General features: G+C 38.3%; 4 protein-coding genes across 8 annotated transcripts in view; 2 read left to right on the top strand and 2 right to left on the bottom strand.

The window, feature by feature from the left end:
• CYP17A1 (cytochrome P450 family 17 subfamily A member 1) overlaps positions 1-6,470 on the top strand; it is a 9,407-nt gene extending 2,937 nt beyond the window's left edge. The window contains 8 exon segments of the mRNA XM_074295465.1: positions 1-110; positions 298-371; positions 373-528; positions 1,195-1,281; positions 1,529-1,732; positions 2,173-2,342; positions 4,723-4,826; positions 5,735-6,470. The exon segment at positions 1-110 is cut by the window's left edge and continues 29 nt beyond it. Of these exon segments, the coding sequence (XP_074151566.1) occupies positions 1-110; positions 298-371; positions 373-528; positions 1,195-1,281; positions 1,529-1,732; positions 2,173-2,342; positions 4,723-4,826; positions 5,735-6,012 (1,183 nt within the window). The 3' untranslated portion in view covers positions 6,013-6,470.
• A 9,827-nt stretch (positions 6,471-16,297) lies between these two features.
• WBP1L (WW domain binding protein 1 like) lies at positions 16,298-75,884 on the bottom strand. 3 transcript variants are annotated; one of them, XM_074295466.1, is made up of 4 exons: positions 75,650-75,884; positions 37,922-38,024; positions 21,639-21,800; positions 16,298-20,138 (listed from the first exon to the last, which is right to left on the bottom strand). In XM_074295466.1, exons 1-4 carry the CDS (start codon positions 75,737-75,739, stop codon positions 19,369-19,371), a joined length of 1,125 nt encoding a protein of 374 aa, XP_074151567.1. In that variant the 5' UTR covers positions 75,740-75,884; the 3' UTR covers positions 16,298-19,368. The 3 variants fall into 3 exon arrangements, with proteins under 3 accessions (XP_074151567.1, XP_074151569.1, XP_074151568.1); XM_074295468.1 differs by lacking the exon at positions 75,650-75,884 and adding an exon at positions 59,634-59,739; XM_074295467.1 differs by lacking the exon at positions 75,650-75,884 and adding an exon at positions 56,620-56,890.
• Positions 75,885-79,559: 3,675 nt separating this feature from the next.
• Positions 79,560-99,501, bottom strand: SFXN2 (sideroflexin 2). Of its 2 annotated transcripts, XM_074295469.1 has the most exons (12): positions 99,148-99,501; positions 86,094-86,279; positions 85,689-85,859; positions 85,375-85,473; positions 85,009-85,084; positions 84,663-84,748; positions 84,138-84,198; positions 83,454-83,520; positions 82,984-83,033; positions 82,142-82,191; positions 81,349-81,396; positions 79,560-80,681 (listed from the first exon to the last, which is right to left on the bottom strand). In XM_074295469.1, the coding sequence occupies exons 2-12, from the start codon at positions 86,252-86,254 to the stop codon at positions 80,582-80,584; spliced, it is 969 nt and encodes a 322-aa protein (XP_074151570.1). In that variant the 5' UTR covers positions 86,255-86,279; positions 99,148-99,501; the 3' UTR covers positions 79,560-80,581. The 2 variants fall into 2 exon arrangements, with proteins under 2 accessions (XP_074151570.1, XP_074151571.1); XM_074295470.1 differs by lacking the exon at positions 85,375-85,473.
• ARL3 (ARF like GTPase 3) lies at positions 99,324-130,084 on the top strand. 2 transcript variants are annotated; one of them, XM_074295472.1, is made up of 6 exons: positions 99,324-99,643; positions 106,036-106,179; positions 109,904-110,020; positions 114,706-114,756; positions 117,121-117,306; positions 129,821-130,084. In XM_074295472.1, the coding sequence occupies exons 1-6, from the start codon at positions 99,641-99,643 to the stop codon at positions 129,866-129,868; spliced, it is 549 nt and encodes a 182-aa protein (XP_074151573.1). In that variant the 5' UTR covers positions 99,324-99,640; the 3' UTR covers positions 129,869-130,084. The 2 variants fall into 2 exon arrangements, with proteins under 2 accessions (XP_074151573.1, XP_074151572.1); XM_074295471.1 differs by lacking the exon at positions 99,324-99,643 and adding an exon at positions 100,513-100,533.
• Positions 130,085-130,291: the final 207 nt, after the last annotated feature.

Here is a 130,291-nt window from a genome sequence, read left to right as displayed (position 1 = left end):
CAAGGGCATCGCCTTCAGCGAGTACGGCCCCCAGTGGCGAATGTACCGGAAGCTGGTGCAGTCTACCTTCTCCTTGTTTAAGGATCGCTCCCAGAACTTTGAAAAGATCAGTGAGTGCCGGGCCGGGGGCTGCTCCTCGGTGGGAGGGCCGGGGCTCGGGGCTGGCTGCCGCCCCGCGGAGGGGTAAAGAAATGCTCCGAGGCGGCCGCTGCCGCCTAGCGGCCGTCCCCAGGCTGGCGGCGGGCGGAGTGGTGGCGGGGGCCCTGTCCCGGCCTCAGCGTCCTTCCTTCCCCCCAGTCTGCCGAGAGGCCACTGCGCTCTGCGAGTCCCTGGCCGCCACGCGAGGACAGGCCGTGGACCCCGCCTTGGATTTTTTTCCTGGCCTCCGCCAATGTCGTCTGCCAGTTTTGCTTCAGCAGCTCCTGGAAGCAAGACGATAAAGACATAGAGATCATGATGAACTTCAGCGACACCATCATCAAAACTCTGGCCAAGGACAATCTCGTGGACATCTTTCCCTGGGCGCAGGTGAGGGCCGGGTCTCCTCCTGCGGGAGAAGAAGCGCTCCCTCCCCGCGCTCCCGTCCCCGAGAACATTTTGGTCAAAGGCTCCTGATGGCGAAGTCTCCGGCCGCTTTGGCAAAGGATGGAGCCCGCCTCCCCCAGGGAACCGGCTGCTGAAGTCTGCGCGGAGCTCTGCTCCCTGGGAAATAACGGGCGCAGGCCTGAGTTAGGGACGCTTGGTACCGTCTCGCGCTTAGCCTAACCAAAACACAAGCCCCCAGGTCCATGGCAGGACTACGGACTCTAACGCTTCTCCCCCCCCCCCCCCCCCCCGCCATCTCCCCAATTGTTGCCAAGCACAAGGATGGACAGAACAGATTCTAAAAAGAAATCTTTTTAGATTTTTCAATTTTTTAGATTTCTAGATTTTTAGATTTAGAAAAGAAATGAGTTGTGACTGGCAGAGAGGCTACCACGCCCCTTCCCACCCAGTGGTCCTCCGGGGTTATGAGCCTTCTCCAGTTTGTGCTCAGTAAGGAGGGGATCCAGAGGCAGAGGTTCCCTGGAGAGGGAGAACATCAGGCACCGCAGCCAAGGGCCCAGGCTGGGGGGCGGGTGAAGGAGATTAGAGTTGGGAGCAGAGCGCGGATCCGCCTTAAAGACCAACCTTCTAACCCTCCCACCTTTCCAGCTGTTCCCCAACAAAGAACTGACACTGCTGAAGGAGAGTGTCACCTTAAGGAATAAGCTACTGGAGAAAAAACTTAAAATTCAAAAGGTACCTGACAGAACTGTGCGAGCTGGGAGGGGTTGGAAGAAGGGGGGAAGCTGTGATAAGAACCCCCATTCTCTGTATCCATTGACGACAATACCAGAACCCCTGGACTGTGTTCCTGCTCCTGGGCACAGGTTCTCAGACCTGGGTTTTGGGGTGGGGTGGGAGCTAAGAGGAGAAAAATAGGAAGAGGGGAAGGGGTTCTGGGTCCTGGAGAAGGTATATCCATTTCCTACTCCCATCATCCCAGGAGAAATTCAACATAGATTCTGTCAACAACCTCCTGGATATGCTACTGAAAGCCAAGGTGAACCACAATGGCCAAGTGACCCAGGAGCCAGAGATCACAGATGAGCACATCCTCATGACGGTGGGTGACATTTTTGGAGCTGGTGTGGAGACTACCAGTAGTGTTGTCAAGTGGTGCATTGCCTTCCTGCTGCACTATCCTCAGGTGAGACTATCATTCAGTGTTCCTTAGTGCTCAGAGCAGGGTCCCCAGAAAAAGTTCAGGAAAATCAGCTGCCTACCTCAAGCTCTCCAACATGTCCAAGTGGGCAGTGACTCTGGCCAGTGATAAATGACTCCAGCACTAGGGCTGCCTGGGTTATCCCACATGGACCCAACTGTTTGAGCAGATATCTAAACAACAAGTCCCTGCCCCCAGTCCCTCTCCAAACACTGACCAGAGATCCCAGGAAGACAAGTCTCTAGGACCCATGTCCAAGTGCTCATGTCCCTGCTGTTTGCCCTGAGGGTTTGTAATCCATGGGCACACACTCCATTGACCCCATTCCATCCATCTGACAAGGGTACAGCATCCACCTCAAGATTCAGCTTCCCGAGCTTGAAAGTCCCATCATATATATATAAACCTCCACATATGGTTCCCAGGTAAAGGAGAAGATCCAGAAGGAAATTGACCAGAAAATTGGCTTTAGCCGAGCACCTGTACTCAGTGACAGGAATCAACTTCTCTACCTGGAGTGCACAATACGTGAAATACTCCGCATACGGCCAGTGGCTCCCTTGCTCATCCCTCACATGGCATGTACTGACAGCAGGTATGTCCAATTCCCTTATCCACTTACTGAAATACATACCACCAATACTCCTAATCACCCAATGACCAATCAATCAACCCATTAACTAATCCACCCCTTCTTTCTCAATTCACCCAGTAGTCTACCCATCAATTAACCTATATATACACATATCTATGTATGTATGTATATATAAAAGAAATAGATACTCGGGTATGTGCCTTCATATGGACATACATTCTCCTTCCCATATCAAGTTCACAGGCTAGGAAAAATCTTTACAAAGCCCCCTGACTCCAAAATAAAAGACATTTTCCAAAAACATAGATGTAGTCAGTCTAACCTTCCCTATTTTACAAGTGGAGTAAGGCAAGTCCCAAAGATGTTTGTTTTGGTCTGAGAATGGGCTGAACCTAGTTTTTATAGAAATCAAAGAAGAGGTAAAGGAAAAGGGAGAAACAAGTCCCAGTGAAGAAAGCCACTCCTCCAAATGAATTCACCAAGTATCTATTTGGCATACCAGGTTTGGAATCTTGGGCTAAATTCTGAGAAGGAGTACAAGGACAGATAAGAAATAATCCTTGACTTCAGAAGGTTTATGATTTAATAAGGGAGATAAGGCAAGGGACACATTTGACTGTGATACCATTCAGATTGTGTGTGATAAATGCATAGGAGAAATATAACTTAATACTAATAAGACAGCTCAGTGGAAGATCACTTCTGGCTGTACAGAGCAAGGAAGGCTTTAAGGAAGAAATGATAATTGAGTTGGGCCTTGAAAGATGGGAAGCATTATTGCAAAAAGCAGGTGAGGTTAGAGTGTATTATAAGCATAAGAAAACTGCGATAAATATATGAAGGTAGGAAAAGACAAAATGAGTTCTGAAAGAACTGAAAGAAACTGAAGAGTAAGTGAAAGGTAATCTGGTGGGATAAGGCTGGAAAAGTGGGCCGGGGGCAGATCGTGGAGCCCTTTGAATACCACTGAAGAGTATGGATGTCATTTTCCAGGTCAATGGTCTCCAAAGTGAGGGATGTGACGCCCTCAAAGGAGGTGTAGCTTGACCCTAAGAGATCAACCAAGTGGAGAGAGGGAAGATGGATTATATTCCACCCAGCCCAAGACAGACCTGTCTTGTCTTCAAAACTACCCTTTACTCATATCAGTCCTCTGTTCTCAGTTGTGCAAGCTTCCAATCTCCCCTCTTCTGAGCTGGCCAATCAGCCCTTGAGAGCAGTTAATCTAACATCTAACCACAATAGCCTCAAAGGTGCCGCTGGGAAAATCTCCCATCCATGAAACTTTTTTTTTAACTAATAGGGGTATGAAGTAATAATAGGATTAGTAGTAGAAGTAGGAGGGGGAGAGGAGGAAAAGAAGGAAGAAGGCTATAATAAAGGATCTGGACAGGTCATTCTGTAGTACAGAAAAGTGATTCAAGTGAATTTCTAAGAGTGGAGATATCCAGGAGGCAGATGGGAAAGTAAGTATAAATTGGGAAAAGATATTAGAGTTAGAGCTATGGATCTGGGGATCATCAATGTAATTGATAACTGAAACTGAGAGCATATGAATGTACTAAAGGATAAAATATAGTTCTCCCTTCCATATCTCAGGAGTATGGGTGTAGCATCCTGTGATCTGGAAAATCTGAGTAAATATTTTTGACCCTCCATACTAAAGAAGATATATGCGTTTTGTTTTGTTTTTTCTTGTATGAGGTGTTTACAATACCTTGTTGAAAATTTGGGTTGATACTTTACAATGCTATATGTATTTTATGCATTTCTGAATTTCTAAATTGTTTCTGTGTGGTCTGCTGGCCTTATCTTCTGTGGCTACTGTAAAATTCCTCAAAAATTCCCATTTAACTTTGTTTAAAAATTAAAATATTTATTTATTTAAGTAGATATCTATTTAATATTCACTTAATTTCTTATGGCAACCTGTAATATATCAAAATGGTGATGGAGAAAGTTACAAGATTGGAAAGGATAATTGTATAGAGAGAAAAGGAGAGTCTAAGACAGAGGCTGATGGGATACCTACATTTAAAAGATGATGGTTATTGAAGAGAAATGAAAGAAAATAGAAAGGAAGCTGTCAGAAGTAGGTGAAAATTATAGGCATACAGTCATAGAAGGTAAGGGAAGACAGGGTATTAAGAAAGAAGTCAGGGTTCAGCAGTGTCCAGTGTTGCAGAGAGATTGCAGGAGAGGCCAGAGGAGGGAACACTAAATTTGGCTATTTGGTTATTAGAAAGTCATTAGTAATACTGGAAAGGTCAGTTTTAGTTAAAAAATAGACATTCACAGTATGCAGAGAGTTCTAAGCATGGGAAAAAAGGGAAAAAAGACGGGACAGTACCATGTGGAAAAATATATCTTCTCTTCAAAGCATTGGAGAATATACCATCCCCAAAGGTACCAGGATCTACATCAATCTGTGGTCCATCCACCATGACCCTACAGAATGGGATGAGCCTGAAAAGTTTAAGCCAGGTGAGTAAATCAAGTTAATTATCGAGTAATTTATTAAGAATCTTCCCTGTGGAGGACCTGAGTTTAAATGTGACCTCAGACACTTAACACTTCCTAGCTATGTGACCCTGGGCAAGTCACTTAACCCCAATTGCCTGGAGGTGGGGTGGGGGGGAATCTTATGTATGAGATCATTGTACACAGCAACAACAAGATTATACAAGGATCAATTCTGATGGAAGTAGCTCTTCTCAACAAAGAAAAGATTCAGGCCAGTTCCAATGATCTTGTGATAATGAGAGTCATCTTATACCCAGAGAGATGAGTATGGGAACTGAGGGTTGGACCACAACCTAGCTTTTTCACTCTTTTTCTTGTGGTTTGCTTGAATTTTATTTTCTCTTTCATTTTTTTCTTTTTGATCTGATTTTTCTTGTATAGCAGGATAACTGTATAAATAGGTATGTCTATATTGGATTTAACATATATTTTTACCATGTTTAACATAGATTACATGCCATCTAGGGGAGGGGATTCGGGGAAAAGGGAGAAAAATTGGAACACAAGGTTTTTCAATGGTCAATATAGAAAAATTATACTTGCATATGCTTTCAAAATAAAAAAAACTTCAATAAAAATAAATTTAAAAATTAAAAAGAAGAATCTTCTGTATGTAGACACTGTGCTAAGAGCAAAGGTCCCCATACAAGGGGGCTCTTTGAACCTGTAGGACATCAAACCCAAATTCCTGCCACATATTCATCTTCCTTGAGGTTAAGACTGTCAGTTCCTTAGTCCAAGGGTTATATTTCTCTCTTTAAACCAGGAATTCCTCAAATGTAGTCTGTTTTTAAGGCATCTAGCATAATGTTTTATTTCCAAGGGGAAACTGTTTTCTCTTGCTGACCCACTCACTGATTGTTCCACAGAACGATTCTTGGACAAGAATAAGGAGCAGCTCATCATGCCAACTGCCAGCTACTTTCCCTTTGGATGTGGACCTCGAGTCTGTATTGGGGAGTTCTTGGCTCGGGCAGAGTTGTTTCTCTTTCTGTCCTGGATCCTCCAAAGATTTGACCTGGAAGCACCTGATGATGGAGAACTACCCTCCTTAGAGGGGGAATTTGGGGTGGTATATCAGATCGTTCCCTTCAAGTTAAAGTTCAAGCTGCGGAAGTCCTGGAGGGAGGCTCAGCTCAGTGCTTAGAGAATAGTCAGAGTTCTCCATTTTAGCTGAGGAACAATCATAAACAAAATGATGGGGGGCCAACTTAACAAGTTAATATAAGGTTCTGATCTGGGCAAACACAATTGGTTCAGCACTGCTAATATTACCACTGGGAATCTACCTAAGAAAAGGCTCCTCTCAGGCACTTTCAGGATCTTAGCTAGGAGAGAAGGCTGCTCGAAGGTGCTGAAAGAGACAGCATGGCTACCTCTCCAACTTGCTCATTGTTTGAGCAGCTGGGAAGGGGCCAAACCACCACCTCTTGAATCAATCCAGCCTCCAGACTGACTCCTCAATCAGCTCCAGAGTCAGCTGGTTCTTTGTCTGGAAGGGTAAAGGGTTTATGAGGGGGTGGTGAGTTGGAAGGCAAGGGAGGGGCAGAATGAAGCATTTCAAATGTCCTCAAAATCTGAAATAAATAAAGCTTTTTGCACATGTGTGATGACCAGTAGATAGGTCAAGCTGGATAAAATGTTCCCTTTTATGTGGGAAGGGTCAGAGCTAACATCAGCTGCTCTGTTATGAAACAACCAAAGGAAATTGGGATGTCATCAATTTAGAAGCTCCTTCACCCCCTACACACACACACACACACACACACACACACACACACACACACACACATTCACAGGTATTCCAAAGCCAACTTGCCTCCTGGAGTCCCTAGTCTTATCCTGCACACTCTACCCCATGTATAGTTTTCAGTAATTAGGGACTCTCTATACAGACCCAATGCCTGCTAATCATGGAAGTATCCCATTAGCTTCAGGATGGACCATCCAACTAGGAGCCATTCTCAGCCAGGTATTGGATCCTCTCTTTAGTCTGCTTCCAACCTACTTTACAGGACACAGGCCGATTCCCAAGACTGTTCTTTACACCCTGCCTTGGAGAGTCACATGCCCACCCTGAAAAGATATAACCCATGCTGTTCTCTGCTTCCAAAAATGATGCTCCTCATCCACCAGTGGCTGGGAAGGGGTGAATCACCATCCTTGTAGTGGAGAGGGTCTACACTAAACTTTCCACATAGTGCCTTAGTTTCCCCAGTCCCTTGTGAACATGGACCTGCATTGGCGGGATGAGAGAGAGGGGTAATCTGCAGATACCTTATGCAGGAGATGTGAGGGAGAACCATGGCCTAGTGGTCTCATTAGACTCTTGGCTATTTGTTATCTTAAACATATATTACAGTTACAATAATTCTTAATATTGGACAGTCCAAGGGTAGGCTGGAGCCAACGGAACCAGCTCTCCACAGGTACTTGTTAAATTTTCAGTGCGAACATTTATACCTCAGAAATCAGCAAATGCTACAACTCGGGTTTTGATTTACTATTTTATTGATAGTCTAAGCTTCAGGAAAAGATGGGGAAAAGCGGTGATAATGTATGTTAAATTTAGAAGAATGTGGAACTTTGGGGAGAGCCAGCTTATAAACCTTTGCCAGCATACCCCTGACTAGACTTTGCCACACCAGCCACAATCACCTCCTTCCTTTCGTTTTTTTTTTTTTTGTTGTTGTTGTTGTTTTTACCACCTTCAAAGGGTTGTCTCTAGTACTGCTTTCCATTCCCTGAGCCTTCTGATCTCATATTTTATTGCCACTTTTTGCCTGGGATTTGAGGATATTAACAAGTGGTGGATTTCCTACTTTGGGCCTCAATTTCCTTATCTAGAGAAGGAGGGGAAAAAAACATCTTTAAAGCATCTTCCAACTCAAAAGTTCTTCTGTTCTCCTTCTTGTCAAAGCTGTACAGGTTCCCTATTTACTCCCCTTTCCCTGACAGTGAAAGTCCTCCAGTGTTTCATAGATGGCTTGACTTTTATCCCTATAACACTAGAATGCTGGACAATGGATCCATCCATGAGTGTTTATGGATTTAGCCATCTTGTACCAATAATACACCGGCTCACTTTTCTTTATCCTGCTCCACCCATAAGGCAAATCTGATTAATGAACACTAATCAATTCAAACTGAATACAGGCAGCATGATGCTCCTGCTCTCCATCTTCCCTTTAGTTATAACAAGAGAAGCCTTCATATGTGTCTTATTTGGGAAACCTCTGGGATATGAAATGGGTCACATTCCCCCAAGAACCCAATTTCCCTCAAGGAATCCCACGATATCCAAACTGTCTTACTCAAATGAATTCCTCTCAAGGAGTCTTGTAACCCTCAGGTAGATCACCTGGGGAAGGCCCCTCAATTGGGTTCATTGCTTAGTGAACAAAAGCAGACCCTGCCAATGCTCATGGCTTTCTCTATGCCTCCTGAGAGTTTGGATTCCTAGGTCAATTTTTGCTTATTTTTAAAAACACTTTTCTTTTTTAAGAATTGTTTTGTAGGAAGGCTTACTGAGAGTGCACAGAGGGGGATATACAGGGGATAATTTAGGTATTATAACAACAAAAGATATGTTTTTTTTTTTTTTAATTATAATGGAGAGCTACTGTCAGGATAATCCAAACAAAAAGTTTGATCTTTCCCCAGCTCCTATTAAATAATAGATTTTAAGTTGAAAGTGACTTTAGAGGTCATCTGTTTTGGAAAAAGCCATGTGGCTACTATAGAGAAGCAGCCAGAGCACGAATGTCTGTAGTTAAAATGACTGCTGTTGAGACCCCAGACATCGCGATCCGCCTGTATGGGGTCTGGGTGAGGAAAGCTTGAAGAAAGGAGAAAATTGTTGATTTTCGTACACATTACTCATCTCCTGGCACTTTGGGGTCCCAGGCCTGTTTGCTGTTCTTCACTCCTGACATCCATGTCCCAGTTCCAAGCTTTTGCTCTGGCTGTGTCCCCTGCTCAGAACACTCTCTCTCCTCACTTCTGCCTTTTGGAATCCCTGGCTTCCTTCAAGATTCAGCCCCAGTGGCCACTTTCAAAGAGGAGGCTTTTCCTGTCACCACCCTTACCCTCTGGTCTGAACTGCCCGGAGTCTTTGTTACCCCCAGCCCCAGTCTCCCCTGACATCCCTAACAGAGTCTCAGGGGTGAAGGGGACAACGAAGATAAAACAGTCTCTGTCAGTATGGTTGGTCCCTTGCTTAACAACAGAATATGAATTACCTGGTATTATCTGCTAGCGGACTAAGGCAAAGACACTTGAACTGACCCGGAAGGCCATGAGCACAGCCTGCCCCTCAGCTAAGGCATATGGGCTGACCTATCCATGGCCCTCCTTCTTCATGTGGCCTGGGACATTAGCTGTGTGACTCTGGGCAAGTCACTTAACCCCGTTTGCCTCAGCTTCCTCATCTGTAGAATGAGCTGGAGAAGAAAATGGCAAACCACTCCAGTAGCTTTGCCAAAGTGGGGTCACATTGAGCACTGAAATGACTGATACCAATAATTCCTCGGTCTCCAGCCTCCTTCATTCAGAGGCCATGGGAGGTAGAAGGGGAGAGAACAGGAGAAGCTTAGACTTCCCTTGGGAATTAAGCAGCTGTGGTGGTGGGGGTTAATCTCTCACTTTATCTGACCCCAGTACTCCTGCTGGGAGCCAGCCATTGGCAATACAGAAATCAGAGACCCAGGTTTGTTTCAAAGTAGCTACAGAATTGGCTTTTGAATAAACATCAAGGCCAAGCTGGAAAAGCTCAGAGGACTGAGACCTGAATTCTGGAGGTACAATAGATAGCATGCTGCTCCAGGGGTCAGGAATACTTGTTTCAGTTACTGCTCCTGACACTAACTAGTTGTATGATTTCCATTATATCGAGCTAAAACCAGCTTCTCTGTAAATGCTACATATTCTCAGCCTTCTTCAGAAGCCATCTAATCCTCTGGACAAGAAAGCTTTTCTGCAATATACCTACACAGGTATTGTTTGAAGACCTTTAGTGAAGGGATCTTTCCATCCAGAGCCAGTTCTTTTTACTTAGAATTGTTTGAAAGCTTTTAAAAATAATTTCATTAAACTTAAATCTGCATTCTTGAAAGGGAATGGATTCTAAACTCTGATACCTGCTGTGTAAAAATTCACTAATTCCAGTTAACACTTAGTGCTTAAGAAATGCTCATTGTTGACTGACTCTCCAAGTCCTATACCTTTAAATCAAATATAATTGCTTGCTGTTCTCTTCCATCCAGCAGGCTGAAACGTTCCAAGCCCACCTGCTCTATAATCCTTATTTCTTCAAACCTAGCTCATGTGCTATTTCCCAAAGCATTAAATAAATGCCTGTTAACACTATTTCCAGACTATGCATCCAATGGAGATGGCCCAAAATCTGAGGACTTCATACCTTGACCCACCTGCCTTCATCATTAGGTCACAGGGGAGTAAAGCCTCTTTAAAACTAGCATTGATGCAATTGTACATCTCTCTCATTAGTAGTCTTGAAAAACTAGTCCACAAGATAACATTCTCTCTCCCTCCTCTCTTTCTCTTTTCCACAGGGACTGGGCTAGACTTAGACCTTTGCTGGAGGAAGGAAGCTGATAAGCAGGTTTAGCTGTTCTCTCACTTCCAAAAAGTGACAGAAACCCAGCGAGCATGGAGGCAGAAAAGGAACAGAATTCTTAGTGCCTTCCTTCTGAGATTGCATCAATCATTTTTTTCAGTCTTCTCCAGCTCATTTTACAGATGAGCAACCTGAGGCAAACAAGATTAAGTGCCTCGCCCAGAGTCACACAGCTAATGTCTGAGGCCAGTTCTGAATTATGATATTTGTTTTATAGTAGTTCACATGCTGTCTTCCATATTATAGACTAAGTGATCTTTGAGAACAAGGACTGGTCTTTTGCCTTTTTTGAACTTCTATCACCTAGCACTTAATAAACATGTTAACTGACTTGGAGCATTCTTAAGAATTGTATTAGATGGGAGGCACAGAGGATAGAGCACCAGCCCTGAATTCAGGAGGACCCGAATTCAAATCTGGTCTCAAACACTTAACATTTCCTAGCTGTGTGATCCTGGGCAAGTCACTTAACCCCAGCCTCAGAAAAGGAAAAAAAAAAAAAAAACAATTGCATTAGATGTACTTGGCTCTCTCCAACAAAGAGGTGATTCAGGCCAATTCCAATAGACTTGTGATGGAGAGAGCCATCTGCACCCGGAGTGAGGACTGAATGTGGATCACAACATAGTATTTCCTTCTTTTTTTGTTGTTGTTTGCTTGCCTGGTTTTTCTTTCTCATTTTTCCCTTTTTCATCTGATTTTTCTTGTGCAGCCTAACGAATGTGGAAATCTGTTTAGAAGAATTGTACATGTTTAATTGATACTGGATTGCTTGCTGTCTAGGGGAAGAGGGAAGATGGGGAAGGAGGGAGAAAAATTCGAAACAAAGTTTTGAGGGGCAAATGTTGAAAATTATCTGTGCATGTATTTTGAAAAATAAAAAGCTATTATTATTTTTAAAAATTGTATCAGATGATGGCCCACTCTGTTTGCTGTCTGGGCCCCTTAGAAGTACTCAAAATTTGTCCCAGTATATATCTCCAGAGTTGCTCCAAGAATGACCAACTTTTCATAAGCACAGCTCTAGCATAGGGTCATGCACATTATAGGCTCTTAACAGTTTGCTGGAATTTGTAGATTTGTGCTATTGATGGTTTACAAGATTAATTTTAAGTGGAGACAATAGCATTCCTTTCTAACAGCTGGTGTCAAGGTTTAGAACAGTGAAAATGGAAATGATGGCTATCTTGATTTGCTTGAGTCCCCAATTATCCAGATTACCAAGAGGAACTATATGAGGACTGGCTGTATTAGCTAAAATACAGGGTTGACATAACAATCCTTTGCAATGAGAGGGAACCCAGCTGGATGTATAGAAAACCAACAACTGATTAAACTCATATCAGCTTTGAAGTGGACCCTGAGCCATTTGGTAGTTTCAAGGGACATCCTTATAGTCAGGGTTTCCATTAACTGTTGGTTAAAGAGCTTTTGGGCATATCTGCTTTGTGGTTTTGGGGGACATGCCCTTATTGTGCTTAAATTTTGAACTACCAGGAAAGCTTATCACCAAGTATGACTTCTGATTTGTGCATCAAAGAGCCACAGCTCTGACATCTGGAATTCTTCACTCCCCATTTCCTGGATTTCCTCCCCTCCCCATTCCCTACCTTATTCTTTTCTAAGACCTCTCCAGTTTCCACCTTTCTCCCCAATTCCCCGACCTTCCTTGTTGGAAAAGTATAAATACGTCACCCTTCCCAATAGATGAGAACATTGTCTCACCGTTGCAACTCAAAAGCAATAAATGAATTTATAAGCTTTGTAAACTATGATTGTCCTTTGGCTCACTCCAGGTCTTCCTTTTTGGACCTGGGATTTCTTCTGTTTTAAACAGTTCACAGGGTGTTTTGTTTATTTAATGGAACCCATCCCCTTTCAAAAAAGCTGATTTAGATGTGACGAAAAAGTCTAACCAAAATGAAAAGAGCTGCCTCTGGATGACAGACTCTTTCACTAAAAGTCTTCAAAAGCATCAGGTGCACATCAGGTACATTGTGGAGAGGTATTCTAGTTTCTGAATGCACCTTTGAGGAAATGTTTGAGATGTTGAGACAACTCAACTAACAACTCAATTAGGATGAGATTCTCATCTTCTCACCCCCCCCCCCCCCATCCCTCACTGACTGGAGACTGTATCACTAATCTCACTCAAGTGTCTATTCACAAGGAGCTAGGGAAGTCCTTTTACAATACAGTACATACCTGTACGGGGTCTGACTAGCCAATGGAGGGTCAGAACCATCATCTTCAGAAACAGAACAGCACTTATCATGTCATGTTTCATGGATGGTATTTGACTCTCCAAATTAGGGTGGGATAGCATTAAGAGCCCAAGCTCATAAGTCAGACCAATAGAGCTTCAACCCAGAATCTACCAACACAAAAGCTGTGTGATCAATTAAGTCCTTTCACTTCCCAGAGTTGTTTATCCCACAATTAAGGAAAATAATGTATACTGAAAATACTTGGAAGTATGTTACATGGGGATTCTTTAAGCTATCCAGTCATATAATAACAAAGAATAAGCCAGCACCAGCTCTGAAGTCAGGAGGACCTGAGTTCAAATTTCACTTCAGACATTTAACACTTCCTAGCTATGTGACCCTGGGCAAGTCACTTAACCCCAATTGCCTTAAGGAAAAAAAAAAAATTAAGCCTCTTTATCCGACTCTGTTGCCAGGGAGGGAGAAGTATTTTGGATAGGCAAGTGAATACACCTCAGCCTACTTGTCCTGGGACTCCCATAATGTCTGGGCACCCTTCTCCAGGCTCAAAGTCCCTTGCTGCTAACTAACCAACAGCTGGGAGATAGATAAGGAACAGCTCCTCAATGACTGCAACATAAGTGAGAGCTGTGTAATATTTTCCAGCAGGATTTGGCTGCTTCAGATCTTGCAGTGAAGAAACATATTATAAAGAGGGGGTGGGGCAAAATTGTGTGGGCTGGGAGAAATTTGATGTTTAAAACACTCTCTCCCTCACAAACCAAGAAATACTATTTTTGTTTTATCAAGAAGGGGAAAAAAATTCTCACCAGAAGATATAAAGTCAAAAACAGCCTTTACTTTTGATGTTTCCACAGATTTAACCTTTGGGTGAGGAGGTAGAGATTAGAAAGGGAGTTGGGATTAACTCACTGCTGCCAGCCTTGATTACAGCCAAATCCTTTCCACCATAAATTTCATGGTATCTTGGGTCATAGTGAAGGTCCATGGTAACTTCTCTAGTCTTAATGATTAATTTAGTGGTTCAGTGGTAATAACAGAGCATACTAACTTATACCCATCTAGAACTATAATATCTGCAAAGCATTTCCCTCCTGAAAAGCATGTTCACCTCCAACTTACAGTTGAAGAAACTGCTTCTGAAACTACTTGCCCAGGTTTTCTGGCACAAGTCCTGTGTCCTTTCCACTTCATGCTGCTGTATTAGAAAGGGAATGGTAGAAGAGTGGAGGAGGAGAGGGAAAGAGGCAAGATATAGGCAGAAACATAAAGAATCCTAAATTGTAGTTTGGGAATCTCTTTCAGAATTCTTTCCAATCAGGACTTGGGGAGGAAAAAAAAAAAAAAAAAAAAGAGGTTCTTTATTCTATTGCTACAAATCTTGACCTCTTTTTACATTCTCCTCACCATTCACAAAGCCACTCTGCTAATACAGGTCCTCAGAGACCCTTACATTAACTATCTCTAATTGGTTTCCTTGCTCTTCTCATTATCAAAAGTCTTTGTAAAGCAGGTATATGCCATTTAAAAGTACTGGGAGAGGGGAAGTTTCTCTCTTACTTTTATTATTTTCCTTTCCAGAAAGAACTAAAAAATCAATACCCTTTAAGCACATGCAAGTCAAGCAGACCAGTCATGATTTTTCGAAGTCAAAGTTCTTTGAACTCAGAGGATTTCATCTTCTGCATCCTTGGCATAGATTATCCCCAATGCCTGGACTGCATTCCTTTTTCTGCTCCCCTTATTTCCTGCCTCCTGCATTATTGATATTCTCTTCCTCTTTAAATTATCCTGCACTTATTTATGTAAATGTCATATTCTCCCAGCAAAATACAAACTTTTCAAAGGCAAGTATTTGCATGGAACTTTGCCCATAGTAGGCATTTTTTTCATTATTAACCTTCCTCTTCCACTCATTCAATAAACTCTAGTGATTTCCCATTAAGTTCAAGATTAAATGTCTCTTTTTAAGACTCCATAAAGTGGTCTCTTTCATTCTTTCCAGACGTATTATACTTCCATCACCTCCAAGTATTCTACAATTTGGTGACACTGGTCTCTGTGCTATTCATTATCCAAGACGTTCCCCCTTATTCCCTGCAATGACTCCAAGCATTTTCAGAAGTTGTTCCCAATGCCTAAAGCTCTCCCTCTTTCTCTCCACATCTGGCTTCTCTCACATCTCAGCTAAAACTCTACTTTCTGTAAGATTTTATCAGTTTCCTTTGGTGTCAGTGCTTTCCCTCTGAGATGATCTATCTAAAATTCTTGATAAATACCTTGTATGCTAGTTGTATTATCCATTACTTCCCCCTCCTTTAGGAAAGGGACCTTTTGGGAGAACTTTTCTATAAATTCAGGGCTTAAGAGTTTGCCTGGAATATAGCAGGCATTTAATACTTGTTTACTTGATTTGTGGAATGCAAGAAAAAAGGAGACAGGACAAGATGTGTTTGTAAGGGGAGAGACACTTACCTAGACCTTATTACTTTTCTCAGAAAGATTGGGCATCTTTACTCCCTACCCCCATTGTTCCATTTTCCCAGTATGGCTTTAGGCCCTAGAAACCAAGAATGGAAAGAACAACTAGTCTTATCTTCAGCAATAGGGCAGACTAGCTCCCAAGAAATCTTATCTCTGGCTGACTTGGTTTATTCCTCAGCCTATCCCCTCCCCCCAACTACTGAAAATGGAAGTAGAAGAGGGAATGTTAGGGGAAAAAAAACACCATTGTTTATACGGAGATTGAAAATTTGCAAAGTGCTATATATGTTACCCTATTTCTGGAAACTTTACTTTCATGCAATATGGCACCATAATTGGTATGTCTACTCACAATAGTTACTTAGGGAGTAACGGCATAGCTGGTAAAGGATAGAATTAAGAATCTTATCCTACCTCAAAGTCTCACTTACTTTATTAAAAGACCTTGAGAATGGATTTTAAGATTTAATTTAGGGGGGAAAAAATAGCTAGTTTAGATAATGCTTTATGGTTTGCAAAGCACTTTATAAGTTATCTTTTTTGATCCTCACAACAACTCTGAGAGGTAGGTGCTACTACTATCCCCATTTTACAGATGAGGAAATTGAGGTTCGATTGGGTATTTTTCTTTCTTATACATGGATAAGTGGCCCAGATAAAAAGATGCTTTAATAAATACTTGTTAATTTCCAATAAGTTAATAATCCAAACATTTATTTCCTCTTTTTTTAATAATGTCATGTTTCAAAAGCTTGCAAAGGACTAGCAAAATGTCTACTTGTTTTTGGCTTCAACCTGCTCGTGCAAATTTGCAAAGTAATGCAGATATCAGAAATATCTGTTTCCTACACACCCTAATGTGAAATGTTTAAAGAGATCCCTTTAGAAAAGAGTCACGACAACTAGAGCATACAGTTTACCTTTCACCCTACAATAGTTTCCCCTGGGCCATGTGACTACAAGGTATGGGGGTCAGGAAATGTTTTTACAACTTCTGAGTCCAGGTATGACTTTTCCCTGAGGATAATGAATAGAAATCTATAGCATTCTTTAAAAAAAAATAAAATAAAGAGCAACAGATCTTGGATTGGTTTTTATTTGGGCATCTCACAGTGGTAGGAGCCACTCTGTCTTCAAAACAATCACATCACAGGAAAAGTGTCAGTAAGGCTGCCCAGAGAAGTCTGACCAGCTGAATCTTATTGCTTAAAATACACATATTCACAACACCCAACAAGTGGCAATGCGCCAAACACACTTGTACACATGCAAACACACAGGAATGTGTCAGCATTTGGCTAATCTAACTGTAGCACCAAACCCAACTCACACCCATTGTCCTCATTCACTAAGAAAACCAAGATCTCTACCTATGGGAGGTAAGAGGAAGAAGGTAAGGTTAGTAAGTTCAACCTCCTTCCCTCTTCTCACTCCAACTCCCACTCTGTCATCAACCAGCTCACTCTTCAGGATGGACAGGGCTCTGAAGCCTGGACCATAATCTGGTCACTGCTGATTAGTCAAGCCCACTTTCACCATTTGATTTTTGTTTTTCTTACATCTGGGGTAGAGATGTCAACAGTAAACTCTGGATCTAGCTCCCTATTCCAACCTGAGGAGAAAACCCAAGGAGACCACAGTGCATCCCAATGTCCTGTTTGACTGAAACAGGATTCACTTTGGTAAAACTTGCTCACTGTTTAGACATTTTAGTGAGTTGCTTTGGGGGAAAAAAGATGAAAAGGCAATCGAGGACCTGTCATGGCTCTTTCATCTATATACTTGCTCAACTGTGATCAAGTCTCATCCAAGGGTGACAGGCACTCCACATAGGAGATTCTGTCAACTCTTCTGGCAGTTCCAGGTAAAGGCAGACATCTGGGCAACAACCAGGCCACACTTGGTGCTGACAATCCAACCTCAACTTCAGTTTCGACTCAAGGCCTGCTTTGTGTCCCTCGTAGTCATCAGCACCACACCCTGGAGCTCTTGAGCCCAGGACAAAGAGCGGCAGGGGGAGCACAGGGCGGTGACAGGAGCTCGGCAAACAATGCTCATGCAGACACATCTAGAGCAGGATTCCACTTACTGGAAACAAAACACAGACCTCCAGGGTTTAATGCAGTGATGTGCAAATTGCAACCGTGGGTAGAGTAAAACCTCTACATCCAGCAAAGTTTCTCTGGCAAAAACAGTGGGCTGCCAATGAGGGCTCTGCTGAACACCCCCAGGCATACAAGAATTGCCATGGGCTTTTGCTCAGTAAACAGGTAAATGCTTAAAGTAAGTTCCCTTGGGAGAGCCAAAATTTGCTCCAAACATTTTGGTTAAGATGCGCACAATGGCTGCTTCGACGTATATTCACAGAAACACAGGGCTTTTGGTACCCGTGGCTCACACACAATGAGACAGACACACACAGGTTATTCAAAAAGTCAGTGTATTTTGATTTTCACCTTGTTCAAGATGGATTTTGGTTTTATCAAATACAGTCAGGGGTGTTCATTCACCCCCATAGCCTTTCCCTCCCCCCCTTTTTTTCCCATAATGTCAGTGATATAATCTGAACATCATTTGAGAGAGGGGGTGAAAAAAAGGCAAACCCTTCTTCATATGAACAGAACTGAGTCAGGGAATGTTAATTTCAGCTTTTGGTTTGCCTTATCTGCTCAGATTATTCTTAAGAAAACTCTCAGTTTACCTGATGCCAAACTTCAGCAATAATGATCTGAGAGGACAGACAGTAGGTCTCCCACTACTTGAGAAGCCAACCACTCAGACCTGAACTGGGCACTTGGCCATATATAGGTGATGCTAGCAAAGTACCACCATTTAATAGAGAAAGAGGGAAAAAGTAAACCCAAACACTTCAGTTATTTCTTCCAAGTGGTCAATATAAAAAAATGGATCTTGGGATCCAAGGGAAAAATACTGCCTAAGGAACAGGCTGAGGGGAGCTGGGGTTGATTCCCAGGTGCCACTCAGACTCCTTTGTCCGTTTCTTCAGCATACTGGTGAAGTGTGAAAGCACAAAGGCCACAGGCTGGGGGAAAGTGAAGAAGATGCAAAGATGGGGTTGGAGGGAAGGATGTTAATCATCACCTTAGTAAGGGTGCTTATTAAAAAGGAAGGCAAGACCCTACTCTTCCTAGAGCAGATGCATCCCCCTTCACTCTGCCACAGTACTCCCACATGTAACAGTTTGCAGCCCTTTCCTACCCTCTCCAGTAATCCAAAAATAACTTCTTCCTACACCTTCCAATCTCCCTGATGGAAGAGCTTTTCTCTTAGCTCAGGTGCAGTCATAGTCCTTAGAGGCCTGAACCAGAAAGTCACCCCCTCCACTTGCCCCTAATTAAATGCTCCCTACTTAAGTACATTCATATTATTTAGCTTACTTAGTTTGGATGTGGTTTTATTTTGAAGAAAGAATACTAGCAGAACCCTTTCAAGCTAATCTAGTTTGAGAACAGCCAGAACCTTTTAGGAAAGTAGCTTTGCCTGAAGAAGGCTCTTAGCTCTGATCATTCACTTAGGAAGTCTGATCAGACAAATCCCACATACATCCCAGACAACTGCGTTCCCCATTCCATCCCCCTAATAACACAACTTTTACAAGAAGTGATCAAATTCCAGCTCTGAAACTACTGAGAACCCAAGCCTAGGGTCAACATGAGGCCCAGGCCAGGATTTTTTCTTTTCAATTTTCCCAGTGGTAGAACCCTGTTGCCTATTTACTAACAGGGATGACATGAGTCTCTAAACCTAAACTGAAGAGCAGATACCACTCCATCCCAAGAACCAAAGAAGGGTTCCATCCTGGCCCCTCAGATACATTTTTCTAAATGCACACCACCTAACATGGGCAGGAAGATGAGATGTCATTAAAAAAGAAAGCTCAGAAGGGAGGAGGAGGGGCAAATAGAGTAAGGAAGAATACAGTGAGGGGATCAACACCTTTTCCCTTCATCCACACCAGGCTTCTGCAGGAGAGAGGCAATCCCACCTCCAATTACATCTTGGGAAGGAAGGGCAGAAGTACAGACAGAAGAAAAAGCAGCAGCACTTTCTTTACCAACCAATTAAAGGCTCCCCTCTTGGCTCACCCTCCCTTGCCCTTCCCCTGTCACTTTTCTAAGGAGGCTGGCCTGCTCTAGCTGGGAGAGCTGTTGCTCTGGGAATTAGGGGAGTCCTGTTCATTGATCGTATTCAACAAGATGCACGCTGGCTGGCGGGGCAAGTGGTGGTGGCCATGCTCCCGGGCTTGCTCCTCAGAAAGGTGGTAGAGCCCCTCTTCCTCATCCCCAGGAGGTCTTGCTTGACAACTATCACAGAAGTCCAGGGCGCTGTCCAGGGCATCATCAAGGAGCCCGTTGAGTTCTTTGAGGTCATCCTCATGGTGGCCTCGGTTGCAGACGCACACCTCAATGCCAGAATCTCCAGTGAAGCGTCGGTGCCTCCCAGGTGTCTTGTCTTTGCTGTCAGGAAAGGCGCTGCTGTGCTCCAAGCTCTCAGAGCTGTAATCTTTCAGCAACTCCTCCTTACACTCTGAATCCTTATCTAGGAAAGACCCTGGGTCACCCAGTTCCCCCAGACAAGCCCCAGAGCTGCCTGGCTCCATGCCTGGGGCTTTGGTAGCCTCTTGGTCCACCAGCAATGTGGAGGGCTCAGGGTCCTCAGTGCTTGATCTGATGCTATTCCTGCTGCTGCCAGGCACGGACAGTGGGCTGGTTTGTGCCTCCTGAAGGCCCCTGATGGGGTCAGGGCCTGAGGAGCTATTGCAGACAGGGACCACCTGCTGTTGTTGCTGCTGCTGTTGCTGCTGCTGCTGCTGTAGCTGTAAGGCACTGTATGGTGGGGGAGGGGTTGGAGGTCGGTTCACCACTTCCTCATAAGGAGGTAGTAAATAGTTTGGCAAAAACCCTAAAACGGGGAGGCAGGGAGGAGAAATTACTGCATGGGCAATGGTTCCAGGACAGAGCTCAACATGAAAAGAGCATGTGCACCATTTCCCACCCCTAATGTGATGTCTACAATGTTCAGAGATGTGGGTAGATTTGTGAGAGGGGGGAAGAAGAGAAAAAGATGAGGGTGGGGTGAGGGGAGGGATAGGGACAGAGACAAAAGGGGGGGGGAAGAGAGAGGAGGAGAGTCAGAGAGTGCAAGTGCTTTTATGCTTGTGTGTGAGAAGGAACAGAGTGAGAAAAGGGGAGAGAGGGAGGAGAAAGCCAAGGGCAATCTAGTACAGAGGGAGAAAACTGGGGATGAAGGTTGGGAAGAGATTTGGTTTTTCAAGGTATTAAAGGCCCTGCCTGACACAGTTCTGGGGGCTGAGATGAGAATAAAGGAAATCCCTTGGTCCTTTCATTTGACCCCATCCAGCCCCCAAAATTCTGATGGTGATGTAGTAAGTGGCAAAAGAGAAGGGTACATTCAGCAAGTGTACAATACCAGCTGATTTAAATGGAGCCATTTCCATATGGGCATCAGTCTGGTGATCCTCACTGGATATACATTTTTGAGCCAAGATTCCTTTTAAGTCTGGGGCTTAGAGTGGGAACTCCAACATATGGCTCTCAGACCACTCCCTTTCTATTCTCTGCCCTGCTCCTAAATATAACAGGAACCTATGATCTAGGAAAATGTCTGGTACAGGGGACCTAGGACTTAAGAGATTCAAACTGTTCCCTTCTCTCTGATGCTGAGAGAAATGGTAAGGGAAAAGAGTTTTCTTTCCAGGACGATAAGGGCAAGAGCTTGAACTTGATTAGCTTTTTAAAAACTTGAGATTCAAACAATTATTTTTTGTTTCTTTTCTAAAGCACTGTAAGGTGGGCTGGGAGCAAACTGGTCAGCCATTCTTATTTGCCACATGAGAAGCCTTAACTAAAATAGGTGCATCCTCTTAGAAAAGAGTCACCAAACTTCTTTGTTCTCAGAGGCTGCAAGGCCAACTAGTTCATAGTGTCCAGAACCTTGATTTACTCATGGAACAAGGCCAGAGAGACATGAACATCCTTGGGGCTAGAGCTAAGGGTCAGGCTGATAATTGGACAAAACAAGCTTTGGGCTCTAAATTCCAGTTTACCCAAATCCCGGTTCAGATGACCACCTTCTCAATGAAAATTGCCCTCAAAATGTGATAAAGGAATAAAGGTCTAATGAGAAACCACTGCTTATCAGTACCAGTCACTGTTAGCTTTGGATCAACCCTGGGGTTTCTGAGAGCTGTGTCCCAGGCACTTGCTCTTCTCTGTGGGGAAGGAACAGTCCCCCCTCCCTGATGCAGACCCCTGCTGCAGTTGTGCATCGAGTCTTTCCCCACTCCCCCCACAATCCCCTTGTTCCCAGACACCACATCCTCTGAGCTGGGCTCCTGGAGACCCCAGGCGATGATGTGAAATCGATTTTCGATGTACGTACTGAAATAAAATGGCAGCGCTGAGTAGTTATGGGCTTCCCGGTAGGCAATCAAGTTAATTTCATGTTGCCGCTGCTGTGCCTGCAGGCGATGCTTGGCCCGGCGGTGGTGGCAAACGCAGCAGCAGCTCAGGATGATTATAATAGTCCACACCAGCCAGAACCCTGGGAGCAAAGGTGGGAAAGAGAGAAAGAGGGAGAGAGGCAAACAGCCATGCACACAATGAATATTGGCAAGAGGTAGGCAACTTTCAAAACAATATGTCACAGCTACAAACCCCTTCTGACAGGGAGAACAGAGCCCAAGACCAACCAGAGGAAAACCGACTCTGCAGACCACCTAGTGACTCTACAGAATACAGAGACATACCTCATAAACTCTTGTCATGTTGATCAGAATAGCAGAGGGGCATAAAAACCACCATTAGCTTTGGGGAACCAAAAAAGGTCAATCATCACAAATAGTTTTTTGAGATAAGGATATCTGACCAAGTTCACCCTGGCCTCTGGAATAAGGGAAACACGCTAAGGTAGCTCATTTAATATTCCTATCCTTAGTATAATGGCTTGGAACATTACGAGCAGTTAACACTGGTCATTTGTTAATTCTGTAACCTGTTACTCTTATCAAGATGTTCTTTCCTTCCCTTTTTGGAGGGTGTGGGGTACGTGGAGGAATGGGGGAGAGAGGCTGGGAAGGCTCATAATATTTCTCTAAACCTCCTCATCCTTAATCCCTCCTCTGAAGTCTGAAGAAAGTAAACCCAGTCCCCAACAATTAATGTGCACATCCAAGGTTTAAAATTTTTTTGGTGTCACAACTTTGTTAGCAGTCTGATGAAGCTATAGCTTCCTCCTAGAATAACCTTTTAAATGTACAAAATACAAAAGATTACAAAAGAAACCAATTAAATTACAATAATTATAAAAATACAAAGTGTACCAAAAATCTTTGTGCAGTTTTAAACTTCAATAGCTCAAAAATCACATTAAGAACAGAAAACAAGTTCATGGATACCTAATATAATGTTCATTAAAAAAAAAAAAAAAAAAAAAAATCAAACCTAAAACCCACAGCACATCTAACCTTTCAGAGTCTTGATTCCCTCCCAATTTAAGAATCCTACCTAACTACTTCAAAGTCTCCAAAAATCAAGAGCTTTTTTTTATTAATGCAGCTTACTGAACTAGCATTCAGTACAACTCTTTCAAACTTCAAAATAAACTAAAGTCCCTGCCCAAGGTCACAAAACAGGTCTGGAGAGCCTGACCACTCCATCATGCAGCTGCCAGGACCTTCCAGAGCAGATTCTCAAAATTACAAACAAGAAGGTCTCACTTGCCCCAGAACCAGCTCTTCCCTAGATGGATTTTTCTTTCCGATTGGATAATAAAACCATCCAGTAGCAGGAATGTTTCTCTATCATCTTCCTTCTTCCTAGCTTGTCAATTGCCCTATCATTCTTTCCTTCCAGCTCTCACCAGAGGCTGGGCCTAAGAGCACGCCTACAACAGCCCTTCTGGGGCTTTCCTTAAAAATTCCTGCATGGGCAACTCACTTCCTGTTGTTCTTACTATTTTCAGATTTTACCCAACAAAGCCTAAGCTACACAAACAAAAATTCAGTGTGTCCTATTTAGCACCATAAATCAGTGGCTATGAACCTTGCTTGTATTGGGGAACTTTCTTTAGCAGTCTAATGACCCTACAGATCCCTTCTCAGAACATTGTTTTTAAAAGTATCAAATATGTCGAATTATAATGGAAACCTATCAGTAAAATACAATTATCAAAATATTTTAAAAATGAGTTCAGAAACCCTGCCCTAAGTCAAGAAATATTATCTTATTTGTTTTGCTTGACAATACATATTTGTAACAGGTTTTCTTTTTCTGGCTATCTCAACAAGTTGGGAAGAGGGAGGTAGAAGAAAGAGAATTTGGAACTGAAAATATAACTGAATTTTAAAAAAGATATCTTTAGTTTCTCTAAAAGAGGCAAATACAGCCATTCTCTAAAGGATAACTTTTTAAAAAGGACCTATTTCTTCCCTGTTACTAGATTCTTTCTCTTCAGAAAATGTCTATTCACACTAAAATATTTGTCAAAGACTTTTAGGGAGGAGCTGCTGGAAGATCCTTTTCTCTCTTCTCTGCAAGCCTCTTTCTGAAGTTGCCCATCTGAAAACCCAAAGATGACAGCAATAAAGAGGAGCTGTCAATGGGTCCTGGGGAGAAGCCTGTCTGAGCACTTTAATCGTCAGCAGGTGTCAGTGTGGAACCAAATTTTCTCTGCCTGCCATTCCCCAGGGTGAGGAAAGGATTTCTACTAATCGTTAGTTGGTCTCCTCTCTTTGACATTGAAAAGGTAAGCCTAAGGATACTGCCTCAGTCTCTAATCTTTGCCCAGCTCAGCACTGTGTGAAGGTTAGCATGGCAGCAAGACCACTGGGCTGATTCCAATTAAGTTCTGAAACTTACTGGGAGGAGGGGGCAGGGAACTTCTCAGTCTTAAGTCTCCTTTGTAAGATGGAAATAACTTTTAATAGCATCCAGGGTTATAATGGAGAAAGCATTCTGTAAACTTCAAATAAGTATTACATGAATGTGAAATATAATTAAACTTTGCTTTTTGACTTATTTGAGAGGCTGAACTATATCCCTAAAGATTACTCCCTGCAGGTCAAAGGGTAGCCACAATTTTGGGAGGAAAAAAACAAACATCCATAAATCATAAATAATCACATTTCAATTATTCAATAATCAGAAAACTAACAGTTAAGAAAACCTCAGGGTGCCATTTTATACATACTAGAATGGCAAATATAGCCTCTTCCCCTGCCCCCCTCAAAAAAAAAATTTAGGATTGGCAATTGTTAGTGGAACTATAAACTAACAACTATTTTGGAAACCAAAATGATCATACCTTTTGACAAAGTAATTTCATTGCTAGGATTTCAAACTTTAAAATATCAAAAAAGGACCCATCAGCATAAAAATATTCCTAGTTCTAAAAAATTATTAATAGAATCATAGGTCCAGAGCTAGAAGGGACCTCAAAGGCCACCTGATCAAACCCCCTCATTTTGCATATGAGGTCCAGAGGCCAAGTGACTAGCCAAAGGTCACATAGATCATACTGTTTGTCCTGCTTATTTGTAATAGTAAAACAAAATAAAACAAAAACCCAAACCAAACACAAACTGAAAATAGCCTCCATGTTCTAATGACTGGAAAATGGCTTTAGAAACATTGGCATATAATGTAATAGAACATTGTAATGTCATAAAAAAAAGATAAAGAAACATGGAAAAAACTTTAGGTGTAGCCAAAGTGACATGGGAAAACCAGAACTGACTATAACAGTATATTTTAAAAGGCTTCAAATTCTGGGCAGCAATTTGAAACTATGCCCCCCAAAAACTATAAAATTGTGTATATTCTTTGATCTAGCAGTGCTACTACTGGGTCTTTCTCCCAAAGAGATCATAAAAGAGAGAAAAGGACCCACATGTGTGACAATGTAGCAGCTCTTTTTGTGGTGGCAAAGAATTGGAAAATGAACAGATGCCCATCAGTTGGGGAGTAGCTGAATAAGTCATGGCATATGAAAAGTGATGAAATATTCTATATTATATATTCTATAAAAAATGATGAACAAGTTGATTTTAGAAAGGCCTGAAAAGATTTACATGAACTGATGCTGAGTGAAACAAGCAAAAGCAGGATACACAGTATACACAGTAACAGCAAGACTGTGGGATAGTCAACTATGATAGATTTGGCTCTTCCCAGCAGTTCAGTGATCTAAGACAATCCCAATAAACTTTGGATGGAAAATGCCATCTGTGTCCAGAGAAAGAACTATGGAGACTGAATGTAAATCAACACATGTACATTCACTTTCTTTTTTCTTTTTCTTCTGTTTTATTTTTTCTCTTTGTTTTTCTCCTTTTGTTCTGATTTTTTCTCTCAACATGATTCATAAGGAAATATGCAAAAAAATCAATGTTCATATGTAACCAAAATTTTTTTTTAATTTTTAAAAATTAAAAAAATTTAAAAGGCTTCAGATAGAAAGAGTCATCAAATAAACATTATTTATATGCTTACTTCCATTTTTGTTAAATCCTAGGTTTTTATGTGGAATTTTGTACTCTATTTTATGTTTATCTTTGTTGGTGATTATTAAATTTATGAATAAAAACTCTAAAAAACCTTTCAAAAATATCTTTCCCTGTCAAATGTTGTCTGTGATTATAATGAGGGGAGGAAAGGAAGGAATTGGCTTTATACAGCACTTATTATGTACCAGGCACTGTGTAAATATTTTACTAATATTAACTCATTTGATCCATATAATCCTGCAAGATAGGTATACTATATCATCTCCATTTTACAGTTGAAAACACTGAGACAAATAGAAGTTAAGTGACTTGCCCAGGATCATAACAGTGGTAAATGTGTGAGGTGAGACTGGATTTGAATTCAGGTCTTCCTGATTTCAAACCTGGTTCTTTATTCACTGTACCCCCAAGGTGAGTCAATGACTAAAAGGCAATACCATTATCTCTCAGTTGCTGGAAAGGATTTCGAAGAATCCTGGTACAACATCTCCCTGACTTTGGCCTGCCAGGTGTCCCAGCCCCAACCAATGGAGTCAGATTGGGAAAGAAATCCCATTGCTACAGAAATCATGAGTGTCCCTCGTGTAGGAGTTCTTAATCTAAAGTCTGTGAACTTGGGTTCCCCGATCACAGTATTTTGATAATTGTACTTCCACATAATAGGTTTCCTTTTGTAATCCTATAGATTTTTTTAAAGCACTTAAAAGGATTTTTCTGAGAAAGGGCCCACTGACTTTGCCACACTGCCAAAGGGGTCCATAATACAAACTGAAGAATCCCTTTGGTCTCATAGAATCATAATACCAGAGCTGAAAGGCATCTTAGGAGTCATCTAATCCAACCAATTTCTAACCAGGAGAAACCTCTACAATGTCCTTATAACAAGCAGTCAGTCATTCAGCCTTTCCAGGGAAAGATCTGTAGAGGCAGTTCACTCTATTGCTGTGAGTTGTTAGAATGTTTTCCTTTATATCTCTCTGAAAATTCTGCCATGATTCCTAATTCTGCCCAATAGAGCCAAGCAGAACAAATCTAAAAGTTTAATCCTCCAAACACTTCAAACCTACTATCATTCCTTCCTCTTCCCTTCTCCTTCATCTCTAGATCTTCCCCAAACTAAACATCCCTAGCTCTTTAACTGATTCTCATGAGGCATGTACCTGAGGCCTATCATTACCCTCCGTACCTCCTTTAGTTCAACCATTGCCTTTGTCACTGTGATCTGGGGAGAGCATAATGCAACTATCAATTGGTGTTCTCTGGACATAAACCTTCTCCTAATGTCTAAGTCATTTAAGTTGCATTGTCCTGGGGGAAAAAAAGGATTCTGGGTTTCCTATCACTTGGTACAATTACTTCTTCTCCACAAAAACAAAATTAAGAGCTTCCCTCATGGAGACTTAATCAATGCAGACACCTAACTACATTAAATTTAAGATGTCATTGTTAGTGGAGGAGGAGGGACTGGTCAGGTGAAAGGGCTATACATACTCAACACCTGAGGAAGAAGACACTGAAACAGACAGAGGTGGTTTTGATTTTTGACTGCATTTGATCAAAAGCATGGAGATAAAAGGAGGGCAGAATGGACACTGGGAAGTCCAGTTTGTCTAAAATGTAGAGTACATAAAGGAGAGGAACTGGGAAAATGACAGTGCCATCAAAAGAAAAAGGCAGAGTTGGAGAAGAGGCAGAAAGTTCAGTTTTGGACATGACAAAGTTGAGGTGCAGCAGGGAATCTGGGGAGAGATTTCAGGAGGAAGGATACTGATTTGAAAGTCTCAGCTGAATAGTGAAACAGCTAAATGATATTTTAGGGTAAAGAGGTAGATAAGGAGATGAAGGAGGGATCATCACGAGATGGAACCACAAGTATAGACCTGTCTTTTCACCATCAAAGAACCAATGGCGTCATAATCTCCCAGGCCACACATTTCTGTATTTAAAATAAAATCTGATAAGTCAATTCTAAAGATAAATCTACCTCTCAATTTTAGCATTACCATATAATACTAAGTCTATGTCAGAAGACATGGGTTTGAATCTCCAACCTATAACACTTCCTAGCTAAACAATCACAACTAGGGTCAAATCACTTAAATTCTCAGAATCTTGATTTCCTTATCTAAAACATGGGGGTAATATTTTTTACTTATCGCATAAGGTTATGAGGAAAGTGCTTTAACACTTTAAAGTACTATATAAAAACATGGGATTAGGACAGTAGCCATGAATATAATAGGAGACCTTGGCCTTTTTAATAGTTAGATAATCGTTAAGATAAAGTTAAGAAAATGGTCTCTTTTAGTAGACATCCCCCCAAAAAAAATTAATCTGGGAGGGGAAGACCTTCAGGATTTCTGGTCCAAAACAGAAACCACTGATGTCTACATTTTCTCTGAATTAATCAGGGCCCAAACAAAGACCAAGCACCTACTGCTGGCCAATCAGAGCACCAGAGTGACAATTCTAGGGTAGAAAAAAGGGAGACAAGCTGGGCAGTATGAGAAGAAGATATGGATGTGGAGGTCAAAAAAAAGAAGGGGACAACTGGTAAAGTTAACCTAGGCTTGTTTTGTAAAATTGATCTCTCCCAAGTCATTTCCCTACAGGAACTGTTTTGCTCTGTTTTCTTAGGAGACAGCACAGGCAGTTAAAACATAAAAAGCCAGCATTCTTCTTCAAGTCCCTAACATATCATTGCTTGCCTCAGGTGAGTTAGCAAGAACTGTCAAGGGTGGGTTAAGACAACCAAAAATGTTTCTCAGACACTAGAGGGGGAAACCATGCCAGAAGTAAAGCCAGTTTAGTGGCATGACTGGGCACTAATCTATGTGCAGAAACAGAACAGATGAACAGGTTCTATTTAAGTAAAATACATGGGAAGCAGGGCAGAAGGCATTCTGCTATTACCGACACAAAACTAACTAGAGCAACCGATCCAACTTAAACTGGCATCACTGTCCCCTTGAAGGAGAAATGTCATGATTGACCCCCGTGGAATTGTGCAAACTTCTCATGAAATTCCCTTCTTTTAGTACGGTTTCACAAACAAGGAGGAAAAGAGAGTTTAAAAAAGAAAACTAAAACTAAACAAACAACAACAAAATACCAAAAAGACCCAAAGACCTTCTTCAACGACTCTTTAGAAGCAGTGACCTCATCGTGGGGAATACTGTTCATCTTTGGGAAATGGAAAACACGTCAGCATAGTCCAATGTAAAGGACTAAGTCATATACCTCAGAGTTCATTATAAGCTTAGAAAAATGTCCTTGTTCTGCTGGTAGGAAATTCTCTAACAATATGCCAAAGTATACCCCCTTGATAGACTCTGGGGACTCATATCTGGTATAGGGAGAAGACAGAGTAAAAAGAGACTTAGCAGAAATGAAGTTATACCACTAGAAAACAGGCAGGACTTTCTGACAATACTGACTGGGCAAGGCATGTCAAACTGTCACAAAAGGTAGATATCCATAAATCCTCCATTGTATCCTTTTCCCTCAAAAGGTCAATTCTTGGGAAGTTCAGACTATTAAGGAGGTTTGATTACTTCACTTAAATCATTAAACAACTTGCCAACAGATATTAAATTGTAGAAATGATAACAGATCAAAAGGGAATTAAAAAAAATCTTTTAATTATTTTTCACCTAAAAATCTAATACAAAAATCACCTCTGACAAAGAATTAGGTCAAGAACAACTTCTCATTTCTGTCTGTCTTTTGGAAAACCAATCAAAGGTTTGTTCATGGATAAAATAGGATACAGAATGATGTACACAAGTGACCCAGAAAGAATACTCTAATTTTGAGGTAAACATTACTGACCTACTGACATACTTAAGACAAACGGATGATAAATATAATGGGAAATAAGGCTATAGTCATTAAATGAATATAGTAATACTATGCTTTATGTAATCTTTGGAAAATTCCCTGGGAAAATTCTTTTCCCTATCTCCAACTCTCACACTAACGTGAAAATCAGGGTAAAACCATTTATAAAGAGCATTTTTCTGTGATTATTCAGGCAGACTTCCTATCTATTTCTCCTTAGATTTAAATCACTGGATCATAAGACCACAAATTTAAAGTTGGAACAAATCTGGAAAAGTCATGTTATTCCCTCATTTTATAGATGAGGAAACTGAGGCAGAAAAAGGTTAAGTTTCATACAGGTAGTGACAGAATTTGATTTTGAATCTGATTTAAAAGACTATGTGTGTCACTGGGTAAGTTTTTCATCTTTGTATTTCTAGCACCTAGTCCGTTAATAAGCACTTAAATATTTATTGGTTATTTCCTCTTCCTGGGTTTTGGTTTTCTCATTTGTGTAAGACTGGGCATAAGAAAACATATATCATCCAATCCAAAGACCGGAGGGAGTCTCACCTACATTGCCCAACACTGCTTTATTAGAGCCAGAGTTACAGATATATTCAGGACTGATGATACCTCCTTTCCTTATGTCAACAGGCAGAATTAAAGACCAAGAGGAAAAAGATAATGGATTGACCCAAGTTATACCCTTCAGGAGAGAGAAAGAAAGGAAGGGAGTTAATTGCTCTCTGTTAAGGTAAATGAACTGATAGGGGAAGATAGCAAGATTTCTGAGTTTACAGCTAGTTCAATATTTAATGACAATTATAAAGGATTAGAAATACACTCTGTCAAGGACTTCCTGGCTCAATCTTCCCTATCTCCTCCTCCCCCACAGTTATCAGAATGGAAAAAAATCCTAACCACTTTCTCCATGTCAGTTAAAATCTAGAAGGTAATAGTGGAAGTAGATTCAAAATGGCAAAGGCCACAGAAGGGTTGATGATATGAGAACTAAAGGCTCCATTCCAAATTCAATGTTCTTTCTCTAGGGTGGGGCTTGTGTACAATGTTTCTTCATCAAGAAAGGTCAACAACATTAAAGAGGAAAAACACTGAGAGGAGGTGAAATACCAGGAATGTGGTGACTGATGGAGAAGTCATCTTTTTTTTTCTTATTTTTATTCCTTTCCTTTTGTTTTCTAGTTAGACAATTACCTTAATTTTTAAAAAATACACATTTCTTTATAAATCATGTTTGGGGAGAAAAATCAAAACTAAAGGAAAAAGCATGAGGAAAAAAAAAAAAAGTGAACCTAACATGTGTAGATTTATATTCAGTCTCCAGAGAAATCATCTTTTGCAGAAAAGACTCACTGTGGGAATCTTGGACATTGTCAGTTTTAGTACAAGTTTCAAATTCTTGATACTATTCCTGCGAAAGAAAAAGTGTTTCCTTCCTGCCCTAGTTCTCTTCTGGCCCTATTCTTTTTTTCCCTCTCACAAGCACCTTGTGGAAGAAAAGATCCAATTCAATCCAACAAACATTTATGGAATTATGGAATTCTTACTCCGTGCAAGACCCTGTGCTAGAAGAACAGGGTTGGCATAAGTAACTCATTCCCAGAGGAAAGAGCTATTTCTACTAATGCAGGTTGGCACCATCTCTACAACTTACAGTCTTAGAGAGCTGCTGAGGGCAGAGAGAAGTTAAAAGCCTTGCCCAGAGTCACAATGACATATATGTTGGAGGAACAAACAAGTCTTCCTAGCTCCCTAATTATGCCCTTCTCTTGCTGGGGCAATACCAAATATGAACAAGGCATCGTCCCAACCTTCAGGCTCGAAACCTAGTTGGGGAGTTAGGACAGGCTAAGTGTCATATAAAACCAATATACCAAGTACATAGGAGTGATGCAAGTTGCTTAGGGATATCAAAAGAAGGTCAGAGAACCACTGGCCATGTATGTGGAGAAGGTATATCAAGAAAATCTTTTAACCTTAAACTTCCTGCAGAACTGAAAACAAAATGCCAAATGGCTAGCTGTCAGTGCTGTGACCCTCCTATCTGACTTTGAGAGCCGAATTCTGTGCATAAGGGATTCACTCTGCTTGGCAGCCAAGGCTCCTGGAGGGTCTATCTGAAAGGGACCAGGAGCTTAATTTACTCTTTTCAGAGCCTGCTTCCACTGGTCACAGACACCCAGAAAAACACCAAGCTAAAAGAAAACTTTTTTATGTTGTATGCTTTATGTGCCAGGGTAGAAGAACATGAACCCAGAGACGAAGTTGCATTTTAAACATTTAAATACAATTTTTCTACCTGCTTCATAATAACTGTTTCCTCTTTTTTTTGCTTCTTATTTATAATATTAGTAGGAATTATCCTGAGGTAGCTTGTCCCCTCTTGGCTTTTGGTAGTCCATTCACACAGACTCTTCTGGAAATTCCAGGTTTGTTCTCCTACTAGTCCTAAAGGGGAAGCAAGAGGGAGAGGTCCCGATTGCAGGAACCACTCCCATAGGCTACAAGATGTGGGTGTCTGAAGGCTATATGTCCCAGCCAAGAGCTTAATTTTCTTTCTATTCCAAATAAATGAGCTCTTTCAAGCCAACTCCCTCCCCAACAGTGAGAGGGAGAAAAAAGGAAAAAGAGGAAGTGGTGAAGTTCTTTTGTGTGCCTAGGGCATTCTGCTAAGTGTCAGACAAACAAATTCCCTCCTTCCAGTCCCCCAAATATACTAAAGAATTGTTTCCAAGTGGAAGGAAGAAATGAGGGTACAGAGTTATCTGGGAAGGTGGTCTACAGATTTCAGTCCTCCAAACAGCCACAGTGACAGCCTAGATACCTACTTCATTACCTATAACGTCCCTGGGCAGAATATTTTCTATCTCTCCCTCTGTTCCCATAAGGTTGTCCCCATTCTTTATGTGAGCTAATCTAAAATAAAATTTAAAATTTCTATTTAAATTCTAGCAATTGGAATTACTTCATCTAAGTTATGGAAGGCCAGTACGCTAGAAACATTAAATACCTTTTCAGTATTAATTCACCCCTGATATACCATGACAACCTATCTATCTCATCAGTAACTCTTAAGGACTCAAAACACCCTGTACCACCAAAAGTGGAACGGTCAGGACTAATTTCCCATTAACTTCTAACTGGGTTGCCCTGATATTCATTTACCCACAGCTTACCCATTTGCTGATAACCCAAATGGGCAAAGCAAGGTATCTTTTTGTTTTAATAGCTGAAGAGAACACTGAAATAGATAAAATCACTAAGTTCTTAAATAATGGAAAAACAATTAACCATCCTGGAGAAGAGATAATGAAAAATAGCTCTTCTCCCCCAAGGTAGAACCAGGAGAGGCTACCAGATCAGAATATTTTACATACTGTCACTTGATGCTATAAGTCTTTGCTTAATCATTTTCCTTTGTCACTAATCTGGTACAGGTACCTATAACCAGGTACAATCTGGAAGGAAAGAGTAGAAAAGGACTGTGATATCTGGACAGAAGGCATCAATCAACAGTCAATCAGCATTTACTAAGCACTTTCTAGGTGCAGGAGGATACAAAACAGTTCCTGACCACAAAAAGCTTATAATTTTAACATGGAAGACAAGAGACTAGGTTTAGTTAGTTAAAATAATCTCCTAAAATGGTCCCATTATTCAAATTTGTAGGCATATTTCCATTGGGCTAGAATCCCATATTTTACAAAATTATAACTGGAATAGTGTGAACTGGAATATATGTATCCACTTTAAGGGGTCCTCATTCATACTCATCAACACTTAACTGATTCAAAGTAGGTAGGGCAATTAGATGCTCTTAACTAAGACAATCACTCTTCTTTGATAAGATCACACAAGCATTTACATGAAGTAGTTTTAAAACACTGGGCCTGGAGTCAAGAAGACTCATCCTTTTGAGTTCAAATATGACCTCAGACCCTTACTAGTTGTGTGACTCTGGACAAGTCATTTAACCCTATTTGCCTCAGTTTTTTCATCTGGTTAATGAACTGGAGAAATGACGAAAGTATTCTAATATCTCTGCTCAAGAAAACTCCAAATTGACTCACAAAGAGTCAGACATGACTAAAAGGATAATAATAGAAATTCACTTTAGAAGGAAAGCACTAGTGGGAAAAGGGAGGAAGGTTTTGGCAGAGGGAGGTGAGAGTGGAAGCAGCACAGGTGATAAGGAAGAGGACAGACAAAACCTCTTGTAGAATGTCCTTCTGTAGGCTAACAAACATAAAAAGATTATTATAAGCCATGCACAGTGCAAATAAAAGGCAAAACACAGTCCCTGACCCAAAAGAACTCACATTCTAATGAGGAAGACAAAATGTGTACTTACAAACAAATAACTGTACTTATAAGATAAATATTGTGTAAATGGGAAATGATCTAAATGAGAAGGTACTAGTAGTCAGGACTAGGAAAGGCCTCACATAGAAAGTGCTGCTAAGTCTTCAAGGAAGCCAGTCAAAAGGTCAGGAGTTGGAGGTGATACAAAAAAAGTACTGAAGACATCCAATGGAAAGGCATGGAGTCAGGAGGTAGAGTCATGTGTGAGCAACAGTGAGAAGACCAGTAAAGCCAGATCAAGAACAGGTGGAGAGATATAAAGTATGACAGGGGAAGGGTAGGAAGTGAAGCTGTATGGAGAAGGATTGTGGAAACCAGCAGAAAGATGGCCAGTGCAGGAATCTGTTATGCCTGACTATACGTGTTTGCAATAGGTTTTGTTTTTCTTGTTTTCTGAGGAAAGTGAGTTGGGAGAAAATGTTGACCTAAAATAAAACAAAATTAAAAATATATATAAAATCAAGAAGACACTTGAATCTGGAGAGAAGGAAACACTAGAGTTAACTGATCAAAGCAGGTGAATATTAGATTTATTTTAGGAAAATTGCTGGCAGGTGTGTAAAAGATAAACTGAAATGGGTAAAAGCAGAAACAGGGAGACCAATTAGAAAGCTATAGTTCTGCAATGGAATTCCATGTGAGAGGTGATGGGGGCCTTAACTAGAATAGTTATTTTGTGAGTGGAGACATATTGTAGACATAAAAGTAAACAAGATCTGTCCACTGACTGGATGTGTTGGTTGAGAATGAGGAATTGGAAATGAGACTGAAATTGTGAACCTGAATGACCAAAAGTATTGAGGTATCCTTAACTGTAATAGGGAAAATTGGGACAGGCATGAGTTTAAGGAGAACATGTCAAAATTGTGCTGCTTAAAAAACATCCAGATCAAAATATGCAACAGGCAATTTATGGTGTATAACTGCAATTCAGATGAATTTAAAATTTTTGAGTCATCTGCATCAAAATTTAATATCTGGGAACAAAGGAGCTAATGATGTCATCAAGTACAAGAGAAAAAAGTACATCAAATACAAAGAGAAAAAAGAAGAGAACAGCTTTGGTATACACCAAAAATTAGAACATGGAAAAAGGCAGCACAGCAAGAGGTAAACCAAGAAGAGTCAGAGAAACCTAAAGGGAGAAAAGATGGTCAATAGGGATGCAGACAAGTTAAGAAAGATAAGGAATGAGAAAAAGATCACTAAATTTGGTGACTAAGATCACTGACAACTCTGAAGAAAAAAATTTCTGATTGAGAAATGAAACTGGAAGCTATATTACAGAGTTTGAAGAGACTAATAGGACAAAAAACAGAGGCAACAAATGTAAACAACTTTTTAAAGTTAACTAGAGATAACCGCCTCCCTAAGAAAGAAAGCTCCGAAAGGAGAATCGATAGCAGGTGTGATCAAATCAAATAAGATTTTTAAGGACTGGGAAGACCGTGAAGTGTCTGTAGCCATCAGGAAAGGAACTAGTAAATAGAAAGAGATTGAAGTTTAGAGTATGGGGATAAAAAGGACAGGAGCAGAGGCCGAGGAAGGGTGGAATCTGATGGAAAAAATGGGAGGGCATGAAATTAAAAGTACATATAGATAGGCGGGCCTTGAGAAGACCATCTACTCATCAAAACCAAATGAGGAGATAATGGCATCAACAAAACAATTAATAAAAAAAAAAAAAAAAAAAAAGTAAGATTCCTGGATGTATGATGACAATCCCCTTGAAACGAGGCCTCTGGAACAAGAGAAGTGAGACCCTAACATGACATACACAGCCACTGAAAGACTATCAGGCACAGCACTACTGCAGCCAGGTGATCTACCAGCTCCAAACTCAGCCAGGGTTTTTCACAGGCCTCTCAATTTCAGGGTATGGGAGAGTGAAATTACTCACCCTCTGAAGGAACATTCTGCAGAACCTATATAATATTTCCGGTTCAGGCATTGGTAGAGTTCAGAGTCGAGCAGAGGTAGAATTTCAAGCTAGTTACCCTTAGCAGATGGCCTTTCAAAATTAGTGGTAAATAAGGCACTGATGCAACCACCCCAAGGGTCAAACAAATCCTTCTTTTTTCTACATGCTCACAAGCTACACAATCTTCACAGATAGTTCTGGACAGAAAAGTCTTATAGTACAATAAGATATATATATTTTTAAGTTAGTAATTCAAATTTTCAAGACCAAATAAATTTAACTCACTTTAATTAAAATTTCTTACTGACATATAACTTAGAAGTGGGAAGCATCAAGATCATCTAGCCCAAGCCCTTCATTTTACAATGAAAAAAGTGATGTCAGCAAAGTGGAAACCAAGTACAGGAACAGAAATGAGATTTTCCTGATTGCCAGAATGACTTTTTCTACTCCACCAACTGAAAGAAGGCCATAACAATAGTTTTTTAAAGTTTGTAAAGCAATTCACAAACACCATCTCATTAGCTCCTCAAAGCAATCCTCAAAGGCAGGTATTATTGTTACCCCTACCTTATAGATGAGGAAAATGAAGCCCAGAAAAAGTTAAGTGATTTGCCCATAGTCTATACAGCAATTAAGGGTCAAAAGAGAATTTGTAAATTAGGTATCCCCTGACTCCATGTCCGACATTCTTCTCACTAAATACTGACTGTACTCCTCATCTCTCTTATGCTCTTATCTGTTGGCAACATCTTTTTAAAAGGGCCCCAAAATATGAAGATGGCACCCAAGATGCTCAATCAAGGTAATATCTGCTTTTTTAAAGCGAAAGACCAGCAAGCAAGCTTTGCCCAGAGTGTGGCTCAGCATCTGGCAAAAACTGCATAATTATTACTTTGACTAGCATCAGGTGTTCTATGAGCTCGGACAAGCACTGGACAAGCCAGGACAAGTTCTGGTCATGAAGCCCTGCTATAAATCAGGGCTATGAATCAAACTTGTCATATTATTGCAGTTACCCCTCATTGTCAGAGCTATAAATATTAAAGTCTCCCCACACTGTCTTGAATCCCGCCCCCCATTAGGAGCATGGCCCCAGCACATGTGTTTTGATCCACTCCTTGCCTGAAAGCCATTTCCCTCACTTTGAAATTAAACTTTTGTTTGATTCCTAACTCTCCTATCTCTAACCTACTTATTTGGCTCCAGCCATGCACAGGTTAGAGGCCAGTTTGGTCCCCAGTTGACAGTAGTAAATTCTTTCCAACCCAAATGATGACACAGGAGTTAAGTGAACCCAGTAGCCCGTATAATACATTTTCTACTTTGCTAATGAATCAAAACAGTATTATCAGGTTTAATACTAACAAAAGACTCACTTCTCAAATAAAGTAAGGGAATCTTAGATGTATAATCCACACAAGCTGTGGGGATCCTTACCTGCAGCTGAGAGTGAGAGTGAGAGAGACCTCCCTTACTCAATGAAAAAAAGTGAAGCTGACACTTGTAGATGAAGAAAGAGCAATCCCAAGGAGGAAATACTGCCTTTGGGCTCCTCCATAGTCTTCTGTACATGTCTAGTTCCATTCTTGAGAACAGAAGCCATTAAATCATGATCACCCTCTATCCCCCAGTAAAACTAAGAAGCTTAGGACATCAGATCATGTACAAAACTAGCAGAAGTTCTCAGGTAGGCCACTGGTCTTTCTAGTACAAGTCATCAAAACATCAAAGTAAGATTCTAAGGCAAAGTATAGTTTCCTAAAGCAGACTGTCTCCTTTTCTCCCTTTCTGATCACAGTGTCAGAAGTAGTCATGGCATCGTTTCAATGTGACAAAGGGATTCTATAAGCCCTGTCTACATAGCCTAAAGACATCTTTCCCAAGGTGCATGAAACACCCCACTGGGTCAACACTTCCCCCACACTCCACAGATCAAGAGAATCTAGAAAGAGCCCAGTAGCCCCCATAACACCAGAGCCAGTCTACATGGACTACAGAAAACCAAATACACCCAAAGCATGAACTTACACCAGAGTTCATAGTAGTAGTTGCAGCACTGAGACTGTCCACAGCAGTGTCCTGTGTCACATATGTAGCTCTGGTTGTTGATCCCCACACAGGTTTCCTTATCCTAAGATCAAAAATATTTGAATGAATTACATTACAGATTTTAATAAGTTTCTCTTTTCATCCAAATGCTCCAGATAATAACAGCACCCAACCCTCTTATCCCAATATGTGGTTCTTTTCATAAATGCTGAAGTTACAGAAAATGAAGCACAGATATGACTCACTAAAGTAAGAAGCCCAGGCACAAAGCACATTTGTAAACAGTAACATCCTTGGGAGAAGAGAAAGGAAGAGAGATGATGACTTAGTTAACTTAAGCATAAATAAAAATCTTGCAATTTTTCATTGTTAAAAGGAATGATGGTATAGTAAAATAACAGAATAAGCAGCCTTTAAAATAAAACTTTCCCTCCCTCTCCCCATAAAACTTCCTGGAATATTCATTGAAATGTTTATTTTAGGATTAAGATCTGGTCAGACAGGAAGGATGCTATGTATAAAATTTGATCACTTGGGCTACATTGCAGATTACACTGCAATCTACTTCAAAAAAGGCCTCAAACCCTGCTGCTACTGAAATTCTTCACACTTAAGGATCTGGCTCAATTCCAATTTGAACTTTCCTCATCAAAATACCCCTTAAGTCTATATTGGTCCCAAGATTCATGTCCATTGCTTGTCTGGGATTGTTGTGAGGGAACGGTTGCTAAGCAGCAGTCCAGCAGCTGCCATATTCCATTTCAATGCACTAGTGGGCGGAGGGAGGGGAAAAAAAATCATACTCCCATTAGGATGTAAGAGCTTTCTTAAACTAATCTTGACTGCAAAGTGTTTTGAGCATGATGCATTCCACAGAGTCATCTAATACCTCCGGCTCTGCCTACTTCAGTAATCCTAAAGAAAATAACCCTCTTTGGAAGGGAAAACAAAATGACAGCACTGGGTTTGCAACTGCTTCCTGAGCTGACCTTGCACATAGCTAACATCCAGGCAGAAGGCTGCCAATGGAAACTCAAGTCACATGATGGGTTCCTCAGCACCAGCCCTTATTTTCTTTTACTACACTTTTCCACTTGGCCAATGGTATAAACAAACCATTTGAGTTACTGTTTTCAGGGCTTGGGCTATGATGCAAATAGTGACTCTATTCTCTCTGAAGCTAAATGAAGAAGACTGGAGAACAAATCCCATAATCAGGCTCAGAAAAACAATTATACTGGTTGCTGAATTCCTTGCCCCCCAACCCCTAGCTGGTCCAGGAACTTTCTCAGCTTCGGATGTCTCATAAGTTAAAGACGGATATGTTTGAGAAAGGAGGATGGGGATGGGAAACATTTATAAATTATAAGAAGAGGAAATAATCAAAATAGTAATATGACTACCACCTCCTCATATTGGTACTTCAAAAAACATTTCTTACCATAACCTTGTGAAACAGACACTGTAAGAATTATTATTATTAACCCTATTTTACTTAAGAGGATACTAAGAGCTTAAGTTCCCTCTCCATGATCATATAGCTAGTAATTGTATCCAGTGGGCTCAAAACCAGGGCTCCAGACTTTAAGTGTACTGCTCTACCTCACTCTGCCATATGTCTGTCTATCTTCTATTCTGAAATATTGCAAACACCATAACTATTATATTTTGGTATACTCAAACAAAAACAATCATCAACAGCACATATAAGCAACAGAAACAATCACTTCCACTAAATTTCTATCGAATGAAATTGGGCTAATATAAGCCATATCTGGGGAGTGGGAAGCACAAATGGATTGAGAAAATACATCAAAGTTGATCGGCAGCTTCTGGAGACAACAGCACGTCACAAGTACTAAGCTCAGGATCTTAAAACCCAAAATTCGAAAAGAAGAGCATTAAAACATAAGGATCAGCCAGAAATTCTTGTATCTATCATAGGTCCTTAAACTTAAAGCTGAAAAGTTAAAAGTCATATTTTCCTTAAAAGTCATTTATCTCCTCATTTTACAGATGAGGAAACCAAGGCCCAAAGACATAATGACAACTAACAGACCCAACATATTTACATACAAAAGCAAGGTCTACCAAAGGTAACCTGAGATTGTCCCCAGTGTAAAAATCTGAAGCTCTTCCATGAGATGCCTCCTTTAAGGCTGAGTCACTCTCCTGTTATATTTAGGGAAAGTAAATCTTGCTAGGACACACAAACTCTAATTTCACATCAAAATAATCAGGTTTCATGAAAGCATCAACATTTCCGTTAAACCTAGCATCCTTTCCAAATGCCATCCTTCTGGCACCAATTCTTAAGAGCCCAGTTCAAAGTGGCCACACAGATCTTAATAGAGGTCATATCCTGTGACACATGAAAGAATCCTGTGACATTGCTTCCCCAGGAAAATCCCATGAACAAAGATATAGCTGGCCAAATGCTTCTGAGTGTGTGCAAATTAGCATGAACTAGAAGAAAATCTAAAATCTCAATAAATCACATCCTTTTAAATGTTATGTCACCTGCTTCCTTTGCTTTCCCTCCCTGCTTTAGTTCTACCTTCTCAGAAAAATCAGGATCAAAATCATCAAGGTCCTCTAACCTAGCACTTTTCAAAACTTTCCAGTTTAGTGAAAGACAAGTTAGCCTACCATTTTCCCACTGTAATCTCTCTTTCTTTTTCTTCTCTCCCCCCCACATGGCACTTGCACACGCACCTATGTGTGAACTCACAATCCCCCAAATCACCAAAGTGTCCAAGGAATATGTGGTCTATTTAAGTATCCTTCCTTGCTTTTATTCCTTCTTTGACAGTTACAGGGAATCTATGTTCAAAGTATAACTATGTCCTTTCTTATTCAGGCTAGCAGCCACAGCAGTATGATAATTCTGCAAAAATACTCTTAAATTATGGTTGGTGAATTTTCACTCTGAATTGTACCTTTCTGTTTTCTATGCTAGTCTCAGTCACACATCACTATATTCTATACTTGTATGGGAGCCAACTTGTAGACCATCTAAGAGAGGACACAGACCATCAAGAATCAGCAATAGTCAAAGGTCCATTGCTGGCCTTTTCATGAATTTAGATTCATAGCCTATACAAACATTACCTCTTACCTCCAGTTAGAAGATACAAGCTCCTATTTAGCAACCCCTAAGGGAGTATGAACTGTTCTAAGCATAGGGAGTGATAGTAGAAAGAAGCAGTAGGAATAGGAGAAGAGAATTCTTATTAAATAGAAATGTTTTAGTATTTGTACACTTAGATATGCCCTTTAAATTACTCCCATGTGTTTTCCTTTTGTTTCTTAAACTTTCTCTTTTAAAACTTGAACACAAACATTCCAATATACAAAGAAAAGAAATGCAAAGACAATTTTGCTAAAAAGCTAATTTTGAATACATGACTCTGTTCCAACACAACTGATATATTAGGGAACATGTTAAGCATAATTCAAATTACGGTTTGCTTATGTGTGATTTCTTCTGCCATGTCACAATGAATTGCAATCTGTAATTCTTCTGATGTCCTCTCCCACAAGCACACTTCAGGGGTCTTTTGCCAAGAAAATGTCATATTTATTGTGTATTTTCTGCTGCAGAAGGAACGGTGGGCAGAAGAGACCTGATATACACCACCATAGTCTCTGTCCTGAGAATCTGTCTTTTTTTTTTTTTTTTAAATGTATGACTGACAAAATGTTCAAACATTGTGTCTCTCATTTTCCCCATAAATCCTGTGGGATTTATTGCACAATTTTGTGATGTTTGGGGGAACACATATAAAATTAAAACAGAACTGACTATATAAAACTATGAACTTCTAGACTTTTTTACATGTTAAATTTAATAAGGCATTAATAAAATCACCTTTTAAGGTACAATAAAACTGGAAAAACTGATTGAGGCCAAGTTGTAAAGGGCTTTAAAATGCAAAAAGAATTTATCTTGTTTCATGGGGCAAAAGGGACATCTGATGGACAGAATCAGCTACACCCAGAGAAGGAACACTGGGAAATGAGTGTAAACTGTTTGCATTTTTGATTTTCTTCCCAGGTTATTTTTACTTTCTGAATCCAATTCTTCCTGTGCAACAAAAAAATTCGGTTCTGCACACACATATTGTATCTAGGATATACTATAACATTTAACATGTATAAGACTGCCTGCCATCTAGGGGAGGGGGTGGAGGGAAGGAGGGGAAAATTCGGAATAGAAGTGAGTGCAAGGGATAATGTAAAAGATTACCCATGCATATGTACTGTCAAAAAAAAAATGTTATAATTATAAAAATTAATTTTTTAAAAAAAGGGACATCTGACATGTGGCAGACACACGTTTAATCATTTGCTGCAGCAGCAACAACACAAGTATTTATTATATTCCATTACAATGAATACCACTTCAAAGAAGCCACCCCCTAAAATAAAACAATTTATATGTTCCATTGTAACAGTAACTTGGGTTGATCTAGTAACAATGAATTCACTACACCCAAACAGTGGCATAAAAGATTTTTCTTGATATCAATAACAACAAAATAACTTTTTAGTGTTATAATTTGCATTGAAAGTGATAGAGCAGATACAAACTGAAACAATTCAATTTCACAAACACTGAAAACATATACTATGTGCAAAGCATCAAATGCTAAGTGCTGGAGATAAAAGACCAAAAAGAAAAAGAAAAAAGATATAGAAAGAAATTCCTTGGAATCGAGGATCTTATTAAAAGAATATAATATGTTCACAATTATAACATAAATGAAAGAACACATGTAACTGAAAGTTTGAAGGAAGATCTCCAAGAATGAGCACCTAAATTGATTCCTGAAGGAAGACAAGGCAAAGGTCATGAAGAAGTCCACCTTCCCCAGCCAAGAACAGTTTATATTAATTTCTAGAGGTGGTGGACAGAATTCAGGGAACAACTTGTAGTCCCAACTTGGCTTAAATACAAACTGTAAAAAGGAAGAAGATAGAGAATAGACCTATGTGATTTCACTGGTAAAGGCCTCCTGCCCCAAGTGAAAAATTCCCTGATAAATGACAGATGAATTGAAAATAAGATGTGCAGAAAGATCCAGAAGGTTAGAGGGGTGGTAGGAACCTGAGACCTATTTCTTTTCATGTGCTAATTTACCTAGAAAGACATATTCCAACTTTCTAAAAGTCAAGTATGGAAATGAATTCAATTTTATAAAATTCCACTCCCACAAAACATGTTAAGGACTTGCAGAATTTATTGTAAAGGCAACATGGGACAGGGGAACAACTACGATGTTTGGAGCCAGAAGACCTGGATCCAAATGGACTTTATGAGACTAAGGCAAATCACTTATCCTTTCTGGGGTTCTGTGAATGAGAAGCCTTCATAATTATGAGCCCTTTTTAGTACTAAATCTATGAATCTGAAGTCTTTAATATCAGCAATTAACCCAAAGATAACTTCCCATGTTTTCACTTCAGAATTTATGATGGTAGCCCAACCCAAACAGTGAAAATCTACTATACATTTTGTTTAATAAGGAACAAAGGGAAAATTATCTTAGAGGAAAAAAAAGAGGCATATAACTGGAAAGTACATTTTTAAAAAAATTAAAGATGACGACTAGTAAAGAAATGGAAAATGAGGTGATGCCCATCATTTGGGGAAATGGCTGAATCAGATGTCATAAATGAATGTGGCAGAGAAATAATGATGAAAATGATTTCAGAAAAAACTAGGAAGAACTATATGAATTGATGCAAAGTGAAGTACTGGGAGACAATCTACACAGTTACAGCAATATTGTAAGATTATCAATTAGCAATATAGTATGATCATCAACTTTGAAAGACTGTGACTGATCATCACAATGACCCACTACAATTCCAATGATTCACTATGAAGCATGCTATACACCTCCAAATAGAGAAATGAGGGACTTGGTGTACAAAAGATATCTTTTTCTTTCTTAAAAGAAAACAAAGTAACAACAACAACAAAAACCACCATAGCCAATGCAGAAATTTGTTTTATATGACTATACATCTTTGTAATGGGGTTTTGTTTTTCTTGCCTTATCGAAAGGTAGAAAAATATAGAAATATAAGGAGGGAGAAAATTTGGAACTGGAAAAATTTTTTTTCCTTAAATCTCTGTGCTTTAAAAAAAAATAAAATTTAAAAACAAATGGATGACCATTCTAGCTATCTATACATATGCAAAAAAATTTTTCATTTCTCTGGTAGCATCAAAAACTGAAGGAAGAATTCTTTAAAGTACCAATGTATAGACAGAGACAATGTTTATGACCCACACATCATAATTAATTAAAATTGCTGCCATTACTGGGTTGGAAAATACTTCCAATAACTGGCTGACAGCAAGAGTACATAAGACTCTTGATTCAAAGAACTAAAATTTTAAACTACTCAAAATTGAAGGGTTTGGGTTTGGGGGGAGGGGAGAGGTTTGTTTATTGGAGAGAAAAAAGGAAACAGAATCATGTAATAGAAATCAACTGTCACTCCCCTATTCAAGAAACTAAAATGGTTCCCCACTGCTGCCTCAATCAAACTGAAACTTTTCAGTTGGCTTTTGAGGCCCTCCTAAGTTTGGTCCCACTTTACCCAATTTCATCTTCCACTCTTCAAAACAAACTTCATTTCTTTACTGTCCTCTCACATATTCCCGATTTATTTCTCGCCTACATGTCCTGCTCCCACCTCTCCATCAATCAAAAGTATATGTAATGTATAAGACTGCCTGCCATCTGGGGGAGGGGGTTGGGGGAACAAGGGTAAAAATCTGAACAGAAGTAAGTGCAAGGGATAATGTTGTAAAAAATTACCCATGCATATGTACTGTCAAAAAAAAAAGTTATAATTATAAAATAAAAAAATTTTTTAAAAAAAAGTATATGTAAAATGCTTTACATTAATTTCAGCCATTAATGTTATTTTGCCTTTAAAGCAAGTCTCACTGCCTCCACGAAGCATTATTATGCTAGTCATTCACCTTTCTTTAAATTAAACCTAGATAACCTATTTCATACAATTTGTTGTTTATCCTTCATTCTTGAGGAGGTCCGCTGAATCATGAGAGTAATGTTTTGACCTGCTTGGTCCTAGTTCAAGTCTTATCTCAAGCTAACTGTATGATAATGGACAAGTGAGCTCAACCTATTTCAAATACAAGTTCAGGTAATTTACTGTGGTGTGTGTGTGTGTGTGTGTGTGTGTGTGTGTGTGTGTGTGTGTGTGTGTGTGTGTGTTTGGGGTGGGGGGTTGACTCTGGCTTCTTTCTCATAAACTAAATGAGATCTTCAAACCTGGCTGTCAAAAAGGTTCTTCTGGATCATACAATTTAAAATTAAGAGTTTTCATTGGATTGTCAAATGTAAAGGAAAGACCAGTGATCTAGATGGAGACCTTTGGGCAAATCATAATATCTTTCTAGGCTTCAGTTTCCTCAAAACAAGTTCTAATTGAAGAGTAAGTTTTTATTGGTACACCTCTGCATCTTAACAGCCTAACAAAATGTAGGCTTTTACTTGGCCTGTAGGGTCTCTATTACATGCAGCTGCAAAGAAAAGACAATCTGGTTTTCAATCACATCTAAGCTCTATGTGAGTTAACATGCCACTTTAATTTGCTATGACTGCCAGTGAAAAAGCCTACCAGTTTCCTCATCATTAGCTACTTCTGTCCCATAATAAATCCACCAAGAAGATTGGCACATTTGGCAGGGGCTAGTCACTCGAAGTGAGGCCTGAAATAGTAGGTGACATATTGAGGGGGGTTAGCCATTTGGCACACTGGAGAGCAGCAAGGGGCTATTTACGGGGCCATCAGTGTGTACTTTGCCTGATTCCATCCTGTACTATGAAAATTCAATGCTCAATGATGATTCTGTGAACAAGGGTCTAGCAAACTCATTTTTGTTCCTTTATTTTCTAATGAGCATTTTTCCTGCAAGGTAAGTACAAGACTAATGAATACAATTCCGTATTCATTTGGTGATTCAGGAAACTGCAGAACCTCTAAGCGATCATTCTGAATAATTATCACTGAAAAACATACAGCAGAATATATGTATATGGTTCTCAGGACACTTCTTATAAGGATTTTGATTTTGATGTTTTGCTTTAAATAAAGGTCACATAGGCTTACTGTTTGCCTCTTCCTATAAGTCAAGAACAGAAAAACCATTCTGATTGAGAGTTCTCAGGCGGATTGGTTAATCATCACTACAGGATTCTCCCTTGAACAATACCGATCACAATCTATAAATACTCAATTCCAGTGATGTTGGCTTCTTTTCAAGAACAGAAAAGCCATTCTGATTGAGAGTCCTTCTGTGGATTGGTAATTGTCACTGTGGGGTTCTCCTTTGAACAACACAGATCACAATCTAAATATTTAATTCCAGTGACACTGATTTCCTTGTTGTTCTGCAAAACTTCATCTCTTAGCTCTGTTGTTTCCCATGCCTAGAATTCCCTGCTCATCTCTGCCTACTGGTTTCTTCTAAGTTCCAACTAAAATATCATCTTCTAAAGGAAGCATTCTAACCCCTCTTATTTCTAGTGTCTTCCCTCTAACAATTATTACTGAAACTGTATATAGCTTGTTTCTATATGTGCATTACTTGCCATCTCTCCCATCAGAGTCTCTTGAGGGCAGTCTTTATTCTTTACTGTGCTTAGCACATAGCAGATGCTTAATGTTTACTGTCTGACAATCCACCCCCAATTTCTCATCCACCATGTGTCTTGTTTAAGTTCCTGAGTTCTCTAGATTCCTCTAAAGGGGGTCCACCCAATATGCTCAAGGTCTTCTCTTGTCACTGTGTGGATATAATAATATATGACTATCCCTCACTCTTGAATCACAATTTCAACTTTTTTTTAGCCAATCATCTTTCTGATGAAGGCCTTTATATGTCAGCTCACTTGTACCCATCATGTGCCTCTACTCTGCCCTTGGGTGACCCACAACCTTAATATTTTGGAGATTAGTATTACACCACTTATAACTAGTCACATAGCATCCACAGAATGGTTCTGTCATGAAAGTGAGTTCATATATCAGGAAGAAGTGTGGAGTCATTAAAATCACCCTTCAATTTCCAAATGTAATTCAGTCCCCTTTCCTCTCTTGTTCATTTCTGGTCCCCATTCAATGTCTATTCTGGTACCTGTCAGAGATATAAATACTGATAAATTATTTCTTTAGCCCAGTCATCCAGCTTCACATCCTATTCTGAACAATATATACATTTTTTAAAAATTCACTTGATTTTTCCTATATGGATAGTAAGCTGGAATTCATTTAGGTAATTTATTTATTTAATGTATTGAGTACAATGTTATATGCAAAGAGGAGCATCTGGAGGGCCTTCCCACCTATCAGGAATGCTTCTACCATAGGATTCTGTGCTGAAAATTCTCCATAAGAGTGACAAATAACTTCAATGAACATACATCTTCCTATTCATGGCTTCTGATTAGTAATCAGAGGGGTACTTAGTTGAACAAAGTTATTTCTGTTAAAGCTTTTATGGGTCTGCCATCTACAAGGAAAAGAATGTGTTAGAAGGAAACTTTTTTTTTTTTATATATATATATATATATTTTATAATATTATCCCTTGTATTCATTTTTCCAATTTACCCCCCCTCCCTCTATTCCCTCCCCCCGACGACAGGCAATACCATACATTTTACATGTGTTACAATATAGTCTAGGTACAATACATGTGTGCGAATATCATTTTCTTGTTGCACAATAAACATTAGAATCTGAAGGTACATGCAACCTGGGCAGACAGATATTAGTGCTAACAATTTTCATTCCCCTCCCAGTGTTTCTTCTCTGGGTGCAGCTACCTCTGTCCATCATTGATCAACTGGAAGTGAGTTTAGAAGGAAACTTTTAAGAGAGCATCCTGCCTTACAAAACAAATGTTTTTATAATCCATAAATATAGAACCTTGTATTCTCTAAATATTTCAGTCATCTATATGGATTTAGACTACTATATAGCAATGCTTGCATGTTTTCACTCCATATTTTCTTTCTTTTTTTTTTTTGAGGCTGGGATTAAGTGACTTGCCCAGGGTCACACAGCTAGGAAGTACCACTGCACCACCTAGCTGCCCCCCACTCCATATTTTCATAAAGGATGTCCTAAGTATGTGTGCAAATCAAATCACTCTAATAAAGATTTTGTAGAGATGGAAAAGTGCCTTGATTGATATTTTTTCAGTACTCTTTTTTGGTACTAAAATCTACATTTCAAATATTACCTATAGTTCTTTCTGATATCATAAGAAAAGGTTTCTGAACTCCTTCAAAAGTGTGTCACCTCCAACTTTTATGTATTACAAGTTGCTTTTTTTGAAGTTTTTTTCACAGAGATATTATTTGATCCTTATGATAACCCTGTGAAATAAGTTATCGTAAGGATCAAATAATATCTAGGTCCTTATAATCTGCACATAATATAAGAAAGCTGAAGTTCCAAGAAATTAAATGATCTGCTTATATTCACATACTAAGTAAAAATAAAATAAAATAGGACAACTTAAGTCTCCTATATCCTACTTTACAATTCTTTCCTCTAAAGTATAGTACACCTTGAGAAGCAATGGAATGCAATAGAAAGAGACTTGGGGTCAGGAAATTCCATTTCTAACATTTACACTAAGCACAGCACCAGGTGCTGATTCTGAGTATAACACTTGTTAGACTTTCTTTTTCTCAATTGGAAATTGAGGGTCATTAGTTTATTATTATACTATTCTAAGGGAAGTGTTTTATCAACCCTAAAATGTTATATAAGGGGCAACCAAGTGGATAGAGCACTGGCTTTGGAGTTCAGAGAACCTGAGTTCTAGCCACAAACACTTCCTAGTTAAGTGACTCTCAGAAAGTCACTTAAGCCCAACTGCCTCCAAATAAAACAAAACAGTAACAATCATTATCAATATTTCAGTTAATTGAGATTGTACTTTTTAAAGGATACTTGGTAAAACATCTCTAAACATGGAAGAAAGTATATTTTAAGGAGTTAAGAAATGATATGAATGCAAATTTATCTTTATGGATATATTTTAATAAAATTTTAAACAATTCCATTTTATCATACCATTTTGGAGTGAAGTTACACTTACAAATTTTACAAATTTTAAGGGTAATTTTTACTTTAAACCTGCTTCCTCAGAAACTCTATTCCACTTCAGCAGCCTTACTTGGGGCCAAAGGATAATGTCCAACAACCTTCTCTTTAGCGCATCACCCCCCTAGCTGGAGACCAGCACCAGATTTATAGTCAATAAAAATTTCAGACCAGTTCAAGAAAGCAGTATAAAGTAGTAGGCAACACCAGATTTATGGTTAATAAAAACTTCAGGTTAGATCAAGAAGGCAGTGTGAAGTAGTAAAAGCACTAAATTTGATGTCAGAAAGACCTGAGTTCTAATCCTATCTCGAGATACTTTAAAAGATAACTTTTAGACCATAGGCAAAATCACTTTACCACTCTGTGCCTCAGTTTCCTCATCTGTAAAATGAAAGAGTTGGATTTCATAGCTTTTAAGGTCTCTTATAGTTCTAAATCTATGATCCTATAAACTGTTTATTTCTGTTTAGAGAGCAAGAAACACATTAAAAATATGCAAGCTAACAGAGAATAAATGACAGACCTTAGAAATTAGAAGCTCTTTTCATTAGACATTAATAACAATAAAATGGGGGAAAGTACCTAACTATAAATCTTCTCTGCAAGTCTAAAACAGATTTCAGATTATTTGGAGGAGGCATTTATATCTCTTGCCAGAAAAGGCAAGTTACATTAAATATAAATTATAAAAGAAACCTGGCTTTAAGCATAGAATTATTGTCAAGAATTATCATCAAGAATTACTGCTTAATTGTTCCTAACTCAAAGTCCAATGAGAGGGAAATGAAAATTTCTATTTCAGAAATGTTATATCTGATCTATCTGATGGCAAAGTGACCATCTGCCAACTGTTTTCAATATGATAAGTCCTAAATTGATGGTCATTAGCTGAGGGAGCAGTTTAGGAGTTAAGATTTCAAACTACTAAGTTGTTTATAAATACAGAGGCAAGTAACCAAACACATTGCTTGGAATGACAGTAGAAAGCACACCCTGACTTCCATTAGAGACCTGTTTTCCACTTATGAAAGCACTTCTTTCTTTCAGCCTTTGACTCATTCTCTCCCTATAGTACAGATTCCTCTTCATCCAGACTTTCCTTTCTAGTCAACACTGAACAAGATCACTTTTCTCTGAACTTCAATACTTAAGTCTGTATCACATTACATTACATTGTGTCTCACTTAAACAGTTATTTACTTGGTTTGTGTTTGTTTTGTGACTTCCCCAACAGAAGAGGAGCTCCTTGAGGACAAGGATAACCCACTTCTCACTTGCTGTCACAGTGTAACCCAGCTCAGGACTGCCCATCTGAAAGGGATTCAAGAAAGACCTGCTGATTGATAATGAAATTAATACCACATAATTCCCCTTAAAATAGTTCACACAACTACACATTACAAGCTGAAGCAAGATTCAAATCTGGGCTGCATCTATGTGATTTTAGTTTAGCTTATTGTTGCTTTAGTTACAGCTAAGAATAATGTTTTGATTGAAGTGTAATGCCCTCCCTGATTCTCCCAAATTGAGTGGTCCTTCTTTCTTTTCCTCAACATTTCCAGTACTTCATCTGTGCACCTTTTATGGCACTTAACATAGTCTGACTATTTCTGCACACTCTGACCCTAACATGAGATGTTCCAAATACTGAACAGCAAGCCTGTAAGAACTATGCAAATCACAAGCTTGTTTTCTAAAACTTAGAACCTCATCAAACAAAGCAGAGGTCTAAAATCTGTCTGGAAATCCACTTAGTTTTAGTGATAGTTCCTATTTTAGGAGTACTCATTAGTTCTATAGTGAAGTTCTAGAAGCTTTTAAAGTACTGATTAGTAGCTAAACTATGATCTCCAAACTAAATGAGAACCACATGACAAATTGTTCATTGCTTAAAAACCAGGACTTTGAGCCAGGAGGCCCTTTTTTGGGGTAGGCTCATTAAACCTAATAATGTCAAATAGGGAGGGGCTTGAAAAACAAAATAGCTGTTTCTATTGGACTGAATCCTGAGGGAACTAATCATATATGTAAAATTCAATTCAAGCAGGTCCTACAAAGCAATTGGCTTACTTCCTCAAATTTACTTATAATACTTTGTATCCTTTTTCCTCCCTGTATCACACCTAACATGTATTATGTATCTGTATTATGTATATTATCTATTATGTATCAATGCTACCAGTGATGAGAATATCTACATCAATTAAACTACTTATGTCATCAAAGTATACCCAAAAAACACTTAGTAAATTTTTGTTGAAGTGAATTAAAGATGCCCCTTCCATATTTTCCCTCCACTTAACATTTCTCCACTTGACACTTCTGACATTCTTGAAAGTATTTCTCTTTGGCTAGGGACAAATGTTTAAAAAAATTCCTAATACATATCTACTTTGTTCCTATTTAGAAGAGGAAAATGGTTCATTGTCAGGCAACATTCAATCTCCAGGTTCAAATCATTAAGATCAAGCCACAAGTTTATGAAGTTCAAGGTTCCGTGCTGGCTAGGCACAACAAAGTAAGCCACAAAGGCAGCTAGCAACAGAATAGGACCCATTTCAATTTAATACTCCTAAATCTAAATCAGCAAAAAGTCAAGCAGTGCTGGGACAAATTTTTTTAATATTGGGGAGGAAGAGGAGGAAAGTTGTTTAACATTGTTATCTGTGAGCCAAAGAATGAGGGAGTAAGGGAAAAGAGTTTCTAATGTAGCATTAGCTTAAAAACTAGGGCAAAATGTCATATTTTATGGGATGCATATTTACCTTTCCAAGGAAAGGGAGAGGAGAGGAATATTAAACATATGGGTTATTGCTGGAGGAAGTGATTGTTTTCTTTGGCTCCAGCCAGGATTAAAGTTTCAAAATCAGCAATTACATTCCTCCTATCCACTGAGTAACTAACTCTTCAGTCAACTGAATTCTCTTTACTTTGATAACAGGAATGTGATGAAAAACAAGACTTGGGCCTCTGAAATAGCCTCTTTCAGTAGACATGGTTGGAGTTCAAGAATTCATATATATTATCCAAAAGGACTAGTATTGGAATCTCTGTCTCTCCTTTCTATTTTTTTAAAGGCAGGGGAAGAGAAGAATCTATTTTCTAAAGTTGTATTACTTAGAGGACTTAAAAAAAAAAAAAAAAAAGAAAAAAAAGAAATTCAACCTAAGATTTGGGCTTTAACCTTTAATAGTGCAAATAACAATATCCTCTTTGCTGTCTGTCTGCATTACATCAAAATCCTCTCCAATATCAGATTCTCACTGCACTTGATTGTTCTACCTTAGAGGAGAGAATTTCAAGGGAAGAAAGTCAGCCCAACCAAGTCACAACATCCACAATTTGATTTCTTAGCACTCCATTCTGGCTTAGGGGAATAAAAAAAAAGGGGGGTGGGGGGAGAAGCACCACAGAAATCAGTTGATTCTCTCTTTTTTGGTTTGAGACCAAGTCTTATCTACCCAGTAGAAGAGATTAAAGGCAAATACCAGCATCTTTGGTCCGGGTAAACTACACCATATGCACTTAGAATCAAAAGTGACAGACTTGAAATCAGGACAATCTGATTTCAAATCCAACTTCTATCTATGTAGTTCTTCATAAGTGACTATCTAGTAGCAAGAGAAGCATAGTTTTAAAATTGGAATGGACCTTTGAAGCTACATAATCCTTCAATTTACAGATGAGGAATGTAAGGGTCAAAAACTTCAATGACTTATCCTGGATCACATAGGCAGTATGTGTCAAAAGAAAGAATTCAAACTCTAGCCCTTTAGTTCCAAATCTAGTGCTCTCTTTCCAACGTACCGCTCCTGCCCCATTTCCTCTTCCATAAAATAAGGACGTTTATACTACATACTTCACTTTTTCCTTTTTTTCCTAGAAAGAACATTAATACTTTCTGGCTGTGTGGGCAACCATAACTACTACCACGATATTTCTTGATGATCTAGAGCAGTGGTGTCAAACTGAAATAGAAATGGATTTCTGCAGTCATATATTGCTGGCTTAGAAAACCACAAATTAACATTACATGTGTTGTATCCTGTTTTTATTTATTTTGTTAAACACTTCCCAGTTATGATTTAGAGCCACACTCAGGAGTTTTATAGACCTCAGAATATGATTGCCATCTCTAATCTAGAATAGGGATCATCAAATTATACCCTTCCCAGAAGATTAGGCCCCTGTTTGTTTTTGTACAACAGGCAAGCTAAGAATAGTTTTTACCTTTTTAAACCAAAAGTTTTATTGCATTTAAAAATATGAAAACATTTAGAAAAAAATTTAATTTAAAGAAATTCTTAACTGAGAATATATATATATACATACCTTTAGACTATAAGTTTGCTTGCTTGTGATCTAAAAGAAAGCTTCTTAAACTGTAGATCTCAACCCCATATTTGGTCATGTAAACAAATGTGAGGGTCATGAAAAATTAAAAGTATCAAATATTCCTCCAAGATTTAATTCTTTATATAAAAATAAACAAGCATATCTATTCTCATTAATATGCAAATTTGCTTTCATTTTTAATAAAGGGCAAATTAAATGTTTACTAAAGAGTTGTTTTAAAATAAGTTTCTTCATGATTTATTATCAATCTATGTATACTTATTTTATATACCCATATATCAGGGATCATATAAAAATTTCTCAGACAAAAAGGGTCAGAAGTGGAAATAAGTTTAAGAAGCCCTGACTTACAGGGATCTGCTACCCTAATTACCAATCAGAATCAGCCTGATCATTGATGAGAAATAGTCCAAAAGAGCAGCAAATCGTTAAAAGACACCTTTCCAGAAACAAAAAAGTTCCATGTTCTCTTTATGATAAAGGAATATAATAATGTCTTCTTGGGAAGGTTACAACACAGGCAATGATAGCCAGTCTTCTTTGATAGCCTTGCCTCTTCATAACTTACTTCTGGCCTCAGGAAATCTGCTTCTGAACAATTCTGGGGGCTTTGGCAGAGGAAGAGTAGCTTCAGTGTGAAAGGAAACATTTCATAGGTGAGCTGTGTAAGATAATCTATCTAGCTGAACCATTATCTTATCAATAGAAATTCATTTAATTGAACCACTATACAACAAAAATAGAAAAACAACCGATATTACTGATACTCTAATACCATCACTCCATAAGGACCTCCTTGATTCTCCCAGCTGGAAGTGATTTCTCCTTCCTCTACTTCTCATAGTTGTTTGCCTATGACTCTTTTATGTAACAAGCACTTAAGTAAATACCTACTACATGCTAGGTACTGTGCTAGGTACTGAGGATACAAGTACAAAGAAGCAATCCCTTAAGGTACTTATAATAGTCTGATTAAGGTGGATTGGAGGATAAGGATAAGGAATTGAGTACTAAATAGGGGAAAGAAGGAAAGAGTGGGAATTGCCACGTGGGAACTGACCTGATAAAATGTGAGGCATTTTCTAAAACATTTCTTCTGTCCAAAACTGTCCAAAACTTATCTAAACAGTAAGATAGCAAATTTGTTGCAGGCAAAAATCATACCTTAATCATATTTGTATAATCCTACAATACCTATCACTGGGCTCTAGAGATAGCAAACAATCAACAAATATTTACTGAATGAAGTTCAAAGTGAAGAACTGGTCTTAAGATATCCTTAGGGATTGCCAACCCAAGCCCCAGGATAAGAGATCTGTATCAAATATGATGGAATACCTGAATTTCTTTTGAAGAAAAGTCTTGTGTCCATTTTCTCCTTACAAATGCTGGACCTACAGGACATGCTTTTTAGATGGAGAATCCTTAATAATTTTTTATTTCATTTAATCCACAGAAGTCCATTAACAGACAGGAAGGCAAGGTACTGACCTACTCCCCTGACAAATCTTACACTGAACTGACCTTTTATTACTTTTAATCACTAAGTAGCAGCCTTCCTTCACATTTGTATCAAAAATAGAACTACCTTCTTAATAACAGATTGTGCTGAACTGAACTTGTTTGTCAGTTTTGTTTTTTCCAAAAACCTACATTTTACATGGAGATAATTGAAATATCATCTGAAGTTGAGTTCACACATTTCTAGAACTTACCACCAATTCCCTACCACACCTTAGCCACCAACTTGTACTCTCTGTATAGTTATCTTGAATTTTAGAAGAGGTAATAAGAACTGATATCACAAATGTCATAAAATACAACTCTTCCCCTGGCTACAGGTTTTGGACCACCAGCCTCCCTACTTTTTCCAGAGGATGCAGCCTACTTAGTCATCTTGTCTTTGTGAACTTACTTATGTCTTAAGCCACTGGAGATCAGAAAAAGTACTGGGGGGATTTCCATCTGCTGCCTACTGGACTAGACTTAGGCCACCTAGGCTCATGACCTCTCTACTCTCCCTTGTAAGTTTAAAAAAAGAGGATCCTTTTTATTTTGGGAAGTTCTGAAGAGTGTCAACACCATCACTTGCCTGTTAGCTTCCTCAAAAGAAACATTACCAAAAATATCAATGATGTATTTCAAGCTTCTCAAAAATTTATTCTTTCTCATGAAAACCACAAAGAACTAAAGGTAATCCAAGCTTCACTGCCTCACTTTTAAACTCTTCTGGTTTGTTCTTACTGCTCTGTCTTTCTGTGAATATTGTTTATCCCAGGCAAGGGCAAGAACACAGCTCAAGCTTTGAGTCCAGTTCTGCTCTGCCCTTCATCGTTCTGAGCATGGTTAGAGTTACACATTCCCATAAGCCATGCTTCTCAGACCAAAAGGGAGTAAGGCAGGGAGGGGAGGTGGCCTGCTCTGGATTCCATCAGAAAGTCCTTGGACAAATTTTTGGAAACAGCAGCAGACAGTAAGTTGCTCATTCCCTGCTTACCAGCTATAACTTTGGGCTGCTTCTTCAGACAGCAATTTACAAAGCAATTTGTTCCTGGTCTCTGCAACTAGGGATCACTTGCTTGGAAAATCAGTGCTACAAATGTTCTGTGCCCATTTCCACATCATTCTTCCTGACACCTGCTTGTGTCCACTAAGCTCCAGTATCATCACTACAAGTTGTAAACAAGAACTAATACATACCCTGGGACTTCAAAAGAAAGATAGTTTCACAGAGAACCTTTTCTATACAGAAATGTATATTGTGAGTCTGTCTCAGTAGGCAGACAAATAAAAAATGAAGAGGAAAGGCATTCATTATTGGTCTTATTACTAATTTCTCTCCCTCAACTACCCAAACTCCTTTCCTCATAAGGTATCACAGACCAGTTTTTTGGTAGGCTCTGCAGGACTACCACTATTACAACTATATCAAAAAGTAGCACATGGCAGAGTTAAAAACTGTCTATAACTAGACTGAATTTGAAAGTGAGTATAAGTGAGCACCAAGTAAGGGAAAGAAGAAAATTACTGTGTAGGAGCTAGCCTGACACAAACTGGGAGACATTTTCTAAAACATTTCTTCCACCCAAAACAGTAACGAGCTCCCTCCCTCACTACCTCCCCAAACACAGAACACAAAACCAATGGAATTACCTGTCTAAGACCCCAAAGGAAAGGCATCCTGCAACAGCATCGTCCACACACTTAGGTTTAAGAACAAAAGGCTCTTATAAGTTAAAGGTCTGGTCTTTAACAACCATGTCTCATCTAATGCATGCAGACTGTGACTGCAATTCTATTTGAACTGGACTTTCTTAGCAAAGAATATTAGGTAAACAGTACTGGGATTGACCAAGCAGGCTCCCTGTCTCCCTCCTGCTTTCCTCACTCCCGATTCCCTGCTATCCCCTCCACCCCTTCTCGTGACATCTCTCAGACACTGCAAAGCTTTCAAACCATTTGCCAAAGGGGAAATGACATCAGTTCAAGTACGTTTAAAAACAAAAACAAAAACAAAAACAAACAACAACAACAACAAAAAAAAACAAACCACTTCAGACAGCTGCTACAGAACACCATTAAGAATGTGCTGTAAATTGAAGATGCCCAGGTAGCTGCCAGCCCTGGTTCTGCTGGAGAATTTAAGCCTGCAACATGACAGAATCAGGGGCTACTCTAGTCTCAGTAGCTTTCCACAGTTTAGAAAAATCAAAACACTTTAAATAAAGTTCCCAGATCTACAAAAAGCCATCAAGTTTCTGAATAAGAGTTGAGTCATTATTTCACCTAAAAAAGCAAACAAAAACAAAAACAAAAAACAACAAAAAATTTGTTTTGAAGTTAAGCAATAGTTACTTGAAGAATTATTCCATCATAGTTTTAAGGAAGAAAAAAAAAAAAAAAAAAGTAATATCTTATGGTATCTGGCAAGTTCTTCACTGCTGCTACCAATCCTACCCTAATCTTCGAAATTGCTAGTACAGAAACAGCCATAAGGAAATTAGAAAGTACCTTATCTCCACCATGGTGTCTATATAACCCAGACCCTAAAAGCTAAGCTCCATTTGTACACTGACTTCTACGGTCCTCTCTTCTCCAGGGAGCTCCTATTTCATAAACAAACTGAGCATGTACAAGATGCCAATGTCTTTCTTCACTTGCCTTACAAGAGGTACAGCAAGTCCCATAATGGCTTCCAAGTGGCCAGAAAAACACAAGACTAAATTTAAACTGTGAATTGCTTCTGAAATATTCATTATCTTAATTCTTTTCTGAATCCAATTTTTCTCATCTGTGGAGAGCAAACAGCTCTGTACCTACTACCAGTTCTACATGGCAACTAAATACTTTTGCCCTCTTATTTCCAAATTAATTAATGCTCAAATACCAAAACCTAGGCTCCCAATCAGTGGCAATGGTAGTGTAAGACAACTATTCCTATAGTTTAGCTTGGATTAGCAGACAGGCGCTTTCTACAAGTATCAGATTGCCAAATAAATTTTACAAAACCCAAATTTGTTTTCTTAAAATTTTTCAAGCTCTAAAAGCTTTCTTTTGCATTTATCGCAGCATGTTTTATTTTCCTTTACCATCTACCAGAAGTATTTGTCATATTTTCATATATAATACTATAAATAAAATAACATACAAAAGAGATTTACTTTAAAAGGGTCTTCATGACAGTGGCATTATGCTAGGTCTATGGAAGTAAGAGTAGTGAGGTTGAATATTGCTATGCCAAGCTCTCCCTGGGGAAATGAATCATATCTAACAGATTGTGGGAAATTCATAAGCCCTAATACAGCATTATTTACCATCAGTGCAGTAGCTGGTATTCCTCCTAGGTACCAAATGAATGATGATGATAATCTGAATTCATGAGCTACTTCTCACTTTCCAAGAATAGTAATCAATTAGTTGCTTTATGTACCACTTAAAACTTAATTCAGTCAATAAATTCTGTCCTTCAGTGAAATGATGAAAAACTGAACAGAAAGAGTTAATAGTCACTCTATACAAACTATGAACTGGGTTGGCCTTTCAGGAAGGCAATCTGGAATCTTGCCCAAAGAGTTATTAAATTCAGCATACCTGCTGACCTAAAAATACCACTACTATGTCCCCTATATGCCAAAAAGATCAAAGAAAGCTATGGAAACATGGATATGGAAAACTACTTGCAACAAAATTTTGGGGGATGGCAAAGAAGTGGAAGCTAAGCGAGTCTCTATCAATTGAGACTAAATGTGTTTTAAGAATATGTTATTGTGTTATAAGAAATGATGAAGAGGATTATTTCAGAGAAACATGAGAATGAACTGTATGAACTCATATAGAACAAAGTTAGCAAAATTAAGATAATTTATAAAATCGTAACATCACTAGGACAAACTGTGAAAGATTTAGAATTCTGATCAACACAATGGCAAATAATCATGATTCTAAAAGGCTCATAATGAAACAAACTACTTACCTTCTGGCAGAGAAGCATAGACTCAAAGTACAGATATACATACATACATATATACCCCTATGTGAATATGTGTATACATTTATGTGTATACATGTGTGTGTGTTTTGAACATGTCAAATGTGGGGATTTGGTTTGTCTTGCCCCGTTTATAAAAGGATTTCGTTTTGTTTTGTTTCTTTCTTTCTTTCTCAATGGGGATAAGATTGGAGAGATGGAAGATTTTTATTACTTGAAAAAAATTAAAATTTTTAAAAATATTCTATATACATACAAAAGAAAAGGGTTTTTTATACTGACAGTCTTATGACAGAAAAGGACTGATGAATAGAAAACAAACCTTATTACAGCCAACACTGACTCACCTTTTGCTATGCCCTGTTTAGTGACAGATGGAATCAGCATTGGCATTCACAAGTCAGGATAAACATCAGCAATTTTTTATCTCTTGAAAAAAGGATCCTTTATGTAAGAACTCTGGGCTCACACCCATGATATGCCATAGATAGGTCACATCTTTCTCCAAATAACTTTAGTCAGCAATCTACCAAACTACCAAACAATGCTAAATTCACTACCCTCTTTTTAAAGGAAAATACATATAGAATTATTATTTTTTATTATTATGAGTTATGTTCTACATAAATGTAGCAATTTTATAATTGTTCATTATCCCTATAACATTTCATAGGCTTACTCCTGTGGTCCAGTTCATCTTCTCTTCTCCCCCAATTCATATCACCCTAAACAAAACAGTAATAGAAATGTTAGCATCTAATTTTGTATTATGATAAACTACCTGTAAAAGGCACACTTATCTTTTCATTATGACATATATATTACTTCTTTAACTTCTTTGATTGAAAACAACAACAATGTATGAGGACAACTTATATATAGATTTATTATCTCTAATTCTGGGAGAAATTATAGTATTTGAAGAGACTGAAGGTCACAACACTAAGGAAACTAAAATCCCCCAAAATATGGATTATGTTAAACCGATCAGGAAGAAAGATAGACTAGAAATGAACTTTCTTACCAATCCAGAACTTGGGTCCCAAGACTGTTAATCTGTGAGATTTTGGACATTTTAGAGAATAGAAGAAGCTAAGGCCAGGACCCTCAGCCTCCAAATTCCCTATCCTGACCCCATTCTTGAGAAGAGATGAGTAAGATTAACAGGTAAAAATGCCAACTTTTTAGTATGGCAGAAACTAGGCAATGACCCATACTTAACACTGTATACCAAGATATGGTCAAAATAGGTTCATGATCTAGGCATATAGAATTATATTATAAATAAATTAGAAGAACATAGGATAGTTTACCTCTTAGACCTGTGGAGAAGGAAGGAATTTGTGACCAAAAAAGAACTAGAGATAATTACTGATCACAAAATAGATAATTTTGATTATATTAAGTTAAAAAGTTTTTCTACAAACAAAAGCAATGCAGACAAGATTAGAAGGAAGGCAATAAACTGGGAAAACATTTTTACAATCAAAGTTCTGATAAAGGCCTCATTTTAAAAATGTATAGAGAATTGACTCAAATTTATAATAGTTCAAACCATTCTCCAAATGATAAATGGTCAAAGGATATGAACTATTTTCAAATGAAGAAATTGAAACTATTTCTAATCATATGAAAAGGTGTTCCAAATCATTATTGATCAGAGAAATGCAAATTAAGACAACTGAGATACCATTACACACCCTTCAGATTGGCTAAGATGACAGGAAAAGATAATGATGGAGGGGATGTGGGAAAGATGGGACACTGAAACATTGTTGGTGGAACTGTGAATGGATCCAACCCATTCTGGAGAGCAATTTGGAACTATGCTCAAAAAGTTAACAAACTGTGCATACCCTTTGATCCAGCAGTGTTACTGCTAGGTTTATATCCCAAAGAGAAGTTAAAGGAGAGAAAGGGACCCATATGTGCAAAAATGTGGCAGGCTTTTTCATAGCGGCAAGAAACTGGAAACTGAGTGGATGCCCATCTGCTGGAGAATGGCTGAATAAATTGTTGCATATGAATGTTATGGATTATTATTGTTCTGTAAAAAACAACCAGCAGGATGATTTCAGAGAGTCCTGGAGAGATTTACATGAACTGATGGTAAGTGAAATGAGCAGAACCAGGAGATCATTATACATGGCAACAAGAAGACTATATGATGATCAATTTTGATGGAGGTGGCTTTCTTCAACAATGAATTGATTCAGACCAGTTCCAATTGTTTAATAATGAAGAAAGACATCTACACCCAGAGAGAGAACTGTGGGAACTGAACGTGAACCACAACATAGCATTTTCACTCTTTCTGTTGTTGTTTGCTTACATTTTTTTCTTCTCAGGTTTTTTTTTTTTCTTTCTAGATCCGATTTTTCTTGTGTAGCAAGATAACTGTATGGATATTTATACATATGTTGGATTTAACGTATAGTTTAATATGTATTGAACTACCTGCCATCTAGGGGAGGCGGTGGAAGGAAGGAGGGGAAAATTTGGAACAGAAGGTTTTGCAAGGGTCAGTGTTGAAAAAATCACCCATGCATGTTTTGTAAATAAAAAGCTATAATAATAATATTTTTAAAAGACATTATTTTCTTCAAGAAAAAAAAAAAAAAAGAATGCCAAGTTTTCAATCTGTTCCATATGCAAAACAGTTCCCCATTTGTCCACCCAAAGAGGACTATGGAAAATCTGCTGATCCTAAATATCTGGATCCCTGTTCCTTCCCCAAATACACTGAGATACTAAGATTTTTCCATCCACATACATTTGGTTTACAATCTATTTGAAAAAAACTAATATCTCAATACTAGCAAGATTTACTTAGCAATCAAGAATTTTGAAGAGAAAAGATTATTCATACTGGCCTAAGTTTTTCAAGGACTTTGAGTGTAAACCAGGAGGCAAAGACAAAAAGAACAATCTAGAAAAAGTGGAAAACTTTCAAATTTAAAAAAAAAAAAAAAAAAACCAACAAATCTCTATCAAAACTTTCCAGAATATTTTTCCCCCCACTAAAAGCAAGCCTAAAACTATAATGTACAAAACTAAGCAAAAATGAATGAAAACAGCTAACAGGTTAACTGGAGGTTCAAACCACTCAGAAATTTTTCCCATTTGGGCCTACTCAAAAGCAAACACTAAATCCACCTGTGTGATAATAGATGCAGACTAACTCTTACTCGGGCACTAACAAACTCTTAAGTAATCCCGTTGTGGGAATGCCAAAGGGATTCTTCCAATCCCAGGAAGACTAGATTTGCAAAACTTAGCTCTGGTGACTGGAAAGGCAGTTGATGTTGAGAATTCCTTGGCTGTAAGAAACTAAGAAAAACTGGCAGTATATGTGTACTGGGATTGAGCCAATGCAGATGTGGGCCAGGCTTGCTGATGCAAGAATAAGCAAATGTCTCCCATTTGCAGGGCAGTATAGGCAAAGTAACTTGCCACAGAATACTTTCCTTCCAAACAAAACCCCTAAACACCTATTGTTGTCACGTCACTACTGGGTCTGCTGAAGAAATGGAGACAGGTAAGTCCCCAGGTTACTATAACTTTCCTATCACAGAGTTTTTCATAAAAGAATGAATGTACAACAAGAAACATTACTTCCACATCAATTAAGAGTTTCTCTTCCACAGGCAAAAAAATGAGAAATGATGGAGAGTCTGGGATGGAATCTTAGTCAAAATCCTCTCCTGAGATATTCCTTTCTGTATAGCCACATAACAGAGAGGAAAAAAAAGACAAAGTAAAAACAGATTGGGGAATGGGGGTATCCCACCTATGTTTAGTTATATATAGTTATTCATTCCTTTAATTCATCCAGGAAACATTTAAAACAAACCTAGGAAACATTAAAATTAAATTCTATATTCAGCCCTCAGTTCAGTCCTATATAAGACATAAAGAAGCTGATCTGTCACCGTACAGGAATGGAAGGTTCAAAAATGTCATTCCACATATTTTTAAACGTTTTCTACATATTGATCAATCATAATTTTTTCTCTATCTGTTATGTGGAATTGTTCTCTGGGAAAACAAAGGAAGAATACTAGGGGAAACTATGGTGATATTAAAAAAAAAAAAAACCCTAAGCACAACAGATATCAATAAAATGTTATTTTAAAAAAGAAAAGAGATAATGATCTCTTATTCCTCAAGTAGATTCCAACTTATTTGGAGAGATAAGTTATATGCATATAAAATACAGATGTTCTGAAGCAATACAATTAAATACTAAATAAGTAGTCTGGATAAAAGTCCTAAGTACAGGAAATCAAAGAAGGAACATCATCACCAGTTAGAACAAGCAGCGAAAACATCATAGCAAAACTTGAACTGGGCCTCAACTAGATAAGATGTGGAAAAGCTAAACATTGGGGAAAGACTATGGGAAGCAGACAAGATATTAATCAAGGTACAATGGAGGACCATGAAGAAAGATCAGCCTATCTAGAACAGGCAATCCCTAAGGCACTAGGGAGTGCTGAAAAATATGGTTTAGAGATAGAAGGAAATCAGAAAGTAGAAGAGTCTTGAAGGTAAGCAGAGGGCTAACTTATTTCAGATGTATACGTACATATATTCATATACACACACACATATATAATGTATTTGGAGAGGAACTGAATGACTTGTGATTTGACTGATATGAGGAACTTTTTGTGAGGAAAATCCCTCTACCAATACAGATAGGCTCCTGTTTGTTCTAAAAGAATTCTCTAGGCCACCAAGAGGTAAAATACTCACCGAAGGACCCGCAAGCGTATATGAGAAGAGTCTCTGAAGTCAAGCTGTCCTGACTCTCTACTTATTCTGCCATTCTACCTCTCATTATATATTTAACTTAACAGAATACCTGTTTGGCTTCCTCCCCCCTCCTGCCACATAATAAGAACACTCCTCATGAATGGGACAGATCTAAGAAGAGAAAAAGAACATAAAAGAATTCCTCTACTTTGTGAGACGTTTTACCATATCATTCTTCCCATTTGTATAGTACATAATAAAATTGGATTGCTTTGTTTCTCTTTTTAAGGAAGGAGGAAGGGAAAGGAAGGCAGAATTTGTGAGGCCTCTCGTCAGTGGCATACTCACAAAAGCCTAAATAAAGTAAGAGAAACAGAGAACAAAAACTGAAACAGGACAACTTCTTTGTCCTCTCTCCCGTTCTATTCCATTCCTTTCCACTTTAACATGCCATGGAATTGGAAATCCTTCTGCCATTGACAATTGATTGGTCCACAAAAATTTATAACTCTGACAACTAGTTTTTGTTTCTATTCTCAGAGACAATACTAGCCTGTAAAAGATGCCCCTGAGAGTTAGCTATCACAGATAATTAATAGGTTGTTCCCTAAAGTTACCACTTTAGTTTTAACAAAGGCAGCCTTGTTTTTATACGGAAACATTTGATTGATATTCCTTGCCATGTAAATAATACAAATCAAATTAAATGAGATAACATGTCCAAGGACCAGCAAGATTCAGAATCTGACCATCTCCAATTGGCATATTTTGGGTCTCCCCGTGAAAAACTCTAAAGGCCAAAAATTAGAATAAGAATAAGATAAAGACAAGTTTCATCAATGAGTAGACACATTAATCAAAGCCAAATACTACTTGGACAGGAAGCTCAAATAAGATCTGGTTCTCTAGATCATTATAAAAGCTTGTTTCACCATACATTTTTATTTAAACTTTGTACTACTGGGAATGATTAGAAGTAGGCCAACACTATGGACCACATAACTACAATACACTCAAATGAATATGTGACCTCAATATTAAAGGTCATATGATAAAAAAAAAAATAACATAAGAGAACCACAAGAAATATTTTTCACACTGTGACAATGGGATAAACTAATATAATATAAAGAATAGAAGTAATCACGCAAGATAAAATACATAATTTGATTTTTAAAAATTGAAAATCTTTGTCATGAAGAAAATAAACAAACAAAAGAAGTGGTATATTAGGGAGAAAATGTTGGCATCTGATAAAGCAAGATACATAGCCATGTAAGAGGACCAAAAAGGCATTCCCTCAAAAATTGATGGTCAAAAAATATAAACAGTTCTCAAAAAAGAAATGAAAACTCTTAATGATCAAATGAAACACTGCTATAAATCACTAATAACAGAAATGCAAATCAAAACGACTTTAAGTACAACTCTTTAGGTTTCACCTTACATCCAGCAAATTAATATAGATGATGAAAATGGGTATAGTCAATGTTGGAATGGTTGTGGGAAAAAAACACATACTAATATACTATTAGTGGAGCTGTCTACTGGCCCAATTATTCTGGAAATAAATTTGGCATTATGCTAAGAAAATAACTAAAATATCAATACATTAAACCCAGAGACTTTATGTATATTAAAAAAAAAAAAAAGCTTTTATTAAGTACACTGTGCTAAGCTCTTTATAAACACTATTTTCTTCAATTCTCACAACTCTGAGAGGTAGGTGTTATAACTACTTATACCCTCAATTTATAGTTGAGGAAATTTAGACAGACAGTACTTATAGTACTTCATCCATGCATTGAGGCATATATTCATTGCTAGACACATACTCCAAGGAGAGCAATGAGAAAAATGAAGGAACTACCAAAATTTTTAGAACAGCACCTTTTGAAGTAGCAAAGAATTGAAAAAAAAAAAAAGTAGATAGTCCTTTCTTTAGAGCAAAACTTCTTAAGGGTCATGACCTCATTTAGGGTCATGTAAGTGTATGTGGGAGTTGTGAAAAATCTGGCAACAGTAAAAGACATTCAGTATTCTGCCAAGATTTAATTCTTTATGTAAAAATAAATAAGCACATCCACCTCATCAGTATCAATCTGCTTTCATTTTTAACAAATGGTAAAATATTATGTACACAAAAAATTGTTTTAAAATAAATTTCTTCATGATTTGTTATCAGTACATTTTTTGATTTGTATACCTATTTTATATACCTACATAACCAGAATCATGTAAAAATCTCTCAGGCAAAAATGACTCACAAGTAGAAAAAACTTTAAGATTTAAAAAATGGCTAAACAAGATAGTCCTTGTAATGGACTATTACTGAACTAGAGAAGTGAGTAAATCTCATATAATATAATGCAATGCAAAGCAGAACTAGGCCATATAAATAAATGAAAAGGGATTAACATCAAAATAGAACAAAAAATAACCACAAAATAAAAATAAAACCTGGAAAACTATAATGCCCAAATTTGTTTCCAAATAAGAAATATGTGAAGGCACCCTCTCCCCCTTATCTATAGTGGTTGAAGACTATGAGGATGTCAAACTGTCTATAGTCTTTTTCAATGTGTTGGTTAGTTTTGTTGAACTGAGTTTTTTGCCTCCTTTGTTATAAAGAATGCCTCTCTGGGAGGGAAAAGGGAAAGATATATTAGAAAATTTAGGTGACATAAAAACAAAAGATAGCAACAAAATATATTTAAAATAAACCTTATGCTGGCAGAAAAGACTTACGTACCTATAAGCAGGAAAATAGGTGGACGGGGCTGCCCAGGATTATGCCTGGCCCACCCCAATATGGCTTATTGGCAAAAAAGAGGGGCAAGAGAAGACAATGGACAACAATATCTATAGTGACATTCCTGACACAGAGCAACGCATACCCTAGCTAACAGAATCTATCACAATGCTTCCAAACAGTGCCACAGGCTATAGGGTTTGAAGGCTTCACGGTCCAGCCATTCCTACACAACAAGAGGCACGTAAACAATATAAAGCTAACTAGCACCATAAATTACTTGAGATGGGGTCTGGATCATGGGGGAAGTAGAAGAGCAAAGAAAAAACTATTTATTATTACTGAGACTAAGAGACAATCACCCTCACCAGTATAAGAAATAACAGGGTCAGCTTGCCCTAGTCCCCAGTCCCCACCCTAATTACCCCCTTCCTAACTAATTTCCTAATTTTTTCTTATATACCCTAATCTTTCCATACAGCTCTAAAAACAGGAAAGGGATGGGGGGGGGGGGGAGAGAGGAGTAGGGTTAATAATCAACCTTTAACGATTATTGAGAATAAAAATCTTGCTTAGATATGATCTGATGACACCAAAGAGAATAAAATAATATAGGCCCTATCTACTTCAATGCTATTCCAGAGAATAAAAAGAGCTGGTAAATGAAAGCCATTAGACATTTCAATACTTGGAAGATGCATCATTTCCCTCCTTTACACCTTAATCATCTCCAAGAGTTGCTGCTGCCAAGAAACCCTTCAGGACCTAAGTTTGCCAGTCTTCTAGTGATGAGCCCCTCCAAACAGGAGTTGGTCCTTTGACAAATTGTTTCTAGGCCTGTCCTTGGAACCTTTTCAGGTTAGCAGAACTGGCTAGGCTTGCAATTCTCTGGCACAGTGTTTTAGAACTTAGGATCATCCCTACCCCACAATAAGCCACTGGAGGACTTTTGAGGAGAAAGTTTAATAATAATTATAACTATTTGTATAACATATTGGTTTTCAAAGCACTTTTTATATCCATTATCTCATTTGATCCTCAAATCAACCCTGTGGATAGACAGGGCAAGTACCATTATTCCAGTTTTACAGATAAAAACACAGAATCTCTGGGAAGTCAGGTGAACTGGTAGGTTACACAGCCAGCAAGTGACAGAGCCAAGCCTAACTACAACCTAAAGCTAACTTGTAATTCAGAGCTCATTCCAAGGTACACCGTGGTAAACTTTTCTTTAAACTAGAATGTAATTCTGAGTTTTCCATTTAGTCTATGAAGACTATTCCCTGAAGCTGCCTCAGCAGTTTAAGACTTTGACTTACAACTGTTTTGACATTTCAAACACCTTTTAGGTCAGGCATAAGTCATCCAAGGGTACACTAAAGAAGGGTTAAGTTGTCTAGATGCCTGACATGAGGAAGAGGGGCCAATCAAGCCCTGCTTTTTTCCACATCTAATTGAAACATTCTTGCAACCCTTGATAAAAGTAGGTTTTGGTTTTGGTTGCTCTTCACATACTCACCCTACCCCTTCCCTCCCTTCTCCCTCACCAAAAGCAATAAATGGTCTCTGTAGTAGATAAGGAAGGATATACATTAATCCTTCCAGTCACTGATTATTTAAAAAAAAATTTTTAAAAAGGGGGGGTACCTAGGCAAAAATATGTACTAAATGCAAAAGAAAGTTAAGGAAAATGATCAATCGATAAGCTTTTATTAAGCACATACTATGTTCAAAGCACTAATAAACAAAACTATGTCATCTATCCTTATTTTAAAATAAGAAAATTTCAGGGAACACCAGTTATTAGGTAATTTAGAGGGTCTTACAATGGAATCTTTATTAAATAACTTAAGGAGTCTAATAATTTATCAGATCTGATTGCCAAAAATAAAAATCTTCTCCAAAATAATCTATATATACATTACAGAATTTTGTCTCAACCTGATCTGAATTCCCTAACAATGAATGTCTTCAACCATATGATAGCTGACTACATGCATGGGAATTCCAAAAAAGGAATTCCTGTTCAAGTATGGGATGGATGAAATACATTCTGAAATGCTTTTCACTTCTGAGAGTTATTACAATGACTCTGTTAAGATTACCTACCCCCCAATAACTCTTTAGAACAGCATGAGTGGAAACATTAGAAAATACTAGCAGAAAAGACTTTAAGCACATGCACTAGAGAAAGTCATTAGCATTCTTTCTAGCCTGGGGGACCCCAGAATAGCACTCCAAACTTCCTCCTGCAAATAGACTTTAGGCTTAACTTAAGTAGCAGAATAGCAAGTGACCTTTCTGAAAGTTTAAATGTCTTTATTTTTATAATGATCACTAGTCCTGATCCTCTCTGAGACTTTGCCCAAACTTATAATTCTTCAACAGCTGAAGACCAGTTGTCTGACACCTTGCTGAGTAGTTATAAACCATTTCCTTCAGCACCTTGGCATTTCCTAAATTTTTCTAGTCTAAGACCCCATCTGACCTAAACTGGACCTACTTCTCTTAGGAGAATAAACAGACTTTCAGATGAAACGGCAAAGACAGTGTCCTTCCATTCATAATTGGAAGCTAAGCTAGCTTTGAAGCAACAGATTTTTTTCCTCCCTCTAAATTGAACATGGGGATATCAAGACAAAATTTTAGAGACAAAACTTTCATCCTGAAATATAATCAGAAGATTAAGAAACATCATACAACAGAAGCAGCAGTAAGACTCAAGAAAAGCAAACAATGAGAAGGTCATGTTGTTCCTTGCACTGATTTTCACACAAGAATCTGTCTACACTCTTATCCAACCTAGCCAGGTGTGGTTAAAAATAAATAGATAGATAGATAGATAGATAGATAGATAGATAAAATAAACAAAGGAAATGCCAAGATGGATTTCACATTTGCTTCTGTAAGCAAATTCTATATGATATTATATTTCTCTTCAACTTCTCATTAGAGAAAACAAATCATGCAATTCTCCCAACTGGACCACTAATAAAGAAAATAATATTTAAACCTCACAAAACAGGTCTTCCTTTTTTTTTTTTTTTTTTTAATTAGAGTAGAAATGCTAAGTAGAATCTTAAATAAGGGGAGTAGACAAGAAAACTGTGAATGAAAAACAGTACTGTGAAAACCATGAATATTTTTTATACTAGACTAGCTCCTGATATAATAGACATGCAAATCTGGGCAAATGCATAATGAACAAAATTACAACATAAGATTTATGATGTTTAATAGTTAATGATAAAAATCAACATAACTCCTCATTCTAGAAGCTATGCTTCCAAAACCACAAATATCCTTACAATATTCTAAACCTTTATTTTTATCTACTTCCAAAAACAAACACCAGAGATCTTGAACCAACACCTGTTGTGAGACTGACAATGTCACCAAATTATACCAAAAGACAAGTTTTCCACAAAATCAATTATGAAAAGAGAAAAATCAAAACTAGATAAGTCTAACCTAGCTTTGACAAAGCTAGGTTATGTTACTGAAAAATAAGTTCATTGATTACTTATCAAGTATCCATTAGGTGCTAGACATTGTGCTATATCAGAAATACAAAGATAAAAAAATCTTTTCTGCCTTCAAGTATCTTTCATCCTACTGGAGAGAAACACCAAATACAAATGCAAAATGCACACAAAATAAAGCCAAGTCATTTGAGAGAAGGAAGGGGCATTAACAATGGAAGAAAATAGTGAAGGCCTCTTTGCAGGAGGTGGCACTAGAACTGTGCTAGGAATCCCTAATTTCCATCAGAAGACAGAAAGAGGGAGAGTATTTATTTCAGTCATAGAGGACAAACATAACAAAGGAGACAGGAGATTGAATGTCATGCACAGGGAGCATCAAGTAGGTTAGAAGGGCTAAATGTAAACTGCATTAGGTATAGTAATATAAAATCAGTCTAAGAAAGAGAGGTTGGGGCCAGACTGTGAAGTTTTTAAAATTCCAAACAGTAGAATTTGCTTTTTAATCTTGAAATAACAGAAGTCATTGAAGTTCCTTGAACAAGAGTTTGGTGTCATCTTGTAAGTGAGGGACCAGAAGGAGAACCAATTAGATTATTACAATAATCTAAGCAAGTAAGGATAAGACACTTAACTAAAGTGATGAGCGTGGTAGTGGGGAAAAGACAAATCGGTTGTAGAGGTAAGATCGATAAGATTTGGCAATTAATTGGCTATGCAGATGAGGAATATGAGAGAGAAGGAAGAGTTCAATGTTCCTTGTAAACCTGGGTACGCTGAAAGGAATAGTGCCCTAGAAATCTAAGAGGAAGAACTAGAGGCATCTAGGAAGAGATGTCAAGAAGGCAATCTACAACTTGGGTTTGAAGTTCAGGAGAAAAGTAAGGGCTGATCTGGGAGTCAACCGCAGAGATGACAGTTGAATCCTGATGATGAGATTACCAAGAAATAAAGAGGAGGCGGCCCAAAACAAAACCTTGGGGTACATTCATGTTTAAAGGACAGGACATGGATGATGATCCTACAAGACTGAAAAGTCCAACAGGGAGGAAGAAAGAATAAGTACTTACTTTATGAAGAGCTTACTATCTTGCCTGAATGCCAAGCATTGAAAACATAAACACAAAAAAATGAGCAAAGTCTTTATCTTCTCCTGGGAGTGAGGAGAACCAAGAGAAAACAAGGCCATAAAATTTTAGAAATATTTAGGAATTTCCCAAAGCCAATTTAACATTCATAACATGTCTTATATTCCAAAGTTATATATGTCTCTTTGTCACTTCCATATCTCTTAAACCTGTTAATGTTTAGGCCAGTCTTTGCTCCACCTAGTGGAAATGCTGAAGATGGCCACAATGAAAAGATCTCAGTTTTTGGCAATGTGACTGAAACCTAATTTCTTCATTCACCATCCTTTACAAGTAGGGGTTTTTCCCCCCCTGGTACTTGCAGGAGATAGAGAAATATTAGGAGAAAGAGGTACAATGAAATCAATGACTCCAAGTGGTACCTACAAATGGTGACTCAAGGACTCAAGAATGACTCCACATAGCATAATAATCTGGTCCAGGAGAAGTGTGGAAAGGTGAGAAACCTAGAAAGTACTTCCTAGAAACCTTTAAGAAGCTTGGAAAAGGGCCTGAGAAGATAGGAGAATCTTCAGAAAACAATCAACACTACATGCTTACAATTGTTGAAGAGCACCTACTCCTAGGGTATGGGAAATGAAGATTGTCTGCTAAAAGTAGCTAATACCCAAACTGGCACTTCAAGGTCACCATGATGCAGGAGAACACAGTAATCTCTGGAGTTGGAAAATCCGAAAACATCCAAAAGTGTCTTTGAACTTAGTATATAAAAGCTGAGATATATTTATGACAGTGAAGGAAAAAAAATGATATCATTCTTTAGGTAATATAGTTACTAGCATCACAAAGATTAGAGAAAAAAGAATCATTACTCATTAGGCTTACCAAGGTAAGGAAATAGGAAAAAGAAAAAATTTTCCCCCATATTAAGAAAGAAAAAAAGGGACAGCTTGGTGGTGCAGTGGATAGAGCATCAACCCTGAAATCAGGAGGACCTAAGTTCAAATCTGGTCTCAGATACTTAACATGGCCTGGCTGTGTGACCTTGGGCAAGTCACTTAACCTCAATTGCCTCAGCAAAAAAAGAAAGAAAAAAGAAAAAGAAAGAAAGGAAAAAAGTTATCAATGGTTTTTTTCTGGAAATGAGGACACAAAAGAGTAGACAAAATTCACTTAGAAAGGAAAGAATGAAAAATAACTTGCAAATCAAACTACAGATTAAAAGTGGGCTTTGTTCAGAGCTAAAATGTTCGTTATTAGATGACAAAAAGTTGACTGGTGGCAGATATCACCCAAATCCAAGATCAAACTAAATTTAAGATAAATTAAAAACATTTAACAATCACACAGGAAACCTGTTGATCACAGTGATTTGTCTGTCCAAAAATAAGAGATGGGGGGGGGGGGGAATCAAGATGTCAAAAATCATTAGCATAATAAAAAGTTCTTTCTTTGAGTTAGAACAGAAGAATTCAGGAAGCACCACCAACCCCCATTACTAAATTGAAAATATTAGAGAAAAAGTTGGCCTCTAAACTACAGAACAGAATTGAATCAGGTGAATTAAGTTATTTTCACTGTCTCAGATATCAGTTTTTCTGAGCCGAGAATTGGAGATGGTACCAATCTACCACCCAGGAATATTGTAAATGCAAATGAGCCAGCTGGCTATTTTTCTTGGACTCTGTATGAAAAGGTTCATGCAAATATAAGATGATGATTTTAGATTACTACTAATTCTGGTCAATGGAATGTAGCAGGAGAGAAGAAAACATAACATAGGAAGTGCTTTCACCACTCAATCAAATCAAAAATCTGATTTGACAGAGGGAAAGTTACTCCAGAAATGAGGTCACTACTTTGAGGTGATGGGAAATACTACTAAACACTCTTTAATTTACATCAGAGAAGTGCACAATTCTAAATGAAAGGAAAATAAAAACTAGAAACATCCTAATAGTAATTGAGTTAGTGAAGACAAAAAGCCAAAGAGAAAAGCCAACTGCTTATTCTTTATAATTCAAAGAAATCATGCATTTGAACCACAGGCAACTCTTGAGAGAGCTCGGCCTATAATCGCATGCTACCAGACAGATTATGTTATAATGAACAACTTCTCTGAGGATGGAACAGAGAAAATAATCGTTCTAGTGTAGAGCTAATAATGAGAAAACATGTCTCCTAATACTGCTCATGTTTCTGATATAGAATTTGCAAATAAGGATTATAGTTGACAAGAACACATAAGACAAGAGGCAACGAGATGCCCCTACCATTTAACAATGATGCAACCAGTAGTACAAGGAGTCCTCAACTTGGACAGTCAGCTGGAGGTCACTTGTTAAAATGAGGACAAAGAGTACCTGAAATTTGTCTCTGCTAAAATAATCTTTGAGGCATTTTCCCCCTAGTTTACTGGTTTCTTAAAAACAAACAAACAAACAAACAAATAAACAAACAAACAAACAGAAAATCTCTCAACATTCAAAATCAACCAGACTGTGATGTATTCAGTTAATAATTATTGGGCACTTTCCATTCCAAAGGTTACAACTAAAAAACACAGTCTTGGATATATTTGTATATATATTGGTCTGTGGGGTTTCAGTGACACATATACAAAGATGGACTTGGATGGAAGGGGAGAAATTAAGAGATTGCCCATTACACAAACTCAATATCTTCTGGGATAGAACTGAAGATACATAAAAATGACTGGACAGAAACCAAATTCTAACCATTTGAAACAAAGTACAAGGGTTAGGTTAATCCTCAAAACAAGTACTGAAATTGTCAAGAACATGATAGGAACAAGCTGCCTAGTCATGAAAATCAAGGTGCAGATAGATGAGCTTAATGTTCTGGCTACTTAGTCCATAATGTCATGATTAGACGCTCTATCCCATCTTAAAGTTACAGCTAAAAAGTACAGAACCTACTACCTTCCAATATCAATTACCTCCCTCCTCCAGCAAGATATTACCTAGAGAAGACAACTAGTAAGTACTAAGACCTTAGAGGATAGTAGAGACTCAAAGAGTCATTCCCAAATTAAAATCTTTAACAATGTATTAAATTGTTTGGAATTAAATTTTAGAAATTTTCAGAAAATCAAATTACAAAATAAATGCAAAATTCTTGGTTCTTTTGTATCAGTCTAGGCAGTTACAGGCAACTCCAATCATTAGAGCCCTCACCTTAATTCTCTCATGGACCCCAAAATTCTCTTACTCCTCCCTATCCCTGAAATGAATTAAGATTTAACTTTTCTAGATGAAGTAGAGTATGACATTTCTACTGATGGTCCAGATGGTCTAGTGTAAACTAGACAAAAATCAACTTTGAAATGAGGGGCTCAAAATTTTTTAAAAAGTTAATTTTTTCTGATCTTTCTGTCCATATAATAATGCTTCAAACACGTATTAACGATCTACTTAATGGAGAGCATTATGATCTGCACTGAAGGAGATACATAAGACAGAAAATGAGGAGCAGGAAGAAAAAAGGAGGAGTCCAGTCCCAGTAAAGATGTGCTTGAATGTAACAAGTCAACAAAGAACTGGTATTGTTGTTGGAAATCTCCTCATCTTGACCGTGACACTTCACAGACAAGAGCCTGCCATTGTGATGCTCCTTGTGTGTGCTTCCAAAAATGAAAGACAAGAGAAGGTGAGGAAAGCTGCCTGGCAAGCAGGGTAACAAGTGGAAAGGAGGGAAAGTATGCTTCCCCCTGTTGCTCCCCACCCAGGCTGGCACCAGTAGCACCCCTCCCAGCAGTTTCGCAATGCCATCCCTGGCTGAAATCGGAACCAAAGCTTCTCTCCTGGGAAAGCAAAGAAAGCACCCAGCCAGAAAAGCTGGGGCACCCCACTTACCCCCCAACCCTGCAGCACCAGCTGCTAATGCAGCAGGAGCGTTTCCATGGCCCAGAGTTGCTACCCAGGCTCCAGGGCCCATCTGCCTCCCGTCCGAGTTGCTCGGGTGGCAGCCACTTCCACTACTGTCACGTACCTCCCAGCAGAGGCTTCTGTCCCCTTCCGGGGCCCCTGCCACTGGGCAGCCTTGGCCAGTGCCCCCTCGGGTAGGATCTCTCAGGAGAGCACGGGGGTGCTGGGTTTGGAGGCAGAGGAGCCTGATTCAGAGCCTGGCAGTGGCCTTTATACCAGAGCGGTGACCTTGGCCGAGTCACTTCATCTCTTTAGGCCTCAGTCCCTCATCTGCATAATGGGGACACGGGGAGGAGGGGAGAGAGAGGTGGGGCCAGGAACCCCTCCTCCTTCCTTCCCAGATTCCTACCCGAAAGCCTGGCGTTCATGTTCCCCCCCCCCCCCCCAGCACCAATGCCCCTGGGAGCCCTTCCCGGAATCTGGCGCTACCCATAAAGCCGCAGCTTCTTCAGGGCCTGCCCAGGTGGTCGGCGCCCACCCTCCGGACACATGGACCCCTTTGAGCGTCCTCCCCGGGTCCTGGAGCACCCCCTCAGGAAGCTCCTCCTCCTGCCCTACCAAGCACCCAGAGCCCCCTCTCAGGACCCCGTTCCTGTCTCGCCACGGCGCCCTCTCCGCTTTCCCACTCTGGTCCTGCAGCCCCCTCCCCCAGACCCTCTTCCTCTTACCTGGGGGGGTTCGGCCCTGGCTGACAGGGGGGTGGGCAGCGCCTGGAGGAGCAGGAGCGCCATGCCGCCCAGGAACCTTCTCCTCTCCATCACCCTCCGGCTCCGGCTCCGGCTCCTGCTCCTCCACTGCCGCCACAGCCTCCCTCCTCCTCTTCCTCCTCCTCTTCCTCCTCCCTCTCCTCCTCCTCTTCCCCCTTCTTCCTTCTTCCCTGCTCCTCTTCCTGTTTCGTTCTCATCCCCCGCCCCGATTTCCGGCTCCGCCCCGCTTCACAGAAAGTACCGCCCCCAGACCAGGGTTCTCCCAGGCATGGGGGCGCTTAGCCATTCCAACCTTCAGCTCGGGTCCCTTCCATCATTGATTCTTGCGCCTGTCCATCAAAGCTGGATCACCTATTAGAACAAGCTTCCGAAGACGATCGGCCAATGAAAAGTAGAAGCAAGTCGGGCTACGTAGAGCGCGAAGGAAAGGCCTCGCCCATCCCCAGAGGGTGGCGGAAGAAGTCCGGAAGAGGCAGGGCCGTGGGAATCGGCAGCCCTATTGGGTGTGGCGGAAATGACTGAATCCTCTCCCCCCCCCCCCAATATTACTTGAGACTCAAATATTTTTTTAAATTTAAAGTAATGTGACATTTTACCAGCAAAACAAAACAAAACGGTGAAAAATGGGAGTGACTTGCCCCAGACCTCACAGAGCCAGTACTAAACCGAAGGGTCCTGTCCGTGGAGCTTGCCATTTAGAGGCCCCTCAAACCTGCCGGGGAAGGTCTCGGAGAACTCTTCCCGGGGACGGACGGGGGTCAGCCCCCTTTCCTCCTGGCATCCAAGCTGAAAGGATCCCAGAAATGATCCAATTCAGCCTTTGGGATGGGTTCCCTTCCATAACGTGTCACCTTGCCAGTTTCTGACTGAGGGCCTGAATCTGGGATGGTGACGGGGCAGGGCTGGTGGATTGTTGGGGAAGTTCCACTCCAGCTCCGCTTTCTAGAGCCGTGTGCAATAAACCCAATCCCCTCTTTCCCAAAAGTTGTGCCCCAAACAGAAGGACGGACTCCTCTGCAGGAAGCGAGGCTGCCCCGGGCCGGGAATTCCCAGAGTTCAGCTCAAGAATGCCCTGCTCTCCAAGTACCCAGAGTGCTTCTCCATCCTCTTCGCCAGCCGCAGGAACGGTGCTCTCTGGGAGCAGGGCCCTGCAAGCTGGGCCCCGCTCATTTCACAACAGGGAGACCCTAGTCTGTCCTGGCGGGGCTAATTAGTGCTCCGCACAAAGGACTAGCTGTAAACATCATTAGGGAGCCAGGAAATAAATAGCCAATTTAGCCAGGCAGTCTGGTTTGGCAAACATTTTGCATTAATTGGATTTGGCAGGGATCCCACTTTCCCCCTCCTCCAGCTCCCAGAGGTCTCTTGGAAGGAAGTCTCATCCAGATAATCTAGGAAGGACAGGACAGGACAAGCATGAAACAGTTTAATAGGTTTTGCCAGAATTTTTCTGGGGGAAGCTTCCGGTGTAGCACACAGTACTATTTAGAAAACCTGGGCTCAGACCCCAGGCTTTGCCACTTGGTAGAATTTTGGTTGTGTTTTTATTTTTTAAATAGGTCACGTCATGCTTTCATCAAGTTTTCTTACCCATAATAGTCTGGAGAGCAACGACCTACAGTGTGATTGTAAGGATCAAGTGAAATGATGCACACCAAATGCTGGGTGAATTTTATGAAGTACCACATCTTCCAACTACTGGATGAGCTTAAGCAAATTATGTTTCTGAGACTTCTTTGTCTGTATAATGGGAACACCTGCCTCCGTTACTGAACAAGGCTGTAATGAAAAACAAATGAGAACAACTTCGAAGATGCTGTGAAAACTGAAAAGTGACATCCCCATGTAAAAAGGTCCATTGAATCGTCTTGGACAGGGGTCCTCAAACTACGGCCAGATGCGGCCCACCGCATTTATTTATTTTATGATTATTTATTATGATTTATGGCAAAATCAGACCAGAAGTGATGTTTGACCTAAACTGGAGTTAGCAATGCTTTCCAGCACTGGGCTGAAGCAGGTGGCGGGAGACAGAGTGTGAGGCGCTCCAGCTGTCTGAGGGACAGTATTTAAAAAAAGTTTGAGGAGCACTGATCTTGGGTATCACTTTGGGCTGCTAGAACAAGGGAGACTTTGTGTGAAGGGAAGTTATCCCCCCGCCCCCCAAGTGATGCCTCTGGAACAGAAGTACCCATAACCTGTCTTTGCTCTATAAGCTTTCTGGCAAAGACTTCCACTCCCTGAATTTCTTGAGATAAGTCACCTTATCTAAGCTTCATCTATAGTTTCATCTGTAAAATGGGAACAACAATGCTTTCCACTAACTACTTCACAGGATCAAACCAGGTTAATTCATACCAAGGATTTTGTAACCTTTAATCAATGACCAAAATGTTGAGCAACATTATCATCTCATCCCTCCTTTTCATACCAAAGATCCCTTCTTCTTCAGTAATTATTAGTCATCATTATTATTATCAAATATTTGAACTCTATGCCTACTTTATATACCCAGAATCATATGAAAATTTCTTGGGTGAAAAGAGGTAGCAAGTGGAAAACATTTAAGAAGCATTATCATAGATCACAAGAATTAGAGCTGGAGGAGATGTTAGGAGGTGATTCAGTCCAATTCAACTATTTTACAAATAGGGCCCTGAGTGATTGTACCTTGCCCAAGGTGATAGAATAAATAGCAAAGCTAGAAATTCAGGCCCACCTTTGTTGAGTCCAAATAGAATAAGTTTTTACTATATTAAAAAAAACTAACCCTCTTGTTTTACAGATTGTGGATACACAGAGGGAAAAGGATTTGTCCGAGTTCATACAGAAAATGTGGTGAAATCCTGGTTTATGACTTCAATACAGTGTGCTTTGTACTAGTTCCCAAATTCTCTTGGGACAGATGAAAGGGAAGTTTATGCTAAACTCTTCTAATTTGAGAGGTTGGATTTTTGAGAATGAGAATGAAAGTTCCTGATGCCACATAAACCAGGAGATAGATATCATTATCTGTAACTGTAACTATACATTAACTGTAACTCTGTGTGTGTGTGTGTGTGTGTGTGTGTGTGTGTGTGTGTGTGAATATCTGCTGTTAGTAGAGAGATATTACTATCTAGAGAATCCAGAGATAAGAGAGGGGACTAGGGTTTAGGAAAGTTTTCTAGAAATCAAGGATTGATTCCTGGAGTCAAAATTAATATGAAACAACATGCTGGCCAGAGACCTATGACGGCCTAAAACTAGGCCCGTTTTCTGTTTTTACATTTGTTAAAAGCCAAAAAATCCAGGTTGGTCAATGCTCCATCTCTGGGATATTGGTGGGGCTGGGAAAGGGGAAAAAGTGAAAGGGTCCAAAAACCCAATCAAAGTTTTTCCCTTTCCTCTTTTTAATGATGCCAGATGCCAAGATTCCGGGGCTTTTAAGCATATTTCCATACCACCCTGGGAGAATCAAAGTATGCTAAGAAGAGATATAACTGGATCACCTTTTAAAAGAAATGTTCAAGAAAATTTTAAAATAACTTTTTAAAAGATTTATTCAGTTCACAGTAAGAGCCTCTTCTCAAGAGCCAAAAAATTTGAAAAAATTCTTGTATCAGTCCCAAGACTAAGAAATGATCCCCCCAAATCACACAAGGCAGTTCAGCTTTTGTGGGGACTCTAGGACAGTAGAGGCTGAAAGAGGGCTAGCACTTCAGTGCAGGGTTTTTGTTGTTGTTTGTATCAAAACTATTCCTCCCTTTCCTACTCAGCACCATTTTCTTGACAGAAACCAGGGAGGGATAGGACTTGGAAATGTCACATCAATGCATTTCTGCCCAGAAGTTTCACTTGAGACCTACCCAAATATACTGAAGAACTTTCATTTACAGCCAATAAATTTTATTTAAAAGAAAAATAATAATCAGATGAGTTTCTATCTCAAACAGCAATAAAAATGCCCAAGAGATTGTTCATAGCTAAGGTTTAAACAATCAGCCTGTCTATTGACCAATGGCCTCAGGCACCCTCAGACATGAAAAACCTGGCCTTAATACCTGCACCCCTGGGGAATTTCAGCAAGCAAGGATTTGGCAATCAGAGATCAGCAAGGGATTTTTTCAAACCAGTCCTTACAGATTTAAGACAAAGTGGCCACCATAATAGGAATGAAAAGTGTAATACTAATCTGACATTTATGGAATGCTTTAAGACTTTTTTTAAGCACTTTGATAAACCTTCTCTCATATGATCCTCACAATCCTGTGAGGTAGATACTTTGAGTATTATTAACTTCATTAAACTGACACCAGAAGAATAGGGTCATCCACCTATTAAGGGTCAGAAGTGGGGAAAAGGTCCCCAAGTTTTTCAGCACATCTGAGATTAGAACAGAGGAAGGGTTAGTCTGGAGATTTCTCCACTGCCCCTCTTAGTCAAGTAAATGTCTCCTATCAGACTATGAACAAGAATTCTAAAGTACCAGCCCCCATTATCTTGAAAATAGCCTCAGGCTACTCCCTTAATCTCCTTTATCCAGATCTCAGAAGATTCTTTCTCCACTTGGGACTAGAGGTCCTGGGTGTACAGGTTTAAGGTGTGCCTGTGACAGGCATGAAAATTGTGTGTGTGTGTGTGGGGGGGGGATCTGGAGGAACAGAGCCCTCAAAGTTGGTCACTCAGTTTGAACATCTGTTCCCTTACTCTTTCACACTCTTTCCCTGACAGCAGCCTGTAGGTTTGAGACAGGAATCCACAATACACTTCTAATATTAGGTAGGGCTTGAGCATAGATGGAATCTAATCCACCTCTCAATTCAGCCTGGCTTTTATACTGTTTTGGGAAGTGAGAGGGGAGAAAGGAAATTCTGAGGGCCCAGGGTAGCCAAGAGATGAAGAGGTGGAACTTCAGAGTCCTTTGTTGAAGTAGACGAAAGAGATGAGGTCTCCATGCTTAGCTTTGAGGGAATCTCGGAGTTCGGGTTCCAGATGTGAGACCGCCATCTCACTGAGAAAGGAAGGTGTGACGCATTTAACAATTCAGGTATGAAACAAAGCACTCCAGGGCTGGGGAAGGGGACTGGATGGAGACTGTGCTAACTAGACAAAGAACAACTTTTGAAGAATTGTCCTGTCCAGTAATTATTCAGTTGCACATATGATATCATCCACTTTATTTAGTTCCAAAGCCCAATTCGAACTAAAGTGACTGGTGACCATATATTGACAAGGAGCTTCCTTTTATTATCTGGTCCCCGTGGTTATGAACAATACCTAAGCAGCCCCTGGACCAAAGAAATAATTATCCTCCCTAAAGTCAAGAGCTGTCTCATTTACCAATCACACAATATAAAAGAGAGAGAATTTTAAGTTTATAATCCTGTCTGAAGGGCCCTCTGTTATAAGTGATGCATATGGCCTTGTGGTGCAGTGGGAAAAGTATGGGATCTGAAAAACTTTGTCAAAGAATTTGACAAAGCCCAGCTCTGCTATTTGGGACATGCATGATCTCAGCAAGTCATCTTTCTTTTCTAAGGTCCAGTCTTCTAGAGACTCTCTTGGCCCTTTCCAGCACTAAATTTATGTGCCTATGATTTCCTCTCCCACCCCCAAGCCATCAAGCAAGAATGGAGAAAGGTCTAGTCACTAAAACAAAGGGGAAAAGGAAGAATTACCATCTCTGTGGAAAGATGGCACAGGCCACAGGTACCATGAAGATGAGGCTGGAAGAGGAAAGAATTTACAGTCACTCCCCAACTCTGGCTCACAAGAGCTTAATTATACCAAAATCTCTTTCTTTCCCTCTCTTTCCACTCCAGTGCCCAAGTATCCACCCTGACTCCCAAATGAAATTACACTTTCAAGTTCCTAAAGGGCATGAGTATATGGTTAAAAAAAATGAGAGGACAAGCAAGGAAATACAGCATTGGGCTCATGCCTATTAGAGATACTAGGAAACAGCCCTAAAAGAGTTCACCTAGGTCTCCGTTGTCTAATTGTAATGGTGAATACATGTGAACCCACAATGATGCTTTGATTTCTAGAATTTGGAATTCATACTCCTTGAGCCCCTAGATTTGGGTGAAAGGAAACAGGAAAGAAAGGACTAATATATTTAATTTGCCATACAAGGCTCAACTAGCTCAACATGGTTCTGGCTGAACCAGGACCAGGTCACTGACAACCACCTCTACCCAGCTCTGCTCAGAGCAAAATTTTATGGAAGTCCATGGAACTAAAGGGCACTGTGATAAGTTAATAGTTGGCACTTATTTCTATAGACAGTCCTTTCTAGGTGGGAACTATTGCTCCCTTTACCCTTGAGGCCACCTCTGTCACCATTTGCTTTCCAAAAAAGATTAAATGAGGCCATGTTGCACAACTCGAAATACAGACACTTGTTTGTAAGTGGATTGAGGGTCCTTCCCAGGATGCCTGAAAATATAAGCCAGAGAAAGTAATACTCACAAGCCCCCTACCAGCATCACCTGCAATGGGGCGTGCAGGAACTGAATTTTCTGAAAGAAAAACAGACAAATAGATGAATGGAGATTCTTTGACTATCAGCAAGGAGACCCAGTTATCATTTTTCTTGCAGAAATGGAGGGACAGAAGTTTATAGGGAAGCAGGGTAAAGAAAGACTCTCTGATCCCTGCATTCTTATAAGACTGGAAACCATACTAAGGGAAGAGTTAAACAGATCTGTCTACCTTGAGCACTGCCCTAGAACATACTGTTGAAGAGAAGAGAGAAGGGAGATTAAGTGATCTTAGGAGGGAAGAATTAGAAGAGTGATGAATTCCTAGACTTGTTTGGGATGATGGGTAGGGGAAGGTAAAGAGAAAAATAACAATGAGGTGGAATGGTGGAGAATGGATTTAGGAAGACATGTATTTGAATCCTACCTCAGTCACTCATTAACTGGTGTGATACAGGAGCCACATGCCAATGGCTGCTGGAGGTCTAACTCAGTCCTGTAGAATGGATCTCTTCATGTGAGACGATGATGATGATACAAAGAGACTGAGAGGCAGTTGCGTTCTCTAACCTCCCTTCCTCTTCCCTCTTGCCTCCAATTTATTTCATTCCCAATCCACAAGGAACATCTGCATTAGTAAAGGCTCCTTTGCAACTCCTTCACGTGTTATGATTCACAGCTGTGGAGGCTCTCAGAGAATTGACCTGCCTGTTTACATGGTCCTTAACAACTCTTTCAACCTTTTTCCTTATATGTAAAATAAAGTAGTTGAACTTCATGGCCTCTAAAGTTCCTTCTAGCTTTAAATCCATGATCTTGCAAATCACTCACCTTCATGAAAGCCAACTTCTCCAGCCTTTCCATGAGAATTGGGAGTAAAACTAGAGAGGGAAGAGAAGTGAGACAAAGTCAAGAAGGACATTCTTAAATCTTCCACAAATTTCCTTCTGAAATCAAACTATTGAACTAACTATTCCTTTGCCTCCTTTCTTGGTGATTCAAAGACAAAGTCTCAAGGATGTAAGGGGGATATAGTTTGACTTTGTCAAACCCCAAGCCCAGGCTATATGGGGAAAAAAGAGTAATAGGGCAAAGTTCTATTAAGAAGGATTGGAATATTTTAAGAATCTCCAACAATCTAACTGGTGTCAATTTCCACTGCAAAAAAGGTGCCTATTTCCTCTGAACCCAGGAAAACCAATATGACAATGTAAAACTCAGGTCCCATCGAAGCCCCTGTCTCAGTTCTCCACCCTCCAGGGGAGTTTCTCCTAGAAGAGGAGTGGCTCTTAAATTCTTACTCATCCCAGGAGCTGCCATGGTAATTCGGGAAATGATCACCTGGGAGATGCCAATGGCTGCAGCTTTCTAAAAAAGAATAGAGGGGAGGAGTTGTCAGAGATCCTGGATCATTGCCCATTCCACATACACACATGGATCATACAGGGGATAGTTTTACTAAAAGACCACCTCTACATATTTGTGGTGGTTGTTCAAGTCAACCTTTTTCAGTCACATACAACTCCTGGTGACCCTGTTTGGGGTTTCATTGGCAAAGATATTTTAGAAGCTTGCCATTTTCTTCTCATTTTACAGATGAAGAACTGAGGCAAACAACATTAAGCAACCTGCCCAAGCAACCTTGGGCTAGTAAGTGTCTCAGACCAGACTTAAAACTCAGGAAGATGAATCTTCCTGACTCCACATCTAACATTCTATCTACTGCCCACAGCTAAATCTAATATTACCCAATGGCCAGCTATACCCCCATAAAAGACCCTATGGATGGTAAAACTCTGAAAGGAGATAGTTTAAATGGGTTAAGTCATAAGCAAAGAAAAAAACAGAAGAAAAGAAAAGCAGCAAATGGGGTATAAATTATTTCCCAAATTCAAGAATCAGCACATGCCCAGGATGTGGAAGGAATTCCAACCTCTTCCCTCCCTCCCAATTCATCTCAAACCATACAGATGCTTCCAGCTCACCTGTGATCGACCCAACTCCTGAGAATTCCTGTCAGTCACAGTGATGCCATGGATGAGCTCCCTAGACATAGATTGATAGTCAAAACTGCATAAACTTGTGGCCTTTCTTTAATTCAGCTGCCAGAAAACTTGGAACCAAACTACAACCCAAATGATATGAATTTGCTCAACTCAGGTGCCCAGTAAAAACTCCTCTCATTTCTCACTTGCTGTCTGTTTTGTTTTATCCATTAATGTCCTTTCTTAAATTTTGTTTTGATCTGTATACTGCCATACAGGAAACATGCACAGAAAATAAGGGGAACTATCACATTCAAACTCCTTTTTTTTTCACAAGGTTAATTCCCTTCCTTTTGTCCACCAATCCAATCCAACAAAAATTGGCCTTAGGAATACAAAAACAACACAGAAATCAGTCCTTCCCCTCCAGGAGCTTTTATACCACTGGGGGTATCCTATCCTAACTATATCCAGGATCGTTTGAGGAGGATTAAGAAAAGAAGCAGGAAGGGGAATCCTACTCACTGTTGTCTCATCATAGGGATGTTCACACAATTAGCAGCAGCAACCGCAGCAAAGGGCACCCATCGGGCTACCAAAGGTGGGGCTTTCTGTGGGGACAGTGGGAGATGTCAGCCTATGTAAGGAAGGAAGGAAGGTTTGAGGCTCTATAAGCCCTCCACAGGTCACAAAGAAACAGAGAAGAAAAATCAAGCCCCAGATATTCCTTTTCTCCACCATGAGGCAAGGACCCCAGGCCCTCTCCCAACAACACTCATCCTCCAGCCCCACTTCTGTCTCACTTGTAGTATACCCACCCAAGATATTTCCCCAGGATTTTGCTGCCCCCTGGTGGCAGCCTTTGGCATACCTTGGTGTACATGTTAAGCCCCAGGGCAGTAGCCAAGGCTGTGGTGGTCGCTGTGAAGTAGGATACAACCATCTGCCTAAAGGAGGAAAGGAATGCTGTGGGCAGGACTAGGACCAAGATGGGATAGAAAGGACTCTACAGCTGGCCCCTGAGTCTTGATTCTCCAAAAACAGAAAAACCAGATTGTAGAGAGAGAAAGTCTTGAGATAGGAATAAGATGGCAGCCCATCTGCGCAGTGGTGGAGGAAGACTGAAGAGCACTAGGCTAGGTGTGTTCCAAGTGTCCCTGCTGGGACAGACTCTGGGGACCTTCTATCTTGGAATCAAAATACCTCAGCAGCCCTGCGCACCAGGGGCAGTCACTACCTGACTGAAATGGGGCTGGCTGCATTCCGGTTGGTGTAGTTGACCAAAGCATTGAAGGACTGGTTCACCCACTGCCAGAAAACCACTGCAGGCATTGTTCTGTCAAGGAAAAGGGGGGGGGTGGAGAGAAGGAGTCAAGCATGTGGCCATAAGAATATTGTAATCCAGGCTAGGTAGGGGCCAATAGCTCCAAAACTACTAGAGATTAAAATAGAGGATAGAGACTTTCCCCACTCTATATAATATAGAGTGGGGAAAATGGCCTGAACTCCCTGCCAGGCCCTCCCCACCTCCTCATGTCCAGCCAGTCCCACCTGTAGAACTGGAGCATACAGCCTGTGATGGCCATGCCTCCTGGCACCTGGAATGACATCCGCCCAATCACGTTCATCTTTTCCCCAGTATCTGGGTGGAAGGCTGAGTCATATAGCTTCTTGGCATACAGCAGCTGCTCCTGGCTGGTGCCTGGGGGCACAGCACCATGCCTGCAACACTCAGCCCCCAAGTCAGGGGAAGAGATTAGTCAGTCTCCCAGAAAAAGTCCCCACATAACCCATTTTCTAAGTTTTACTCTCCCAAAGTGTACACACACACACACATACACACACACACACACACACACACACACACACACACACACACACACACATTCCCAGGATAAGCTCTGAGTCCAACCTTTGACAAATGTCTGAAGCTGCTGGGGAGCGCTGGATACTCACCGGCTACTTTCAACCATTATCTTGGCCCAGTCCAGCGTCTGCTCTGAAATAAGAGCTGTACGAGGATCTGTGATGTTGAAGAAATGCTTTAGTCGACCCATGAAGGTACCCTGGTCCCATCGAGGGGTATCAATGTTGAAGCTGGACAAATCTACCTCCATCTTCCTCTCACAAAGAACCAGAGAACTGGAAAATGGGGAATGAAGAGGGGACACTGAGGATGTTTCTCAGAGGTGATGACTCAAATATCAATCACTTCATACTGGTCTGACCTGCCACCTGCACTATTACTCCCACCATACTGGCAATTCAGAGTTTTCCTGGTCTCTCATTGCCACTATCAGCCTTGTTCCTACCATTCTGGAGAGGAAATAGAAGACTCAGTCTTGGCCCTAAAGGAATTCAGTCTAGCCCTAAAGGAATTCAGTCTAGCTCAAAGGAAACAATTGGACAGCAATATATTCCCCTCTTTTGGCTATTCCCTTAGTTTCCTTTGCTGGACAGATCAGCAACCATGTGCTGCTCCACCGTTCTGCCCTGAGCCCTCTTCTCTCCATTAATAATCTCTTGGTGACCTCATTAATTCCCCAGGATGTCATCATGTTTGTTCAGATGACTCCTAGACCTATAGATCCCAGCCCTATTTTCTCTCCTGAGTTCCAGCCCTGCACCACCAACTTGGGCATTTCCTGCATGTTCTCATATTTCAACCTTCCTCAAACAGAATTCAGTATCTTTACCCCCTAAGGGGTTGCCCTTTTCCTATTTTCCCTATTTCTATCTTTCCACTCACTCAGGTTTGCAAATAGTCCCCACTAGCATATTAACAAGCATGCGGTTTGAGACAGGAATCCACAATACCCTTCTAACTTAGGTATTTCTCAACTACACTCTGCCCCAGGCCAAGAGGAAAAGACTCTAAGAATCTTCTATTCCTGGGGAGGGCAGAAAAAGACTCATATCCTCTCCCTCCTTCACTCCCCAAGTTTTGTTGACTTACTTACACAAGATCTAGTACATCTGATTTTTCAAAAATTTTAACAACTACCATTCTAGTTCAAGCCCTCTTCACCTAGCATCATCTTAGACTATTCTACATAGCTTCTTTTTTTTTCTTTTAAAAAAATTTTATTAAAGCTTTTTATTTACAAAACATGCATGGGATGGGTAATTTTTCAACATTGACCCTTGCAAAGCCTTCTGTTCCAAATTTTCCCCTCCTTCCCCCCATCCCCTCCCTTGGATGGCAGGTAGTAATTTGGAAACATTTAACAAAATAAAAATAATATAGATAAAAATTAATGTTTTTCTAAGTCAATAGGTAGCTGCAGGAATCCTTACATTTGGTTTAGTGGCTCCTGTTTTTATTTCAATTTCAATTTGATAACACAAACTTAGAAGAATAGTAGAAAGCTCCACATAGCTTCTTAATGAGTCTCAAGTCTCTCTCTTTCCTCTGTATTCTTCACACATATGTAAAATGAAAATCCTAAAAGGACAGTTCTAACTCTGTCACTCCCCTGCTCTCAATAAACTCCAGTGGTTCCTTATTACTTCTAGCATCAAATAAAAACTCCTGTTTGAGATGCAGCATTTTAATACCTGCCTCCAATCTCCCTTTCTAGGCTTACAACATAATATCTCCCTTTATATATTCCTTGATCCAATCAAAGTGGTCTTTTTGCTTAGCTCAAATGATCTCTTGATCATTTCTTCTTTTCCCTCCACATTGGCCATAAGAAAAAAAGTCCCCTAGATTATATGTAGTTTCCCCAAAAAGAATACAAGCTTTTCAGGACAAGAATTATGTCACTTTTGCCCTTCCCCCAGAACAACATCAGTTACACAACACTGGTATAAAAATGTTTATTGATTGATTGAATGTACTCTGAATGTTCTAGAAGGCTGTGGAGATCTAGAGTATATGAACTATAGACTTAGAAAAAGGAATCAGCAATATGAGCTACATCAGCCAGGAAAGGCTTCACCAAGCAAGTGAGCTTTAAACTTAACCTGGAAGAACCAGGATGGTTTGAAACAGGTCAGACATTTGAAAAAATGACCTAAGAATGGCATTCAATTCAAGCCAATAAGCAGGCAAAGTGTGGGGCTAGGCACTGAGGAGATAAAGATAAAATAAAAAAGTCCTTGCCCTCAAGGAAATTGCCTTGTGAGCATCTTAAACATGCCTCCCCTTTCAGGAATAAGACAGTCCCCAAGATTCCAACCTGCTTTCACTACACACAGGAACAGTGACTGGTCATGTGTCCTGCTAGCTCTCCTTTCCATCTCTTGCTTAAGGACAATGAATCAAATGAACATTACTATACTTCTGGAAAGAGTTACAATCTATTGTCCTTTGGTGCTATTCCTCCAGAAATTACTGTTGTTTATATTTTATATTTAATTTTCTGTGCATGTGTTGTTTCCCCACAAAAGTGAAAGCATTCAGTATGTGTGTGTGAGATCATCCTACTACCTAGCAGTGTTTAATAGGACTTAATAAATATTTGTTGAATTGAATTACATTTACATGTAAGTAGAAGCTAGTTTTCATTGAACTGCCTGGGACATTTATGTTGTTGTCTGAATCTTGAATGGTTAGTTAACTTTTCATATGTGGGTGTGGCTTATCTCCTTAACCAGATGGTCAGCATCTGGTAGAGACCCTAGTTGTCCCCTCTTCCTGGTTTTCCCCATCCAAGAAACAGACATATCAATACTTCACATTATCAATAGAGACATTATAATAACTTATATTTATACTGTGCTTCAAAATTTACCAAGTACTTTTCTCACAATAATCCTGTGAGACAAGCAATCTAAGTATTATACACACTTTACAGATGAGGAAACCAAGACTTAGAAAGGTAAACTGACTGGCCTGGAATCCCAAACTCATCAAGTTCATTTCCTTTCTCCAAGTTCAGGGCTCTTTCCACTATCTCATGCTGCATCTTATTATTATTCCTATTTTCTAGATGAGGAGACAGGTTCAGAGAAGTTAAATGATTAATCTAATTAAGGTCTAGAAAAGTAGCTAGCAAAAAAAAAAAAAATAGTGGCTAGTTCAGCTAAAGTGTGACAGAGCTATGATTTAAAACTTTTGCAGAGATCTTTACCATACCATGTGGCTTCTGTATTTATTCCTGGTCAATAGAGGCTGCCACTGTTTTCCTGTCAATGCATATGAAAGACAATAAAAATTTAACTGGTGGTTAAGTTAACTTTTCAACCAATTTACACAGATCTGGTTTTCCAGGGTCAAATGAAAAGAATAGTAGGGCTAAAAATTAGGAAATCTGGACTCTAGTCAAAGTTCTGCCAATGAGTAACTATGTGACTGAGGACAAGTCAATTCATCAAATATTTACAAAGTGTCTACTAATTAAAAAGCACTTTCCCTCTGAATTTCATTTGTAAAAACATAGGGTTGGACTGGATGATCATGAAGTCTCTTGCAGATCTGACATTCTAATTCTATGTATCCTAAGTCTGTACTCAGCTGTTGTGTTGTCCCATGAAACAGCAAGCAGATAGCCCCAGGGCTAGCTGAGCAAAGAGGTAGACTCAGCCCCAATCACAGTAACTTTCACCTTCTAACTCCTGAAAGTGTTAGGAATCAGGGGTCTGAGTCAGGGAGGTTTGAGAGAAACTCAACAGATAAGGAACACCAGGCACAATTGTACTGTTGAGATATGACCTAGGTGAGAAAGAACTAGCACAAGTGAATGCAGAAGTAGTGGGGCAGGAACACTCCAGGCTTCAGACACTTACAGGAGAGTGGAGGTCTAAATTTTGGATTCCAGGCCAAAGGGAAGAACTGAAGTGGAGGGAGAGATACCATCCCCTCTACCCATCTTAGGACTGTTTACACTAACAAGTTCTTATTTTTAAAAATGAGCAAGCAAAAGAGAACGAATCCAACCATAGAAAATTAATATGGGAATAGGGAAAAATTAAGATTCCTCTTCAGAGGAAGATACTTAAATTAAAAAAAAAAAAAAAAAAAAAAAAAAAAAAAGCCTCTCTACCCCAAAGAGTAATGTTAAATGGCTACAAACCCAAAAAATGTATGGTAGTCTTCAAAAATCAAATGAGAAAGGTTGAGGAAAAATTGAAAAAAAAAAAAAAAAAAAAAGAACAATCCAAGAAAAATAAAATTATGAAAAGAAACTCAACCAACTAGAAAAGAAAATCCCAGAGTCTTAAAGAAAAAATGATCTCTCAAAATTAGAATTGATCAGGGGGAAGCCAGTAAAGTTATGAGACCAAGAAATAATAAAGCAAAATGTAAAGAATGAAAAAATAGAAGATAATGTGAGACATCTAATAAGAAAAACAACAGATCTGGAGGACAGATCAAGAAGAGAAACATAAGAACAATTGGTCTACCTGAGACCTAGGAATGAAAAAAAGAATCTTATTATAATAATAATACAAGAAATAATTAAAGAAAAGTATTCAAAGTGATAGAAGAAGAGGTAAAAGTAGAAATAGAAAAAAAAATGTAGTGAAAAAGATCCCACAAAAAAATACAGGAACATCATTGACAAATTTTGAAATCCCCAGATCAAAGAGAAAACTTTACAGCTCCCCTGCAAAAAAAAAAACAAATCTAATTCAAATATAAAGAAGCTACAATTATAATTTCACAAGGCCTATTAGTGGCTCCAGGTCCCATATATTGACAATTAAAAGAATTAGGCTTGTGACCAAAAATATAGCCAGCAAAACTAAGTATAATATTGAATGGAAAAAAAAAATTAATGCTCCATTTATTGTTAGATTTTCAAGATTTGTCACATACAACCCGAATTCAATAGAAAATTTAAAATGTAATAGTCCACATCAAAGACTAATTTCAAGAGACTCAATAAGAACAGTTTATGGTTTTTTTTGTTTGTTTGTTTGTTTTTGAGGCTGGGGTTAAGTGACTTGCCCAGGGTCACACAGCTAGGAAGAGTTAAGTGTCTGAGACCATATTTGAACTTGGGTTCTCCTGAATTCAAGGCTGGTGCTCTATCCACTGCGCCACCTAGCTGCCCCCCCAGTTTATGTTTTATATGTGGAAATGTAAACCATATGTCTAAGATTGTCATTAGTAATTGAGGAATTCAAAAGAAAGATTGGGGTAGAGCTGAGACTCTAAAAAAGCAAAACCACATAGAAAAAGCTATGAGGTGTGAGAGCAAGAACTCACATAGAGGAATTAGATGGGGAAGACAGAGGGTAGTTCTGAAATCCTACTCACATCAGAATGAATTAAAAAGGGAATAATACGTATACATCCAGAAGGATATAAGTCCTTCCAAAATCTATAAAGAAATAAAAGGAAGGATAAGATAAGATGAGATAGAGAAGGGTATATAGATTAACAATATGGGAATGGGATAAGGTCTGTAGATTGATGGGAATGGGAAAAAGAGGAAGGGAAGAGTGGCAGAAGAAATAGGGAGGAAGGGAGTAAAGGGGGAGAGATTCCAGGGCAGAAGTAGAAGAGTTAGCAGGGATAGGTAACAGGAGTTACACACAAACACAATGATCAGGAGTAAAATTCATTAGGGGAAAAAAAAGGTATAGATAGTAATCATTGATCTCAAAATTAAAAAAAAATTCAACCAAGTGAGAAACCTATATTATATGTCAATCATATTAATAAAATTTTAGATATGTGTATATATGCATGTGTGTATGTAAGGTATATGTTACATGTATGTATATATTCATACATGTGTATATATGTGTGTATAAGTATACATAGCAGAAAACAAAAGAAAACCTACAAGGAGACAAAGAAAAGATGAACAGTTCTAAATACAATGCTTTCTATTATTATATATGCTTTCTTGAAATGGAATTTTATTGTTACATATTTTGTTTGAATCCTCCCTTTTGTTCTGCTGTGCATATGACAATGATTTTCCCCCCTATGTTGTTTCCTTTCTATTTTGTATTTAAGTTTTAAATAAATACATTTTTTAAAAAATCATATAAGGTCATGATGAAATCTGACATGATTGAAACAACTAAACAACAACCACTATTGTGCTACAAGAATAACAGGCAAGATAGTTTCAAAAAAGATTGGAAAAAACTTATATGAAATGATACAAAGAGAAGTGAGCAAAATCAGAGCACTGTACTCAGTAACAGTGCTATTGTAATGATGATTAAAAATGAAAGACTTGGCTACTCAGATCAGTAAATGATCCAAAAAGGATTCGTGATGAAAATGCTATCTCCTTTCATCTTCCAGCTTCTAGCCACTATGAAAAGGGCTGCCACAAACATTTTGGCACATACAGGTCCCTTTGCCTTTTTTAGTATTTCCTTGGGATATAAGCCCAGTAGTAGTATGGCTGAGTCAAAGGGTATGCACATTTTGATAACTTTTTGGGCATAATTCCAGATTACTCTCCAGAATGGTTGGATTCTTTCACAACTCCACCAACAATGCATCAGTGTCCCAGTTTTCCCACAGCCCCTCCAACATTCATCGTTATTTGTTCCTGTCATCTTCGCCAATCTGACAGGTGTGTAATGATACCTCAGAGTTGTCTTAATTTGCATTTCTCTGATCAATAGTGATTTGGAACACTCTTTCATATGAATGGAAATAGTTTTAATTTCATCATCTGAAAATTGTCTGTTCATATCCTTTGACCATTTATCAATTGGAGAATGGCTTGATTTCTTATAAATTAAAGTCAATTCTCTGTATATTTTGGAAATTAGGCCTTTATCAGAACCTTTAACTGTAAAAATGTTTTCCCAATTTGTTACTTCCCTTCTAATCTTGCTTGCATTAGTTTTGTTTGTGCAGAAACTTTTTAATTTGGTGTAATCAAAATTTTCTATTTTGTGATCAATAATGGTCTCTAGTTCTCCCTTGGACACAAACTCCTTCCTCCTCCACAAGTCTGAGAGGTAAACCATCCCATGTTCCTCCAATTTATTTATGATTTCGTCCTTTATGCCTAAATCTTGGACCCATTTTGATCTAATCTTAGTATGTGGTGTTAAATGTGGGTCCATGCCTAGTTTCTGCCATACTAATTTCCAGTTTTCCCAGCAGTTTTTGTCAAATAGTGAATTCCAATCCCAAAATTTGGGATCTTTGGGTTTGTCAAAGATTAGATTGCTATTTTTATTCATTATCTTGCCCTGTGAACCTAACCTATGCCACTGATCAACTAGTCTATTTTTTAGCCGATACCAAATGGTTTTGGTGACTGTTGCTTTATAATATAGCTTTAGATCAGGTACACTTAGACCACCTTCCTCTGACTTTTTTTTCATTAGTTCCCTTGCAATTCTCGACCTTTTATTCTTCCATATGAATTTTGTTGTTATTTTTTCTAGGTCATTAAAATAGTTTCTTGGGAGTCTGATTGGTATAGCACTAAATAAATAGATTAGTTTGGGGAGTATTGTCATCTTTATTATATTCGCTCGGCCTATCCAAGAGCACTGAATGTCTTTCTAATTATTTAAATCTGACTTTATTTTTGTGGCAAGTGTTTTGTAATTTTGTTCATATAATTCCTGACTCTCCTTTGGTAGATATATTCCCAAATATTTTATACTATCGACTATTATTTTGAATGGAATTTCTCTTTGTATCTCTTGCTGTTGGATTGTGTTGGTAATGTATAAAAATGCTGAGGATTTATGTGGATTTATTTTGTATCCTGCAACTTTGCTAAAATTCTGAATTATTTCTAATAGCTTTTTAGCAGAGTCTTTGGGGTTCTCTAAGTCCATCAATTGGAGAATGGTTGGGTAAATTATGGTATATGAATGTTATGGAATATTATTGTTCTATAAGAAATGAACAACAGGAGAAATACAGAGAGGCTTGGAGAGACTTACATCAACTGATGCTAAGTGAAACGAGCAGAATCAGAAGATCATTATACACTTCAACAATGATACTGTACGAGGATGTATGCTGATGGAAGTGGATATCTTCAACATAGAGAAGAACTAATCCAATTCCAATTGATCAATGATGGACAGAATCAGCTACATCCAGAAAAGGAACACTGGGAAATGAGTGTAAACTGTTATTTTTACCTTCTGAATCCAATTCTTCCTGTGCAACAAAAAATTCGGTTCTACACACATATATTGTATCTAGAATATACTGTAATATATTTAACATGTATAAGACTGCCTGCCATCTGGGGGAGGGGGTTGGGGGAGGAAGGGAAAAAAATCTGAATAGAAGTAAGTGCAAGGGATAATGTTGTAAAAAATTACACATGCATATGTACTGTCAAAAAAAAGTTATAATTATAAAATAAAATAAAAATTAAATTATAAAAAAAAAGAAGAAAAAAAGGAAAAAAAAATGCTATCTCCTTACCAAATGAGAACTGATGGACTCTAAGTATAGGTTGAAGTATAATTTTTTTCATTTTATTTTCCATGCCTTTTTTTTTTGGCAATGTGGCTAATATGAAAATATATTTTCCATGATTTCATTTGTGCAATTGATATCATAATGCTTATCTTTTCAATGGGTAGAGGAGGGACCTGGAGGAAGGAAGAAAATGAGGAACTCAAAATTTTAAAAATTAATAATTTTAAAAATAAATGTTGAAAATAAATAATAAATTTGTTTTTAGAAAAAGAGAAAGGGGCAGAAAAAAAATTGTTGTGTATTTTAAAAGTGGATAAATCACTTCTGAAGAAACATTTTCTCAGATAGAATGTAAGAGAAGAAGACAATTAAAAAGACCAAAATAAGGACTGTCCCTCAGATGAATGTCCTGAGAGGATCTTTTTGAATACAGGGAAATGATGAAGATAAAGATGGCTACAAAGCATTGTATTTTTTCAACTTATTGAGCAGATTTGAATATTTTTATAGTATGAGATAATAATATGGCAAATCCAGTAACAGTTCTAAGTATGACAAGATTAAATATAGACTGTTGGCTCCCTAACTGCTAGAAATGTAAAATTCATAAATTTTGTTTCTTAAGGAAAAGCAGGGAAAGAGACCACCAGTAGTCTCTTATTTGAGACAAGAGTGGTGAATAAAACAAATGTGCAGAAGCCAAGGGGATTTTCAGCTTATTTTTGGATGAAAGCCATTGTTTTGTGGATTGACTGAAGAAAACCCTGGAGAAATTGCTGGGAAGCTCACTGGAAGAAAGCTAAATTCCACCCTGCACTTTTCAAATTGAACAATTTCCCATCAGTGTGGTAGCTGATCTTAATGTAATGTCCATCTTCAAATAAGGCATCTGACAACAATACTAAAAATATGATAAAAAGCATGTGAGCAAGCACACAGCATTGCTTCATTCTATTGCTGATTGAGAAAACACATGACTATTATCCATTATCCAGAACCTGGGCAAGCATACCAACATGAAATTGACATATAATACAGATGAACTTCTTTGGACAACCAAATTTTGACATAATTTTCCATAAGCCCTCACAATTGGCAGCCTTTAAAGGCCTCAGTCAGATCAACAAATGATTCGTACAGACCTCTGTTCTGCTCCTGACATCTATCCTGAAGTTGTCAAGCAAAAATACCATATTGACCGTTCCTCAGACCTTTCTGAAACTACACTGCTCTCAGGTAAATGACCATTTTCCAGGTGATGGATCAGGTCCTTTCTTGAGCTAACCTGTCAAGCACTCAAACTTTACTGTAGAGGGCGCAATTTCAACAGGCTGGCTACATTGTTCACCAAAGGTACATTTGCCTGAAAGATTGTTTTACAGAGAATTCACACAAAGAAGGCTCTCATATGGTGGGCAGAAGAATCCATATAAGAATATTTTCAAAGTCTCTCTGAAGAATTCTGGAATTGATTGCATGACATGGGAGACATTGGCAAAAGACGGGCTAGCATGGCATGCCCGTGACAAAGAAGGTGCTGTATTCCGTGAGCAAAGCAGGATTGCAATAGCTCAAAAGAAATGTGATTTATATACATTTAGAGACATCTCTACATCAAATATTCATATGCACTATCTGTGCCTAGTCTATGGTAGAGCTTTCTGAGCTCATATTGGTCTGAGCAGCCAGTCAGATATACGGTATTTTGACTCCAACACATTGATGTCATTTTGGTCATCTTCAACCAACCAACCAACTATTCACTCCATAGCTATCTACAACTTGAGAAGGTAAAATCCCCCTGAGGTATACCTGGTTGCTCTTTACTTCCTTCTCTTGCTTGAGAGGAGGAAAGAGAAGTTTGGATGTGATTGGACAAAATATCATTGTAAAAAGTGAAGAGCTAATTGGAATTGTTTCCATTGCAAAGGGAAACCAAAATGAGTTTTGCTCTGCTTTGCTGTTAAGAAAAGACAAAGTGATAATTAGACAAAGCAAATTCATTTAATGAAAAGCTGGCTAGGCTTTTTTGTCTATGGATCCCAAAAAGCCAACCTGAAGAGCTTTATGGTTGTCTGGCTGAAGGGAATGTCATATCAGTAGAGAAATATTCTACTTTCTCAGACCCCTAAAATGTTACAAGAGCTTATCAGTGCTTCATCAGTTTGAAGACAAAAGAGAAGCTGATATAACCAGAAGAGTGAATACCAAAATCAAAATAGCTAGCAGAAAAGTGATTTCAAGTGGTACAGATGATTACCAATGGGACCAAGGCCAACAGAGGCTGAAGACAAGAATTGTAAATTGTTCCTAAGCACATAAGTTTTCCTACTCATGTGTCTTCCTCCTATTCCTATTGACCCTCCTATTCCATGACAGAAAAAGCTTCACTGAATGTTTTCTCATTTCATTTACAAGTAAAAATCAACCTACCAGAGGTGATACCATAGGCAAGGATCTCAAACATGCTATTTTAGGACAAGGTAGAAAGCCCCAGTGTGCTGGGGCTGGAGGTGGAGGGCAAGCAGTCACTCATTGATTTGCAATTCATTTTTTTCTGTTGGATGGAAAATATATTTAACTTTCTTATCTCCTTAGACCTTTACCCTCACAGCCTCTCAAACTCTAGGCAAGCAAGAAAAGAAGGCATATAATTCTTGGTAGTTCTACATCAGGAAAAGAACAAAAGGTGACTTGCTAGACTCAGTGACTACTATTCTTTCTGAATAAAAAATATGTAGATGTCAGGATTTGGCCAATCTCAAAAATGGAAGATATGACACCATTAAGCTTTATATTTACACACACCAATTCAGGTAAATAAGATGTTAAAATCTCAAGTATTTTGAAGCAGGAGCTTCCATTATATCTTTAGCACAAGAAACAATAGTCTGGAAACTATTAGGCAATACTTGGGGACTATATGGCATTCTAACTGAGTAGCCATTTACCACTTCAGCATAAACTACAGGGGAATGTCTTGTCACCCAACTGAAGGATCCCACAAGGCAGGAACCAGATGGTGTCACCTCTGCTGCTGTCAACAACCTGGCCAATCTCTATCTAGAAGCCTCCTATATCCAAAACAAATGATTAATTAAGAAGTTATCCTGTGGGCAAAGTACACTGACCCCAGACAAACAGAAAAGCCTACTGCTATTGCAACCTAATTCCTTCCTACCCCAAAGATGGGGGCCAGGAGGATGACCACCTTCACCATTTTTTGCAGAAATGAGGTGCAGGTGTGGAACACTGCAATCAGACTTTTATGATATATTTGTTTTAACTTATTAGAAGGATGGTTTTCTGAAAGGAGGTGAGGAAGAATGGATGAATACAATGGAAAGTAAGTGATGTAAAAATAAAATATACCATTAAAAAAAAAAAAAACAGAAGATGACCTATGACTACAATCTCTAAAGACATATAACTTCCTAAAAATTTTCAAGCCCAAGCCATACCTACTCCTCCAAAGAGACAGCTGTTTGGTTAAACAAAGGATATTGTTTGCTGTCAAATGGGTTCAAATCTCTACCATGTCAGTTACTTTCTTTGTTATATCCAATCCATAGTTCAGTTAAAGGCTCTGCTGCCCAATTTCCTGATCTTAAAATTGTGGATAATGATATTTGTACTGTCCATTTCACCAAGTAATATGAGCATCAAATAACGAAATGTAAACACTTTACGAATCAGGCAGCTAGGTGACTCAGTGGATAGAGCCTGGCGTCAGGAAGACCTGACGGGAAATACAGCTTTAGACATTTGCCGACTTTATGATCCTGGGCAAGTCACTTAATTTCTGTTTGTCCGTAATCCAATAAGAAAATGACAAACGACTCCAGGATCTTTGCCAAGAAAATCCTCCACGGAGCCAAGAAGAGTCCGACAGGACTGAACAGCGCCACTGTGAGCATTAAAATACTATGTAAATGTCATCTGTTACAATAAAACTTCAAACTGGTTAGAAGTAGCATTTCTCCTGGGCTTGGAACCAGACACAACGAAAATACTAAAGTGGCTGCATCTTCACGGAAGAGCCAGTGTCCCTTTCCAAACGAACAAGATACAAAACCGCGCAGTTCTGGCTCTCGAAGACCCCACCTCAGTCCCGAGATGGGTATTCTGAGGAGGCCTCCAGGTTAAGTGCTCGGGAGCCTGGAGGAGCTACAGAGCATCGTGGTTCATCGAATCCAAGCTTAGGGCAAAGTTGCCAGGTGTCAGTCCCTGGCCTCCGGGAGCCTGCCTTTCCCCACGGAAGGCGCCCAGAACGCGCCTTCTGCATTCCTGCCTCGAAGGACCAACCCAGTACCGGGCTCCGCGATATGGGGGTGGGAGACTGGATGTGCCAGGAGCCCTCTCTGCTAGACCGTGTCAGGGTGTTTGTGTTGGGGGGAATGGCTGCCTTTGTCTTTTCCAGGGGACTACCTGGCAGGGCGGTGCCACCCTCCCCAAGGTGGGACCCCTTCTTTTTTTTTTTTTTTTTTTTTGCCACGTTGACCCTGCGGCAACTTCAGCACATGGGAACAGAGCCGAAAACAGACCTGAAGTCAGCGGTCTGAACCTGTCCAGAAAGCAGCTCCTCTCCCTTACTAAAAACCAGGCTCTGAAGTCCGCAAGAAGAAATCAGGATGGTCAATGCCGTCCCTCCACCCTCAGCCCCAGACCGTTCCCCCAAAGTCAAACCTGCTGCCAGGCCAGACGTCGACACAGTCACTGGTTAGCTAAGCGCGCTCACAGAGGCAGCCACCACTCCCAGGAGTGTTCGTCCTCCCTTTGGCTCCACCCCTCACGCCTCTGGATCCGGACCAATCATAGGAGGGGCTATCCCTGGTTGGCCACGTGGGCAATTCTCCATCTCCTACTTAGCCCAGTCCTCTCTGGCTTACGACAGAAAAAGGAGTACGCCTGCGCAGAGAAGGGCTTGGCCCCCGCTATCGGACTGGAGCGCGTCTTTGTGCGCTTGCGCTCTTTGGGGAAAGGACCCGCGGGACTCCCTTCCCTTTCTCCTTCATCCTTGTCTCCGCCCCAGCCTCCGCTGTGCGTGTGGCGACAACGGGACGTCGGAGGCGGTGCCCGCGCCGGGGACGGGCGGCGCCGCCGCAGTTGCCCCTGGTAACGGGGGAGTCTGGAGTAGGAGGAGGAGGAGGAGGAGGAGGAGGAAGGAGTCTGCGGGAGGATGGTGAGTGTGGGTGTCTGGGCGGCTCTCGAGCCGCCACCCCCCACCCCAGGTCAACTCTTGGACCCTGGGGCTCGGTCAGCTCTGGACCGAGAGACCGGGATGCCTTCAGACCCTTTCCGTGGTGCTGGGGGTTTCTAGGGGTGGCAGGGAGAGCCTGAGACGGGCGGGGTGGGAGGCCTGGGGCCTGAAGAGGGCGAAGCTTGAGGATGGGGATGGGGGGAAGGGACTCCCAGAGAGCTTTCCCAGCCGCACGGAACTGGGGGCTGGGGGAGCTAGACCCGAGCCCCGGACGAGTGAGGGCTGTAAAGAACGGTTCTCAGCCGGCCCCTCCTCCCCCTCCCCGGACCCGGGGGCGTCCTGCATGCAGTCATCCGGGAGTGGCGGGAAGGGCCTGACGCCCGGTGTGGGGCATGCTCCCCCAGCCGGGCTCCGTATCCACAGGTGCGGGCCCTGAGGAGTAGAGAGAGCCCGCACTCTCTAGAGGCTTTCCCTGGAGACAGGCGCCTGCTCTAATTGGTGCCTCCCCTTTTAGGGTTTGGGGACCTGCCCATCCTGAGCAGCAGCCTATCCAGCCCACGGCCACCGTGCTTCAGCTGGTCTTTTCCTCCATCCCCCTCCCTTTTTAAAGAACTGATCAAACCTTGAGCGAAAAGGCTAGCTTTGGGTAGAAGTCTCTGGACTTCCGAAGGGATAGGAAAAGGGTAGATGGACTGCTTATCAATTTAGGGCACAGATTCTCACTTTCATCTCAAACTAGAACTTTCCCTTAATTTGGACTTGGATAGTTTGGCCTTTTCTAATCGGACCCTGTTGATTTCAGAATAGTTCATTTGGAGGGTTAAGAAGAGGTTCGTATCCCAAAAGGATTCTCAAGCTTCCTGACGATGCTGGTCAGTTATTCACTTGAATGGAAAATAGTTAGGGTTTGTAGCCACGAGTGGTGGGTAGTGTTGAAGCTGTAATTTGAGTTGCTCTCCACTATCGTTTTTTTGTTAACCTTTAAAAACATTGGAAAATTTCAGTGGTTGGAAGGCTTAGAAAAAGCTATATCAAAGTGAGAAAATATATCTAATATTTAATAAGAGATCAGTGAATAAATAGAGGAGGAAAAAACCAATTGATTGCACATGATCAGATTGCTAAGTATAAGTAGAATTCTTTTAGCTAATGCTGCCAACCAAATTTTGCACATTCTATGTAACAGTTTTGTTAACCTCAGGCTAAACAGATTTGTGTAAATATTTTTGGTGTTATCTTTTTATTAATCATTTGTTTATGGAGTGTTCATTAGAAAGCTTTCTCATTAAAGAACACAAATATTTACACCAAAGTAACTAGAAATGAAGCTAAATAGGCATGTCAGACCAACAGAAGATGAAGATTGTCATCACAGATGACAAATGCATCATCATTGGCTAACTTTACCAATTTATCCATCAAATGAACTGAACAATTTGGTGTTTTGTTTTGTTTTTTTAAATTCAAGATTATAAATAACAAATACTGCATCTACTTCCAGGTGTAAATTGGTTTTTGCTGGATTTTTTTCCCTCTTAAATATAAATATATACACATGCATGCACACATATATGAAACAAAGAATTAGCACAGGCATTCTTTAGTATATGTTTGGTTTAAAATTTTTGTTTATAAGAGGGTCTGTATTGTTACAATTGAATATAAGTTTCTTAAGACAAAGCCTGCTTTTTGTTTTTATCTTTATATCTCAGTGCCCTGAAGTACTGGATGTCTGGTAAAGGCTTGCTTAATTAGAAAATAAAATGTCAAATTTTTAGAACTTGTAATGTGACTTAGTGTATCATATTTTTTGTGAGTTCAGAATTCTATGTTTGGGCTTTCTAGTCACTCTTATTGGTTTTTTGAGGTAATTATCTATATCTGAACTGAAAGCTGGTCTTTTATATATTTTCCTATAACTTTGCTAATTTTGAATTTTTTCTAACATGAGAGACATAGGTATTTGCAGTGCTATTATTATAGATGCAAATCTAATTTCACTTTTAATGTCAATAAAAGTGAATGAACAAAGTATAGATACAAGTTAACAACTTCCTGAAATAAAAAAATCCAGGAAACTTAAGCTGAGACTAATAGTTGATACTTGTTTGTTTTAAAAACTGGACTACTGTAACAAAAACTGTATTCATTCACCAATAGTTTCTTCAAACATTTTAAGCTGGTTATAGTATACTTGAGTATGAAATGATGAAATGATTAGTTTTAATCCTAACTTCACATTTTTAACCAGTATTATTTTATTTAGCACTCAGCAAATCAGTATTGTAGTAGATACTATACTATTGTATTGCTTCTTGATATGTTGGTAGTTTTCAGGTGTATTTTGTATTTGATGATTATTCCAAACCAAAAGTGTTTAAAATATAATTTAGAAATATTTAACAAAATAAAAGTACATTAAAACATAGATAACATTACAATTTGAAATTAAGCCAATATACATCCATCAGAGATCCTTATGTATAGATTAAGACTCCCATTTCTATTTGTTTTTGATATCACTGTTTTATATAAAAAATCCTTTGGACAAAGTACTCTTGATCCATTCTTTTTGAGGAAAAGCCCATTTCATTGGCACTGATAGAAAGGAACATTGACATCTTTGCCCCAGGCAAAGCTCAAGTCTTCTCATGTATTTATTGTAGAGATAACTGAACACAATTCCTTATTTAGGTATATAAAATTGCTGGATCTAAAGTCAGGAAGCCCAAACCCAGTACTAGTTGGGTGTTCCTAGGCATGTCATTTAACCTCTGCCTGCTTCTGTTTCCCCTTCAATAACAAAGGCAGAACAATAGCAATAAAATGGGATGATGATAATACCTACCTCCCAAAAGTTATTTTGAGTATCAAATAGAATACAAATAATATTTGTAAAGTGCTTAGAATGGACACAAAGAAGGTGTTTAATAAGTTTGTGTTTACTTCCAATCAAAGTATTCTTGAAATGCTTCATGGTGAGGCTACTATAAATTCTTAAAGGCCATGTATGCTAGCAGAAAACAAATTTTCAACAGCCTTGCCAAAATGAAAACACTTTGACTGAATTGTTTGTTTCCCTAGAACCATTATAATCACTATAAGGTGACTGTCAGGATAATGAGACTTTGTGCTATGATAATTCTTAAATATTGCCTACTAAAATGGAGGGAGTAACAACAACTACCGACTCATGGCTCTTTGAAGTAAGAGATGTCCAGACTGTAGAAAATCCAATATAAGGTCCAGTCACAACATTCTAGAGATTAAGATGGTCTTACTTAGCAACACTATAGTTTATTTGTTTTTGAGTTGTCATATCCATTTTAAGCTCATTGAGGGGAACTACAGACAACTGGAGTTTTTCCAAACCCCATTGTTGTTAGGATTACAAGGTGAGTTCTCACCTTGTCACTGTCTAGACAACCTGAGTTCTCACCTTGTAATCCTAACAATTGTAAAGTTCAAATACCCCAATAGATAAATTTGTTTGTATTCCTCTTTATCTAAACTTGGAATGGACTAGGTTGTAGATATTTCATGTGCACCTCCCAGTCATTTAGCTAAATAGGTGTATATTGCACTTCAGTCTTATATACCTACCTAGTCACTGTAAAAGTTCATTCAAATATTTTATGGATGAGTTAGACCTATTTTGTCTGCCAGTTTGAGAATAATAACTGTTGTACACAGCATGTGGTAGTAACATGCTTATTAGGTAAAAAAAAATTTATAGCATTTAATCAATATTAGGGCAAAGTACTAAGGCAGGATGCTAAAAATATATCTTAAATTCATATTCCAGCTAATTAATTTATTCACTGGTATGATTAGCTGTTCTTTAAGGTATATTTAGAAAGTAGTACTGTTTTATTAAATGCTAAGAATGTTAATTTCTTTGAACTTCAGATCAAATAACATTTCAAATAAATAGGTGGACATTGTTATACAAGCAGACATAGAGATAGACTTATTTTGCTTTACCTTCAGGCTTTTAAATCAGCTTACTTTATTCACTGCAGGTAGAATGCTGATTTCTATAAATATCTTCCGTCTTTAGCTAACCCTTATAATCCTGTGATCCACTGACTAGGATTGTCAGTAGGTGTGCTGTTACATTTTATGGCATATGTCATTCCTAATGCCATTCATCATTCTACCATGAAAGAGTGAGGAAAAGATGCTGGATTTCTAGTCAGGACCCAGGCCTGCCACTTAGCAATCACATCTATGTTTTGAGCAAGCCATTCATCTCTGGATCTCTTATTTTCCCATCTGTAAAATGGCAGGACAGTGTTGGACTATGGTCACCATCGGGCTGAAATCTATAATTCTGTTTCTTTAGTGTCACTTTCTTTGAAAGCAAATCTTTCTATTTCAATATTCTTTCCAAAGGAAAATTGCTATTAGAAATACAGAATCTTTTTTTATGATTCCTATGGTATCAATTTTGTGTGGTTATAGCTAGAGTTCTAATGCTTTCTTGCTGCCTGTTTTTAAGATTAATAGAAATTTGAGGAAGTTAAAATGAAAAAAATCTGAATATAAAAATCCAAATGCTATATTTTTACTTAATGATTTTCTCTTACGGAGATGTGGTGCTCCAGGAAACAGGCCAGATCAGAACTTGTTAGTTAAAGTTTTGTTGGTTTAGAAATGTTAGAATACAAAGCTGTTTTATGAAAAGCAACTCTTCCCTCAAGATTTCCATAGGATTGACAGCTCTATTAACTTGTTCTGTCAAATAGGTAATAGATAATATAGAATATAGTGATAAATTCCAACTGTTTTAAAAATTGATCTTAGGAAGTTTCTTAAATCACTTGATAATGGACATACTTTTTCTGTACTCATCTCTAGGGGTTAACCATGATATGTATTACTCCATTTAATTGTACTCCATTTATTCAAGTATTATTAATGGGGTTGGGGGACGGGGCTGGATCTGTGGTTTAATTAGGATAGGGAACTTTTGTCCCTCCCCTCCTCAAGACAGATCTGTACCTGTTATACAGCTTGGAGTCTTACATAGTTGCTTAAGTTACTGAGAATGTTAAATAACTTGTTGAAGACTGGCATTGAAACTGTCTTGATGAGTCCAAGACCAGCTCCCCATCCACTATAACAAAGATTTCAAACTTGTAAAAAAAAAAAAAAAAGCCTCAAGTACTAAATCAAATTAAAATGTAATTTTGAAATGTTTCACAAAATAAATTTAAATATAAAATATATAATACTAATTTGTGGTTTTCTAAGTCAATATGAGACACACTGGGATCCATTCCTATTTTTGACACACAGCTATAGTCATCCTAATTCTCTGCCAAATATAAATTTTCTCCATTAAAAATGGGAAAATTGAGACATGATACAGGTTAATGTCCTTCAGTAAATCCGTGGCACAATCAGGACTAGAATTAGTGAACAAAGAAACCCAATATGAAACATGAGAGGTTATGTTATTTTCCAGAAGTAATTTTCTCTTAATAAAGTTAGCTGATAAATTTTAATATTACCTAGCTTATTATGTATATAACCATTAGTTATCTTCATATCATCTTTTAATAGCATATCCTTACTTAAGAGTACCTCGTATTCTTTCTAAAAGCCTACAAAAGGGGAAATATTCAAAGTAAGAAGCTATATGGCAAAAGTATTAGGATAAATTGGAAATATTCTTCTTTAATTATTGATTATTTGGTGACCCCTCACTGACTTTAACAATCACTTAATTTCTATGTGTGCCATTTTTCTTATTAAAAGAAAAACAAAACCCTGTTAACACTGATCCTCTCAGAAAGCCTGATAGGATACTTTAGACCAATGGTCCTCAAACTTTTTAAATAGGGAGCCAGTTCACTGTCCCTCAGACTGTTGGAGGGCTAGACTATAGTAAAAACAAAACCTCATACTGTCTCCGCCTCTCAGCCCATTTGCCATAACCCGGGTGGCCGCATAAACATCCTCAGCGGCTGCATGTGGCCCATGAGCCGTAGTTTGAGAACCCCTGCTTTAGACTATTAAGAGTGAACTGAAATAGATGAAGATTAGGATAAACAGTACTTCTGCTACAATTTGCAAACTTTGAGACATCAAAGTCTAGCCATAACTATAATAGATAAGTAATGCTATTTTTTAAAGTTACTTCTGCCAGTATCATTTTCAAAAGTATATTAATATAGTCCTGATAAGATATAAAGGAAGAGACCAGATGGGATAAGTAGCACTTGAATGAAAAACATTACTTAAAGCTTTCCACAGCTAAGAGCTATGTTCAGTGAGAATGAACTTATGCTCTACTGGCCAGCACAATGAAATCCAGGCATTGGTGGTAAAGCCTTGAAACTAACCTCTCTTCTTTGTGATTACCCAAGGGTTTACTCTCAATCCTGAGGAAATTGAAGAGTGCACCAGACCAGGAGGTAAGAATTCTACTCCTGGGCTTGGATAATGCTGGCAAAACTACACTCCTGAAGCAGCTTGCATCTGAAGACATCAGTCACATTACACCTACACAGGTAAACACATTCTGTTATGCAGTATTTTTGTTTCATGGTACATCATGCCCTTCAGAAAAAGGAAGCCTAAGGCTTGATAAGGAAAAAACAGAACTTTTGTCTTTTAGCTCTTGGTTTAATGCCCAATAACATATTTTACACCATCTAAAAGTAAACATTTACATTATGTATATTCTGATCCAATCAACATTCGGAATTCAACATTTTATTAAGTGCAAGTCACATAATATTTTGATTTTTTTTTTAAAAAGTGGGATAGTAAAAGGTAACAGTCCAAGGATGAAATCCATGAAATATTGAGTGGGAGCAATGAAATATTTAAAGAATCAGAGGAAGGCTTCTAATGCCTTAGATGGATCTTTTATGGAGGTTTACAAAAAGACATGGACAAGAATTACATAATATAAAAGGCTACAACTAGGTTTTCATTTGCACTGGTAGAAAGAATATGCTGGCTATTTAAGAGCATGCATTTTTTAAAACTATGTACAAGGCACTAGCAATCCAAAAATGAAGACCACCACAGACTCTGCCCCACTCTTTCTGCTCCTCCGCAGTTTATGTTCTAAATCTAAGGCTAACCAAGATGAAAAAGTATAGGGAAATTAAAAAAAAAAAAAAAAACTACAGAACAATAGAAACGAGAAATAATTCATGCCAGGGTAAAAGGGGATTCTATGTACTATTTTGTTCATTTAAAAATTTTTATTTTTAACACTAAGCCTCTCAGAAAGGATTCTGTGAGAATGAAATTTCCATAGGACATGGTAGATTAATAAGGGTGAACTGAAATAAATGAAGGATAAGATAAATATAACATCTAAGCTACAATTTATAAACCTGTTGAAACTTTGAGATGACAGCATTCATAACAACTATAAGTACAGGACAGAAAAATTGGTGAATGTCTTTATACCTCTTTCCCTACAAGAATAGAAGGAGAAAATTTTTAAGGAGAAAAATTACTTCCTCACTAAATACCTGGACTTATTGACTGGCAATTGATCTGCTGTTCTTAGTAACTTTGTAGCATTAGCATATGTGAGAAAAAGAGTGTTATAAACCTGAGATGATTCATTGTTTCTTTTCTGGATAGTATTTATACAACTGTTGATTTCTGTGCTTAATTACTAGTGAGCATTCTTAACTTGTACCTTATTTCAGAAGAGTCACTGAGTTGCTATCAGACTAACAATTTTAGAGTTTCTGAACAAATTTTACAATTTAAAGAATAATAAATTACAGTAGTTTCTCCTGGAAAGACTAAAAAAAACACACTCTAGTGGATGCCCTTCAGTTAGGGAATGGCTGAATAGGTTATAATATATGATTATAATGGAATATTATTCTATATGAAATGATGAGCAGGTTGATTTCAGAAAAGCATGGAAAGATTTACATGAACTGATGCTAAGTGAAGTGAGTAGAACCAAGAGAACTTTGTACACAGCACAGACTATGTAAGAATTGATTGTGATAGATTTTCCTCTTTTCAACAATAATGTGATTGAGGCCAATTCCAAGAGACTTGTGATATAAAGTTTCAGCCACATCCAGAGAGAGAACTATGGATTCTGAATGTGGATCAGTATTTTCATCTTTTTTGTTGTTGTTTGTTTGCTTGTTGTTTTTTTTCTTTCTTTCTCGTATTTTTTCCCTTTTGACCTGTTTGGTTTTTTAGGTTTTTGTTTTTGTTTTTTGCATGGCATGAGAATGTTTAGAAGAATTGCACATGTTTAACCTGTATTGAATTATTTGCTGTTTGGGGGAGAGTGGAGGAGAAAAGGGAGAAAAATTTGGACCAGGGCTTTGCAAAGGTGAATGCTAAAAACTATCTCTGCATATGTTTAGAAAAATAAAATATTGAAATGTTTTAAATCACACTCTAGTGTGTTTGGGCCCTTACAAGAGAAGAAAATATAATTTTTATGAATATTCAGGAAAAAAGATAAAGCACATATTTTATACATTTTGACCCGGATTCTTATGTCTCTTTGTAGTTGATAGGTTTTGGCATTTAAAATCTCTATTTGAAAGGGACATTATTAAATGAACAGTTTTAGATACTTTTGGCAAGGAGTTAAAATGCATTCTCCATTTATTTATCCATTGTCTTCCCAATATTCAAACATACATTTATTTCTGTTTCATTTAAAGTTTTATAGAAACACCAACACCATAAATTATACACAAGTGACTCTCCTCAGTAGTGAAGATTCTGGTAGCACCTGCCCCTGATGTAGTGTGTCCTAGTTTCAGATCTCAAGTAGTGATAGTGGCATGTAGGCAAATTTACCAGATGTTCAGAATGAGCTCCTTTGCCCTGTTATTTTTTACTAAGCAAGATAAATTTCCTGTTCACTAGCAGCAAACCCTCAGACCAGATTTTAAAATCTTGATTTCACTGTACCACTTATAGAGAGATAAAATAATCCTAATTGTAAAATGTGATCTGAATCTTGAATTTTTTGCTCATTTGTCCTTATAATTCCTGACTCAGGATACTTACCATGATTTACTCTACATTGCAGTAACTCCTGAAAATCAACATATTTTCCAGTTGACCAAAGATTTCTAAAAGAACAACGTAGATTATTTCTAGGGATCCGAAGGTTTCCCCCTCCAGCCACTACCCACAGCATGACTTCTTGATTCAGAGTTGCATTGTGTGCTTTTTTGGCAGAACTTTAAATCTCCATAGTTCTTTAAAATATGATTCAAGTGCAAATTTATTCTCCCACATACATGGTAGCATAAGTTTAGTTCTTTCTACACCCTATTTAATCCACTATAGAAAAAATCTTTCTATACTGAACCATAATTTAAAAAACTGATTCTTCACACACAGTGCTTGTTCCTCTTTAAATTTAGCATTCTGTTCTCTTAAGTTTTCAGGTTTAACCATATTCCTGATACCCTTTACCATTCTAAGATCTTCAGATAGCACTCTCTATGTTGCAAATCCAAATTGAGTCTTACTGTCTTGATTCTCCCATCCTTGTAAACACTATAGGTATTTAGTTCAATTAGATAAATATTTATTAAATACCTAGCATGCCAGATACAAATAAGAAAAAGAGCCAGTTTCTGCCCTCAAAGAACTTACAATCTAATGGGAGAAGACAGCACAAAAAGAAACTAAAAATCAGGGCAATTGAGAATGGAACTCCAGAGGGTGCCTGGCTGGGAACATGATTATTATGTGAAATAAAAGTGAAGCAGTGCTCCTGATGGAGAAAGGAGTTTCTAGGAAGGAGTGAAGTGAACCCTCTGTAAGGGAAGATTTGGGAGAAGTTTAGTACTCTATTCTCCAACCCTCTGATCAGAGGGGAATGGCAGCTGTGAGTAAGTTGAGACTGTGTAGAGTATCCAAATGTAAGGCACAGTGGTGAGATTTCAGGTGATCAGCTTCTCCTGAAATGTGGCAAAAGCATGTTGCTTCTTGAAATGGAAACCAAGCAGGACTGCTGTTGGAGAATGGGGTAGACAGCAATATTTTGTCAGTACTTCATCAGCTACTGGTTCTATAACATTGGTGAGGTTAATTGTACATGAGCTAGCTTCTCTGTATCATTTTCATTGCAGATGATTTTCATTAGTACTATGTTCGTCTCTGTCAATACTTCTTACAAGTGGGAGATGCCAAAGCTGTTAAATATGATCTTTTACCAATATAATCCCAAAGCATGACTTAACTAGGTGTTTTTGCCTTTTTCTTTTTCAGGGCTTTAACATCAAAAGTGTACAGTCACAAGGTTTTAAACTGAATGTATGGGACATTGGTGGACAGAGGAAAATCAGGCCATACTGGAGGAATTATTTTGAAAATACTGATGTACTTGTAAGTACTGCCTACTCCTGCATTAATTCAAGGCCTTTCCTGCTGTGTGCTAGAAACATTAACACTCTAATGTTCTCATTGTCAGTATTTCCACTGCCATAACATTAATCATCATGAACTTATTAGCAGGGCCAGCAGAAGACTGGCGATTGTAAAGCAAGCAATCTTGGAATAGCTTTTAAAAGACACATTATTGTTGCTTGGTAACAATAGTGTGTCCTTCCACACCTTGGCCAAATAATCTGTTTATAAACATACTTCAGTGATTTGAGCAGCAAAATAAAACTTAGAAGATCCCAGAATGTCACTAACTATAATCACCAAAATGAAGCTCAGAGGCTCTTTTCATCCATCTCTAAAATGGGAAAAGCCTTGCTTCATATGATTACTACAAAAATTAATAAGAATGCTATAAGAATTAATTTTTCATTCTCATTGGGTTGTGATAATAGCAAAACATAAATTTTGTTATCATAAAATCAAATCAACAAATATTAATTTTGCACCTACTCCATGTGAGGCGCTGTTGTAAGAACCATACCATAATCTGACTTTTTGTGAAGAAAACTTCTCTGGTGTAGATGCCAAATTGTGTGGAAAAAAATAGGTTATTGGCTAGGAGGGAGGTAGAGTGAGGTACAACTTTCCAAGAGAGAAAACTATGCTCTTAGCCTCAGGAAACTTAGTAAATACCTATTCACAGTATTTGTTTTATTAATCATTTAAGTGTTATTCTTAAATTGTATTAAAAGCACACATTAGATTAAAAAGAGAGGTTGTAGGGAGAAACAAAGCTTATATTGGATGCTTTGCAGGTATAAGGCAAAGTAAGGAAAATTCTAGAAGATGGGTAGTTAAGGGTACAGATATTTGTCAGGTTCCTAAAAAAGGTCTCTAAAATTTCCTGGTCCTTGGGTAAGAATTTAAAAGTTAAATAAATCTAACAGCTAGTAGGCAGAATGCAAAGATGATGTAATGTAATCACAGATGTAGCATTTTGTGTGAACCATATGTACCCAGCAAGCTATGTATATTTGAGCAAAAATCAGTTCAGCATAGCAACATGAGGAAAGTTTTTTTCTGAAGCATCAGGAAGCCAGTTGGATTTAGATTCAACCTTGTGTTGTTCCAATGCCTGTGAGACCATGGTTATCAGCCTGGTCCCTAGGGCTAGACTCCAAGCACTACCTTGCCAGACTTAACAGCACCTAGGGATGCAGTTTTTATTTGTTTGCTTTAAATTCTTTACTTCTTGAGTTAGGAAAATCTGATTCCAAAACTATTTCCTTAATCAGATGGTTTCAAGAGTAATTTAACTATTTCCCACCAGGTGGACACCACAGGGAACTACATAAAATTTTATTAGCCTAAAAGGGTTAACACAATGCCTAAATATAGTCCAAATTATTCCTAAGGGAGGATCAAAAGCATGAAACATATCTGGTTCATGATTTTCTACTCCTAGAGAAGAGGAGAGATAAAAGGTGTGATAGAAGTAATGGGCAGATAGATACACTTTTCCCAAGGTCATTAGAAAGCATAGAAATATATACCACTGCTGTTTCTCAAGGTAGAGCTTTGTATGACAAAGCTCCATTGATTTTTACTTTTAAATATAACTTTAAATATAACTTAAAGTATCTCATCATTTTATAACCAAATCAAACCATTTGCTACTCATCTCCACTGAGAATTCTCGAATATGCCTCAAATTCTCTGAAACAAGGTGATTTCTAGACTACAATAAACAGTAGACATATTTTGGTATGGAATAAATAGAAAGGACAGTTGGGGAAACTATAGATAATCCAAAAATTTCATTTTAATCAATAGCTTCAGTATTCCTTCCTCAAACTTTTGCCCAGCTACTAATAAAGTGTGAGTTTCATTTCTTCTCCATGTATCCACCCTTTGGTGGAGAGATGTTTACAAGAAGTAAAATGGCCAAAAGGTGGCAGCAGTAGGGAGAAGAAAGAAAAACAAAAGAATCTTCTGTTCATTTCCTCAGTGATTAGTCATTGGATAATGTCAGTTGAATAAACTTATGGGAGTCCATATCACAACAGATAAAAATCTTTTTTACTGACCTTCCCATGATGATAATAGAGTTTCAATGTCATTTCCTAGAAGACGTGTATACTTAATTTTGCATATGGCAAAATTTCAAATGTCCTGAGTTAAATTAGGATTTTAAAATAGGGCTAATAATAAGTTTGCCTGGATCCACACTATTTTAATATCAAAGTTAGAAGAGTACCAGAGCTTCTATTTTTTCTAGTTCTTTGAAGCTGAAAACCAGATTCTCTATTTTAATTGGTTTGGGGATTGTTTTTTACATGGCAAGGTTGACAGACAATAAAAAATAGATCATATCAGGAACAGTAGTATTTTCTTGTAAATGGCAATATCCCATAAGGAGATGAACATTTTTTAAAAGATGAAATCTGTGGGGATAAAAAAAAGCAAAATGTTGAAGAAAAATAAAATGAACACACCAGAGAAGCCTGACCACTGCTTTTCATTTAACTCATTTCTTAGTAAATAGGATAGTCATTTTATAGGCTTCTCCTTAAAATTATGGTACCATCATTTCCAAATGTGATTGGAAGTGATTTGAATGATAAACCAAATACTATGAAAAACATATGTATAGATTGAGGGACAATATGGCTACTTTTGGAAACATACTTGCCATAGCACAGAAGTGTTTTTGTGGGACTATTTGTATGAAATACCAACTAGCAGTAAATCAGTACCAAAGATATACTCTTGTTTTTACTCAGTTTTTGAACTTGCCAGTCAGTATTCTGGATTTTTCTTGGGACCATATCTCTCTACTTTTTAGAACTCTCTACCATCTCCTTATAATATTTGAGATGGACTATAAGTATTTTGTTTTTGTCTTCATATTATACCTTCTATACAAGCACATTTTTCTCCTCTGTGATTTTGTGGGAAGGGTTAGTAGATAATACCCTCAATATGAATCATCAATATGATGTGATATTGACGTAATCTTAGATTGCCTTAAGAGATATATGCCATGTTGTATTAAAGAAGGTGATAGTCTTATATTCTGACTTCATCAGACCACATCTGGAATACTGTTTTCATTTATGAGAACCACATCTTAGGAAAGACATTGATAAACAAATCCAACAAAAGCTGGATGACCACTTGCTGAAATAGAGGGCATTCTTTCACGTATGGAGTAAGACTAGATGATTGTTGAGAGCCCTTTTCAGTTTTGAAATTTTGTAACTTTTTTTCCCCTTTTTTTGTCACCTGCATAAGACCACCTAGGCAGTCTTTTCTGCTAGACACACCCTCCTCCTAGTCACTATTGATATGATGTCTTCTCATTTTTCATATCCTTCATTTTGGTACATTGCTTAAATGAAATCCATTTCAATCTTGTCTAGACTCTCTCACCCAAAATAAAAGTAAAATCAACTCCATGTTACATGGTTACTCACTTCTAATATAGAGATTATGTTATCATTATCATATATTATTATTATAACTATTCCAATATGTTTCCTTCCTTTCTACATGAAGCACTCCTATAAAATAGTTATTCTGAGCCTCTGAGTTAGAAGGACCTTCATAGCTCATGTTTTGCATTAACTTGCCAGCCATTCAACATTTATGAGGTACCACTATGAATAGAGTGTTGGCCTTCTTTGGATATTTTATAATAACAATAAGACCTTAGAATTCTAAGGCCCAGAACATTCTTTGTGCCTCTCTTCACTCTTTGTTTTTCCCTGGGAAGAAACACACACACACACACACACACACACACACACACAAACAGACATGAAGATATAAATATTCTTGGGAGAAAAAAATTATGTCTGCAGTTGTTTTAGACTGAACTTCATTTCTGTGACAGTTTTTAGTTGTGGGTGCCTGACTGACAGTATTCAGCAGAATTTTACTTGCTTTTGTTTTAGAAGGGAATCTGGTTTAGGCGTGGGACAGAATATGATGCACATACAGATTGGTTTCTGCAGGTACATTTATGTAGTTTAGTGCTACTAAAGATGATAGGTTTGATATTTCTTTGGTTAAAAAACACTTTTGTAGAAGATTTGTCTTTATTGCATTGTTTTAATTATAATTTATAATTATGTAGCAAAAGAAATTCTAAATTTGTAGGAGATTTGTCTTTATTGCATTGTTTTAATTATAATTTGTAATTATGTAGCAAAAGAAATTCTAAATTTGTAGTGTATATATACTGAACTCCCGATCCTCTTATGAGATTTTCCCCCCAATTTTTCCTGTTATCTATATCTCATCCCTTGAGCTAGACTAACTAGATTTTTAATGTAAATGTGAAAGATAACTAAGCACTAAAAGATAACATATACATTAATTCCAAGAATATTGCCCATATGATTTTTGAGATTTGTCTGTGTTAATTTTTACATCTCAACACATATCATCACATTTATCCAAAGACATTCCCTGGTTTTTGTCACTTCCTAGATATTGTTGTTTGTGAGAAAAGATTTCCCAGACATTTTGTTTTCTTTTGCTTCCCTAAGTGAGGTGAACCTGCCACCCTGGCTTTTCAGTGCAAGATTGAACTGATATCTTCTACTCATGTCTAGAAGCAGCATTGAGTTTTTCCATATGGGATCACTAAAGTAAAGTAATCATTCCTATTTCTTTTATAGATATATGTTATCGACAGTGCAGACAGAAAACGATTTGAAGAGACGGGTCAGGTAAATAATTCTTCTGTCCAAATATTTCCAAAATAACTAATTTTCCATTATTTTATTAAATGTTTGAGAGTTAGGAAGCTATTTTTAAAAACTTTTATAATTCAAACAAAATAGTCTTTGTAAAAGCTGGGCTAAAATAGAAGTTGATTCCAAAACTATTAGTGGAGGTCTTTACAACAAAAATTAATCAAATAAAACAGATAAGACTATTAGTAAATGGAATTTGATATGAAAACTAAAATCTTTGCAGATTCTTTTCTAGGCCCTTAAAAGAGGCCAAAAATGAACTTAGTTTGTTTTTCTTTACATCTTTCTAAATTAACTTAATTGATCTTGGGGTAACAAAAAAAATTTTTTTTCAGGAATTAGAATATATAACCTAAATAGGCTACTTGTGTGTCAGATACATGGTACATGGTGCTAAGTAACCATGTACATCTTGAACTCTGTCTTGTTTGTAAAGAGTACACAACACAGAGTACAGTATGTATATATGCTTTTTTAAAGTGAAGGGATGTATATAAAATGGATATGGATATTTTTCCCCCCACTGTTAAATGAAGCATAAATGCACTTCTTCACTAGTCCACCTTTTTAGAGAGATAAGACACAGACATCAGTATAGGGTCACCAGCCTGAACCTAGGTCTGGTGTGTTATTCCAGTATTTGGGATAGCTTTTCTTCTTTAGGACAAGGAAACGCCGTACATTTGGAGACTACCCAGCATATCACAGTGACAAATAAACATTTTTTTTATTTGAGCTAGAACTAAACTGAAGAATTGTATCTTATCTTGAAGGTCCTTATATTATCAACCTCATGAACCATCTAGCTCCCTCCCACATGATTTTTTTAAATAGCTCTTTATTTTTCCAAATGCATGGAAAGGTAGTTTTCAACATTCACCCCTGCAAAACTCTTGTGTTTCAAAATTTCCCTCTACCTCCTCTCATAGATAGGAAGCAATCCAGTATAGGTTAAACACATGCAGTTCTTCTAAACATATTTCCATATTCATTATGCTTCCCCAAAAAAAAAAAATAAAAATCAAAAGGTGAAAGAAGGAGCAGCTAGGTGGCGAAGTGGACAAAGCACCAGCCCTAAAGTCTAGAAAACCTGAATTCAAATCTGGCTTCAGATACTTAACACTTCTTAGCTGTGTGACCTTGCTTGGGCAAGTCACTGAACCCCAATTGCCTCAAAAAAAAAAAAAAAGTGAAAGAAAAAAAAAAGATGAGGAATAAAAACAAGCAACAACAAAAGTGAAAATACTGTGTTCCGATATAGTTTTCTCTCTCTGAATGCAGATGGCTCTTTCCATCACAAGTCTGTTGTAATTGCCTTGAATTACCTCATTATTGAAAAGAGCCAAGTCTATCACAGTTGATCATCACACAATCTTGTTGTTGCTATATACAATGTTCTCTTGGTTCTATTTACTTCACTTAGCATCCATTCATACAGGTCTTTCCAGGCTTTTCTGAAATCAGCCTGCTCATCATTTCTTATAGAACAATAATATTCCATTACATTCATATACCATAACTTATTCAACCATTCTCCAGCTGATGGGCATTCATTCATTCAGTTTCCAGTTCTTGCCACTATAGGATTTTTAAGAAGATAAATTCTATGTGAAATGTTATCTTTATGGCAATTAGGCTTATTATGCATGCCTTCCCAGCAAAAATTTACTGTAGATAGAACCAACCTGCAATTAAACATCACTTTCATTCCTCTTCCCCCACAAAATATGTAAGTACAGGAACTTTGCAAGTAGGCTCATAAAACTTTGTGACACCATAGATAGTAAACATGATATGGGTATAGGTCCATGTCTTCAGCAGGACAGTAGTTAAAACAGTCATAGCCATTAAGGAAGGTACTTAAATTAGTCTAAGTTCATAGTCTTCCAAGAATGGCATGAAAAGGCAACGCAACTTGTCAGTTATAGACAAAAACATGGTATAAAGCTGCATTCTTCAGCAGTACAAATGCAGTGGTTTAGGAAGTTTCAAAGCCATCACTGGTTCTAAATATTTTTTTTATCTAAAATAAGATTTATTTAATCTCCCTTGACAAATATTCAAATGTAAAAAAAAAAAAAAAAAAAAGGAAAATTGGAAATGAACAAATAAAACAAACTATAGCTGTAACCATAGCTGTGTCATTTTAGCAATAATTAAAAGAAACAAAAGACATATATATTATTCCTTATACTGTAGTATCAAAATAATTCTGTTAGTTTTGTGTCCCTTTTTGCATCTCTTTCCTGAATATCTAAATGTTTTTCTTACTAGAGGAAAGATGAGATTTGACAGAATCAAGTGTGGATTTTCACCTCCTTTTCTAAAATGATACAGGAACTAGCTGAATTACTGGATGAAGAAAAGCTAAGTGGTGTCCCCGTGCTCATCTTTGCTAACAAGCAGGATTTGCTCACCGCAGCCCCTGCCTCAGAGATCGCAGAGGGACTGAACCTACACACGATTCGGGATAGGATGTGGCAGATCCAGTCTTGCTCAGCCCTTACAGCAGAAGGAGTACAGGTGAGATGACAAGGAAGTGTGTGATAGGAGAAGCACAGGGATTCTCAGACAATGTCTGAACTTAAAAAGCAAGGAAATTATTTCGACAGGGAAATCCATTCCTATATTTTAAGATAGCATTAATAGTTTTTAAAACATTTTTGCTCAACAACCAAAACAGTAGTATTAGTATGATATATCAGAAGCACAACAATTTGAAGTACTTGACTAAAGATTTTTAAAATATATATAGATATAGATATAATAGAACCGTCAAGAATTGTTTTTATTTTTCTGTTAGTTGCCTTTTCTGCTCTTCTCCTTGATATCTTTCCTGTTACTACTGATTGGTTTCTCCACTGGGAAGCTTTTAATAGCTCATATTTTATACAAGGGACTTGCATATATTGTATTTATTCTGTTAATTTGTTTTTTGTTTAATTCTATTATTTGTAAAATCAAACAACTGTCAACCAAGAATCTATATCCCCAAAGAGTGATGAATTGTTCCAGGTCCTGATACTCTCCACAAGATATCATTAGAGTCAGTCAGTCATTTACAACTATTTACACTGAGTGTCTCTAAGGTATAACTTTATCTTAAAACCCTGAGGATCTAAGACATCCTCCCCTTTTCAACATTTAATCTGCTTAACAGCTCTATAGTTACTGCTTACCTGGTATATGCCAGTACTATAGAAGTCCTTAGACAACAGTGTTTGAGCATTTGAACTCAACATGTTGGGATAAGAGGCTAAGATTCTGTACCTGATCAATGTTCTGCAGCCTCTTTCCATTTCCTTTCTGATATTCTTCCTTTTCACCTAATATATTTAACATTGATTTGTCTTTAAATTGCCTGGACGACTTTATCACAAGCAAAATAGTCACTTCCTAGAATTGTCTCTATTCTTCCTTATGGTTTGTTACTTGCCTTTTTGCTGTGATATACAGGCAGCATCTAACCACAGCTGTACTTCTGTTGAGTTTCTAAGTTTGAGAGGAAACTCACTCTGCATGAGGCAAGTGACCACAACAATCAATAAAGACAAGTTAATCACTCCTGAATGCTGACCTCCTTTACCATGACAAAGCTGTTCTCTCCTACTCTACCAGCAGGGGACAGCACTAATTCTAGCCACAGAATATTTAGGCCTCCTTCACTACTTACTCTGGAACTCTTTGGGCCTCCATTACTTTCTGAAAATCTGCACCTTAATTTTCCATAATTTTTTCAGCACATCTTCTGAGCTATTTCGGTGATTATAGTTCACTCTAGACAGTGGATAAGGAAGTGAGAATGTGATAATTTGGTTTAACAACCCATGGTTTGCTTTAAAAAAAAAAAAAAAAAAAAAAAACTAAGGTAGACAGCAGTTATCCATATTCTTTAGTGTGAACCAAGCATGGAAGATGGCATTTTTTCCTACATTTAAAATTATCGTGTTTTTAGACCTGAAAAAAACATTGGTGATGATTTTGTTTAATCTTCTCATTTTATAAAGGAAGAAACTGAAGTCAAGGGATTTACCCAACTCACACAGGTGACAATAGATTCGAGACTAAAACCTTGGTGTCTCCTGGCTCTCAGCTAGAGTTCCTTCTATTATACCAGTTGTGATGAGCCTCAGTCTCTGCAGGGATTCTTTTCTGATAGAATAGTTCACAATACTAGTTTACTGGGTTCTGGAGTTTGAAAAACAAAAGGGTGGAGTTACAGAAATAGATTTTAGAAGCAAATGGTAAATAATATAGTTGTAATCTCTTTTCATTTGGAAAATTAGGATTGGGGGGAGGGAGTTGAACTGTTAGGTTCTTGTTCCTTATGCCTGTCATTAGAATCTAAGAAAAGAAAAGGAGAATTTCTAGAAGAAGAACTCTGAAGAATAACACTCGAAATGTGTAGCTTTAGAGTCCTCTGAATCACTGTCTCATTCATCTTTACCACTTTTATTTCCTTTCCACTGTTGACGAGGGGTAAATTATAGAGCATGCTCTCTTCCCTTGACTTTGAAATCATGATGGAGAAATTCACTGCTTTTTGGTGCACAGCATATTTATTATAAATTATAGGTAGCTGAGTATCCAGATGAGTGGAAAGATAAATTTAAATGGAACACGAGAATAAGAAATATCTGAATGGTGCTGCTTTGGTAAGAGTAAACTTCTCAGAACAGGACCTTCAGGAACCAAGGTCACAGGAAGAGACAGCACAAGAGACCCAAGAAAGAACCATGAACAAGAAAAATAATGACTTTCTATGGAGAAGGAATAGTTTGAAGGTCACTTAATTAGTTTAGTAGATAGTACCATGGTGGATAGAATTGGGTAGTTAAGACTGGGATTTCAAGGTTAATGAGATTAGATTATGGTTAATAGAATGGTATAAATTTAGAGAATTTAACCATTATTTGAAATGGGTTATTTAATAAAAATGTTAATTAAGAAGGGAATCTGATGAATATTGTCCCTTAACGTTAATCTTTTGGGACTGAAGAAAGGTCATTGACAATTTTCTGTGAAAAGCATATTCATTGTGTCATACTAGGTCACCATGACCCTTCCCCCCAGGTAATACCCCTGAACCAAACTTTTTGCCCATTCAGTCATTTTCTCGTTTTCCACTTTATCAAATCACTTAAGTCATTTAATTCCCTTCTGGCTTTGCTCATTAAAATTGTGGGCCTTTAATGCTTTTTGTTCATCAAGCCTGAAGGTTATTGTGTTTAAAAGTAAAACACTTTACTAAGAAAATAACTATAAAGTTTAGTAAATTGTATTAGTTGGATACACTTTGAGACTGTTATTGTGTAAAAGCATCCTGTTTTTCTTCCCCTGAAAGCTAACCTTTGATATTGGTTGCCTAATAACAGCCACAAAGACCAGACAATAAGTGGGTCAGGTAACGTTGCCAAGCACCACACTCATGACCCCAAAGGCCTATGTGAAAACCAGAAAAATGGTAACCTGCAATATCTATCTGTTATACAGCTTTGAAAACAGTATTTCTCTAATTGTATCCTTGGTATCTTTTGTGTTATAACACTCTCTAATTCTGACAAATTATGGCCACACTGGAGTGGGAAGAAAACTTATGTGTTGGATTCTGAGCACACTCGCCATTGGACTTAATTGGAATTGGGTGGATCATATAATTAGTTGAAAAAGAATTTTAAAAAGTGAATGGTGTATTTTGGAATTTAAAAGGGCAGGATGATGAGATAGAATTCTGGGCCTTGCTCCCAATATTATCAAAGAGAATATATTTAGTGCTTCCAGAAAAAGGAAATAAGGTGTATCGTTCATCAACATCCTTTCTAGATGATAACGTTGACTTTGGGGGCTTCAATTGAGACTTTGATTTACATCTGAAGTGCTTTTGCTTTTCCTGATTTATGGTGACTGTGATCTAGAGCCATCATAGAATAAAGGCAAGTTTTTATGGGAAATTGTCAAGAGCAAAAAGGAGGTAAAAGGGACAGGAAGTAGGGAGAGAAGATTAGTCCTGGAACTCATTGACAGTGGTCCAGAAGAGAAGTAACAGGAGATTCAGTTATGTCAAATAAGTGAGGGTTAAAAGAGAAGAAACTATATCTGTAGACACTGAATCTGGAACTACTTCTCAGCTCCTTTATAACGGTGCCTAAGCTAACTGCTATTGAGGCATTTTCCAATTTATGACATTTAGCATAGGAACTTTTTTTTTTTTCTGTTGCTCTTCTTTAGATGTTTAGAAAATAAGGAACAAATGAACCAGATTAAAGACAGCCAGAAATGTAGTAAAACCAGCTTTTTTGTCAAGTTTTCTCTTTCTACAAATTAGACTTGAATTTTGAATTAAAATGTCCCTTACTGTTCATCTTTGTCTCTCTTCTTAGAGACTGAAAGTTTTAGCCTAATCTGTGGCCATTAGAAAGCAGTATCTGATAACATTGGCCCATATCACTTTCATTCACATTTAGACACCCCACCCAAATTCCAAATAACTTTGAATTTAAGCATATGGTAGTCCATGATTACTTTACCAAAATCAAATTTTCTAAAAAAGATTCTCTCTTTGCTAAATCTTATGACCAGAGCCTGTGTAGATATCTATTTTACTGATATTATCACATGGACACTTTGATATTAGGAAGGATCACTAGCAAATCTTTTTTTTCTTTTTTTATTAAAGCTTTTAATTTTCAAAACATATGCATAGATAATTTTCAACATTCACCCTTGCAAAACCTTGTATTCCAAATTTTTTTCCTCTCCTTTACCCCCCCCAGACAGCAAGTAATCCAGTATATGTTAAACATGTGCAATTCTTCTATACATATTTCCACAATTATCATAACTAGCAAATCTTTCTAATGATATACAATCCATAATTTAAAATCAGCTTTGCAAATAAGCACAAATTATTCACTAGCTTATAGTTTTTCTTCTTCTTTGAGTGAATCTTTACTTTTCCAAGCATCAGGTAATAAAAATGTTAAATAAAATGTAAATGTTACATTTTTATTTTTCTTTATTTACATTCAAAAAAAAATTTTTAGCATTATTTTTAAAAATTTTGAATTGTAAATTCTCTCCATTCCTTAAGAAGACAGTTTGCTATAGATTACTTATGTGCAATAATGCAAAATATATTTCCATATTAGCCATGTTACAAAAGATTTTATTACTGAGAAGAGATAAATCATTCACAGTTGATTATATATGATATTGCTATACTCTATGAAGTGGTCTCCTGGTTCTGCTCAATTCACTTTATATCAATTCATGTAAGTCTTCCCAGGTCTTTCTGAAAGCATCCTTCTCAGCATTTCTTATAGTACAATAGTGTTCCACTACAACTTGTTCAGCTATTCCCCAATTGATGGGCAGCCGCTCAATTTCCAATCCTTTGCCAGCACAAAAAGAGCTGCTATAATTTTTTTTTTTTCTGAAGTAATTGGAGTTAAGTGACCTGCCCAGGATCACACAGCTAGTACTAAGTTTTTGAGGCCAGATACGAATCAGAGCTTCCTGACTTCACGGCTGATGCTCTATCCACTGCTCCACTTATCTGCCCCTATATTTTTTGTACAAATAGGTCCTTTATCCCTTTTTTTTTTCTTTTAAGTCTCCTTAGGAGACAAACCTAATAGTGCTGTTGCTGGATTAAAGGGTATGTGCAGTTTGATAGCTCTTTGGGGCATAATTCCAAATTCCTTTCCAGAATGGTTGGATCAGTTCACAACTTCACCAGCAGTACATTATTGTCCCAATTTTCCCATATTTCATCCAACATTTGACATTTTTCTTTTCTGTCATATTAGCCAATCTGATAAGTGTGAAGTAATACCTCAGAATTGTTTTAGTTTTCAATTTTCTAATCAATAGAGGTTTTGATTTCTTCTTCTGAAAACTGCCTGTTCATTTATCAAATGGGGAATAACTTGTATTCATGTAAATCTGGCTCAGTTCTCTCTATATTTGTGAAATGAGAGCTTGATCAGAGAAACTAGTTGTCAATCCCTCTCTCTCCCCACCATTTCCTGCTTTTTCTTCGAATTTGGCTGTGCTAGTTTTGTTTGTACAAAAACTTTTAAATTTAATGTAACCAAAATTATCCATTTTACATATCATAACACTCTCTTGTTTGGTCAAGAATTCTTCCTTTAGCCAGAGATGTGACAGGTAAATTATTCCATGTTCCCTAATTTACTTATCATATCACCTTTTATATTGAGATTATATATCCATTTTGACCTTATCTTGGTATACAATGTGAGATGTTGGTCTGCCAAATTGCATAAACCAGTATTAAAATAAAACTTGAATTCCTTATTGAAAGTTTGAACATTATTTCTTATTAGCCTCCAGCACACTGATTGATGATTCAAGGCAGTTTTAAGTTTTTGGGTGGGGAAGGAGGTGGAATGGAACACATAGTGACTGTTTTTGAAAAGTATCATCAAGGACACCCCAGTTTAATATCTTTTTTTTTTTTTTTTTCCCCCTGAGGCTGGGGTTAAGTGACTTGCCCAGGTTCACACAACTAGGAAGTATTAAGTGTCTGAGATCATATTTGAACTCGGGTCCTCCTGAATTCAGGGCTGCTCTATTCACTGCGCCACCTAGCTGCCCCCTCCAGTATAATATCAATGTTGCCTGAAGCTGCTTCTTAACCCAAGGATTCTGATGATGCTATGAGAGAAAAGTCACATTTCTATAGACAAAGGGGCTCCCTCTTCTTTTAAAATGCTTGTTGATGTGACAAGGCTATCATCATGACTAAAAAACAGTCCTACCCACCTGTGGTTTTTGATACATCTGCCAACAATGGGAAAATGATATTCTGAGAACACACATTAAAAGAGTAGGATAGTCAGAGACTCCTCTAAGATGCTCAAAATAAGATGGAAAGCCACTGTTAGATCACAGCCACACATATTTGTGTTCTCTAAGGCCCTTCTCTTCCAGGGATTAGTGTGGTGATTTGGTATAATTCAGTTCTTTCTCTCCTTTGAACTCAAAGCTTGAGAGCTATGTAGAGGCTTAATGTGGCATCTCTTTCTAGTCTGTTTTGTTGAAATGAAGAAAATCCATTTAACTTTAGAAAGAGTAGGGAACAGGGAGATTCGTTGTCATTTGGGAGAGGGAAGGCAAACTAGAAGAAAATTAGTTAAACCTGTTTTAAATTAAGGCATAAATGCTAGGTACTGCCATGGAACTATTTTCCAACTTTTGGAGGGAACTCAAATTCACCTCACCCCACTGCAAATAATGGTTTTAATAGACTTGAATCATAAACTAATGCATTGTAACTATTTCTTTTTTTCTATTTCAATTTTATTTTATTTTCAAGTCCAAATTCTTTACCTTTTACTTTCTACCTTCCCCCATTTGAAAAAGAAAAACAAAATCCCTTTTTACAAACATATAAAATCAAACAAAGCAAATTCTCAAATAGTTCACAACTGTTCCCCCTATGGCCTTTATCTCTCCCCCAAAAAAGTTTTAATCTGTAATCTGAGGCTATTATCCTTTTATCAGGAGGTAAGTAGTATATTTCATCGTGAGTTCCTTGGGATTGTGATTGGTCATTGTGCTGAGTATAGTCTTTAAGTCTTTCAGAGCTGTTTTTACAATACTGTTGTAATTATATAAATTAATCTCCTAGTTCTTCTTATTTCACTTTACATCATTGCACTCCATCTTTTCAGGTTTCTCTAAAACTATTGTTGCTCAATCTTTTCAGTCATGCCTGAATCTTCATGACCCTTTATCATTTCTTACCACCAGCATAATAGTATTTCATCTGCAAATTAAGACAATTCTGAGATACCACTTCATACCTCTCAGATTGGCTAAGATGATAGGAATAGATAATTTAAAATGTTAGAGGGTTTAGAGCAAAATACTTGTTGGTGGAATTGTGAACTGATCTAACCATTCTGGAGAGCAATTTGGAATTATGGTATAAAACTATGCAATGCCCTTTGATCCAGCAGTGTCTCTTCGGGGTCTATATCCCAGAGACATCATCATAAAAGAACCCACATGTACAAAAACTTTTGTAGTGGCATGGGATGCCTATGGGTTGGGGAATGGTTGAATAAGTTATGGTATATGAATGTAATGAATGTAATGGAATATTATTCTTTTATATAAAATGATGAACAGGCTGATTTCAGAAAAGCATGATGATCAACTTCGATGGATTTGCCTCTTTTCAACAGTGAGGTGATTCAAGGCAATTCCAATAGACTTGTGATCAAAAGAGTCATCTGCATCCAGAGAGAGAACTATAGAGACTGAATGTGAATCAAAACACTGTATTTCTACCTTTGTTGTTGTTGTTGTTATTGTTTCTTTGCTTGTTTTTTTCTCTTTTGATTTGATTTTTCTCAAGCAGCATGACAAATGGAGAAAATATGCTTAAGAGAATTGCATATGTTTAACCTATATTGGATTACTTTCTGACTGGGGTGAGGGGCAGGGAAGAGGGACAGGAAGGGAGAAAAATTTGAAACACAAGGTTTTGAAAGATTGAATGTTGAAAAATGTCTTTACATGTATTTTTAAAAATAAAATTATTATTTTAAATAATATTCATATACCATAACTTGTTCAACTATTCACAATTGATGGGCAACCCCCATTTCTATTCCTTTGTCACTATAAAAAGAACTGCTATATTTTTTGTACATATACCTTCTTTTCTCTTTCTTTGATCTCTTTGGGGCATACAGACCTACTGGCAACTATTACTGAATCAAAAGATAATGGGCAGTTAATAGCTTTTGAGACATAGTTTGAAATTGCTTTCCAGAATGGATAAACTAGTTCAAAATTGTACCAATAGTCCATTAATGTACCTGTTTTCCCACAACTCGTCTAGCACTTATTTCCCCTTTTCAGTTAGCTTTTCTGATCCAATGGGTATAAGGTAGAATCTCAGAAGTTGTTTTAATTTGCATTTCTCTATTAGTGATTTAAAGTATTTTTCATGTGATTATTGATTGCCTACGTTTCTTCCTTTGAAAGTTATTCATATCCTTTAACCATTTATCAGTTGGGAAATGGCTCTTATATTGGGCATTGCTTTGAATTTATAAAAATATCTTAGGAATGAGACCTGTAATGGAGAAACCTGCTACAAAGATTTCCCCCCATTTACCTACTTCTCTTCTAATTTTATTTCTATTGGTTTTGTTTATGCAAAACCTTTTTGTTTCATGTAATCGAAAAAATTTACAACTCAGAATTTTAAAAAATGAACGCTAAAATTGTTTTTTTAATGTAAATGAAGAAAAATTAAAATGTTAGCTGATGCATGGAAAAGTAAAGAATCATCCAAAGAAAAAGAAAAATTCTAAGCTAATGAATAATTTGTGCTTATCTGCAAAGTTGATTTTAAAGTATAGATCATATACCATTATAAAAATTTGCTAGTCATGATAATTATGGAAATGTGTATAGAAGAATTGCAAGTAATCCAATATATGTTAAACATATACAATTATCTCCTCTGAAATCCTCCCTAGCTCATTTGTACTATATCTATTTCTTTATGTATATGTGTATATATATGTGTGTGTGTGTATACACACATATACACATACATATACGTAAATATCTGTAATCATATATATTTATATTCATAGACATCTTAAGGCCATATTATGCTTGTTTATCCTTTTTTTCTAAAGGTGGAGAACATCATCCTTTATATAGGTCTTTCCATATTTCTTCAAAATCTACCAACTTCCTATGCTATAGCAATATTCCAATGTTATTATTTAGTTATTTTAAAGAGTCTAAAATAATATTGATTAATATGGCTGACATATAATGTAGTTTCCCTATTTCTCTCTTTTGATTAAATCCACTTTAGCTTTAACTTTGCTATCAATGATTATTATCCTTGCTTTTTTTTTCTTTTAATAATATTTTTTTCAATTACATGTAGAAATAGTTTTCAACATACATTTTTGTAAGATTTTGTATTCCAAATTATTTTCTCCCTCCCTAAGACAGCAAGTAATTTAATATTGGTTATACTTTAGACTATATCTATTTCAAAAGTAAGGCCATACAACATGTGCCTTGCAAATAGTAAACCCTTAACATTTATTAATTTCACTTATTCATTAAAGGCTAATCTAAATTAATTCAGGCTTAACATATTTGCTCCCCAAATAGTTCAGAAAAATATTGAGCAGGAAGTGGACTCCATCTCATGCGAGCTTTTCTCATATTTCCTTGACTTTTGTACTGGCAGTTTGTATGGTAAATGTATACCTATGTAAACATGTAGATATATGGATACTTGGCAAATATATGGATGCTTGGCAAGTAGGAGGTTTGGTGATTAGTGGCTAGGCCCTGCCCTGAACCTAGGGGAACACCCTGGCACCCACACACTGGAAAACAGAAAAACCATCCATATTTAAAAGCAGAGATTCTCTGTTCAGTACTGAAAGATAAAGGAAGAGAAAAGGAAAAAAATAACCATTTCCATAATTGTAGCATGGTACCATGCACTCCTAAAGTTCTTATCCACTTTTTGGTCCTGGTTGGAATCCACCATTAATGTCCCTAACTAATGGTAATACTAACAAAGTTGGTACCCTGAGTAATTACAAAGTGACTCCTTTCAGGTCTTCCAGTGTCTCTCTACTCCTAGTTCTGCTTATTTCACTTTGCACCAATGCACTCCATCTTTTCAAGTTTCTCTTTAAAATTGTTGTTCAGTAAGTAGGAACAGCAATGGTCCTCAGGGGGCTTTGGGAACAAAAGAGCTCTTTTACCACCCACCTGAATGAGGAATATAGAAGATGATGTGGATGCTGGTGATTTCTTGGCTTTTATGCTGCAAATAAGCATCAGAACCCAGGCTTCCTTCCATCTTTGCTAACCCAGTAGCACAGGGATAGTAAGGGACAGGATTGTGCTTCCAGTGGCACTGAAGACACTTTAAAAGGAGCATGGCCACCTCAGCTCTGCTCTTTGGTATCTTCCTTGTCTCTCTCTCTCTCTTACATGTATGACCTGTAGTGCCTGTACCCTCCCTTTGGGTTTCTTGCAGCTGAATAAACATTTCACCAGCTCCTTGCTGACATTATTAGTTCAGTTTCTGCATAATCACATATAGTACAATAAAAAAAACCTCCCAGTAATAATTTACCTAACCAGAAACCCAAAATGTGGTGTTTGGGATGACCATCCTTCATCTCAACAGGGAGACATTTTGGTTTAAAAGAGAAAAAAAAAAAAAAAAAACCCATGGTGGAGACTGGTACTGAGGTGCCCGTTTTTCTCATTGTTTGCACTGGAGTTTAAAGATGAAAAGTTTAATGTAAGTTATTGAGTAGTACCATTAAAGAAAAGATGGTTATCTTATTGTGCTTTGATTTGAAAATCCTCCCTTTTGTCTCCTGGCAGGTAATCTTTTTTTTTTTTTTCCCTTGGAAACCAGTTAGATACTAAAAGTATATATGCTCTTTAAATTAATTACTTTCAGAAAATAGCCTTAAAACCATCATTCACCTTTCAAAGTACGTTAAGCTGACCAGCTGTATGTTGAAAATACATTAAGTTCACTTCTCTCCTGCCTTGAACTTTGTCATTATTTCCCCTGCTCCCTGGATGCTGCTGCTGGGCTTCCAGCCATGGCAAAAGCCCATCAAAAATCTGTCTTGACTGTAGTCATCAGGACTATTCTCCAATGATCTGGTTCTCCTCTGGAGTTCTTTAAAGGCAGTGAGCATAGTTCTAATCACTGTAAATTCAGGTTATGGCCAGATTAGTGGGGAGATAGGATGGCTGCTTGTTGTTTTGCAGTGATGTATTGTTTATGGGATTAGTGTTCTGAAAGGCCCAGGGTGTCAGCTGATATTTATTACTTTAAGCTGTCTCAGCTGTTCTGGTTCAGCAAATAGACCTACAGTCACAATGAATGCAGAACTCTGCTGTCATATATGCCCCAATGTGTGCAAATGTGATTAGGGCTTTAGATAGTATGTACTGCAGATGAAGGGAGGAGTCAAGATAGGAACCTAGTCTGATTTTACTCTTTGCTGCTGAGAATGTTCAGCATCCTTTTGAAGGCTGGAAAGACCAAAAAAGAAGAAAAAGAAGTCTAATGTCATTCCTAGAGTAGTTGAAAAGGTTTGTAGCAGGCTGTGAGGGGTGAGCTGGGTCTCTGCTTCGGTGCTGAATTTGTAGTTGGCTTTCAGCATAACAATTTATACTTATCTTACTCTGCTGTCTTCTTGAAAAGGACACTCTCAAGGTTGCTGTACCTTTAAGTAAGTGAACCTTCCTCCACCGTTTTTTCTGTCTGGTAGTGCTTAGAGCTATGATAATCTGGCCAATTTCTTTTAAACAGATCCGTACTGCACCACGAAAAGAAAGAAATGTACAATGTACCAGTGTCTTGTCTAGCCACACATACTGAAGTTGGTTTGTTTTCTCCGAAAGAAATTTAATTTACCCCAAGTGTACTCTGTCACACTAAACACACCGAGGCATCAGAGAAGGGACTTATTGCATCTAATGGCCATAGCAAAGGTCATCTTTAAAAAAAAAAAAAAAGCTAAAAAATTACTGGAATTCTTTCCTAATAGTGCCTCCATGGGATATGTATCTAGGCAGATGTGTTTATTTTTTCAGAGGGAGTTCCCAAAGACCCATCTCAAAGTTCATACAATGGGTACCCTCATTCAGTTCCTAAAGAAGGAGCTCATTCTCTCTTCTCTGTTCCTGTGGGCCCCTCCCTGCTTGACCAGAAGAGGTCACTATCACTTGCTGCCAGCCTTCCCTCCTCCTCCATCCCCGGGGAGACTTAGTTCCCAGCCATACTGAGGCCAGGGAAACCCAAAAGACCCCTATGAAAGGGAAGAGGGAGACTTGCCATGCTCATGGACAGATGCCTCTGGGCTGGTGGTCAGGGAGGGGAGGGCACAAAAGACTTGGCTTTCTGACAGCACTGCTTTTGGGCATTCCATGCCTCTCTCAACTAACAAATTGCCTTTCTCTGTACATGTTTCCCTCAAAGGACGGCATGAACTGGGTCTGCAAAAACGTCAATGCTAAGAAGAAATAAAATCTAGATGAATGGAAACACAGGAGCTGCGGGAGCTGAGTTCTGTCCTGAAAACACTCATTTGCTGCTTTCTGACCATCTGTGTACAGCTACAGCTGTTTAAAGAGAGGGAACAGCACAGTCTAAAAAAGAATCCCCATTCCAGTAGTAGGTTTAACTGATCTCTGAGGTTCAGTATCATTTTTCAAATAAAGGAATTACATTATTTCCTCTGCATAATTGAAATAGTATTAAATGTCTCAAAGCACATGATTAGAAAATGAGATCTTTTAAATGAACAAGAGATTGCAGAGCAGTTTAGACCATTCCAGTGGGCTTTAAAAAAAGAGAAGAAAAAAAGCTTATGCCGAGTTCATTTATTCACTGACCTGTTCCCTGGATTCCCCTAGTGGTTTGGAAACCACACAGAACATTCTCTGGTGT

The sequence above is a fragment of the Sminthopsis crassicaudata genome, chromosome 2, assembly GCF_048593235.1.
Source record: "Sminthopsis crassicaudata isolate SCR6 chromosome 2, ASM4859323v1, whole genome shotgun sequence".
NCBI lineage: Eukaryota > Metazoa > Chordata > Mammalia > Dasyuromorphia > Dasyuridae > Sminthopsis > Sminthopsis crassicaudata.
Note: the sequence above shows the minus strand (reverse complement) of the source record. Positions and strands in the feature narration are given on the sequence as shown.

Coding starts and splice junctions, on each gene's coding strand:
- WBP1L (XM_074295466.1), bottom strand. CDS start 75,739: ATGGAGAGGAGAAGGTTCCTGGGCGGCATGGCGCTCCTGCTCCTCCAG. Junction 21,801..37,921: donor CTACTACTATGAACTCTGGT/GTAAGTTCATGC, acceptor CTTTGCTCCCAG/GGTTCTGGCTGGTGTGGACT. Junction 20,139..21,638: donor AGCGCTGCCATTTTATTTCA/GTACGTACATCG, acceptor TCCCCGTTTTAG/GGTTTTTGCCAAACTATTTA.
- SFXN2 (XM_074295469.1), bottom strand. CDS start 86,254: ATGGAGGTAGATTTGTCCAGCTTCAACATTGATACCCCTCGATGGGAC. Junction 85,085..85,374: donor GCCAGCCCCATTTCAGTCAG/GTAGTGACTGCC, acceptor TTCCTCCTTTAG/GCAGATGGTTGTATCCTACT. Junction 81,397..82,141: donor GTGATGCTGGTAGGGGGCTT/GTGAGTATTACT, acceptor TTCCTCTTCCAG/CCTCATCTTCATGGTACCTG.
- ARL3 (XM_074295471.1), top strand. Junction 106,180..109,903: donor GTCACATTACACCTACACAG/GTAAACACATTC, acceptor TTTCTTTTTCAG/GGCTTTAACATCAAAAGTGT. Junction 117,307..129,820: donor TTACAGCAGAAGGAGTACAG/GTGAGATGACAA, acceptor TTTCCCTCAAAG/GACGGCATGAACTGGGTCTG.